This window comes from Mustelus asterias, chromosome 11 (genome assembly GCF_964213995.1).
Source record: "Mustelus asterias chromosome 11, sMusAst1.hap1.1, whole genome shotgun sequence".
In the NCBI taxonomy this organism is placed as follows: domain Eukaryota; kingdom Metazoa; phylum Chordata; class Chondrichthyes; order Carcharhiniformes; family Triakidae; genus Mustelus; species Mustelus asterias.
This window is the reverse complement of record NC_135811.1, coordinates 108,638,902-108,783,080: the sequence shown is the minus strand read 5'-3', so window position 1 is coordinate 108,783,080 and position 144,179 is coordinate 108,638,902. Positions and strand designations below refer to the sequence as shown.

Sequence of the window (144,179 nt, the reverse complement as noted above, 5' to 3'; positions counted from 1 at the left end):
AATTCTAAAATTTCCATGGAGTTGTGAAATGATGGCATATTTACAAGATATCGGATCACTGAAGCTGATTCTCTCTCCCGCACACACTCTAGCATTTACACTACTAAAATCAGTGCATCTTATAATAATATCACTATCAACATGTCCTACGCATTCACCTCAGTCTGGAGCCAGGGGTGCTCTTGGACGAGAAGGTCCCAGTCAGTTTCAGGTCGCAGTCTAGCATATTTAAACTTGTTCTGGACTGGATTCTTTGTGCAGATGAATTTGTAAAGAAATTCTTTACCAGTCTGCTCAGATATCGCTTTAGCAGACATGACTGTTCAGTTGGTTACTGTAAAAAAAAACCAAAATATCAGGTGGTCAATCTTAAACAAATAAGGAAGTGATTTTAGAAAATGAACACGGACTTCAAATCCCATGCAGTGCGTTTCGTTCAAACAGTTCATGGGTTAGGACAGAATGAACAATGTTGGATCAGTAGAATATAATGCAGACTTTGATCAGCTACAGATTATCATTAATCTTATTGTTCTCATCCTCAAGTCCTGGAAACACAAAATTCACACAGATCCATCTTCTCAAGAATATCTTTCATGATTGTGCAAGTTGTATCATTATGATGAAAACAAAGGAGTTTGTTTGACTTCAGGCTGAATCTGTGGTTGTGGTATTAGTGAATGCTGTACATCAAGCACTTAATGTCCATGATCTGAATCATGTGAATTCCATTTTAACTGTTTCGTCAGAATGCATTTTGATCAACAGTTTAAACATAGGATGGTTGATTGTGCATATTCACAAGACAGCAAATACAAGCAGATAACTTCAAATTTAATTTGTCTGCAAAATACCTTGGACTTGACACTACAGTTACAACAGTATTTAAAAAGTGTCCAATTAGGGTGTGCCTAAATATTAAAAGATTCAGGTTGCTAAATTTATTTAAAGAATAAAGCATGGAAGCAGCGTTCAAGTGCATTACAATGGTATGATTCACATTTAGATGCTTTGGTCTAAGTGAACAGTTAACTATTGGTCTGAGATACAACATATTCACGCCTTTGAACGTGCAGTCCATATATTATGCAATGTTCTTTACTTATCCCCTCAGAAACAGACACATAGGCCCCAGTACTTATCTCAACATTCCTCAACTCAATGACCCAGTGAGTTGTAAACGAATTAAGCAGGCAACATAATCCCCCTCATGTCCAATGGGTGCATGGTTCAAAACCAACAGTAGACAGTGCGAGTAGAATTCTCTTCCCCAGAGAGCAGTGGAGGCTGGGTCACAATCAAATCAACCATGATCTTACTGAACTGAATGGAGGGACTGAATGGCCTACTCCTGTTCCTAATTCTTGTGCTGTTAGTGTCATAGTCTGTCAGACCATGGATTTCTTCAGGGAGAATCATGTTAAACTGACTTTGAATTTTACAAAGTGATGAGGACAATTTAACTTATGTGGTGCACATGGACTTCCAAAAGGCATATGATACAGTGCCACACACAGACTTGAGAAAATTCACAGTTCATGGAATGAAAAGGGACAGTAGCAACACAGATGTGAATTTGGCTGAGTGGCTGGAAACAATAGTGGATGCTTTTCAGGCTGGAGAAAGGTTTATGGTAAAATTCCCTAGAGGTCAGTTTTGAGACCCTTGCTTTTCCTGATACATACTGACCTAGACCCGGGTGTACAGGGCACAAATTCAAAGTGTGCAGATAATAGAAAACTTGGAGGTATTGCAGTTCAATACAAACAAAAGTGATTCATTTTAGTCAAAAGAACATGGAGAGACAATAGGCCACAATTCTAAAGGGGATGCAGGAACAGAGGGACCCGAGTGTATATGTGCAAGTGATTGAAGGTGGCAGGATAGGTTGAGAGTGTGGTTAATAAAAGCATACAGTATCTTAGGCTCTCTTAATAGCGGCATACAGTATTGCATCCAGTTCAGAGCACCACACTTTAGGAAAGCATTGGGGAGAATGAAGAAAAGATTCATGAGGATGGTTCCAGGGACGAGAAACTTCAGTTATAAAGACAGATTAGAGTTAGGGTTGTCTTCCTTGGAGAGAAGGCAGCTGAGAGAAGTCTGATGAAGGTATTCAAAATCATGAGGGGTCTGGACAGAGTAGATAGAGAGAAACTGTTCCCACTAATGAAAGGATCAGAAAGTGAGGGGGTGCAGATTGGTAAAAGCAGCAAAAGCACGATAAGAAAACCCTTTCTATGCAGCGAGTAATTAAGGCCTGGGATGCACTGCCTGAGGATGTGGTGGAAGCAGGTTCATTTTTTAAAAAAAATCAATTTATGGGATGTGGGCATTGCTGGCTAGACCAGCATTTATTGCCCATCCCTCGTTGCCCAAGGTGGTGGTGAGTTACCTTCTTTAACTGCTGCAGTCTGAGGTGTAAATACAACCACAGAGCTGTTATAGGGAGAGAGTTCTAGGATTTTGACCCAGCCACAATGAAGGAACTGCGATACATTTCCAAGTCAGGATGGTGAGTGACTTGGAGGGGAACCTCCAGGTGTGGTGTTCCCAGTTATCTGCTGCTCTTGTCCTTCTAGGTGGTCGCAGTCATAGATTTGGAAGATGCTGCGCAAGGAACCTTGGTAAGTTCCTGTAGTACATCTTGTAGATGGTACACACACAGCTGCCACTGTTAGTCGGTGGTGGAGGGATTGAATGTTAGTGGAAGAGATAGCAATCAAACTAGCTGCTTTGTCCTGGATGGTGATGAGCTTCTTGAGTGTTGTTGGAGCTGCACACGAACAGGCAAGTGGAAAGTATGCCATTACAAGCCTGACTCGTGCCTTTTGAAAGCTTTGGGGAGTCAGGAGGTGAATTACTCTGTGGGATTTCTAGCCTTCAACCTGCTCTGGTAGCCACAGTATTTCTTCAGTAGCCCAGTTCTCTTTCTGGCCAATGACAACCCCCTACACGTTTGGAAAAGGGAAAACCAGAGCACCCACACAGGAAACCCACACGGAGAACATGCAAATTCCACACAGGAAATCACACAAGACCAAAATTGAACTCGGATCCCTGGCTCTAAGGCAGCAGTGCTAACCACTGTGCCGCCCTGGGTACAGAAGTTGAGTGACCATGGTGGAACCCAAACAGAGCATCCAAAGGCAAGTTATTGCTAAGTGCCATTTGATAGCGCTGATGATGACCCCTTCTGTCACTTTACTGATGATGGAGAGTAGACTGAAGAGGCGGTATTGACCGAGTTGGATTTATCCCGTTTCTTGGGCACAGGACATTCCTGGGCAATTTTCCACATTGCTGGGTAGATGATAGCGGTGTAGCTCTACTGGACAGCTTGGCTAGGGGTGCAGCAAGGTATGAAGCACAAGTCTTCAGTACAATTGCTGGAAAATTCTCAGGGCCCACAGCCTCTGCAGTATCCAGTGCCTACAGCCGTTTCTTGAAATCACGCAGGGCAAGTACATTTGGCTGAAGAATGACATCTGTGATGCTGGGGACTTCCAAAGGACACAGAGATAGATGATCCACTCAGCACTTCTGGGTGAAAATTGTTGGGAATGTTTCAACCTTGTCTTTTGTACCATAGGAATTGCCTGAGAAATCTGAACTTCCAATGGGCGATTCCTCTGATCCCCAGAACCAAAAAGATCTCCAAATTTGACTTGAGATTCAAAAACATTGAACAGTTCTGATTACTTACCTAGATAGTTATCCAGGAAATGTTAGCAAGAATCCCTGTCTAACTCCATACAACTGACACCCCACCCGACTCCCATCTCCCCTGACTAACTAGCCACCATGTGGCGATGTCGGCATTGGACTGGGGTGAACACAGTAAGAAGTCTCACAACACCAGGTTAAAGTCCAACAGGTTTATTTGGTAGCAAATACCATAAGCTTTCAGAGCGCTGCTCCTTCGTCAGATGGAGTGGAAATGTGCTCTCAAACAGTGCACAGAGACACAAAATCAAGTTACAGAATACTAATTAGAATGCAAATCTCTACAACCAGCCAGGTCTTAAAGGTACAGACAATGTGGGTGGAGGGAGCATTAAACACAGGTTAAAGAGACGTGTATTGTCTCCAGACAGAACAGCTAGTGAGATTCTGCAAGTCCAGGAGACAAGCTGTGGGGGTTACTGATAATGTGACATAAATCCAACATCCTGGTTGAGGCCGTCCTCATGTGTGCAGAACTTGGCTATCAGTTTCTGCTCAGCGACTCTGCGCTGTCATGTGTCGTGAAGGCCGCCTTGGAGAACGCTTACCCGAAGATCAGAGGCTGAATGCCTGTGACTGCTGAAGTGCTCCCCCACAGGAAGAGAACAGTCTTGCCTGGTGATTGTCGAGCGGTGTTCATTCATCCGTTGTCGTCGCGTCTGCATGGCTAGCCACCACCAGCCCGACCTGAGCACCACCATATTCAGATTTCATCCTACCCCCTTACCCGACACACCCACCCTACTCCCTTGCCCACTTACCTCATTCGCTAACACACTGCAATGCTGTTTAAATGTCTCAAAGGTTTCAGTGCATTAGCGAACACTACCCAGAATATGGCAGCTCATGCTGTATAAAGGAGTCACAGCTTCTGCGTGGATTAGATTCTCTTTTTCTTGATGGAGGTTCCCTGTGCTGAACGAGTTCTGCAGAATCCTCCATCAAAAGGTTGGCCAGAAAAATTGGAGGAAGGCAAGTAGGTACTTTTTTGTCAACCCATGGTCAGAAATGGGGGTTCTGACCCCGATTGGAAGATTTGGGCTTTTTTAAATAAGTAATTCAGAATTGGACAGCCAAAATGAACTTAAAATTGGTAAAATTGGGTATAAGTTTCTACAATCACAAGATAATATAAAGATTCACCCATTAACATTTCTCACATTGCTGCCAAGATTTAGAAGTAGATAATCAAGCTGAGAAATTGATCTCAAAACAAGTCACGTATACCACAACTAGGCAATCTATTTTCCCTAAAGTCGTCACTTCAAATAAAATCATAATGTGAAGCATTGCGATATTTCTGGGAGATATTATACAAATTATATTTTCATAACGTTTATACGTGTCAAGTAACTGAGACCAAAACTCAACCTTTTAAAAAGATATATAGACAGATAGAAAATAGGGGTAGGCCATTCAGCCCATCGAGCCTGCTTCACCATTCATTACAATCTTGGCTGATCATGAAATTCAAAACTCCGATCTTGCCTTTCCCCCCATACCTATGCAGTTCGATAAACATCTTTACCCCAAAGAGAAACAGATAAATGTTGCGCTGCGTTGTGTGTCTGTCCTTGTAGTAGCAATATTATAGAGCTGGCAGCATGCAGTCATAGCTGTTTAACCTTGAGTGATAAGGAGATACACACTCCCCTCTTTCAAGTGGCTACTATCAAATTGTTCTGTTTTGTTCACCTTATCAGTCACGTTACAGAAACCACAATCATTTACAGTATCACTTCCAATGGCAACAGTTGTGTCAAATACTTGTAGATAAAAAGAAAACAAACACTGCTTAGAGGAATAAAGCAGAATGAAGTCAGCCTGAAACCTGGAAAATCGGTTAGCATTCTGTATAAAGGGTGCATAATATCAACTGGATTGCCGAAAATGCTAGAACAACACAGGTCTGACAGCATCTGTGGAAACCATGACATGGAGATGCCAGCATTTGACTAGAATGGGCACAGTAAGAAGTCTTAGAACACCAGGTTAAAGTCCAACAGGTTTATTTGGAATCACGAGCTTTCGGAGCGCTGCTCCTTCAATCGGGTGAGTGATGAAGGAGCAGCCCTCCGAAAGCTCATGATTCCAAATAAATCTGTTGGACTTTAACCTGGTGTTGTGAGACTTCTTACAGCGTCTATGGAGGGAGAATCAGAGTTGACATTGAGTTCAGAGCAGCTCTGAAGAGTTATATGGATTCAAAATGTTAATTATTTCTCTCTCCACAGACACTGCCAGACCTGCCGAGATTTTCCAGCATCCACAGTATTTTCGTTTTCTCAAGTAGTTTATACCCGAACACAATTGGTGAATACCAAATTAGCTGAAGTCAAGGCCAAGGCATTCAGTCACATTACTACATTGATTTTATATTTCTAGCTAAATAATGCAATTTTGGAAACAGATGGGGTTGATTGCAAAACAAGGGTTCTTCTTCAGTACTGGTCAAGCACCTGAAGCACTACAGCACTACCACTGTGGAAGGGAATCTAATTTACAGCAAAGGGGTGATTTTTTTTTTTACTCCATTCTTAAAGTTACAAAGCCAATGCTGAGTGGACCAGACAAACACAAATCCATTCCTTGTTTGCACCCAAAACTAAATTCAGATTCCAATTGAATCCAACTTATGGTCCCCACAAGATCGATCCATCTTGAGCTCAATCCAACAATGCTTAATCTTAGCCAAAAGACCAACACTATCATAGAATCCCAACAGTGCAGGAGGCCGCCAATTGGCCGATCAGGCCTGCACTGACAACAATTCCACCCAGGACCTACCCCCCACAACTCCCATGTATTTACCCTGCCAATCACCCTGACATGAGTGTGAGTGGAAACCAGAGCACCTAGAGGAAACCTACACAAACGGGGAGAATGTGCAAACTCAGCAGTGACCCAAGACCGGAATTGAACTCAGGTCCCTCTGAGGCAGCAATGCTAACCACTGTGCCACCGTACCGCCCCTAGAAAGTGAAATGAAAATTTCCATTGCAGACGCCCATGCTGGAAATCTACCATCTCGCCCGACAAGGAATTGGAGCGGGCAAGGGTCCAACAATGGAAATCTCCGTTGACCGCAGGCAGGAATTTCCGGTCTCACCCGAGTGGTACGGTGGCGAGCATTGCTGCCTCAGTGCCAGGGACCTGGTTCGATTCCCGGCTCAGGTCACTGTCTGTGTGGAGTTTGCATATCCTCCAAGTGTCTGTATGGGTTTCTTCTGGGTGCTCTGGTTTCCTCCCATACTCCAAAGATATGTGGGTCAGGTTGATTGGCTATGCTAAATTGCCACTAGTGTCAGGGGGATTAGCAGGGTAAATATGTAGGGTTACAGGGATAGGGGCTGGGTGGGATTGTGGTCAGTGCAGACTCGATGGGCCTAATGGCTTCCTTCTGCATTGTAGGTACAAAGAACAAAGAAAATTACAGCACAGGAACAGGTCCTTCAGCCCTCCAAGCTTGCACCAACCATGCTGCCCGACTTAACTAAAACCCCCTACCCTTCCGGGGACCATATCCCTCTATTCCCATCTCATTCATGTACTTGTCAAGACGTCCCTTAAAATTCACTACCGTATCCACTTCCACTACCTCCCCCGGCAACGAGTCCCAGACACCCACCACTCTGTAAAACATCTGCCTGGTAGATCTCTTTTAAACCTTGTCCCTCGCACCTTAAACCTATACCCCCTAGTAATTGACTCTTCCACCCTGGGAAAAAGCTTCTGACTATCCACTCTGTCCATACCTCTCAATCTTGTAGACTTCTATCAGGTCTCCCCCCAACCTCCGTCGCTCCAGTGAGAACAAACCAAGTTTCTCCAACCTCTCCTCATAGCTAATGCCCTCCATGCCAGGCAACATCCTGGTAAATCTTTTCTGTACCCTCTCCAAAGCCTCCACATCCTTCTGGTAGTGTGGCAACCAGAAGTGAACACTATGTTCCAAGTGCGGCCTAACTAAGGTTCTATAAAGCTGCAACATGACTTGCCATTTTTTAAACTCAACACCCCGGCCGATGAAGGCAAGCATGCCATATGCCTTCTTGACTACCCTCTCCACCTGCATTGCCACTTTCAGTACCTGGACACCCAGATCCCTTTGCCTATCAATACTCTTAAGGGTTCTGCCATTTACTGTATATTTCCTATCTGTATTAGACCTTCCAAAATGCATTACTCACATTTGTCCGGATTAAACTCCATCTGCCATCTCTCTGCCCAAATCTCCAACTGATCTATATCCTGCTGTATCCTCTGATGGCCCTCATCGCTATCTGCAAATCCACCAACCTTTGTGTCATCCACAAACTTACTAATCAATCCAGTTACATTTTCCTCCAAAGCATTTATATATATTACAAACTGCAAAGGACCCAGCACTGATCCCTGAGGAACACCACTTGTCACAGCCCTCCATTCAGAAATGCACCCTTCCACTGCTACCCTCTGTCTTCTTTGACCGAGCCAATTTTGTATCCACCTTGCCAGCTCACCTCTGATCCCATGCGACTTCACCTTCAGCACCAGTCTGCCATGAGGGACCTTGTCAAAGACCTTACTGAAGTCCATGTAGACAACATCCACTGCCCTACCCTCAATCATCTTCGTCACTTCCTCAAAAGACTCGATCAAATTCGTGAGACACGACCTCCCCTTCACAAAACCATGTTGCCTCTCACTAATACATCCACTTATTTCCAAGTGGGAATAAATCCTGTCTCGAAGAATCCTCTCCAATAATTTCCCTATCACTGATGTAAGGCTCACTGGCCTGTAATTACCTGGATTATTCTTGCTACCCTTCTTAAACAAGGGAACAACATTGGCTATTCTCCAATCCTCTGGGACTTCCCCTGTAGTCTATGATTCTATGAGTGAGGCTGCAAAATCCTGCCCGATGTCAGAATTAAGCAATCCTCGGTCAGGTACAACAGACCAAGTCTCCCTCAGCTCCAACACTTAACTCAACCCCTCACTCAAGATCACCCTCAACTGTTGTCTGGCTTCTCCCCTCCATTTCAGATGCCGCCTATCCTTTAATCTGACTGATTTTGGTAATCATCGTTGTATTAAGAAATTTGATGAAGGTATTCTAAATCGTGAGGGGTCTGGACAGAATAGATGGGGAAAAACCGTTCCCCCTCATGAAAGGATTGAGAACATGAGAGCACAGATTTAAAGTAATTGGCAAAGAAGCAAAAGCGACGAGAAAGATAATCCACGCAACGATGGTTAAGAACTGGAATACATTGCATGAGAATTGAACCAAAGCATTCAAAACGGAATTAGACTTATAAGGAAAAAATGAATTTGCAGGGACATGGGGAGGTGGTGGGAAAATGGCACCAAGCAAAATGTTCAGAGAACTGATGTAAATACAATGGGCCAAATGGCTTCTTTCTGCAACTGTAACAATTGCTGTAGAAGAACTGCACAGAGAATACTCAGACTAATTTCACATTAGAACCTTTATACCTTGACAAAGGGATGATTTTGACACTAGAGCCTGTATTACTCCATTGTGACACCCAATCTCCTCCCCCTAGCTGATCTTACCAGGAAAGCAGAGGTTAATTGGTGCACTCCACTGGCCAATATTATTTTTATTAGCTAACAGCATCAACCAAGGAACTTGGTTCTTCCAGTTATGTCCAACCAAATGCCACACTAAGCAATCAAGACAGTTGTGTGAATTAGCACTCACCTTGCTATTGCTCCCCTATCAAGAGGGAGAATAAGAGTATTGGAATAAAGAGAACAGGAACAACATTAAACCAGAAAAATCTTGCTGTCCCCAGGGCCTTTGCCAGTTTAGTCAGGCAAAGGCAATGCATCTATTGTTCGGCCCTATCTAGTTACATTTTATTCTGTCCTATCATGTAACTTCTTCAGCAAACAATCTCCAATGCACAAGTATTTCATCGTACAGTATAGATTTATTATTCCTGTGTGTTAATGAATGATTTTAATAATGCTCCAAAGGAAATGCACTGAACAGGAAGTATGTCAACCTTCATATACAAATGAACTTTTGTAACTTTAAATCATAATGATATCATCCCTAAAATTTTCCATGGGTCATCACAGAAAACCTTCCAACGATGTGACCAAATCAGCACACTACTCAGTTCCTCAACGTGTGACCAGGTAAGAAAACAGACCTCCACAGCCAAAACAGCCTTGTACCAAGAACGGAGCTTTTTTTTAACTCCATCCTTAAAGTTACAAAGCCAATGCTCAGGGTGGATCGGGCAGACCTGAATCCATTCTCTCCTTGCTCCAGAAACCAAATTCAAATTGAATCCAACTCATGGTCACAAGAGAGACAAACAAGATTCAAGCTGACAAGATAAGGCATTGCAGCCTAACTTGGGCTTGATCGAACACTTGATACTGGGAGGAGGTTTCATCTTGTTAGAGAAACTAGAACTAGAGAACACATTTTAAGAGTAAGAGGTCTCCCTTTTAAGACGGAGATGACAAAAAAGCTTTCCTTTCAGAGGGTCATCAGTCTGTGGAATTCTCTTCCCCAGATAGTGGTGGAGGCTGGGTAATTTGAATTTATTCAAGATTGAATTGGATAGACAAGACAGTCGGGGGTTATATGGGTATACAGGAAAGAGAAGCTGAGACCACAGCCAGATCAGTCATGATCTTATCAAATGGTGGAGCAGGCTCCAAGCAAAAAATGGCCTACATCTGTTCCTAATTACTATGATCCTATGGGGAGGCGATGGCCTAGTGGTATTATCGCTAGACTTAATCCAGAAACTCAGCTAATGCTCTGGGGACCCAGGTTCGAATCCCACCAGATGGTGGAATTTGAATTCAATAAAAAAAATGTCTGAAATTAAGAATCTAATGATGACCATAAAACGATTGTCGAAAAAACCCATCTGCTTCACTAGTGTCCTTTAGGGAAGGAAATCTGCCATCCTTACCTGGGTCTGGCCTACATGTGACTCCAGAGCCACAACAATGTGGTTGACTCTCAACTGCCTTCGGGCAATTAGGGATGGGCAATAAATGCCAGCCAGCGACACCCATGTCCCATGAATGAATAAAAAACATCCAGAAATATTTTACAAGAGCATTATCAAACAAAATTTGACAACCAGCTCAGGAGATATCAGGAGACAAGCCAAAATGTTTAGAGAGGGAATTCAAGTGTTTATGGTCCAGGAGCTGAAGACTCAGCTGCCAACAATGCAGCAATGAAACTCAGGGATGCACGAGAGGGCAGAATTAGAGCAGCACAGAGATCTTAGAGGGTTTTAGAAGGGAGGAGAGAAGCCATAGAGAAATTTGTAAGGATACAAACATCATTGCTCGTACAATGAAAGCCTCATCATTCATTAGGTTCATCATGATAAATTACTTGCAATATCTACAGGAAATGGGCACAAACTATTTGTAATTCCGCAATGTAGCAGGAAAGTCTGGTTTCACACAAACCACAAGGTTTGGGAAATGGAAATGTCGTATTGAGTCTGGGTTGGTGGAGGGGGAAAGAGGAACAAAAAGCCTTAACCTCTAGCAGTTGTCCTCCCCAGAGAGGCAAGTCATTGTTTACACTACAAAAAACACCAAAAGAGACTGGAGTCATAATCACCCACTGAAAAGCAAATTGAGAGAATTCTGGAAATCTGAAATAAAACAAAATATTCAGCAAATCAGGCAACATCTGAGGAGAGAAACAATGTTGATTTAAAAAATTTTTTTAATTCTATTCGAGTGGATGTGGGCATCACATCTATTGTCCATCCCCAATTGCCCTTGAACTGAGTGGCTTGCTGGGCAGTTGAGAGTCAACTGCACTGCTGTGGATCTGGAGTCACATGTAGGCCAGGTCAGGTAAAGATGGCAGATTTCCTTCCCCAAAAGGACATTAGTAAACCAAAAAGGCTTTCACAACAAATAGCAACGGTTTCATGGTCAACAGATGTTTACTGAATTCAAATTTCACGATCTGCTGTGGTGGGATTCAAACACAGCATTATCCTCAGTTGCTGGATTACTACTAGCCCAATGACAGTGGCAATGCCACTGTCTCTCGTAATTAAGTTGTTTCAATCTCCATGCTTTAGTCAGATTTTCATCAGAACTGAGGAAAGAGGAACATTTTAGTCAACTCACCTAACTCTGCCAATATACCTTTATTGACTCTCTTCCTCCTCTTAACTTGCTGTCTGACCTATCTTGACGTAATTGGAAAATTAAGCTACCATACATTTGGCCCCCTCATCCAAGTCATTGATGTAGATTGTAAATAGTTGAGTTAAAGATCTAACAGGTTTTGAGCAAGGGCTGGGTGGGACAAGGACAAAAGGAAGGTCTGTGATAGGAGAGATTAAATGACGGAAGAGTCAGTCATACAAGACCAAAGAGAATGGTGATAGGACAAGAAAAGAAACAGAAAAACAAAAGATGTGCTTAGAGCTGGTATCCTACTGCGTGAAAGCAAAGAGAAAAACTGAAACATGCAAAGAAATGGAAGGAAAACAAGGACAGAGATAACACTGAACTCTCTCCAAGGCCAATATTTCCTTCCTAAAGTGTGGTTTAACCAGGGCTGAAGTGTGTCTTCGACCCTTGTACCCTAGAAGATACAAAAGCCAGCATTCCTTTAGCCTTTTTGATTATGTTCTGTATCTCCATGACATTTCAATTGTTAACGTACCTTGACCCTCAAGTTTATTTGAATCTCCACTGTTTGTAAATTGTCACCATTTAGAAAGTACCCTGCTTTAGAACATAGAACATTACTGCGCAGTACAGGCCCTTCGGCCCTCGATGTTGCGCCAACCAGTGGTACCAATCTAAAGCCCCTCTAATCTACACTATTCCAATATCATCCATATGTTTATCCAATAACCACTTGAACGCTCTCAACATTGACGAGTCCACCACTGCTGCAGGCAGGGCATTCCACGCCCTTACTACTCTGAGTAAAGAACCTACCTCTAACATCTGTCCTATATCTCTCATCCCTCAATTTAAAGCTATGTCCCCTCGTGCTAGCCAACACCATCCGAGGAAAAAGGGTCTCACTATCCACCCTATCTAATCCCCTGATCATCTTGTATGCCTCTATTAAGTCACCTCTTAACTTTCTTCTCTAACGAAAACAACCTCAAGCCCCTCAGCCTTTCCTCATACCAGGCAACATCCTGGTAAATCTCCTCTGCACCCTTTCCAACACTTCCACATCTTTCCTATAATACGGCGACCAGAACTCAGAATCCCTCCAGTGCAGAAGGAGGCCATTCGGCCCATCGAATCTGCACCGACCACAATCCCACCCAGGCCCTACCCCCACATATTTACCCGCTAATCCCTCTAACCTACGCATTTTAGGATTCTAAGGGGCAATTTTTAACCTGGCCAATCAACCTAACCTGCACATCCTTGGACTGTGGGAGGAAACCAGAGCACCTGGAGGAAACCCACGCAGACACGAGGAGAACGTGCAAACTCCACACAGACAGTGATGCGAGCCGGGAATCGAACCCGGGACCCTGGAGCTGTGAAGCAGCAGTGCTAACCACTGCGCTACCGTGCCGCAATACTGTACGCAATACTCCAAATGCGGCCGCACCAGAGTTTTGTACAGTTGCAGCATGACCTCCTGACTCCAAAACTCAATCCTTTTACCAATAAAAGCTAACACACCGTACGCCTTCTTAACAACCCTATCAACCTGGGTGCCAACTTTCAGGGATCTATGCACATGGACACCCAGATCCCTCTGTTCATCCACACTACCAAGTATCTTACCATTAGCCCAGTACTCTGTATTCCTGTTACTCCTTCCAAAGTGAATCACCTCACACTTTTCCGCATTAAACTCCATTTGCCAGCTCTGCAGCTTATCTATGTCCCTCTGTAACCTACCACTTCCCTCCGCACTGTCTACAACTCCACCGACTTTAGTGTCATCCGCAAATTTACTAATCCATCCTTCCACACCCTCATCCAAGTCATTAATAAAAATGACAAACAGCAGTGGCCCCAAAACAGATCCTTGCGGTACACCACTAGTAACTGAACTCCAGGATGAATATTTCCCATCAACCACCACCCTAGTAGAGGAAGATCTCATCTTTACCTGCACTGAAATAGCTCTGTACACCTTTGTGTCATTGCCAAATTTGGATGTGTTGCTTTGTCCCATTTTGTACAGCTATGAAAAGTTGAAGCCCCAACACATTCTTGCAGCACACCACAAGCAACATCCTGCTAGTTAGGGTATCTGCCCTTTAACCGCTACATCATGTCTCTCGCCAGGATCACTTAAATATCAAGTATAAACTTCTCCAGCTCCGATTTCTATTCCAAAATTTAGATAATGATTTTGACTGGTTTATGTTTACTAGAGCCTGCCAATCTCAAGCTAAAGTAAGGTTGTGCACATATTGCAGAAGACATCACTATAACATGTTGTTGCCATATGACGTGGATTAAACAGAATCTGTATTTTGGGGCCCTTGAATATTGTGGCTGCTCAAATCCAAAGCTGTGTCCACATCCATAGCCAGCATCCGGAAAGAAACACAGACAGCAAGTTGAGCAATATCTTCCTGGAGAATTCACTGAACCAAGCCACACAGAATTATTGCTTTTCTGGACCAAAATGGTACCAATCGCCAACTGAAGAGAAGGAATTACACCAAGGAAATCTCTGCAATTCAGCAGAACACAATGTATTTCAAAAATAACTACTGGAAACTGAAGTCATTTGGATTGAAAGCAAACACCTCAGGTTAAACATTTGGCATTAGTAACTGAGAGCAGGAACCCTCGCCCACAGGTAGTAAGTCAATTTGTTGAATCTCAGAAGCTGCCCCAAATGAGTTCAACACTGGCCAGGAACTGAACATCATACTCAGCTTTACTTTAGGCAGTGCCTCATCAACTGAGCCTGCAGAACATTCTTTCCATTCTAGCAATACACCAGGTATCTGCATTAAATGAATAAAATGAGTCATGTACTTTGGAAGTGAGCCAATCGCTTCCTTTGGAAAGGGGAACCAGAACATAAGCAATGCTACACTTTGCCTATTGACAAGTCTCCCGAGAAGACGACAAATGTCAACTTCTGTTGTGCAGTGTCAAGTCCAGATCTAGAAGAATGTGCTGCCCTTCTCAACTGGAGCTACAGACAGTGTAGGTCATGTCAGATCAAAAGCCAATAAACCAAACATGCTGTTGCACAGTGGAATGCAAAGAGATGCAAAGCTGCAAACGTGAAGGAAAAGGCTGAACAAATCAGTCAACAGTTAATGAAGATAGGGTAATGCGCAAGATTGTATCTGAAAGATTAATCTAGTTGCTCTCCTCCAGGTACTAACACTTAAAAGCACAATCTGTACTTTACACACAATCCATTTATTTAAAAAGTGTTTCCTATAAAGTCTATTTCTCCAATAAAAACTTCATAAATACATGCCTTTATAAAATTGTTAGGAAGACATACTAGGAAGCAGTTGTGAATGATAATTTGAAGGAAAGTAACAGTAACTTGGGGGAAGATAGGGACAATGTTACTGGTTTAGGGGGAGGCAATGGCATAGTAGCATTGTCACAGGAGTGGCAATCCAGAGGCTCTGGGGAACTAGTTTGACTCCCACAGTAGATGGTGAAATTTGAATTTTAAAAATCTGGAATTAAAAGTCCAACGATGGCTATTAAACCATGTTGATTGTCATAAAAACCCATCTAGTTCACTAATGTCTTATAGGGAAGGAAATCTACCATTCTTACCTGGTCTGGCCTACATGTGACTCTCAGCATCTGGTTAGCTCAAATGCCCTCTGAAATGGCCTAGCCAGTCACTCAGTTCAAGGGCAATTGGAGATGGGCATCAAATTCTTGCCCAGTCAGCAATGCCAACCCATATTTCATGAATTAAAAGGTTTTCCTTAGTAATGCATTGAAATTAGATCAAGACTTAACCAATTATGTGCTAACAGGCTTACTAACTTTACCAAAGAACATAACCATGACATCAAATAGCAGCAGTATCCACAAAACTGTTTTTGAAAATAAAATTGACAATTATCTTTTAAAGTTGCATGCGAAGACTACAGGAACATTTATGCAGGAAACATGTTCATTTCCTTCCCTTTATTTCAGTCCTGTAATTAAACTGTGAAAAACATATTTTATGAAGAATCCAGAAGACAACAGAAATTAATCAGTGGTTCCAAAGTATATGAATTACATGTTAAAATCCCAGCTAATGTTACCACTGGGCTAGTCAGATCCCAGGATGAAAGCTGGCTTGATAGATCCAACTTTTATTTTTGTGGATTTCTCAAACTCCTTGCTTCTGGGTTACCTGGTTCGAGACTGAACTTTTCAGCGTGAGCAACTCATTGCAAAGCAGCAGCTTAAGTTATTTTAAAGGCTGGAATTGCTTTTACGATGTAAAACAGTGATTGGCAATCTAGACTAGTGAATGGGCTGCAAGAGTGGCCCGTAAGGTTGAAATTGGGCTTGTTCACTAACTGTGATCCTACGGATTAGATTAAATACATTTAACACCAAATATTTCACAACAAGTGATAGAAAATGTTCAATCATTCATATAGGAATAGGACTATCAAATTCAAATGATAAAAACAAAATGGTATTTATGCTTTGATTGGACACAAAGGGAGCACACACACTAAGTCAATGCTGTGTACAATCAGCACACACCTCGCTTCATCTGCCCTTTCTTCACATTTATTTCATGTCACATGGTAGGAAAAAACCTATGGATGGAAACCAGTGGAATCTGGCAATGCTGCATGTGGGAAATGGTCAACAAAATTGTTCAGGGGCTGCACTCAGAAGCCTGATGGGCCAAGTGCAGCCCAGAGCCGCAGGTTGTCCACCACTGATGCAAAACCTGAAATACAATGCAGCTAAAGTTTAAACTAGACTACAGACTTATGGGCACCTTTGTTTAACATGAAGCTAAACTGAAGTTTCAACCCTTCCTTAGTGCACAAATACGGAAACATGAATTTAGCTTAAACTTGTACCTTATTCCTAATATACATAGTGCAAATATAACACACAGAACAAATATAGATTACTTAAACTATCTCAACTTCCTAACAGACAGAATTGAATTTCAATGAATCAGCTGCTTTTTAAAAAATAATGACAATTTGTTGTTAAATAAGATCAGCAGCAGGGTAGAAGATCCCAAGCTTTTTGATTTTAGGTGGATGGTAGCTTCGTCAACACTTGAAAATTCCTGGTTGCAGTGACAGAGGACAAATCAAAGGAAATGTCTGCTATAATAACAAGGCACTGAAAAACCTAACATGCAAAAAGAAAATGGAAATAAAATGCCTAAAGTTGAAAGGTCAACTCGGGTGGTTATAAATGAAATCCTTTCTAGAATTAGGGAAAAGGGAAAGAGCAGGCAACAGTTACACTGTCTTGGGGGTCATGAGCAGGAATCCCCTCAAACCTGTTCTTCCATTCTGTTAGATCATGGGTGAGATTTCAATCCATAACCTCATATACCCTCACTTAAAAAACTATGACCCACAGGTTGTGGGTTCAAACCACACCCAGAAGTTCAACTGTTCCCCAGCATCCACAGGTTCTGAGGGATGAGATCCAGATTTCCACCACCCAGCGAGGAAAAAAAAAAAGTGATTTCTGATTTCAGAAATGATTTCATTCCAAAGTTATCCAAGTACAATTTTTGGATTATGCCCCCCTCCTTGGTTAGCATTGCTGCCTCAGAGCACCAGGGACCCGGGTTCAATTCCAGCCGTGGGTGACTGTGTGAAGTTTGCACATTCTCCTCGCGTCTGCGCCGGTTTCCTCCCACAGTGCAAGTTAGATCAATTTGTTACGGTAAATTGCCCCTTAGTATCCCAAGATGTGTAGGCTAGATGGGTTAGCCATGGGATAAGGCAGGGTGGTGGGCCTGAGTAAGATACACTATCAGAGTCAATGCTGACTCAACAGGCCAAATGGCCTCCTTCTGCACTGTAAGGATTCTATGATTCTTAAACACCCAGAGGAAAGTGCTTCTCTGCATCTATTCATCAAATCAATTTATTGGTTGAAACATTTTGATTAGATCCCCCACCCTTCTAAACTCGAGATACAAGCCAACTTGATGCAACTTTTATTCAATTTAACCCTTTCAGCCCTGACAATTTTGGTAATTGTGCTGCATTTCCTCCAAGGCAATATACATTTCCTGAAGTTCGATACCCAACAATACTCCAGTGTGGTCTGATCAACACATGCTGCAGTATGCATGCTTCAATCCATCCAATTTAATTAATTCCACCTCAGCCTAATGTTCAGAGGGCTAGAAACAATCCACATTCGGAACTGAAGGACCTACAGCTCTTCTGACTGGTCAACAGCCTGATAGATTAACACTCCCTTCCTTATTCTGCCCGACTTGATTTATTGTCACATGTATTAGTATACAGTGAAATGCATTGTTTCTTGCGCGCTATACAGAGAGAGCATGATGTTTATAGAGAAGGAAAGGAGAGAGTGCAGAATGTAGTGTCACAGTCATAGCTAGGGTGTAGAGAAAGATCAACTTAGTGCAAGATAGATCCATTGAAAAGTCTGATAGCAGGGAAGAAGCTGTTCTTGAGTCGGTTGGTCCGTGACCTCAGACTTTTATATCTTTTTCCCGACGGAAGGAGGAAGAGAGATTGTCCAGGCTGCGTGGAGTCCTTGATTATGCTGGCTGCTTTTCTAAGGCAGCGGGAAATGTAGACAGAGTCAATGGATGGGAGGCTGGTTTGTGTGATGGATTGGGCTACATTCATGACCTTTTGTAGTTTCTTGTTGAGTATTTACAACATGTTCTATTTAACTCAGGAGTTTTAAAAACTGTACCATTTGTCAGTCCAAATGGACTGAAGATAAACAAATGAAATGTTCACTGTTACAATGAAGTCAAATCCCGCAACAACACAAAAGCTGGAGGGAATAGCTCACATAATAGACAATTGAATTTAAGAAGTGAATAGCAAGGATACGCACATTGCTAACCACATATTTAGCTTCAAGGTTTAAAATCTAATAGTATTTATAGTACAGAAACAAGCTATGCAAATCAAATTGTACATTTTATTTCAAATTCTGTCAATTCTTTTAGATGTGGAACAGCAACTATAAGTATAAAACTACTGGCAATTATTTGCCAAATAACAATCCACTAAGCTGCCAAATTCTCAGACAGAAACACCTCGTACGGAACAGGTTGGTCTGGGGAAAACAACATGTATAGACCCAAGGGCACAAACATCAAGGCAGAGTTCAAGGACCCCTGAACAGAAAATCCTACCTCTGCAGGAGTTTTTGGAGCAGCTGTCACACACATCACATCACAGGAGTGAAGGGTTACAGGATCTCTCTGCAGAGTGCAGGGATGACAGGAGGTTGCAAAGTAAAGAACAAAATTCCAAGGAGGAAAGTTGAGAAAGGGACACTGCACTGGTCTATTTTACAATCATTCTTTAGGGGGTATCACCGGTAAGGCTGGTATTATTTCCAATCTCGAGCTGCCACTGGAAAAGGGTGGTCCTGGGTCACTCTCCTGATCTGCAGCAGCTGATGAGGTGAAAAAGTTTCAATATTTTTATACAGGGAATTTCAGCAATTTCAACCCACCAATGATGATATGAGATGATACATGCCCAAGTCAGGCACAGCGCGGCAACAGAGTGGTTAGCAATGCTGCCTCACAGCGCACATGGACCTAGGTTCAATTCTGGCCTCAGCAGATGGAGTCTGCACTCTCTCTCCGTGTCTGCGTGGGTTTCCTCCAGGTGCCCCAGTCTCCTCCCACAATCCAAAGAGGAGAAAGTTAGGTTGATTGGCCATGCTAAATTGTCCATTAGTTTACAGGGTAAATACGTGGGGTTACAGGGCTAGGGCTTTGGTGGGATTGTTGTCAGTGCAGACTTGATGGGCCAAGTGGCCTCCATCTGCATGAATTGTAGAGATTCTATAATATGTGACTTGGAGATGATGTACCCAGTAATGTCAAAAAAGCCTTGGTGTCTTCCTGCATCTTACAGATGGTACAGAGTGGAGTCACAGCAAAAGGAGGTGGTGTTTAAGCTGGTTGGTGAACTGCCACCCAAGCAGATGCTTAGCTGCACCCATCCAGACGAATGGAGAGCATTCAATCACACTCCCGCCTTGTAGGTGGTGGAAAGGGTTTGTGGAGTCACTTTATGGCAAATCACTCACCACAGAAGCCTGAACCACACCACGAGCCCCGGCATTTAGGTAGCTTTACCTGGTTACAGGTGAGGGAAGAAACGACATGATAATAAAGGGATATGATTTCAAAGTAGCCTGAACCATAGAATCATAGGTGTTTACAGCATGGCAACAGGCCCTTTGGCCCAACTTGTCCATGCTGCCCAGTTTTTACCACAAGCCAGTCCTAATTGCCCGCATTTAGCCCACATCCCTCTATACCCAATCTACCCATCTAAATGCTTTTTGAAAGACAAAATTGTATCGGCCTCCGGCTGCTCACTCCAGAATTCACCACCCTCAGTGAAAACATTGCCCCTCTAGACCCTTTTGTATCTCTCCCCTCTCACCTTAAACCTATGCCCTCTAGTTTTAGACTCCCCTACCTTTGGGAAAAGATGTCATAGATGTCGACTATATACCTCACCTATGTCTCTCATTATTTTATGGACCTCTAAGATCACCCCAAAGCCTCCTACGTTCCAGGGGAAAAAGTCCCAGTCTATCCAGCCTCTTCTTATAACTCAAACTATCAAGTCCTGGTAGCAACCTAGTAAATCTCTTTCTAGTTTAATATCATTTCTATAAAAGGTTGACCAAACTATACACAGTATTCCAAGTGTGGCCTTACTAATGTCTTGCGCAACTTCAAGATGTCTCAACTCCTATATTCAATGTTCTGACCAACTGAACATCTGGTTTTTTTTGCTGTCAATTCCTCAGGGTGATGAGCATCAATGTGCAGAGCCGATGGTTATATTGTAATGTACCTAACAGCATATTTATACACTCATTACACATAAACCCTTTATATCACAACATACACATGAATCAACCATTGCCAATAAAAAGTAGGAAAGGCTACAAAGCCAAGTCAACGATATATTCTTGCTCATGTACGGATCCAGTATTAAATAAAGTGGTACTGGTTTGGTGGCCGGCATATCTAAAAATAGAAACAAAATTAGGCATATTTCATTCCAAAAGGATTGCAAAGCAGCTGCACCAGCTTTCTGCCATACAACTTGGTGAAATACTGAATGCTTGCAGAAGCGACAAAGCAAACACCTTCAGGCAGAAAAATATGCAGATTCTCTGCTGATTTTACAACTCTTTTCAGAAACAGTTCCAGTTTGTAATACAGAAATATCCATCCCCTTATTCAGGTATTCTGAGGGAACCAGGAAACAACCTGTTGAGGGCTCTGTTATCACATATGCATTTCCAGCAGTTCCATGTCATAGACTTAAAATATACTAACCCATCATCGATTCCAGAGTACTGGTTATAATCCTATGCAGATATAATTTTATGCAAAATAGGAACAAAGATTGCCACGGTGCAATATTTATTTTCTCTAGTAAGTTAATCATAATTTACAGCTCTCTTGCAAATGTGTTGGAGCTGGAGTGTGCGTACAGTAGGCAGCCATAAACTGCTGTTGATTATCAACTGTTGAAGTGGATGAGTGAACAAAACTCATAGGCAGCGATGAAGTTGCACTGCAATGTGTTACACCACCTTCTTGAAATCAGAGATCAATCTCAGTAAGAATCAGCTAATAACAATCCAAATAAAACACAGTAAACCTAAAGAATGCAAGTGATGCCTATCAGTATATGTTGTGCTGTGTAACATACGTTCCAGATTCCAAACAAATGATACTCCAACATATTTCCATGCAACATTGCTTTCTATCTTCCTGCACCAAAAATACGACCATCTTTTTGCTCAGCTTCATCGGCACACAAGGTTCCCAGCTAATCAGATATTTCACCATATATACAAATATTGATTTGTTCCCTTAGCCTTGCTTCACTTTTAAAGTACAAATATTGTAACTTTTCCAAGTACCAGTCATCTCAGCTCCACTGTTCCAGATGGCACCAAAGGTGACTTCTTGTGAGCTGTCCCCAGCATAGCCTCAAATTCAATCTTTTATTCTTGTTCTATGTTCTTACAATTGTACACTGATCTTTCTCTTCACCCTATTGATAACTGTAACACTATATTCTACACTATCTATTCCTTCTCCCCACTATGAACAGTATGTTTTGTCTGTCACAGCTCACAAGAAACAATACTTTTCACTGTATCGCAATATATGTGACAACAATAAATCAATTCAAGGCACGTTCTACAACCATTTGTGTAATGTAGGGAACAAAACAGGCAATTTGCACATCACAAACAGCAATATCACAATAGTCAGATAATCTGTTTTTGCAATTTGGTTGAGAGAAACATTGGCCAGAACCGAACACTGGGGAGAAATAGCACCATGGCTACTTTTACATCTCGCCCAAAAGACAATACACTGCAACACTCAGCTTGCACTGGAGCGCCAGCCTCAACTCTCTGGAGTGGGGCTAATAACCCAACCTACTGACAGGAATAGAAACATAGGAATTAGGAGCAGAAGTCGGCAAATTCAGCCCTCTGAGCCTGCACAGCCATTCAATCAGATCATGTCTGATCTCTCCCTGGTCTCAAACCCACCTACCTGTTCTTCATATCCCTTTAATCCGGTTTTTATTAGAAATATGTCTATCTCCTTCTTGGAACCATTCAACGATTCAGATTCCACTGCACTATGGGGCAGCGAGTTCCACAAATCCACCACCCTCTGCAAGTAACAGTTCCTCCTCATCTCAGTTTTAAATCTACCACCTCTCAACCTATACCTGTGTCCACTTGTTCGAGATTGCCCCACAAGAGGAAACATTTAGTCTACGTTTACTCTATCAGTCCCTTTTATTATTTTATATACATCGGTCAAATCCACTCTCATGCTTCTAAACTGCAGTGATTATAAACCCAAACTGTTTAATCTCTCCTCATACGTCAACCCTTTCATCCCCGGAATCAATCTGGTGAACCTCCTCTGAACTGCCTCCAATGCTACCACATCCTTCCTCAAGTAAGGAGACCAAAACTGGACGCAATACTGCAGATGTGGTCTCACCAATACCCTATACAATTGCAACAACAGTTCTCTAATCTTATACTCCAGACATGATCATGCTCCCACTGAGGCACAGCTAACAATATGCAGCCAAAAGAGAAAATGCTGGAAAATCTCAGCAGCTCTGGCAGCATCTGTAAGGAGAGAAAAGAGCTGATGTTTCAAGTCCAGATGTCCCTTCGTGCTTTGACAAAGGGGGCGGCACGGGAGCACAGTGGTTAGCACTGCTGTTTCACAACTCCAGGGACCTGGGTTCGATTCCCGGTTTAGGTCACTGTCAGTGTGGAGTTTGCACATTCTCCTCTTGTCTGCGTGGGTTTCCTCCGGGTGCTCCGGTTTCCTCCCACAGTCCAAAGATGTGCGGGTTAGGTTGATTGGCCATGCTAAAATTGCCCCTTAGAGTCCTGAGATGTGTAGGTTAGAGTGATTAGCGGGTAAAATATGTAGGGATATGGGGGTAGGGCCTGGGTGGGATTGTGGTCGGTGCAGACTCGATGGGCTCAATGGCCTCTTTCTGCTCTGTAGGGTTTCTATGATGTTCTCCTATGAAACAAAATTTTTTCAAAACTATAAGTAGGATAATAGATTATTTTAACTGAAGATATTCTATGATAAAACAAATTACAGGTAAACCTGAGGCAGTTATAATCAAATCACAAAAAGGAGCAGCTTACCTGTTCGTTGCAAAAATTACTCTCTCCTTTCCCCTTACCCTGCAAATCTTTCCCTTTCCTTAGTATTTATCCCATTCCCTTTTGAAAGTTTATATTGAATCTGTTTCCTTTCAGGCAGCGCGCTATCACAACAGTGAAATAATTCTCTCTATTTCCCCCGGCTGGTTCTATTGTCCATCATTAAACTCTGGTCAGCCAGAGACTGCTGCCACTGATCAGAGAAATCCTACAACAAGCTCACTGATCCGGAGACTGCAGGGTTCAGAGCCAGGCTGCTGGAACCACAGCCCGGGTGCGGCGGTGCCGGCTGCGGCTCCCTGCCCGGGACTGTAACCATGGCAGTCCCAGGCTCCAGCCTTGCACAGGCCGCCGCCTCTCGCATCGACCGGCCCAGTACCGCAGGATATCCCGCCTCCCGCTCTGGCCCCTCTCACCTGCTGCCTGCCCGGCCCCGCAGCCCGCGATCCCTCAGCCTCCTCCAGCGAGTCTCTCGGTGCCGCTCCGGCCGCTGTGTGAGGCGCTGTCTCGGGCGGGCTCTATGAAGCGAGCTCTCTCAGGCCACTCCGAGCGGGCTCTCTCAGGCGGCTGTGTGAGGTGTTCGATGAAGCGGGCTCTCGGTGCCGCTCTGTGAGGCGCTCTCTCGGGCGGGCTCTCGGTGCCGCTCTGTGAGGCGCTCTCTCGGGCGGGCTCTCGGTGCCGCTCTGTGAGGCGCTCTCTCGGGCGGGCTCTCGGTGCCGCTCTGTGAGGCGCTCTCTCGGGCGGGCTCTGGGTGCCGCTCTGTGAGGCGCTCTCTCGGGCGGGCTCTCGGTGCCGCTCTGTGAGGCGCTCTCTCGGGCGGGCTCTCGGTGCCGCTCTGTGAGGCGCTCTCTCGGGCGGGCTCTCGGTGCCGCTCTGTGAGGCGCTCTCTCGGGCGGGCTCTCGGTGCCGCTCTGTGAGGCGCTCTCTCGGGCGGGCTCTCGGTGCCGCTCTGTGAGGCGCTCTCTCGGGCGGGCTCTCGGTGCCGCTCTGTGAGGCGCTCTCTCGGGCGGGCTCTATGAAGCAGCCACTCTCGGGCGGGCTCCCGGTCTCTCGCCTCACCATCTGCTGATCACCCATCCCAGGCCGCTGATTGGCTCAGGGCGCATCACAGGAGCGCCTGACTGCCCCACCCCCTCCGCCTTATGCGCATGTCTGTCGTCTGGGCCCAGTGCATGCTGGGAGTTGTAGTCTTTCTCTCGATGGAACACCGTGTGGGGCTCCCTACCCGGACTACAGCTCCCGAGGCGCACTGCGCGACCGGCCGTGCTGTTCTGGAGAACGGTTGAACCTCATGCATCAGAACCCTGGAAAGATGCCGGAAGGAGGCTGTTGAACCCATTGAACCTGTGCTGGCTATTTGCCCAAAGGAACTATCCAACTAGTCACACCACCCTGCTCTTCCCTAATAGCCCTGCAAAAGCCCATCAATTCTGTATTGAAAGTTATAATTGAATTTGCCCCAATCTCCCTCGAAACAGAACATTCCAAATCACGACAATTTGCTGCGTAGATGTGTTTTACTCCTTGTTTATTTTATCAAAACCTTCATGATCTTAAATACCCATTAATCTCCCCTTCACTCCAGGAAGAACAAGTCCAGTTTACCCATTCTCTCCATAATTGAATTACTTGATCTATCCACTGTTATATGACTTTTCCTTAATTTTATTTTATTTCTTAATAAGTCAAATGTATAGTTTGTAGCCTATTCTTTGTGCCCTGGTGAGATGTTGAGGTGAACGTATATATTGGCAATATATATTGGGGTTATCGTTTCCCAGAGCATGGATACCAATTAGAATATTTTGTGCATACAACCAGATTTTGTTAATAGAAAGCTGCGATTTTCGCTATGGAGCAGTCCTTTGCATTAAAGTATGAAAGTAAGAAGTCTCACAACACCAGGTTAAAGTCCAACAGGTTTATTTGGTAGCAAATACCATAAGCTTTCGGAGCGTGCTGCTCCTTCGTCAGATAGAGTGGTTATCTGTTCTCCAACAGTGCACAGACACAGAAATCAAGTTGCAGAATACTAATTAGAATGCAAATCTCTACAGCCAGCCAGGTCTTAAAAGGTACAGATAATGTGGTTGGAGGGAACATTAAACACAGGTTAAAGAGATGTGTATTGTCTCCAGACAGAACAGCTGGTGAGATTATGCAAGACCAGGGGCAAGCTGTGAGGGTTACTGATAATGTGACATAAATCCAACATCCCGGTTTAGGCCGTCCTCATGTGTGCGGAACTTGGCTATCAGTTTCTGCTCAGCGACTCTGCGCTGTCGTGTGTCGTGAAGGCCGCCTTGGAGAGCGCTTACCTGAAGATCCAAGGCTGAATGCCCGTGACTGCTGAAGTGCTCCCCCACAGGAAGAGAACGGTCTTGCCTGGTGATTGTCGAGCGGTGTTCATTCATCCGTTGTCGTAGCGTCTGCATCGTTTCTCCAATGTACCATGCCTCAGGACATCCTTTCCTGCAGCGTATCAGGTAGACAACGTTGGCCGAGTTGCAAGAGTATGTACCCTGTACCTGGTAGATGGTGTTCTCATGTGAGATGATGGCATCCGTGTCGATGATCCGGCACGTCTTGCAGAGGTTGCTGTGGCAGGGTTGTGTGGTGTCATGGTCACTGTTCTCCTGAAGGCTGGGTAGTTTGCTGCGGACAATGGTCTGTTTGAGGTTGTGCGTGGTTGTTTGAAGGCAAGAAGTGGGGATGGCCTTGGCGAGATGTTCGTCTTCATCAATGACATGTTGAAGGCTCCGGAGGAGATGCCGTAGCTTCTCCGCTCCGCGGAAGTACTGGACGACGAAGGGTACTCTGTCCACCGTGTCCCGTGTTTGTCTTCTGAGGAGGTCGGTGCTGTTGAAAAGTATGAAAGACAGTGTTTGCAGAGTGCCAAATTATAAACCCTTTTATAGAGGATTTAACTTCCTCATAAACTAAAAATAGCAGAGTTGTTTTAGAGTCAGGTTCCCAATTCACTCATTACACTGGGAAGAAATACAATACATTATTGAATATATGCTCATATTCCAAGTATAAAATAATGTATCCATTAAATACGCTTAGAGATAACTGCTATGGATATTAGTGTGTGAAACTGATAATTTTTAAAATTAATTCATTCACAAGATGTGAGCATCCCTGACACTTGTTGCCCATCCCTATTTGCCCTTGAGAAGGTAGTGGTGAGCTGCCTTCTTGAACGGCTGCAGTCCATGTGGTGTATTAAGGAGGGAGTTCCAAGAGGTTGACCTAGCGACAAAGAAGGAACAGAGATGTGGTTCCAAGTTCGGATGGTGCGTGGCTTGGAGAGGAACTTTCAGGTCGTGGTGTTCCCATGTTTATAAGGACATTAATCTCATGGGTGTTTTGAGCTAGTCTTGGCACTTTAAAAAAAACTGAGGAGTGATTATAAAATATTTGCATCAAATTATTGATATTAATTCCAAAGTAAATTGACCAGAAGTCCCCTTTATCGAAGTGACCCAGCGTCCGGTTGTCAGGGGGTTGCTAGGAGACAGGCTGGTTACATTCCAAACAGATTGTAACCGCGAGAAGCCCAGGCATTGAGTAGATTACAACAGCAGCGAGAGAGGGAGAGAAGCAGAGACAGAGAGAGAGCCTGAAGAACACACAGAAAGAGCGACCACAGAGAGGCAGACAGAGTCAGGGACGGACACAGAGTCAGAGAGATATGGCTGACGATGAAGAGGAGATTGTGAGGGGCCCAGTTTGCTCGTATCTCACTTACAAGTCAGAAGGAGACCGCTTGTACATGCTGGGAGAATATGAAAAGGCTATCAACAGTTATACACACGTAAGTTAAATGAGAAGATCACCAGCCAGAGGGCACAACTGGTGACTGGCTTAACTGGTGCAAGCGAATGATGTTGTAACTCACTAAGTACCTGATGTTTTTACAGAATTGAAGAGTATTGCAGTAATGTGATCCCCAGGCCATTGAGACTGGGGTTATTTCCAAGCCGATTGTTCCTCAGGGGAGTGGGGCGGGGAGGGGGTGAGATTCAGTGCGGTGCAAGTTCCGGTGAATTATTTCAGATTTCTCGCCACGAGCTGTTTAATGTTGCCCCACAGGTCACAGCAGTCATCTGCAGTTATTCACAAGCTAGGATAACGAGTGCTTAGGAAATGGCGTTGAGGATTGGAGGCTGCACTGTTCATTATAGACCCTGCTCAGCTCCACAGGATTCTTTCCTTCTTCCTTCAAAGTCCATCTGGAGGAGACTGTGTTTCTCTCCAACTCCCGCTTATCTATTTTGCTCCATCTTTTCCATCCCCTGTCAAACAAATTAAAATCCATGATGTGGAGATGCCGGCGAGTTATTTAAGAAACAATGTTTCTTAAAGACTTGATTAGTTGTAAGTATTCGCATTCCAACCATTATTCATGTAAATTGAGTTTGTGTGGCTTTTGCTACCAAATAAACCTGTTGGACTTTAACCTGGTGTTGTTAAACTTCTTTCTATGCCCAAGCCAGTTTTGTATCCATTATACCAGCTTACCTCAGATCCCATGTGACTTCACCTTCTGTATCAGTCTGCCATGAGCAACCTTATGGAAGGCTTTACTAAACTCCATTTATACAACATCCACTGCACTGCCCTGGTCAATTTTTCTTGTCACTTCCTCAAAGAACTCAATCAAGTAGAAGGAGCAGCGCTCCAAAAGCTCATGATTCCAAATAAACCTGTTGGACTTTAGTCTGGTGTTGTGAGACTTCTTACTGTGCTCAATCAAATTTGTGTGACATGACCTCCCCTTCATAAAACCATGTTGTCTATCGCTAATAAACCTATTCTCTTCCAGATGTGAGTACATCCTGTCCCTATGAATCTTCTTCAATAATTTCCCCATCACTGACGTAAGGCTCACAGGCTGTAATTTCCCAGATTGTCTCTTCTGCCCTTCTTAAACAGAGGAACAATGTTAGCGACTCTCCAATCCTCTGGTACCTCACCCGTGGCTAAAGAGGATACAAAGATTTTGGCCAAGGCCTCAGCAATTTCTTCCCTCGCCTCTCTCAGTATTCTAGGATAGACCCTATCTGGTCCTGGGGACTTGTCCACCTTAATGTTTTCAAAACATCCAATGCTTCCTCCCTTTTTTTCTTAACATGTCCTAGAATGTCAACATCCTCCTCTCTACTCACCATCCACCATATCCTTCTCCTTTGTGAATACTGATGCAAAGTATTTGTTAAGGACCTCAGCCATCTCATCTGGCTCCACACACAAATTCCCTCCACTGTCCTTGAGTGGACCCACCCTTTCCTTAGCTCCCCTCTTCCTCCTTATATACGCATACAAAGTCTTGGGATTCCCCTTAATCCTGCCTGCCAAAGACATTTCATGGCTCCTTTTTGCCCAGCTAAGTCCCTGTTTAAGCTCTTTCCTGCTATCTCTGTATTCCTCAAGAGCCTTATCCACTTTTAATTTCCTGAAATTTATGTATGCCTCCTTCTTTTTCACTAAGCTCACAATCTCTCTTGTCATCCAGGGTTCCCGATCCTTGCCACCCTTATCCTTCATTTTTACAGGGATATACTTGTCCTAAATTGTTCACAACTGACTTCTAAAAGACTTCCACACATCGGATGTAGATTTACCCTCAAACAGCCGCCCCCAGTCTACATTCCCGAGCTCCTGCCTAATACTGTCGTAGTTAGCCTTCCCTCAGTTTAGTACTTTCACTCTGGGACTATCCTTTTCTACAAGTATTTTGAAACTTACAGAATTGTGATCACTGCTCCCAAAATGGTTCCCCAGGTCTAGGATAGCCTCTTCCCGAGTTGGACTATCTACATATTGTCTCAAGAAGCACTCTTGGACACGCTGAATAAACTCTGCCCCGTCCAAGCCCCTGGCACTAATGGAATCCCAGTCTATGTTGGAGAAGTTAAAATCGACCATCACAACAACCCTGCTGTTTTTACATCTTCCCATAATCTGCTGACGTATCAGTTCCTCCACTTCTCGCTGGCTGTTGGGAGGTCTGTAGTATAACCCCAACAGTGCGATTGCACCGCTCCTGTTCCTGGGTTCTACCCATATGGCCTCACTGCATGATCCCACCAAGGTGTCCTCGCTCTGTATATCTGTGACATTCTCCCTAACATGTAAAGCAACATCCCCACCTCTTTTGTCACTCTCTCTATCTCGCCTGAAGCATCTTAATCCTGGAATGCTAAGCTGCCAGTCCTGCCCTTCTTTCATCCAAGTCTCCGTAATTGCCGCAACATCATAGTTCCATGGAGTAATCCAAGCTTTAGGATCATCCACCTTACCTATCATACTCCTTGGTTAAAGCAAACACACCTCAGACCAACTGTCCTGTCATGTTTTGTACACTCTCCCATGTTTCATTTCTCTTAGCCTTACTGGACCCAGTCACTGAGTTCTCCACAGTCTCTGTACTCTGCACTGTGGCCCTTTTTGATTTTTGTCTTTGGTTTCTCTGCCTTCCACTTTTCCCCTTACTGCCTTTTGTTTCTCGCTCCACTTTACTTCCCTCTGACTTCCTGCATCGGTTCCCATCCCCCTGCCACATTAGTTTAAACCCTCCCTAACAGCACTAGCAAACACTCCCCCTAGGACATTGGTTCCAGTCCTGCCCAGGTGCAGACCGTCCGATTTGCACTGGTCCCACCTCCCCCAAAATCCGTTCCAATGTCCCAGGAATTTGAATCCCTCCCTCTTGCACCATCCCTCAAGCCACATCTTCATCTTAGCTATTCTGACACTCCTATTGTGATTAGCACTTGGCACTGGGAGCAATCCTGAGATTACTACCTTGGAGGTCCTACTTTTTAGTTTAACTCCAGTTCCCTAAATTCAGCTTGTAGGACCTCATCCAGTTTTTTACCTTTATTGCTGGTGCCTAAATGCACCATGACAGCTGGCTGTTCACCCCCGCCCCCTCCAGAATGCCCTGCAGCCTCTCCGAGACCCTTGCACCAGGGAGGCAACATACCATCTTGGAGTTTTGTTTGCATTCACAGAAATGCCTGTCTATTTCCCTTACAATTGAATCACCTACCATTAAAGCTCTGCCACTCTCTTTCCTGCCCTCCTGTGCAGCAGAGCCAGCCACAGTGCCATGACCCTGGCTGCTGCCACCTTCCCCTGGTGAGCCATCTCCCCCAACAGTATCTCAAAATGGAGATGAACGCAGGGGACCCCTGCACTGCCTTCCTACTCTCCCTCTGCCTGGTGGTCACCCATTCCCTATCGCCCTCAGTAATTTTTATCTGCAGTGTGACCAACTCACTGAACGTGCAATCCACGACTCCCTCAGCATCGCGGATGCTCCAAAGTGAATCCATCCGCAGCTCCAGAGCCGCCAAGCGGTCTAACAGGAGCTGCAGTTGGACACACTTTATGCACATGAAGGAGCCAGGGACACCGGAAGGGTCCCTGAACTCCCACATCGCACAAGAGGAGCATGACACGGGTCTGGGATCTCCTGCCATGACCTAAGTTAACTTAAAATTATGACTAGATTGCCAAGAGAAAAAAAGAGAAAAAAGAAAAGCTACCTAGAAGTCACCAGCCAATCACTTACCTATTGGCTGTGACGTCACGGTTCGATTTCTTTCTACCTCTCACTTGCCCTCGAGTCTCCCCCGCAGGTCCCCCGAAGATAAGCACCTCTTTCCCCTCAGCACCGAATTCCCACTCAGCTCCAAATTTCCGATACCCTCATCCTGGTTGAATCTCATTCCGGCTGCAGTCTCTCTCCCACTGGCATGTGCAAGCTCACTGGCCACTGAAATTCTCCAACCAAAGGACTGAAGCTGTTCTGACTCCAAGTTTGTCAAAAGAGAATTGCAGCATTCACCCAAAGGACTAAATTCCAGTATCGTGTGAGCATTAGTCTTAGCTGTGTTAAACTTGTGGCAAAGGTTTTGTTCATGGGATTTGTTTCATTGGAACAGTATTTAGCTGTTAAGGTTGATCCTATTTCATGATTTTCTTTTCTTGTTTGTGATTGGTAAAAGATATTGCAAGTTTTCTTTCCATACATGGTAACTGTATTCTTAAATAAACTTTGATAAAAGCTCCCTAGTGGGTCATTTGAATCACACCTGAAGTGGAGTATTTCATGCTCACCCTATCCAAATTCAAAATGTAAAACTTACGATCCAGTCGGACTTTATAAAACACTTTGGAGTTTCTGACCTGTAGCATAAGGAACTTTTATATTCCATTTCCCTTGCAATAAACAACAACATTCCATTTTCCTTCCTAATCACTTGCTGTACCTGTTTACTAACTCTTTGTGATTCATATTTGTGTTGAGGCCAAATCATTGTCTGATTTCGAAAAGAAATTAGATACCGCTCTTGGGGCTAAAAGGATCAAGGGATATGGAGGGAAGGGGGGGTCAGGATATTGAATTTGATGATCGGCCATGATCAAAATGAATGGTGGAGCAGGCTCGAAGGGCCGAATGGCCTCCTCCTGCTTCGAGTTTCAATGTTTCTATGAATTATAGCAATCTAACCCTGTGCTGCACCTGTTCTGGGAGTGTTTGATGGGGACAGTGTAGAGGGAGCTTTACTCTGTATCTAACCCCGTGCTGTACCTGTCCTGGGAGTGTTTGATGGGGACAGTGTAGAGGGAGCTTTACTCTGTATCTAACCCCGTGCTGTACCTGTCCTGGGAGTGATTGATGGGGACAGTGTAGAGGGAGCTTTACTCTGTATCTAACCCCGTGCTGTACCTGTCCTGGCAGTGTTTGATAGGGGCAGTGTAGAGGGGGCTTTACTCTGTATCTAACCCCGTGCTGTACCTGTCCTGGGAGTGTTTGATGTGGACAGTGTAGAGGAAGCTTTACTCTGTATCTAACTCTGTATCTAACTCTGTGCTGTACCTGTCCTGGTAGTGTTTGATGGGGACAGCGTAGAGGAAGCTTTACTCTGTATCTAACTCTGTATCTAACCCTGTGCTGTACCTGTCCTGGGAGTGTTTGATGGGGACAGTGTAGAGGGAATTTTACTCTGTATCTAACTCTGTGCTGTACCTGTCCTGGGAGTGTTTGATGGGGACAGTGTGGAGGGAGCTTTACTCTGTATCTAACCCCGTGCTGTACCTGTCCTGGGAGTGTTTGATGGGGAGAGTGTCGAGGGAGCTTTACTCTGTATCTAACTCCATGCTGTACCTGTCCTGGGAGTGTTTGATGGGGAGAGTATAGAGGGAGCTTTACTCTGTATCTAACCCCGTGCTGTACCTGTCCTGGGAGTGTTTGATGGGGACAGTGTCGAGGGAGCTTTACTCTGTATCTAACCCTGTCCTGTACCTGTCCTGGGAGTGTTTGATGGGGGACAGTGTAGAGGGAGCTTTACTCTGTATCTAACCCTGTGCTGTACCTGTCCTGGGAGTGTTTGATGAGGACATTTCAGTGGGAGCTTTACTCTGTGTCTTGCTGTCCTGGTTTTAATTCTATGGAGTAGACAGAAAGTGTTCATTTGGGGTAAACTTTCATTTTAACGAATGCAAAATAAATCAGTTTGAAGTGTGCTGGATGATGAAGTTTATTGAAATTTCTATTGCAGGCTCTGCAGCAGGAACCAAGGAACAGAAACTGTCTGGTTGCCCGTTCGAGGTGCTATCTGGCAATTGGAAATACCACACTTGCTCTGAAAGATGCAGAGGCCTCCCAGTTGGGCAATAAAGAATTTTACAAGGTAACATTAGTAAAACATTTAATGCAGTGAATTTATTGCCTTTGATGTTTCTCCTCCTTTGGCACAGTACCTGAATGGTCAGTGTTGTGTGTGTACAGAATCATAGAAATATGTTACAGCACAATTGAGGTCATTCAATCCTTCAAGTCCATTCCAGCCTCTCTGCGAGAACAATAAAGTGGGCACCCCCTCCTCCCAAGATTTCTCCTTGGCTCTGCAATTTCTCTCTTCACCTGCTTACCCCATTCCCTTTGAAATCCAAAATTGAATTTCCCTCCATCTCACCTTTCCTGCATTCCAGATCTAAACCTCTCTCTGTAATAAGCATTCTTCCTCGTTTGATTTGATTTGATTTATTATTGTCACATGTATTAACATACAGTGAAAAGTATTGTTTCTTGTGCGCTTTACGACAAAGCATACCATTCATAGAGAAGGAAATGAGAAAGTGCAGAATGTAGTGTTGCAGTCATAGCTAGGGTGTGGAGAAAGATCAACTTAATGCGAGGTAGGTCCATTCAAAAGTCTGATGGCAGCAGGGAAGAAGCTGTTCTTGAGTCGGTTGGTACGTGACCTCAGACTTTTATATCTTTTTCCTGACGGAAGAAGGTGGAAGAGAGAATGTCCGGGGTGCATGGGGTCCTTAATTATGCTAGCTGCTTTGCCAAGGCAGCGGGAAGTGTAGACAGAGTCAATGGATGGGAGGCTGGTTTGCATGATGGATTGGGATATATTCACAACCTTTTGTAGTTCCTTGCGTTCTTGGGCAGAGCAGGAGCCATACCAAGCTGTGATACAACCAGATAGAATGCTTTCTCTGGTGCATCTATAAAAGTTGGGGAGAGTCGTAGCTGACATGCCAAATTTCCTTAGTCTTCTGAGAAAGTAGAGGCGTTGGTGGGGCTTTCTTAACTATAGTGTTGGCATGGGGGACCAGGACAGGTTGTTGGCGATCTGGACACCTAAAAACTTGAAGTTCTCGACCCTTCGTCCCCGTTGCCTTTATGTTCATGTTTATCTTCATGTCTCCTTCGGTTCATTTCCATTCACGTTCAATCAGTGCCTTCTGGTTCTCAATCCTTTCACAAATGGCAACAGCTTTTTCCGATTTACTCTGTCCAGACTCCTCATGATTTTGAAATCCTCACTCAAACTTTGCCCTACCAGGAACTCAGTGGCAATTAGGTTCCACGATCAGTAATTCCTCCTGTGACTGTTCTTCACAATTCGTTTAGATGTATGTTAGCCCTATTTTACTTTGGCATCACAGCCAAAGGGAAACTCGACCTTGTCTGATACCTAAATACTTGTGCTTTTCAGCAGTGGGGAGGGATTGGAAGCTGGAACCCTGGCTGATTTCCCCACCTTGTTCCCGAGGCCAGGAACCATCCGCTGCCCCAACTCAAACCAGTAAACCCAGCTCAGACCCAGCAATATAACCGCGATAGCTCAACTTGTTTGGATAATTCACCAGGTCAGGGTTTTGGGGGCATCTCAGTGGGATGCACTTAAAGTTGACATCTCTTTGGTAAAGTGGGTGGGGAAGGTATTAAGCACAGTAAGAAGTCTCTCAACACCAGGTTAAAGTCCAACAGGTTTATTTGGTAGCACAAGCCACAAGCTTTCGGAGCGCTGCCCCTTCTTCAGGTGAGTGAGGAGCTGTGTTCACAAACAGGGCATATACTGACACAAACTCAATTACACAATAATGGTTGGAATGCGAGTCTTTACAGGTAATCAAGTCTTAAAGGTGCAGACAATGTGAGTGGAGAGAGAGTTAAGCACAGGTTAAAGAAATGTCTATTGTCTCCAGCCGGGACAGTTAGTGAGATTTGCAAGCCCCGGCAAGTCGTGGGGGTTACAGATAGTGTGACATGAACCCAAGATCCCGGTTGAGGCCGTCCTCATGTGTGCGGAACGTGGCTATCAGTTTCTGCTCAGCGATTCTGCGTTGTCATGTGTCGTGAAGGCCGCCTTGGAGAACGCTTACCCGAAGATCAGAGGCTGAATGCCCGTGACTGCTGAAGTGTTCCCCGACTGGAAGGGAACATTCCTGCCTGGTGATTGGTGAATACCTTTAAGAACATAAGAACATAAGAAATAGGAGCAGGAATAGGCCATCTAGCCCCTCGAGCCTGCCCCGCCATTCAATAAGATCATGGCTGATCTGAAGTGGATCAGTTCCACTTACCCGCCTGATCCCTATAACCCCTAATTCCCTTACTGATCAGGAATCCATCTATCCGTGATTTAAACATATTCAACGAGGTAGCCTCCACCACTTCAGTGGGCAGAGAATTGCAGAGATTCACCACCCTCTGAGAGAAGAAGTTCCTCCTCAACTCTGTCCTAAACTGACCCCCCTTTATTTTGAGGCTGTGCCCTCTAGTTCTAGTTTCCTTTCTAAGTGGAAAGAATCTCTCCACCTCTACCCTATCCAGCCCCTTCCTTATCTTATAGGTCTCGATAAGATCCCCCCTCAGCCTTCTAAATTCCAACGAATACAAACCCAATCTGCTCAGTCTCTCCTCATAATCAACACCCCTCATCTCTGGTATCAACCTGGTGAACCTTCTCTGCACTCCCTCCAAGGCCAATATATCCTTCCGCAAATAAGGGGACCAATACTGCACACAGTATTCCAGCGACCTCACCAATGCCCTGTACAGATGCAGCAAGACATCTCTGCTTTTATATTCTATCCCCCTTGCGATATAGGCCAACATCCCATTTGCCTTCTTGATCACCTGTTGCACCTGCAGACTGGGTTTTTGCGTCTCATGCACAAGGACCCCCAGGTCCCTCTGCATAGCAGCATGTTGTAATTTCTTTCCATTTAGATAATAATCCAATTTGCTAAGACTTGATTACCCGTAAAGACTCGCACTCCAATCGTTATCTTGTAAATTGAGTTTGTGTCTTTATAAGCCCTGTTTCTGAACAGAACTCCCACTCACCTGAAGAAGGGGCAGTGCTCCGAAAGCTTGTGCTACCAAATAAACCTGTTGGACTTTAACCTGGTGTTGTGAGACTTCTTACTCTGCTTACCCCAGTCCAACGCTGGCATCGCCACATCACGGAAGGTATTAAGACCAGCGTTGTCCCAGTGGTGCACACTCTCAATACATTGTGCTGTGGCAGTGTAAATGTAAAGCTTGTAAACATTTAATAACTAAAGGGCCCCAGGAGTACAAGTGTCCTGTAAAGTAGTCTGATGTTTATTCAATTTAATGCGCACATTTTTTAAAGAAATCAATGTTTTTAAAATATATTTTATTGCCTTATTAGGGTCTTTATCGAAAGGCTGAAACCCTGTATGCTAAGGGGGAGTTTGAACTCGCTTTAATGTTCTATCATCGAGGACATAAACTCCGTCCAGATGACCACAATTTCCGCCTGGGAATTCAGAAGGCTCGGGAAGCTATTGACAACTCTGTGGGAAGTAAGTGTGTGTTAGTGGAGGCAATTGCCTCTAATTTTCCAGTCTCCCCTCCCTCTCTCTTTCTAACACAGAAAAAGGGGACATCAGAACCACAGGATGGATTGTGAGCGGGAAGGGAAAAAGACAATGAATAGGCAATGTTGTGGGGGTGAAGCCATGAAAACCCCAGGGTGAATAGGAGGCATTTTAAACCAAAACCTGAACATTTTGTAAATACTTTAGCAGATCTCTAGGGTTAATATGAACAATAGAAACAAGAGCAGAAGTAGACTACATGGACCTGCTGTACTATTCAATATGATCATGGAATGGCTGGTGGAAACATCATGCTCAATTTCACAGTTGACTTTGCATTCTCCAGGAGCAAATGGGGTCTGAGTCCACACTTCATGGCAATTGGACCAGTTTGCGGACTCTCCCTCCCACTCAGCCACCTCTGGATCCATTCTCTAATTAAGGAGAGTGGGCAGCTTCCTGCAGCTGCCACTCCACTCTGAACCCTCAACATTTCCACTGGCAGCAGTTGGTGTTGCTGAGGCAGATTGGTGACCTTGACCATGAGGATGCCTCAAATTGGGAGTGCCCTCACAGAGGTCATTAGAAATAGTGGCCTCAAGAATACTGAGGGCAAAAAGCCCCATTGATTGGAGGGGAATCCTCTCCAGTTTGATGATTGAGGCCTTGGCCACTGTCCTTCATCCCTCCAGCCCCCATAGTGGGAGGTCACCTCCATGCAGCTGAGAACCTCCCCACACAGGGTGGAATTCTCTCAGCTTGAGACTAAGTGCGGTGGCGGGAGCTCCGTTGGTGCCTTTCCCACTGGTCAGAATGGTGGGATCCCGCACCAGATTCTCCACTTGGAACCTCATTAATTAGGCACAGGTGAGTTCCCCTCCAACCCTCCTCACAGGCTGGCAGCTGATTCGTCCACCCACAGTCAGCTGTCACGTTCAAAGGTCCCGGTGCTATATTTAAACACCAGCCCGGGACACTCATATCCCTCTCTCCAGCCCAGCTGTCATCACCAGACTGTTCAGCATGTCGACAACCCAGAGGGAAAAGGCTCCGTTCCTAAATTCAACCCAACTTTCACCAAGCCTATCACCTGTGAGGCACACGTGCCCCACATGGACCTCTACCCACTGTGTCTGGAGTCTCCATTGCCTTCCAGTAAACAATGTGGTGTCCCTTTAACCCCCTTGCTTGTGAGCTTTTCATGCAGCCTTGTCGGAGTTCAGCTTCCCTCTGCCTTCCATTGCACATCTTCTTCATCCAGCTCCTTGGCTCGCTGCCTGCCGTCATGAGCCCTCACCCTAATCCCCCCCTCCTTCTTGCACAACCCTCCTTTCATAATGCCCGCCCCTTGTCTTAATCAGATCACTCACCCCAACTCCCTCCCACCTTTGTTGAGGAGGCTGCATAAGTCCCACAGCCATGGTGCTGTCCAGATAGACACTGATGTGTGGCATTGGGGGAAGGAGTTCCTGTACCCCCCAAACCCTGGCACAGTATTGAAGCAAGATGGTGACACAGGAGGATCTGTGGCTCCAGCAGCACGGTGCTGGCCATGATGACTAGCTTGGTATGATGGTGGAGGACAGGAACTGGTCGGCCCTGGCAGAGTGGTGTACAGGGCATCAGGAGCAGCGTGGCACTGTGGCAGAAAGGCTTTGTTGCACTCACCACAAAGTTTCTTGCAAAGTGAGGACCACCTTGGGCACTCCGCTCTTTAGCAATCGAGTTTTAGAGCAATGTAACGTCACGCTGGCGTGATGCAGGATTGGGAGGCCTGACGGAATGCTGGTGGCCGCTGTTTTAATGGGATTCATGAGATGAAAATGAATGCAAACTGCATTCCTGCCAGCAGCCGGCGGGAAGACTGATCCGCCACTGGGAGAATTGCAGCGGGATTTAATGCCAGCGTTTCTGACATTTTGGCTCCCGCTAGATTCTCCTCTGCTCCCGTCGACCATCAAACCCGTCACGCGCAGGATGGGAGAATTCTGTCCAGCAAGACAGCAGCCATTAGCAAAATGCTGGCAGCCCCACTTAATGGTCCCAATAGGAGGCTTCACAATGCAAATTGCTCTCCGCCAGCCAATCCACACACTGGGCCACCTCCAGACCGCCATGGGGAATCTTAGCCAGTGGCGGGCCTGCGCATGAACCTGCCCTGATGCACATTCAGGCTATTTTACCAACTCTCAAACTTCCACTGTTACTCTCTCACTCAGCTGCGACTTGCCGAGTTGTTTTGGCATTTCCTGTATTTATTGCAGAGTTCCAGCATCTACGGAATTTTGCTTTTGTAGGCAGTGGTTTAAGTGGTTTTTGAAAGCAAGGAGGGAGATGGAGGCAGTTGGAGGAAATCGAGAGAGTTCTACCACTCTGTAGACATGGGGAGGTAATTGGTGGGACTAAGATGTTTACAGTTTGGAGACTGAATCAAGATCTGGAGTGACTGAGGGCGGGTAGTGCATTCCGAAGATGAGTTACTGTAGCTTCACCAAGATGCAAGACACTGCAGCATAAGAGAGTAACTCAAGAAAACTTTAAGTTGTTTAACTTGCACTTCACCAACTGGGGGACCAGGAAATAAGAGAACAAAGAACAAAGAACAATACAGCACAGGAACAGGCCCTTCGGCCCTCCAAGCCCTCGCCGCTCCCCGGTCCAGGATTGAATCCTGAATCCAGGATCCCCGCCCAATTTTCCAGCCTATCTACATACCAATATCCTATCCACCGAGCTGTCCCTCACAGCTGCGATGCTTTGTTCATTACAACCTATTAACTCACCCCCACCCCCCCATTCCAGACCATGTGATCTCCAGGGAGAGGCGAAAACCCAGAGTGAAAACCCCAGGGCCAATATGGGGAAAAAAAATCTGGGAAATTCCTCTCCGACCCCCTGAGGCGATCGAAACGAGTCCAGGAGATCACAATGGCCCCGATCGGAAAATGCTTCCCAACCCTAGTCATTTCCACTTCCACGAACACCATATGAATTCCCTGCCCCCGAGACAGGTTCCCAACAGAAGTTGAAACTGAATAGGATTTGCTCAGAGCCCTGTCCATTTCTCTACAGCTACTATTATTAACTCTGAATACGAACACTTGCTGATGTAATCATTCATTGAATTCACACAGGCCCTTCCTCAGTGAAGCTCGATACGAAAGGGGACCTGTCCTTATTTTACAGACGCGAGGAGGTGAGCTGGGGGCAGACACCTCATTTGGTTCTGGAAGTCACAAAGATTATTAACCTTCTGTGGATGGTGGGGTGCAGGGGTGGGCTGTGGTACTGTGGTTTGTGGGATGTAGAGAGAAGAATAGAATCCCTACAGTGCAGAAGGAGTCCATTCGGCCCATCAAGCCAACACCGACAACAATCCCACCCAGGCCCTATCCCCATAACCCCACATATTTACCCTGCTAATCCTCCTGACACTGAGGTGCAATCTAGCATGGCCAATCCACTTAACCCACACTTCTTTGGATTGTGGGAGGAAACCGGAGCACCTGGAGGAAACCCACGCAGACACGGGGAGAATGTGCAAACTCCACTCAGAAAGTGACCTGAGGACGGAATTGAACCTGGGTCTCTGGTGCTGTGAGGCAGCAGTGCTAACCACTGTGCCACTGGACCACCCATGAGGTTGAGGGATAGGCTGACATTTATTTATTGGATCTGAGAGTCAGGTTGACATTTATTGCCCTTCCCTAATTGCCCTTGAGAATGTTTTCTTGCACAGCCAAAGACTACGTGGGCTCGAGTTTTGGCTGCAGTTTTGATGCAACCAAGAGTCTTGGTGACAAGCCAACCACATTGCTGGGGATTTGGAGTCCATAAGGAGGGCAGATTTCCTTCCTTCAAGAACATTAGCGAACCAGATGAGTTTTTTTCACAATCATAGATACAGACTTTTCCATCCAGATTTATTTAATCCACTGATTTAAATTCCCTAACTGCTGAGCTGGGATTTATATACATGTCTTGTTTAGTTGCTCTTGTCGCATCAGGACACTGAGAATAAACTGATCACACTTTCTGCCTCTCAATAAGAAAGTGGTCCCCAAGACCAAATCTCAACTGCGACGGCAGAAATTAAACATGAAGCAGCAGAGCATGAAACCGGAACAGGATGAGCCAAAAACCAGCAAAACGGTGCGAGTGCTGCTGGGGGAATTGTATGGAGACAAGGAATACCTGGAGAAAATGCTCTTGGACAAGGGTAAGGAAGCATTGTCAGCACAATGAATTGTTGCTGTGGCGATCAGCAAAGTAAACACACTGTTGTCACTGACCAGTGTTAGCACACTGAAGCAACCTGTTTTATAGTGAGAGCATGTCATTCCGATTCACCGCCTGAACCCCATTCAATCAAAAATCCTTCAAAAAACACTCATTTTTAGAGAAAAGGCCAACACACAATAGGGAGCCGCAGCACATTTACACCAAATCCTGTTTTCTTCACCATTGAAGAATCCATAAGATATAGGAGCAGACAAAGGCCATTCAGCCCATCAAATCTGCTCCACCGTTCAATGAGATCATGACTGATTTGAAGGGATAATCCTCAACTGTATTTCCCAGCTTCTCCTCATGACTCTTGATTCCCTTACTGATTAAAAACCTGTTTATCTCAGCCTTGAACATACTTAACAACCCAGCCTCTACAGCCCTCTGCGGTAAAGAATTCCACTGATTCACTACCCTCTGAGAGAAGAAATTCCTCCTCATTTCTGTTTTAAATGGGTGACCCCTTCATCTGGTCCTAGACTCTCCCACAAAGGGAAACAGCCTCTCAGCATCCATCCTGTCAAGCCCCCTGAGAACCAGATATGTCTCAATAAGGTTACCAACTATTTAACCTCTCCTCATAACAAAATCCCTCCATACTTGGGATCAACCTAATCAACCTTCTTTGAACTGCCTCCAATGCCAGTATATCTTTCCTTAGATAAGGGGACTAAAACTGTTCACAATACTCTAGGTGTTCTAACAAGTGTCTTGTATAGTTTTGGAAAGACTCCTACTTTTATACTCCATTCCCTTTGAAATAAAGGCCAACGTTCCATTTGCCCTCCCAATTACCCACTGAACTTGCATGCCAGCTTTTTGTGATTTCTGCACTAACCCCCAAATCCCTCCCCCCCCCCGTACTGCAGCTTTCTGCAGTCTTTCTCCATTTAAATAATATTCAGCTCCTTTATTCTTCCCACCAAAGTGCATCACTTCACATTTTCCTCCTTATATTCCATCTGCCAAGTATTTGTCCACTCACTGAACCTGCCCATATCTCTCTGTAGACTCTTTGTGTCATCCTCACCATTTACCTTCCCGCCTTTTTTTTTGTCATCTGCAAACTTGTCAATAGTATGTTCACTTCCCTCGATCAAATCATTAACATATATTGTAAATAATTGTGGCCCCAGCACTGATCCCTGTGGCACTCCCCTGATTACAGGTTGCCATCCTGAAAATGCCCCTCTTACCCCAACTCTCTGTCTTCTATTAATTACAGTAAGAAGTCTCACAACACCAGGTTGTGAGACTTCACCTGAAGAAGGAGCTTGAGACTCCGAAAGCTTGTGCTGCCAAATAAACCTGTTGGACTTTAACCTGGTGTTGTGAGACTTCTTACTGTGCTTACCCCAGTCCAACGCCAGCATCTCCACATCATGGCTTCTATTAATTAGCCAATCCTCTATCCATGCTAACATACTACCCCTAACACCGTGGTCTCTTATCTTTTTAAGTAGCCTTTAGTGCGATATGTTATCAAACACTTTTCGGAAATCCATTGGTTTGGTATCGCCTGGCTTGTGCTTCTGTGCAACACAAAATCCAAACCCACAGTCTTGTTTCTAAGGTTCTCTTTCCCTCTCCAGACTGTTGCTTTGTTTCAATTCCAGGGACCTCACAGTTGCTCTTTCTGAGCCCAGATTGAAGGTTGGGCTGGAGAGCCAGCTGCCTGAGCCTGTCCTCACCTTCAACACTCACACCGTTCACCGGGGCAGGGGGCACTGAATACCAAGAGTGGCCATTGGGGTTGGCCTTCTCCTCTCCCTGTCTCAAAGCACCAAGGAAGGTCAAGATTCCAGTTTGAATTCCCCGCCTGTTTTCTAATTTTCCCCTTTCCTGACCCCGTGGTGCTGATTCCAGGTGGAAGCTCACCCTCCAGTATTGACCCAGGGGTGAGCATGTGTGTGAACTGAAATACTGAATCTCTGACGAGCAACTGAGCTTGGACTGTCTCCACCTGAGCCCAGAGTGTGGAGGGCAGCAGAACGCTGCCAGATTTGTGCTGGCTGGACAGTTAGTTGCAAATGTTTTCTTGCTGAAGTCACTAGAGAGTGAAAAGGAGCAGGAGGCCAGGCTGGTTTCCCTTTTTAAAATCAGAGCACGGAGGTTAATTGTGGTGCTCCCAACTTCTGAGACTCAACTCCACAAATTTACACAGCCTGGGATCAAATTTGAGGATCTTCTCATCTATGCGGGCGAGCATGATTCGCAGCAAAGCTTCCACTCCACACTCTCCAACACAACCTCTCCCTACCAAGGTCTCCACTTCCATCTTCCCCCTCACTGAATGGCCATTGGTCCCCTGCATTGATTTACCTCTGCACCCTCCTCCAGCCTCAGTCCCATTCCCTCCATTTGCTCGCTAGTTCACACACTCTAAAACTCTCTCAGTTTACACGCCCCCCCTCTCCAAGCATTGAAACCCTGACTTTCCCCAAACACTGAGCCAGCCGCCTCTCTGAACCTTCACAACAGATTCCCCCTTCGGAGGGGGGGGGCGGCTACACTACCGGAGGTTCCGTCTTTTGGATAAGATATTAATTAATTCGAGGTAAAGACCCAACGAGACAGGATGACTCTCTGGGTTTACTGGCCCACATTTATCCCCCCATTCACACCTAAAACAGATTATCTGGTCAATAATGCCATTTATGGGATCATGCTGTGCAGGAGTTGGCTGCCAGGTTTCCGACCTCACACTAATGACTCCACTTGGAAAAGTACATTTCTAACTGTCAAGCACTTGGGGAAGTTCTGATTGTGAAAGGTGCTATATAAATGCACATTGCAGATGTTCAGTCTCTCGCCAGCAGAGGGTTGTCAGTGCTTGCTAAATCAACAAATACTTTATTCCATTTCAGTAAACCTTCAATTGTTCAGAGATTTTGTAGGGAGCTGGCGAGACAGCTTAGAGACACCTGGAAACTAGTGTTTCCAGTGACACCCGGGGGAGGATATTTCCCCGCACAGACTGAGAAAATCATTAGACCCCCCACAACTACTGCCCCCTCCTCTGTCCCCCACGACCTCTCTTATCCCCCCCACCCCCCGCCCCAGTCTATCAGCTGCTGTCAGAGGGGGAGGGCTGAGTGTGGAAAGTGAGACCCCCTCCAGCTCTGTCATTGCTGCAGAGAATCCCAGCAACTCCTCCCCATGGCTCAGCATCTGGATGCACAGACCTGAACCCAACTGGCTCAGGAACCACACACCCCCTCCCCTCCCGGGGGGGTGGAGGGTGGGGTCTGTGCTCATTCAGCCAATCTCACTCCCCAGGACAGTGGCCAGGGGCATGTGGGGGGGGGGGGGGTTTAGGGGGATTGGGGCAATGCCCAGAAGGAAAACACAAACAGCTGGGACCTGTATTCTTTTCATTTCCCTATTTCCTGTTCTTTGTCAGGTGGAGAGAGGTGATGGGAGGGGAGAGGTGGTGGGGGGGGGGGGGGGGGGGGGGGTGCTGGGGTGGGAAGAGGGGGGGTGGGGAGAAGGGGGTGGGGAGAGGGGGCTGGGGTGAGGGGAGTGGGGAGAGGGGGCTGGGGTGAGGGGAGTGGGGAGAGGGGGCTGGGGAGAGGGGTGGGGTGGGGAGAGGTGTAAGATGAGAAGAGGTGTGGGGATGGGGAGAGGGGTGGGGGTGGGGAGAGGGGTGGGGGAGAAGGGTAGGGAAGAGGTGTGGGGGGTGGGGAGAGGTGTGGGGGTGGGGAAGAAGTGTGGGGGGTGGGGGTGAGGTGTGGGGGTGGGGAGAGAGGTGGGGGAGAGAGGTGGGGGAGAGGGGTGTCGGGTGGGGAGAGGAGTGGGGGGTGGGAGAGAGGTGTGGGGGTGGGGAGATGTGTGGGGGTGGGGGAGAGGGGTGGGGGGTGGGGGAGAGGGGTGGGGGGTGGGGAGAGGGGTGGGGGGTGGGGAGAGGTGTGGGGTGGGAAGAGGGGTGGGGGAGAGGTGTGGGGGTGGGGAGATGTGTGGGGGTGGGGGAGAGGTGTGGGGGTTGGGGGAGAGGTGTAGGGGGTGGGGGAGAGGTATGAGGGTGAGGGAGAGGTGCGGGTTGGGGAGAATGGTGGGGTGAGGGGTGGGGTGAGGGAGAGGTGTGGGTGGTGGGGAGAGGTGTGGAGGTGGGGAGAGGTGTGGGGGTGGGGAGAGGTGTGGGGGTGGGGAGAGGTGTGAGGGAGAGGTATGGGGTTGGGGAGAGGGGTGGGGGAGAGGTATGGGGGGTGGGAGAGAGGTGTGGGGTGGGGAGAGGGGTGGGGAGAGGTATGGGGGTGGGAGAGAGGTGTGGGGGTGGGGAGAGGGAGAGAGGTGTGGGGGTGGGGAGAGGGGTGGGGAGAGGGGTGGGGGAGAGGTGTGGGGGGTGGGAGAGAGGTGTGGGGGTGGGGAGAGTGGTGGGGAGAGGTGGGGGGTAAGTGAAGGAAATCAGTCAGAGGTCCCACTTGTGATCACCAGCCAGGGGTTTAAGCTGTGAACCCCACTATTGGGTGAGAGCTGTATTTGTCGTAACAGTGATGCTCTACATGGTCGATCAGCCCACTGCTGAACAGGCTGCAAGGCAAGAGGCACCACACCGTGAGAGCACCCTGCATGGGAATGGGGAGATTTTGGGAGGAGGGATTGGGAGATTGATGTAAGAATGATTGAAGCTCTCTCTCACCTTGCTCTTTGCCCCATTGCTGCCAGAACTGGTGAGAACCAACACGGAGAGCGGAGGAACTATCCAGGATATGATCATGAGCGGAATCACGTTCCTTGACACACGAACTGAGTTCTGGAGGCAGCAGAAACCGATTTTTGCCCGAGAGCGGGAGCAGAGGATAAAGCAGCAGAGCTGGAAAAGCCAAAGGAAACAAGCGGAGTCGGAGCAAACTACTTTCATTCTGCAGCGCATGGAGGAGATCGACATGTGTATGTGAACCCCAGAGCGCAGTAACCAATCGGGCTGTCCGGCTTAATGCTGCACTCTGGCTAGTCTGAACTTTCACTCGAATGAATCTGCTACTGCAAACACCAGTGTCATTCATAATCAAACACTCCCAGGACAGGTACAGCACGGAGTTAGACAACAAAGTAAAGCTCCCTCTACACTGTCCCCATCAAACCCTCCCAGGACAGGTACAGCACGGGGTTAGATACAGAGTAAAGCTGCCTCTACACTGTCCCTATCAAACACTCCCAGGACAGGTACAGCACGGGGTTAGATACAGAGTAAAGCTCCCTCTACACTGACCCAATCAAACACTCCCAGGACAGGTACAGCACGGGGTTAGATACAGAGTAAAGCTCCCTCTACATTGTCCCCATCAAACACTCCCAGGACAGGTACAGCACGGGGTTAGATACAGAGTAAAGCTCCCTCTACACTGTCCCTATCAAACACTCCCAGGACAGGTATAGCACGGGGTTAGATACAGAGTAAAGCTCCCTCTATACTGTCCCCGTCAAACACAGTAAGGAGTCTAACAACACCAGGTTAAAGTCCAACAGATTTATTTGGTAGCAAACACTCCCACTTACCTGACGAAGAAGCAGCGCTCCGAAAGCTTGTGGCGTTTGCTACCAAATAAATCTGTTGGACTTTAACCTGGTGTTGTTAGACTCCTTACTGTGTTTACCCCAGTCCAACGCCATGACTCTCATCAAACACTCCCAGGACAGGTACAGCACGGGGTTAGATACAGAGTAAAGCTCCCTCTACACTGTTCCCATCAAACACTCCCAGGACAGGTACAGCACAGGATTAGATACAGAGCAAAGCTCTACACTGTCCCCCATCAAACACTCCCAGGCCTTGTAAGGGCTCTGCAGTAATTCTCGGTCCCCGAGGAGAAGATAACGAAGATCTGTTGCCCCTGATTTAAAGCTGGTGATGGCTGCAGGAAGTTAGTTGCATGAGTGAGGCTGCCAGGTGAGGACGGGATTGAGTTTGGCAATGTTGAGCCTGACTCACTGTGTCGATACCCACATTGTGTAAGTTACCAATGGGTGCTCTGAGCCATCTCAGTGAGAGAGATGGGGAGAGGGAAAAGGAGAAGCAGAGGGAGAGAAGGATTAGCGTGGGAAGAATGATATGTCTCGGGGTTCACTCAGAGTCACTCCTGTTTCCTGTTTACTCAGTGTTGACTGATGGCTTTCCTGTGGAGTGTAAGAGTAAGGCCATGGAGCTGGTGGAAATTGTGAAGGAATGGTCCCAAAGAGAGGTTCCCAACAAGGCCGAATTCCTGGGAAATCTGTATAACACCATTGGACTCGCTCAGGTGGAACTCGGAGAATTTGAGGATGCTCTGGCCAGTCATCAGAAAGATCTACAAATTGCAAAGAAGCAGTGAGTATAATCCATTCACTGAGGAAGCTCTTCAACGTCTACACTCTAGATGGCCAGGCAGTGAAGGATAGAGTTGGGGTTTAGTCTGGATACACTTGCAGGATTTATTTACAGATACACAAATTACAAACATGTGCCTCCTAACCACAGTTAAAGGCTGCTCTTATGGACAGGAACACAAGTGAACCCATCACCCGAGTACAATTAAATACAAACTGATACACAATTAACACTCATTTTGAAATGCCAGCACTGGGGATTAGACCAGTCCTCCTCTGTAACAAATCTAAACCCAACATCCCACAGCATAGAGACAGTGCTCCTCCCACAGGCTAGTGAATTTCTTAGACAGAGTGGCAATAAGACAGCAGCACGCTGCTGGACCCTGACTAAGGGATGGGGAATATAATCCAGTATAGTACTGATTACCATTCAGTGACCTCTGTCTGTCAGTGTTCAGAGGATCTCACTGTCCAGGCGAGACGCACAATATCTACCAACTGATGGAGGTGCCAGAGGAGAATGGATAACTATGGGGCCTGACTCCTTCAGTGGATAACAAAAGAAAATAAGTTTCTTTTTGCAAGAAAAAGCAGAGAATTTCGATAATGTTCACGCTTGTTTTCAAACCTCTCCATGGCATTGCCCCTCCCTATTTTGACAACTTACCAAGATTGTGGGTGGCACGGTGGCACAGTGTTTAGCACTGCTGTCTCAGAGCGCCAGGGACCCAAGTTCAATTCCGGCCTCGGGTCACTGTCTGTGTGGAGTTTACACGTTCTCCCCGTGTCTGCGTGGGTTTCCTCCGGTTGCTCCAGTTTCCTCCCACAGTCCAAAGATGTGCGGGTTAGGTTGATTGGCCATGCTAAGTTGACCCTAGTGTCAGGGGATTAGCAGGGTAAATATGTGGGGCTATGGGAATAGGGCTTGGGTGGGATTGTGGTTGGTGCAGACTTGATGGGCCGAATGGCCTCCTTCTGTAGGATTCTATGATTCTAGGATCTCTGCTTTCCTCCAGTTTTGGCCTCAGAGCATCCTGATTTTAATTACTGTACCATTTGTGGCCATACATTACCTGCCTGGGCCCCAAGCTCTGGAATTCCTTTAAACACCTACCTCTTTGTCCAAACTTCTGGTAATCTCCTCTTGTGACTCAGTATCAATCCAATCAAATTTGTGTACCCATTAAGTACATGGAGAGGTTTAACTGTGTGAAAGACACAATATAATTGTTGTTAGTAATGCTGCACAATTTACAAATGGTTCCAAAAATGAATAATTTTTCATCACCTTTTACAAAAATTCTGAACAGTGACAACTTAGAAGCAAAATCAAGAGCTCTGGACAACATTGGCAGGGTATACGCAAGGATCGGTGAATTCGCAAAGGCAGTGGAGATGTGAGTATGATGTGTGGCACTGAGGTTTGGTAGGGGTTAACCTGAAACTCCACAGATAAAACACTTTCCTTCTGGGGCAGTGCATCCTGTATCAAATGATGAAGCAATCTGTGCAGTTACAGCATATTGTACTAGAATGAAGTTCTGGTATAATACTTCCTAATCACAGGTTTGATTCTGTTCAAGGTGGAACCGAGACCATTGCTGTGAGTACCCCACATACCTCAGCTTGTATTTAAGATGTAAAGCTGAACAGCAGGCGTGCTGCTTTTTCAGGAGTGCAGTGATACAGATGTGACATTTGCTAAACAATCTCGAGTGTGCAACGAATTACACTGAAAACCAATTTAAGACAATCAGTCTGGCTCGCACTGTGGTTCGTTTACATGTGGCAGAAGCTAAGCATGTTAACACACAAGGCCCTGTCCTTTGCAGACAGAAAGAACATGTACACACATTGTGCCTCTTCCAATGAAACAAAATAGGTGACAACCATTTACTGGTTCATCTTCCAGGGCAATGCTTTAACCAATCAGAGTCAGCCTTGTTTAAATTTAAACAGAAATTGGCAGTTAACTGTCAGTCATCAGTTAATTGGTATATTTTCCATGGCAAGGTTTGTACCAATCATAGTCCACTTTCCAACCAATCAGCAGTATAATGCTGATATATGATATATGTTATATGATCTCATGCAGTATAAATTGTTGTTCAGTTTACATTTGGTATTCTTGCAAATTGTCATGATGAGTGCAAGATGAAAAATTTTGACCACGTGTGTCTTTTCTCAACAATTTTCAAGTTCTGTATTACTGAATGACCATTTGTATTGTTTTTATGTGGCTAAATTGTCCAAATTGTCCACAAAAAGTCCAAAGATGTGCGGGTTAGGTTGATTGGTCATGCTAAAAATTGCCCTTAGTGTCCTGAGATGTGTAGGTTAGAGGGATTAGAAGGTAAATATGTGGGGGTAGGGCCTGGGTGGGATTGTGGTCGGTGCAGACTCGATGGGCCGAATGGCCTCTTTCTGTACTGTGGGGTTTCTATGATTTTCTATGAAATTGATTAAAGCATTGTGCCAGAGTGGAAATGTATTGTTTGATGCAGTACTTAAACATATTCACTGGAAAGTCCCAGCTCTGTGGTTCATTAGCTGATCTCCAATCAGTAGTAAAGGTACAATGATTGACCTCAGCAATTTAGGATAAGAAGAGGCAAAATCAGCCAGGATTCTACCATCTAATGACTCTGACTAGAAAGCTTGTGTCTGCGAGGAATGTCAGATGAGCATGATAAGGCTGATAGATTGATGAACCTGCAAAGCACACAGCACCGAGACTCAAGACAGAAAGGGAAAACTTCAGCCAATTGGACGATCACTCCAGTTACTTTGACTGAGGTCAGCTGACTAGGATAGACAGAGGGTAAAGTTGGGACCTTTCTGGTCTGTGCAGCCAAATGCCAAAACACCTGTCTGGTTCCACAGTCGACACTGTGCCATGCTGGTTGGTGTTGGTGTGACTCCCTGTATTACTGGGAGGTTCAACTGCCAACTGAGCCATGCTGTTGTCCATTGTATCAAATTTAAATGTTCTTGTTGTTGCTTTTAAGAATTCCTGCTTTTGGGAAACTCCATCATTTTATTTTGGATTTTAACAGTTGGTCGGAGAAGGAGCCTTTAACTAAATCACACCTCGAGCGCACTTGGCTCTTCCACGAGATTGGCCGCTGTCACCTGGAGCTTGGCAACAATGTGGAGGCTCGGGATTATGGGTTAAAAGCCTTGGCATCAGCGCAAAAGACAGGAGATGAAGAGTGGAAAATGAATGCCAATGTCCTTGTGGCCCAAGCTGAACGTAAGAGCAAATATTCTGTAAAGCTTTTTCCAAGATCAAACCTATTCCAAATCCACCCAGATTCATCCAATTTGGACCAATATCAGCTGTCAATTTCCTTTATTGCCATTTTCCAAAGTTTTGTACTAAAACTGAACCACACCTTCATGGAATCCCTACAGTGCAGAACGAGGCTGCTTGGCCCATCGAGTCTTCACCAACTCAGCAAGTCACCTAGGCCCACTCCATTCTATCCCTGTAACCCCATGTATTTACTCCACTAATCCACCTAACCTATAGATTTTGGGTCAATAAGGGGCCTGTCGAATCCACCTAACCTGCACATCTTTGGAGTGTGCGAGGAAACCGGAACTCCCGGAGAAAACCCCAAGCAGATATGGGGAGGACCTGCAAACTCCACACAGTCACCCGAGGCTGGAATCAAACCCAGGTCCCTGGCGCTGTGAAGCAGCAGTGCTAACCCATTGCGCCACCGTGCCAACCATTGCAAGAACTTTCACCTCCAAACAAATTTGGAGCGCTGAATAAAGAAATCCCAAATATAGAAGCGGATACTGAGTAGTGTACTCAGCGAGAGTTTGGTCCTAGATTTCCTGCTAACAGAATCGATCTAAGTTCACACAGGAAGAATGAACATGAAGATGAGGCAGTCACTGCCTGTGGTATCCTATAATGATCTGTCAGAACCTTATCTCTCTGAGAAGCTAAGAGTGTACGATAGAATCCACAGAATTCTGGTGTGAAATTTCACATAAAATAATGAATGGTTCACCATCACATCCAAGGCTACCATGTACATTTGATCACATTTTGGTTTGCTGTCAAGCCTCTGTGTTGGGTAGAATATAAACTACTTGGAATGATTGAATGTGATGGCTGGTTGGTGTCTCTTTGAACAATGTTCCATACAACCCATTCAAACTCCATTAGCACACACAGTTAGGATCAGGCTCTAGTGGATTCCTGCCCTCATTGGTGCAATGCCAGGGGAGCTAAAACCTTTATAACAGGGCAGAGGGAATATTGGAGGAAAAATCCTCACAAAATATTGAGGAGCTTAGCTGCAATGTTGCACTGGGTGACCCAGATTGAACAGGGAGGACACAGGCTTCATCCCCCGACCGCAAGGCAGGAAAAAGGAAATAATAAAAAGAACATTCACACCATCTTTCCCAGCCTGTAACATTAACGTTTTTTTTATTATTCCAGTTAAAGAAAGCAAGCTTCAGACTGCAGTTACGTTCTTTGAACAAGCATTGAGCAAAGCCAAGCTACTGAATGATGAGCCAGCACAGGTGGCGATATCAAATGTGAGGATTCCTGCTTAAGCCGTGCGGTTTATTTTATTTTTGCCCCTTTCCTGTGGTTTCAGCAATAAGAAAGATGATGAGTGCCTGGTGATTTAGCACTAGCAGGAAGGAACCAGGATCTCTTCCTGTACAAACTGGCAGACACCAGATAACCCTGGGCAGAATTCACCATCTCTCATGTTTCATTGAAACCCTTCGTACGTGCTGCTAGCTTTAAGCTACTTCAGAATTCCATTCTGCCTCCATGTCCCCACATATGATGCAGATGTGGCAATGCACTGAAGAAACCTCTTCCCCCTCCATGTCCACTGTACAGAATCATTCCCTTGAAGCATAAAAATCTGGGGGGGATTTGATTCCACTTAAAATAGTGTAAGATTAAAATAAGGGCCTTATAATATTGCCAAAAAGATAAGACTGAGGGGGGTTAGGAGGATTTTTAATTAAAAGAAAGATGACTAAGAAATTCATAAAAAGAATATAAGAATATCTTAGAAAGAAATAAAAAAAATTATAAAAGTTAATTTGGCTGAAACCGCAGGAAAATTAATTTGGATATTTTGGTTAGAAAAGGATTAGCAGTAGTAAATGATGGTGCCTTGCAGGCAATGAGAGACTGGAGAAATTCTAATGGGAAATAAAGAAATGGCAGAAATTTAACAAATATGGGGATACTGCAGAAAGGTGGGATTGGGATAGAAGATCAGCATGATCTTGAGGGGCCGAATGGTCCACTCTTACTCTTATTTATTACGTCCTTATCCTCTTCATTCTCTTTCTCTGTAGCTCTGCAAATCTTTTCTCAGCGCCTATCCAATTCCATGCTGAAAGCAGAAATTGAACCTATCCCAGCCTCGCTCTCAGCCTGTTAACCCAGACCCTAACCACTTACTGTGCAAAAATCATTTCCCTCATGTCACTGTTAGTTGATCTTATATCAGTGTCCTCTGGTTCTTGACCCTCCTGGTGTGGAAACAGTTTCTCTCCATCCACTCTCTACGCATCCCTCAAGATTTTGAACACATCTATCAAATCTCCTCTCAACCTTCTCCTCTCCAAGGAGAATAGACCAGCTTCTCCAATCTATACGAGTAACTGATAAATTACTCATTCCTGTAACTAGTTTCATATTTTCTCTTCTGTATTCTCTCTATTGCCTTCACATCTCTCCTGAATTGTGATATCCAGAACTGGGCACAATATTGCATTTGTGGCCAAACCAGTGTTTCATAAAAGTTCATAACTTCCTTGTTTTTGTACTCTGTGTTTCTACAAAAAACTAAGAAAATGACAGCACAGGAACAGACCCTTTGGCCCTCCAAGCCTGCACCGACCATGCTGCTCATCTGAACTAAAACCCCCGACCCTTTCGGGGACCATATGCCTCTCTTCCCAACCTATTCATGTATTTGTCCAGATGCCCCTTAAAAGTCAAGTTCAAAAGTTGTATTTATAAAGCTCAGAATTCCACATACATTTTTAATCACGTTCTCAACCTGCCCTGCTAAAGATTTGTACACACATATCCCCAGCTCTCTCCTTTAGAATTATACCCTTTTGTTTTGTATTGACTTCTTCATTCTTCCTACCAAAATGTATCACCTCACATTTCTCTGCGTTAAATTTCATCAGCTATATTCATCCATTCCACCAGCCTGTCTATGTCTGCTTGAAGTCTATAACTGTTCTCCTCACAGTTCACAATACGTTGAGTCAGCTGAAAATTTTGAAATGATGCCCTGTGCACGGGACAGCACGGTGGCACAGTGGTTAGCACTGCTGCCTCAGAGCGCCAGGGATCTGGATTTGATTCCCGGCTTGGGTCACTGTCTGTGTGGAGTCTGCATGTTCTCCACGTGTCTGCGTGGGTTTCCTCCGGGTGCTCCAGTTTCCTCCCATAGGCCAAAAGACGTGCTGGTTAGGTGCATTGGCCATGCTAAATTCTCCCTCAGTGTACCCGAACAGGCGCCAGAGTATGGCGACCAGAGGATTTTCACAGTAACTTCATTGCAGTGTTAATGTAAGCCTACTTGTGACTAATAAATAAATGTTAGTCTACAACATTAATATATATTAAGAAAAGCAGTGGCTTTTGTACCAACTCCTGGGGAACACAACTTTCCTACAGATTAGAAAAAACTGTTCATCATCACTCAACCAATGTCATGTCCAGGCTGTCAATGCCCCTTTTAATACAAGAGCCCTATCTTTGCTGACAAGCCAATTATGCAGCACTTTATCAAACACCTTTTGGAAGTCCATGTACACCACATCAACTCTTTATCATAGAAATCATAGAAACCCTACAGTACAGAAAGAGGCCATTCGGCCCATCGAGTCTGCACCAACCACAATCCCACCCAGACCCTACTCCCATATCCCTACATATTTTACCCACTAATCCCTCTAACCTACACATCCCAGGACACTAAGGGCAATTTTAACATGGCCAATCAACCTAACCCGCACATCTTTGGACTGTGGGAGGAAACCGGAGCACCCGGAGGAAAACCACGCAGGCACGAGGAGAATGTGCAAACTCCACACAGACAGTAACCCAAGCCGGGAATCAAACCCAGGTCCCTGGAGCTGTGAAGCAGCGGTGCTAACCACTGTGCTACCATGCCGCCCGTTCATCAAAACGTTAGTTCATCAAAAAACACAATCAAGTTAATTAAATTGTCTTCAACATTCCTTAATTTATCCACATTTCTCCAAGTGATGGTTAATTGTGTCCCAGATTATTGTTTGCAAAAAGCTTTCCCATCAGCAAGGTTAAACTGACTGGCGTATAGTTACTGGATTTTTCTTTACACCCTTTTTTGAACAAGGTGTAACATTTACAATCCTCCAGTCCTCTGGTATCACATCATATTAAGAAGTCTCACAACACCAGGTTAAAATCCAACAGGTTTATTTGGTAGCAAAAGCCACTAGCTTTCGGAGCGCTGCTCCTTCATCAGGTGAGTCACTCACTGTGTTTACCCCAGTCCATCGCCAGCATCTCCACATCATCACATCATATCTCAGGAGGATTGAAAGATTATGGCCTGTGTCTCCCCAGTTTCCTCCCTCAGTTCCCTCAGTATCCTTGTGTACACTGCCTGTGCTCCAGCTGTGTGTACTGTTAGCTTTTCTAATACCTTCACTTCCATTCATTTTTAGTCCACTCAAAGTCTCAACCATCTCCTATTTTGCTATGATGCTGATAATATCTTCTTCCTTGGTAAAGACAGAGGCAAAGTACTTATTCAGTACATCAGCCACAATGAAAAGTTTATATTTTTATTACTTATTATTATTAATTGGCCGATCTCTCCTTTTGTTGCCCTGTTACTATTTATATACCTATAGAAGACTTTTGGATTTGTTTTTATATCAGCTGCCAGTCTCTTGTCATACTCTCTCTTTGACCTGACAGTGTGACACTCCAGCCACCTGTATCACTGAAAACACTGCCCTGCTTGTGATCAACCAACTCGTACAAAGCTCGAGATAGCGCCTGGGACTTGCTGCTTTGTCGCTATTTCGTGCCCCGTCATCTAACTGTTTAAGATGCTGTGGCATATTTTTGTTTGTATTCTATAAGTATTATTAACACTGCACTGCTTCTACTGCAGGCTCTGAAAGATAGCAAAAATCAGATTGCACTGGCTGAGAAGGTGAAACAAGAGGAGACTGCGGAGTTGCAAGAGAAACAGAAAACCCACAGGCTGAGACGTAAGACACCAGATTATATCTGGCCGCACACATGCTGGAAAATATACACCACACGTTTTATGGGCCTACATTCAGCAAGCAGTATCTGTAACCGTTGTCAGGAGGCCATTATACCAAGTCTATTCTCTCTTTAATTTTGTCCTCTGCCGTACAATAGGAATTGAAAAACTTTATTTCCATTGTCACATGCCACGTAGCAGTAATTGCTACAATAGGAATCATAATTGCAGAGAAGCAATTTAGGGAATTCAAGATATCAAGATTGTTGTATTCTTTCCTATTTATTTCTCTATAATCTCAATTAAATTGTTCCCCCACAGGTCTCCACCCCCACTATTTCCTTGGTATTTTTGAAACTCTTGATTCCTGCTATCTGAGAATTATTTACAAAAATGAGATTTCAATTAACAGCTCACCGCTATTTTGTTTCATGAACTTGTATTTTGTGCTCATCAAGCTAAGAAATGAAGAACAAAACACTTTGTGTGTTCTTCAACACCAAGTGTTCTCACAGGTTAGAGAGAATAAAGTTACCCCTGCACTGTCTCTATCGATGTGCTTTAATTTGACATCACACCAGCAGCCCCACTGTGTGGCATTTTAATGATGTTTTTATCCACAGTTGTGAAGAAAATGTGTGTTAAAATTGGGTTCTTCTTGATGGATGGCAGGTATGATGTAAGATGTGAATGGAACTAAAGCTATTGGTATAACAAGTGAGAATGACCTGAATCAAATTCACATGTCACCACACTTGGCGTTGTATATCTTCAATGATGATGAGAGGAGTTTGATATTTCAATTACTCAGTGTTTCTCATTAACACACCTTCTCTTTGTCTTTCATTGACTTCACTAAAGTTTGGGATAATGACTCAATGCTGTGGGCAAGCGTCTTCACCCATTGGGGGAATTGAAAATTTGGGTGTGAACTGTTCATAATTTTCAGATTATTATGGACCATGGCCTAAATTTGAACTCTGTGGTCTTGGTGCATGAAGGAGCGGGTGCAGAAATGACCCAATGTAAACCCAGTTTGATAGCTGGGCGGCTGGTGATCTTACCTGATTAGTATGGATCTCTCCATCATCCACTCAAAAGTTTGCAGAGTAAGCAGGTGAGGTCAAAGCATCGCACTTTGTGTTTTACCACATTGTGCATCATCATCTCTCCATTGAGACCTTCCAGCCCATGTGGTTTTTGTGACTTTGTAATGCTATTCATCTTTATCCCGTCTCTAAAATACATTCCAACCACAGAGCCAGCTCCTGAAAATTATAACTGCAAGCAATGTACATTCGCTCCTTGTGCATTCAAGGACTGAATGTTGATCAAGGACAAGGAATTTAATCAGAACAAGGAATTTGTGATCACAGCTCGGACAGGGTCAAAGTCTAGGATTTGCTGATGCCAGTGTTATAAACAAATGTAAGATTTTTATTTCGGTGTCCTTCCTCAGAACCTTGCTTTTTAATAATCAGGCTGAAAACATGAAACAGAAATTGTGCGAAAAATGCAAACAGGACATTGGGATTCATTTCCAGAGAAAAGTCGAGAAGGTGTGTTAAACCTACACAGAACCTTGCTTCGACCACACTTACTGAACACATTTCTTGTCTCCGTATTACAGAAATTAGCTTCAGGATAAGGGGACAGAGATGAGGAAAGGAATCTTCCATCAGAGGCTTATGAATTTTCAACATTCGCCACTGCAAAGAGCTTTGGGTGACCAGTTGTAAAGTTATTCAGAAATGAGATCAATAGATTTTGATAGATTTTTGGACTCTAAGGAAATCAGGAAACTTGGGGATAGGTTGGGAATGAAGTCGCAGCTCAGCAATATTCTTACTGAATATTGGAGTAGGCTCAAGGGACCATGTGTTCCTGATTTTCACTTTCTAATTAAAAGGATATAGAAACACTTGAGAAGATGCAAAAACTATGTTCATGTATAATACCGGATTGAGTAGTTTTAACTTTCAGAAAGACTAAACATGCTGGAGTTCTTTCCTTCTAGGAAAGGGAAAGCTGAGGGGTGACCAGTAGAGGTCTTTAAAATTATGAAGGGGGTTTTAAGAGAATGGCATGGTGGCACAATGGTTGGCACTGTTGCCTCATAGCGCCAGGGACCTGGGTTCAATTCTTGGTTTGGGTCACTGTCTGTGTGGAGTTTGCACATTCTCCCCGTGTCTGCATGGGTTTCCTCCGGGTGCTCCGGTTTCCTCCCACAGTCCAAAGATGTGCAGGTTAGGTTGATTGACCATGCTAAATTGCCTCTTAGTGTCAGGGGGATTGGCAGGGCAAATACATGGGGTTATGGGGATAGGGCCTGGGTGGGATTGTTGTTGGTGCAGGCTCGATGGGCCGAATGAGCTCCTTCTGCACTGTAGGGATTCTATGAGGGTGGATGTAGAAAAAAAGTTTTCATTTGGACAGAGACCAAAACTAGAGCCATATATAAAAGATAGTAAAATAATGATTTCAAGGGAAATATTTTTTATAATTAATCATAGGGTGTGGATGTTGCTGGTGAAGCTAGCATTTATTTCCCATCCCTAATTCATAGAAATCATAGAAACCCTACAGAAGGAGCCCACTCAGACAACAATCCCACCCAGGACCTATCACCGTCAGTCCACCCTACTAATCCCTCTAACCTACACATCCTGAGACACTAAGGGTCAATTTAGCATGGCCAATTCACCTAAACTGTGGGAGGAAACCGGAGCACCCAGTGGAAACCAACGCAGACATGGATAGAATGTGCAAATTCCACATAGACAGTGACCCAAGCCAGGAATCGACCTAGGTCCCTGGCGCTGTGAGGCAGCAGTGCTAACCACTGTGCCGCCCAAATTGTTTTTGAGAATGTGGTGGTGAAGTGCCTTCTCGATCCGCTGTGGTCCATATGGTGTAGGTACATCCACAGTGCTTCTTGGAGGGGAGTTATGGGCATTGGACCCAGCAATAGTGAAGGTACAATATAATTCCATTTCAGTATGGTGAATGACCTGGAGAGAAACCTGCCGCTTGTGGCATTTAGACTTGCTCTGTGTGGTGGAGGTTCTGAGTTTGGAAGGACTCTTGATGATCTGCTGCAGTGTATCTTATAGATGGTACACACTGTAGCTACTCTGTGCTGGAGGTGGAGTGAATCTTGAAGGTAGGGTTCTGATCAAGCGGGCTGCTTTGTTCTGGATGGTGGTTAATTCCTTGGTGTTGTTTGAGCTGCACTCCTCTGGGCAAGAGGAGAGTATTTCTGACTTTTTGCCTTGTAGATGTACTTCTCACCCAGTGAGCATTGAGAAGGTGGAACTTGCTGCCAGATGGAATGGTTGAGGTAGATCCTTCTAAAGGGAAGTTGGATGCATAGATGGGGGAGAAAGGTATAGAGGAAACGTTAGTGGGGTGAGATGCAGTGGAGCCAAGCTGGTTTGGAGCATAAACACTGGCACAGACATGTTAGTCTGATTAGCTTGTTTCTGTATAAATTCTATATTAATTCTCTAAGGATAATTAGCAATTTTTAACCTCTCAATTTTACCGCTGTAGTTGGTTCGACGGTTGTTGATCACGTCAAGATTGGAAAACATAAACATGCTGGTAGGTTCCTAGTGTAGCAAGCCTGTATACTGTTAGCAACAAATACACTGCCACATGCACATCCACTCAGTTACATCTCTGCCTTGAGTTCTAATAGACTGTCTGGTGAAGCATGGTTCACATGGGCTGTTGTTATCCCATTAGCTCAGCCACTAGAATCATTACAGACATGTCAGTAATTGTTGATGGACGTGCCTCTCTGTGTCAAACCTGAGCCTAATGCTGTCATCATCCAATGTACTTCACTGGATGGTGAGCAGGATGAGCAACTTTGGTGAGTTTATTCCTCTCATAGTCAAAGGGACCAAACACAATTGTGGAATCCCATCACCAACTTCACTGAGATCCATTTGTTCAGCACAGAACAGGCATTAATCCAGAAGCATCCTGGTCTAAGTGATTCAACCACCTATTGGACCAGGTTCCTGAGGTGTGCTGGGAACCCTGCACCACATTGTGATAGCGCCTGTACCAGCCTAATGGTGAAGACCGGAGAACAATCTGATCCAGTCAGGATGGTTGGGATGAAGAAACTGCAGAGGTTAGAGCAATGGCAATTGGGGAAGTTGTTAAATGTGGAGTTAGGGATAGCACTTTGCTTCTTCCTGACTCCATGTCCAGTTAAGTTACTTTCACTGTTGTGAAAGATCCTGCCTCTGGTTTCCCAGACTGCAGCCTGTGATAGTGTTGCCCTCGGGGCAAAGCAATCCTGAAGGGAAAGTAATACAAGTTGCACAACTGAGCGGAATTTCTGTAACCTGCTATCTTCCTACTGCAGCTTTCGCAACTGAGGAGACTACTCAGAAATCTGAAGGTCTCGCTGAATCTGCCCTCCGCCCTAAGGGTAGGTAGCCAGGATATTATACAGCCCGTCTTCCAGCCAGGACGTTGTTCACTCTCCCTCCAGCTGGTCATTCTGTAGTTCCTCACCCCCACCCTCACCCCCAGCCAGGATGTTCTGAGGTTCTCTCTGCCCGTGGGTTATCTGTTTCATACACTGATCTGCCCTTTTAATTTGAATCAGTACCCTAGCTTCCCGTTTGTGTCATTTATACCATTGCATCTCCAAAGCTCCATTCCTGCTTCTCTGGAATGGGAATAGCAGCTACATTGTGGGTTTTCTAACTTCCCTCTTTACATTTCATTCTGTGTCACAGTGTCTAATATTGGCTTCACTAACTTTAAATGAATGGATCAGCAAAAGTGGAAATGGATACATGGTACCACCAGGAAGTCTGGGAGTTGGGGTTTGTTTATGTAGTTGGAGGTGGGGGGTATTGGTACGAGGTATGAGTTGTTTCACAGGATGAGGGTAGAAGCTGATCAGACCAAACAAAACTACTTCAGAAAGTATATTTTTCAAAAAGCTCTTTGACATTTATGTTCAAACTTGGCCAATATGTTTGAATGAAGTGTGGCTCGCTACATACTGCAGTTCATCCCACTCCTTTACACTTGTTTCACACCTTCTCCCTGCCCTTCCTTCCCAAGGCCAGTGGCTCAGTCTGGTTCATGTTGGCACTCCTCTAACACCTTGGTCAACATGGCCTGTAAACTACAAGAGACCGCCCAGGCACTGCCACCCACTCTCACATCCGTCCTTCACACAAGTAATCTTTCCCGCTTGGGGGAGTTGTGGGTTTTCAGTCACAACATGACCTCGCATCGCCTGACTATCATTTACTGTAGCAGCCCCAACATTACACTGTCCAGCTGCCGTGTTTTAATACATTTGTTGGCTCGGTGCTTCCGCTCCCTGTCTGTCTGCACTGAGTTAAACAAGGGCAGGAGGTACCCGGGTGACAACAAAGTGAATGGCTGCACTCAATCCGCAATCATAAACTGACTCTCAGTTAAGGTAGTGAGGGTGGTCGGGGAGTGGGGGGGTCAGGGGTGGGGGTAATGGTGGGGGGTGGGGAGGGGGAACAGGGTCAAATAGGACCAACAAATGAGTGTAAAATAAGCCAGACTCGGTAAGATAATGCTGTGTAAAATTAACTGTCAATTCATGTAACTTCTGAAAACAATGTCACCCTCGGATGTCCTGATGAAAGCATAAGTTATGAGTCATCCCTACACAGAATCCAATCAATAGATGAGAAGGTAGCAGCATCTCAGACAAAGATATGAGTCAGAATACTGTACCAAGCACAGCCACTGACTCACTGAGAATTTTCATAAACTATTAAGGTGAAGCTCACATGACTGAACCTAATTGTTTAACTGATTGTTTTCCTGCACTAGGCTCCGGAGAGGCATTAGAGGGCGAGGAATCCTGCTCCGAGGGTAGGTTCTCATGTAGCCAGTACTGTGCACCACCATCATCATATTATGGTGTGTAGTTATACCGACTCACAGCATCACCTCAATCAGATTTCCTCAATCTGAGTTCAGATTTGAAATCTTATCCCAATTTCTCTCCAAGAGGGTTCTCCCTGAGTTTCCACATCTATTATTTATCCATTAAAACGCAAGCCTCAGGAACTTTCTACAAAATATCTGAAAGGATATAAAAATAGATTTGTCTGGTAGAATTCTGATTGAGTTTCACTTAATTTAGTTTAGTAAGAAGTCTCATAACAGCAGGCTAAAGTCCAACAGGTTTATTTGGAATCACAAGGTTTCAGAACGCTGCCCCTTCATCAGGTGAGTGCGTACTTTCCATCATATCCCAGGACAGGTACAGCACGGGGTTAGATACAGAGTAAAACTCCCTCTACACTGTCCCCATCAAACACTCCCAGGACAGGTACAGCACGGGGTTATATACAGAGTAAAACTCCCTCTACACTGTCCCCATCAAATACTCCCAGGACAGGTACAGCACGGGGTTAGATACAGAGTAAAGCTCCCTCTACACTGTCCCCATCAAACACTCCCAGGACAGGTACAGCACAGGTGTAGATACAGAGTAAAGCTCCCTCTACACTGTCCCCATCAAACACTCCCAGGACAGGTATAGCACAGGTGTAGATACAGAGTAAAACTCCCTCTACACTGTCCCCCATTAAACACTCCCAGGACAGGTACAGCACGGGGTTAGATACAGAGTAAAGCTCCCTCGACACTGTCCCCATCAAACACTCCCAGGACAGGTACAGCACGGGGAGAGATACAGAGTAAAGCTCCCTCGACTGTCCTGTTAAACATAAGCAATGATTCTGTAAGATAGATATTGTCCTGGCCACACAGACTTTGGACAACAGACTTTTGTTGGTCTGGCTTGGATTTATACTTAGTTTCTATAAGTGGAAGCTCGTGGTTGACTCATCGCCCCTGAAACCCCATCTTGCTCTGCTGTTTTAATTGGCAGCTGTGGCAAAACTGACGATGGAGCAGAATTAGTCAGTATTCCTGGTGGAGACAGAGAATTCTTTGTGTTCGGAATAGTCAGTGAAATCGGAGCAGCTGGGTATAAGAGAGGAGTTTACACATACATTCCCTTCATAATGAAACACTCTAGGGAGCCTTAATTGCCAAACATGATTTCTACCACTGTGTTCGGTAAGGTTTTGGCTCTTGTTCTATTTGATACCAAAATATCTCCATTGCGGAAAATCTTCGTCCCTTTTTCAATATTCTGAGTGTCCCGATCCCACACTGCGGAGACCAATGGGTAATGTGCTCTTCACTGCCCACCAGGTCATTGGCTATAGTCCACAAAGGACCATAGGCATCTCCCAGTCCATTAGAGCAAGCCAGTTGGTTATACTGTTGGAGGGGCCCCACTCCACATCAAAGACCAGTGGACAACCTGCTGTGCACTTGCCACCAAGACATCCTCATTCCAATCGAGGGAAAATTGGATTAGATGGACAATAAATGCTGGCCGTACCATCAACCTCTACATCCCGTGAAAGAATAAAAAAGAGTTCCACCCTCTGTGAACGGGCACTTGCACTCACCCAATTGTTGAGTGGTTTGTCAGAGTGGGTATTAAATCTGTGCTCAAGCTTCAGTGACAGCTGCGTTGCTGGTTCTTTCTTATATTGTTGGGGGGGGGGGGCGGGGGGGGGGGGGGGGGGGGGGAAGGGGGTGGGGGTGGTGGGCTCCATTCCATCTACATCTGGATTTAGTTCAAGGTGTAAGTGGGGTTGGAGCTAGTTTTACCATCAGAGATATCAGCTTTAGAAAGTTATTAATATTTAATTACCCAGAACCTTCAGCTCCTCTCAGTAGAGCGTTTTTAGAAATAATTGATCCTCACAGATCTCCCCGGGGATCAGTTATGAGGAGCTGGGAGTGGGAGTCCCAGTGCCACTCGCTGTAGCACTCAGTGGGTGAGGTAGGTTCCCTCAAACCTGCTCAGGTCGCTATGTTCAGAATGCCGAGGTGCCTATCCAGATACCCACTGCCGTCGTGGTGAAAGTGGGCTGCTGGGAGATTGAACTCCTTCCAACTCCCTCCAACCATCAGAGTGGAAGCAAGTCTGGCCAACCCAGTCCCACTTACAGCCTTGCTCCAATCAGAATTTCATAGCATCATTTATGAAGTTGTTTAGAGATCGATAAACAGATGGAGTGTAGTTCACAAGCTATTAGTTAAATCTTTTATTTTGAAATTACAGCAGAATACAGTTCATCAGATTCTGTCTGTGGTCTTTATTCATCTCAGAGCGGTCACACTTCTGATTTGTCGCCTCATGGTAGGTTCTTTAGTTAGTACAGTGTGCGCCTTCACCGTCGGATCGCAGTTATACCAGCACACACCCTCATCTGCTCTTCCAACTCCGGTCTATTCCTGAATTTTGAAGAAGCCTCTCTAATCCAGGTTGCACATATTCCCAAAGGAATGACCAAAGGGCCTCAAATTACCTGGCCAGTCAGACAGCAATCACCAAGACTTCTATAGAAAAATAAGATGCTCAATTTGAGAATCATCCTCTCTGTGATCTTTTTGCTGGATTGCCCACAGCAGGTTTTTTTTAAAGTTTATTTATTAGTTACAAGTAGGCTTACATTAACACTGCAATGAAGTCACTGTGAAAATCCCCTGGTCGCCACATTCCGGTGCCTGTTCGGGTACACTGAGGGAGAATTTAGCACGGCCAATGCACCTAACCAGCACGTCTTTCAGACTGTGGGAGGAAACTGGAGCAACCGGAGGAAACCCACGCAGACATGGGGAGAACGTGCAGACTCCGCACAGACAGTGACCCAAGCCGGGAATCGAATCCAGGTCCCTAGTGCTGTGAGGCAGCAGTGCTAACCACTGTGCCACCGTGCAGGTGTCCAGAAATTTAATGATTGATATTTGGAGACTATAGCTGGCAGTTCCCAATTCCGCAGCGAGCTGACATTGGGCTGGAGGGATGAGGGAAAGGGATTATGCTCCTGGTTACTGTACAAGAGTGAGCCCAGCAATGTACACACGCACGCACACACACACCACATACGCACACACACACATACACACACACACCTGGATATCAGGTGAATGGAGCATCAGACGAAGTAATATTTTCCACAACTAATTCTCAGGTGAATTGCCCCATGAGTGAAACGCTGGCAGCCTGGCACTCTGCAATTATACACTTCGCTCCGAGCCATCCTCTTAATTTAATTACCCTTTTATTTGACAGTCTGCTCTTGCTGCTGTCTAAAAACTATTCACACAGAAAGGGTGCATTGTGTTTTGCCTGTTGCAGGTCTGTGTATCAACTATTCTGCATATCTGAAAATTCATTTGAAGTGTCCACTGATGGTCACAGACATAGGGAGAGTGGGAGAATTCCTTCTTGGCAGGTTAATACAATGGAACTGAGTTTATGATACAATGAGGCGGGAACTGTATGTGAGGTTACAGAAATGAGAATGTGTAATTTTATCAAGGGAGTGTGTTTCTGTGTGAGTATATTGAGGGAGAATCTGTGCATGTGGGTACATCAAGGGAGGTTTTGCTTGTATTGTACCATGGGTGGGTGGGTCTGTTTGTCTGCTTTATTCAAAACTGGGGAAATATATTTCCAAAGAAAGTGCTACATGTGTGAAAAATGTGTAACAACAGAAATTGCTGGAAAACACTCAGCTAATCGGATTGTGTCTTTGAAGAGAGGATGGGAGAGTTCCCATCTCAAATGTTACTCCCTCCTTTCTCTCTTTGATTTTCTTCCCCATATAATCCACTAATGGCACTAATTCCCTCCTCACCTTCAAAATGCAGACTGACATTTGTTGTCTGTGCTCACGTGTAAGGGAGCCAGGGTGGGTTGAAGTAGGAAGGTGCCTGGTGCTTTGGAACACCACCTCAGCAAGAGTTCCTTTAACAGAGGAAGTGAAAAATTAGGAAAAAAATGATCAAGTATAGTCCTATCGTTGAATAGATTTTCTGTGACCTGCTGTATTTACACATAGAAACTCAGGTATCTACTGGTCAAAAGATTCCTCGATCGCCTGGTGCAAGCCGTCCAGCTAGAAAGAGAGCAAAGCAGGGTAGGTTCAGAGAACAACCAACATTGGATTTGATTTGTTATTGTCACATGTATGGGATACATATTGTTTCTTGTGCACTATACAGGCAAAGCATACCATTCATAAAGTCCATTGGGGAAAAGGATAGGGTGCAGAATAGAGTATAATTCAGTTTTAGAAGTGCAGAACAGCCATAAGAGATGAAATTAGAGGATGTGCTGGGGACAGCTCACAAGGAATCTCCCCTCTCCAGCACAACCTATTTGAACTAACTGAACCGTGAACCGACTGTCGGAACACATCAACTACGTCAGATTCTCATTTTGTTTTCAATCCAAATTATTGATGATGAAAGAATCTTCCTGTTCTTCTCAAACCCATCCACCAGCTTTCACTCTAACAGGAGACCATGTTTGCACTAGTGAATACATTTGAAATGTGCTCGAATTCATCCATATTTTTTGCGCTCCATCAGAGAATGATAACACAATGCCAGGTGACTGAGGGAGCAAAGCACGTTGGAGTTCCTGCCCCCTGGACAATTGGGCACAAAGCCTAGAAGTTGGCAGGGTGCCCGAATAGAGGAATGGTGGATAAGGGCTTGGGGTTAGGGTGCAGATTGCATGCTGGGTTCAGTAGCCCCTGACTTGTGCTTCATTGCAGCATCTGCCCCTTGATTGTGGATGGAGGGCCTGGGCAGGTGCCACAGTTGCTGAGCGCCCTTTGCAATGGGCAATTAATACCAACTTCAGGACTTCATTCCAGTCCCATTGGAACTCAACCAGCCGCCAGCAGAGCAGTCTCCAAATGAAAGGCAAACCCTGTCAAGTTAGCTTCCGGGTTCCCGAGGGGTGTCCCACATTCACAGGCAATCGGTGTCTGATCAAGGGACAAAGGAAAGGGGAGTGCCTGCAGAGAGTCACCACCCACCCTTTCCTCACACCCCCCTCCATGGAAAGCTTACCAAAATTTGAAGATGATATCAAATTGTGCAACAGCATAACAATGCCAGTGATATTAACAAACTTGCAGGATATTTGTATTTTTGCCAAGTAAATTCTAGTATACCTAAGTGTGAGGTGGTATATTTTGCTAGGATGAATAATGTAGCTAACTATTCCTTGGAAACTAAGGCTGGGGGGTGGGGGGGGGGGTGGGGGGGGGGGGAGGGGGAGGGAGAGGGGGGGGGGGGGCTCACCTTCCCTGGACCAGAATATCCAGCCTAGTGTTTAAAATCCAATGAAGCATTCAATAGAAATGTCTTAGAATAGATAAAGAGAAGTTATTATTTCTGCCGGTTGAATAGTCCAGGGCTAGGGGGCAGGGTCTAAAAATTAGAGGGAAACTTTTCAGGAGTGACATTTGGAAATAGTTCAACACACAAAAGGTGTAAAAGCTTTTGCTCAAGTGGCAATTGATGCGGGATTAATGGTTAATTTAAAATCTGAATTGGGTAGATTTTGTTAACCAGATATATTAAGAGATATGGGGCGAAGGAGGGTCCATGGACTTAGTTTGCAGAACAGCCATGATCCCATTGAATGAAGGAACAAGCCCATGGAGCTAAATAATCTCCTCCGGTTCTTGTGTTCTTTACTCAGGAAGTGTCAGGAATGTGGAAGGCACTCGATGGAGTGGTAGAAACTAATAGGATGGATGAATTTTTGCCAATATTAGTGAACAACAGAGAGAGGAAGAGAAGAATGTGTTTATGGGGTGAGGTGAAGTTGAGGAAGAGAAAACTTGTGTGGAGCATAGAGCTACCTCCTGGAAACGTTAACTATAAATAGGGTACATCACTTGGGGTTCAAAGGCTTGGGTGTTGATGAAGGAAGACAAGTTCAGTTCACAAAGGGATTTACAAGCACACTTTGGGATGTGAATCAGAGATTTACAGACAGGAGCATTAGAAACAAGGAATTGTCAGTTTTTCTTTTGATTTGATTTATGATTGTCACCTGTATTAACATACAGTGAAAAGTATTGTTTCCTGCGCGCTATACAGACAAAGCATACCGTTCACAGAGAAGGAAATGAGAGAGTGCAGAATGTAGTGTTACAGTCATAGCTTGGGTGTAGGGAAAGATCAACTTAATGCGAGGTAAGTCCGTTCAAAAGTCTGTGACAGCAGCAGGGAAGAAGCTGTTCTTGAGTCGGTTGGTACGTGACCTCAGACTTTTGTATCTTTTTCCCGATAGACAAAGGTGGAAGAGAGAATGTCCGGGGTGCGTGGCGTCCTTAATTATGCTGGCTGCTTTTCCCGAGGCAGTGGGAAGTGTAGACAGAGTCAATGGATGGGAGGCTGGTTTGCGTGATGGATTGGGCTACATTCATGACCTTTCATAGTTCCTCATAACCCTGATTCTTGATGAGATGACAGACTGAGATGAAGTACAAGCTGTTTGAGTAGAATTTTAAATCTTTCATTTTAAACCACAATAGGCGCTACAGTAGCTGATGATGTCAGCAAGCCTGAAAAAACGGAAGCTGTTTCTGAAACTGATGGTAGGTTGGTGTTGTGGCCAGTGTCGTGCATTGTAAATAACATGTAAACACCAGCATCTTCTCATTTACTTTCCTGCCCTTCATCTCCAATTAGAGATGAGATCTGCTTCATTTGGCTTTGCCTCTTCAACTATTGGTGTCATTTGTAGGTCCAGTTATCTGCTGTGGATTCCTGCCTTCTATAAACTGGCTTAAAACTCCAGGGGCACTTGGAGAACTGAGAGTCTCTGAAATTGTGGGATATTTACAGGACAGAAACTGCTTAATCTCCTGTGGCCCTTCCAGCAATGTGGTTTGTCCAGACACCAGCCTGGATTAGTTTGGACTGGATCTATACCTAATTACTGTGAGTGGAAGCCAGTAGCTAACCCACTGCTCCCTGAAGTCCCACCTTTCTACGTTGTGTTATAAATGCATTATCTGTGGCAAAACTGGTGGTGTTAGAGAATTAGTTTGTATGTTTTTGGGGAGGACATAAAGTTTATTTAAAAGTTAAAGTTTATTTATTAGTCACAAGTAGGTTTATATTAACACTGCAATGAAGTTACCGTGAAAATCCCCGAGTCGCCACATTCCAGCGCCTGTTCGGGTAACACTGAGGGAGAATTTAGCATGGCCAATGCACCTAACTAGCACATCTTTGGACTGTGGGAGGAAACCAGTGCATCCGGAGGAAACCCACGCAGACATCGGGAAAATGTGCAGACTCCACACAGGCAGTGACCCAAGCCAGGAATCGAACCAGGGTCCCTGGCGCTGTGAGGCATCAATGCTAACCACTGTGCCACCGTGCCGCCCCAATTTATTTATGTGTTAGGAAAATGTAGGGGAATGAAAGCAGCTAGATTCGCGAGGAGCAGATATGTACCCAATCTCCAAACACTCCTCATAACAACCAAACACCAATATACATTAGGTAAATTTTCTAAAGGATGGTTTTTACTGCCCTATTTTAGAAGCTGAAATCCTTGTTACCAAAGGATTATTCTCCTTTTTCAGTAATCCAGTCATTGATCCAGTCATTCAAGTTTCATGTTGCTTGGTGATTATCGCTGCTGCATGTTGTGCAGTGATTGTGTTGCTCTCCATGTTCTAAACAGGTTGATTCCATTCAGCCTGCAACCACAGAGCTGGTAATGGCCAGGCTTTTGCTATAGGATTTGAGCCAGCACTGTCCAGGATCCCTGCGTATTCGCAAATTCTAGTTACTCAGAACATTATTCGCACTTAGTTACCTAGAAACGTTTTCTGGCTCTGAATTTCTGACCAGTGCCCTCTGCGATCTAGTGAAAATGGGGCAAGTGTGAGGAGATCCAGACTTGACACAAACTACAGGGATCAGGGTCTGGGGCAGAAGGATCCCATTCACCAGCCATAAGGTCAGAGCATCATCATGCCGTCCCAGTGAAGGGGAGAGACAGCAAAAGGTGCATTTTGAACCTGGAACATCTCGTTGAGATGTGGAGCATCTTCATAACCAATAATCCTCCCTGACAATCAAGCACCTGGATTTGGTTTTTATTTTGGTCTCTCCAGGGCCTCACTGCCACTAACAGCAGGATTAAGCGAGTAAGTTTCTCTAAAGTTTTCTCAGAGTTTCCCCAGAGTGTATGGTCAGTAAACTCTCTCTGCCCCAGGCCCCACCTCATTAACTGAGTGGCAGGCAAGTGATTCAAACATTCATTCTCACCCGACCTCTACCCATCCAGAGTTTCTGCTAAAGGCACCAGTGATGCAGAATCCCTGTGTTACTAAATCCCATCCCCAGGCCCATTGACACTGCATCAGTATGTCAGAGCCTGGTGAGCAAAGCTGATTGTAGATGTATAAACGGGTGGAAAGTAGTTTGTGCAGTTCAGTAGGATGTTGTGTAATTTTCTATTTAGATTCGCAATGTTCAACCTCGACTAATTCTGTGTGTGGGTTTCCGAGTAGTCACGTTTCGGATACCTCTCTGCTTGGTAAGTTCACCAGTTGCCAGTACATGTCCTGGGTTGTAGTTAGACTGTATCATATCTTCATCTGCTCTAATTTTATTCTCTGATTTTCCTCGCTGAGATGTTCTGTTGCTGGAGGTGTCATCCAATGCCCTTCAGCCTCCTTACCAATCCAATCGCCAAATCCTGCATTTTCAATATTGTTTATAGGCAACTCAACAACTAGTGTTTAAACTGTGTGTTTAACACGCAGAATGCTGGGAAAAAGCATTTTCAAACCACATTTCACACCTAGGGACATAAAGAAATATTAGACAGGTGACAGGTCACCAGAAGCTTGGTCAAAGACGTAGGTTTTAAGGAGCATCTTCTAGGAGGAGAGGTTTAGGGAGGAAGTTAGGGAGTGTAGGGCCCAGGCAGCTGAAGGCGCATCACTAATGATGAAGTGATAAAAATTGTGGATGTTTAACAGCCAGAATTACAGGAGTACACAGATCTGAGGGCCGCAGGGCTGGGGGGGAAATTACAGAAACGGCCATGGGGGGATTTGAAAACAAGGATTAAGATTTTATAATCAATGTATTCCTGGAATGCAAATCAATACAGGCCAGTGAGGAGAGAGCATGATGGGCGAACAGGACTTGGTGTGAGTTTGGTCATGGGCAGCGGATCTCCTGTTTACAGAGGGTGCAAGGTGGGACACAGCCCGCACTGGAAAAAGTCTGAAGGATGTAGGGATGTGGCTAGAAGTTGCAGCGGCAGATGAGCTAAGGCAGATGTGGAGATAATTAGATAACAGACTTAATGGATTGAGGACTATTCTGCTGCATGGCTCAAAGACTTGTCCAACTCATTGTAACCTTAATCACTGCTATCCATCATTACGAAAGGGTCATGGTGCTGATCGCTATACAGCAAGCTGTAGCTGGCCACAAGCACACACCTGGAATGCAGGTGAATACCGTATCAGGTGAAGCAGTAACATTCTCCATATCATCATGTCCACAGGTGAAGAGTAGTACTGATGGCAGCTGCAAAGGCAACAAGCTTAAAGGAAAGACTTTGGTGAGATATTTAAATTAATGGAGGGATGGGCTTCAGTGAAATAGTTCAGTAAAGGGATTGGCTTTTATCTTCGAATTTTAGTACTGGAAGAATGCACTTTAATAGACTCAGTCTAATAGACATTTCTCTCCCCTGATGGTTCTTGACTAATATTCCAAGACTATAATATGATCTGTGCATTCCAATAAAAGGACAAGCAGAAAGTAGTGGAAATGCATTGACATCTGAAACAGAAAAGGTAGGTTAATAATCAGGTGGGAACCTTCATCCCACCGAGAACATTAACCAAGCTTTTCCCTTCAAACATTAATTCAGAATTCACACGGGGTGTGTGTCTGTCTGTGTGTGTGTTTGGGTGTGTGTGTATGTGTGTGGGTGTGTGTGGGTGTCTGTCTGTCTATGTGTGGGTGTGTGTATGTGTATGGGTGGGTGTATGTATGTATGTGGGTGTGTGTGTGTGTCTGTCTATGTGTGTGTGTGTGTGGGGAGAGTGCAATTTCCTTCTTCTTCCATTCTCTTATCCCTGTCCCTCACTATGATACACACTCTGACTGGATCAGCTCTTTACAATTTCAGTGTCTGCTGTATTTTCATTTTAGAAATCTATGTCCCCAGTGTCTGGAGGGAGAGTGAACTAGACTGAGCAACTGAAAAAGACTTGGAGATCATGGGATGGCCCAAATGAAGATCAGCGCACAAGACCACTCTGTACAGTTTTGGTCTCCTTGCTTCAGAAAGGATAGAATTGCAATTCAGAGAAGGTTCACTCGATTGATTCCTGGGTTCAAGGGGTTACCTTCTGAGGAAAGTTTGAGCAGTTTGGGCCTATATCCTTTAGAGTTCAGAAGAATGAGAGGTGATTTTATTGAAACAAATAAAATCCTGAGAGGTCTTGACCGGATGCTGGGAAGGTGTTTCCAGTTGTAGAGGGAAGTCTAGAATTAGGGGTCTCCCATTTCAGACTGAGACAAGGAGATAGTTTTTCTCTCAGTAACTGCGCTTTGAAAGTAATTCATGTGAAATGTTGGAGGTATTTCTGCGAGAGGTGACGAGTCACTGTTTAGTGGCCGGCAGTGAGACAATGATCAGATAATCTACTTTAGCAATCAATTCTGCAAGCAATTAGGAAGGGAAATCACAAGTTGGCCTTTATTGCAAGGGTTTTGGAGAACAAGAATAAAGAATTCTTGCTACAATTGTACAGGGCTTTCGTGAGGTGACATCTGGAATATTGTCTGCAGTTTTGGTCTCCATATCTAAGGGGGGATGTTTTTAACATTGGAGGGAGTACAGCGAAAGTTCATTAGATTGATCAGTGGGGTGATGAGAGGTTGAGTAAATTTGATCTATATTCTCTGGTTCTCTGGCGTTTAGAAGAATGAAAGGTAATCTAACTAACATAAAAGCTTCTGAAAGGGCTTGAAAGGTTAGGCACGACGATGTTGTTCTCCTTGGCTGCGGGGCCTGGGGGGGTGGGGGGAGCGCATGGCGGTAAAGCGCAGCCTCAGGATAAGGGGGCAATCATTTCGGACTCAGAGGAGGAGACATTTCTTCACTCAGAAGTTTAGGAATCTTTGGAGTTCTCTATCCCAGAGGATTGAGGATTCTCCATCGTTGAACATTTGAAGGAATCGGGGGAGGGGTAGAAGATAGAGTTCAAACAAAAGGTTTGCCATGATTGTTTTGAATGGCAGAACAGACTCGATGGGGCATATCATTTACTACTGTTCCTGTTTCTTTTCATAGTTGAGGAGTAAATGTACCAGGAAACTGGGGAGAACTCACCCACCTCAAGTAGTGACCATTTTATATCCATATGTGCAAATATCCAACCTGAAAGACAGCGGGCAGAGTTTTCCAGCTGTTTGCACCAGCCGGATTCCCTGGTCCTCCTGCAGTGAATGGAGATTTGGCTGAGCGCCGAATCCTCCATCCTTGTTTGCAGTGGCAGCGGGGCGTGAACGTCCGTAAAATCACACCCAGCATCGGTGACAGTGCAGCACTCCCTCAGTACTGACCCTCTGACAGTGCGGCACTCCCTCAGTACTGACCCTCTGACAGTGCGGCACTCCCTCAGTACTGACCCTCTGACAGTGCGGCACTCCCTCAGTACTGACTCTCTGACAGTGCGGCACTCCCTCAGTACTGACCCTCTGACAGTGCGGCACTCCCTCAGTACTGACCCTCTGACAGTGCAGCACTCCCTCAGTACTGACTCTCTGACAGTGCGGCACTCCCTCAGTACTGACCCTCTGACAGTGCGGCACTCCCTCAGTACTGACCCTCTGACAGTGCGGCACTCCCTCAGTACTGACCCTCTGACAGTGCGGCACTCCCTCAGTACTGACCCTCTGACAGTGCGGCACTCCCTCAGTACTGACCCTCTGACAGTGCGGCACTCCCTCAGTACTGACCCTCTGACAGTGCGGCACTCCCTCAGTGCTGACCTTCTGACAGTGTAGCACTCCCTCAATACTGACCCTCTGACAGTGCAGCACTCCCTCAGTACTGACCCTCTGACAGTGCGCACTCCCTCAGTACTGACCCTCTGACAGTGCAGCACTCCCTCAGTACTGACCCTCTGTGCGGCACTCCCTCAGTACTGACCCTCTGACAGTGCGGCACTCCCTCAGTACTGACCCTCTGACAGTGCGGCACTCCCTCAGCACTGACCTTCTGACAGTGCGGCACTCCCTCAGTACTGACCCTCTGACAGTGCGGCACTCCCTCAGTACTGACCCTCTGACAGTGCGGCACTCCCTCAGTACTGATCTTGTGACAGTGCGGCACTCCCTCAGTACTGACCCTCTAACAGTGCAGCACACCCTCAGTACTGACCCTCTAACAGTGCAGCACACCCTCAGTACTGACCCTCTAACAGTGCAGCACTCCCTCAGTGCTGCACTTAAGAGTGTTGACCTAGGTTTTGTGCTCAAATGCCTGGAATGGAACTTGAATCTACAGCTGTCTGATTTTGAAGTGAGAGTGTTATCACTGAACCAAGACCGTCACTTAATTAATTGAGATATTAGCAACATCTCCTCAGCGTATGAGCTTAGACCATCACCTTACACAAAAAGCTGAATGTTGTTTACGTTTAGTTATCCTGCGTTATGTAGAATCCATGTTAGCTACAATTTTCCTACAACAGCACTTACACAAGATGAAGTCATGGCTGCCGCTGAAATGCTTGAAACATTCAAGGAGGGGTCCCAGATCCATGAGGGTAAGGGAATTCCTTTACGTGAAGCATTTTTAGAGTTTGAGGATGGTTAAGACAAAGGCTCCTGCATATTTTAATTGAAAAGCAGATAGATATTAGAAGGAGCGGAGGACGCAGCAGCAGAGTGGGAGAAACCCTGAGGACATGCACCCCAAGATCTAGTCTGGCATTCCAACACAGTGCTGCATTGTCAAAAGGGCTGACATTAAACACAAGTCCCATCTGCCTATTCTTGTGGATGAGACCTCGTGTCACCATTCAGGGAGGGGCAGAGGGATTGCCACGGTCTCTTTGCTGAGATTTCACCCAGAATCATCAGCAGAAACAGTTCTTTCATTTTTCTCTGTTTCTGGGATCTTGCTGTGTAAAAACTGGTTACCAAGCAACTAACAACAAATCACTGCATTTCTAAGTAATTCATTGTATACGAATCCCAAACATTTCCAAATTGCATAAAATAGTTTATAAGAAGGAAATTATTCTCCATCATGATTACAATGTGTTTGTTGACCATTTTTAACATGACCTGGTATTTTCCCATGATAGATGCTGACCAGGGTGATGAACAATTGCTTAAACGTATTGAGGCTGAAGGAGTCACAGCTGAGGGTAGATTGTCAGTGTAGCCAGTAAGCAGTGTGCAGTGAACCCATTTTACCAGCTCACACACTTACTCCCTCTTCATATTTATTATGTTCCCTGTCATTTCATCCTGATTAAAAATGCTTCTCTCACCTTGCCTGCAGATAAATGGACACAACACTTTGCAGGTGGCAGTGGTACAGGAATATCCTAGTCGTGTTAATGGAATTAGTAATCCTGGGGCCTGGACCAATGACCTGGAGACAAGAGTTCAAATCCCCGCACAGCAGCTGAGGAATTTGAATTCAGTTAATTACATGAATTTGAAATAAAAAGTTGGTGTCAGTAATAGTCACCATGAAACTACCAGATTGTCATTAAACAAAACCCATCTGCTTCACTAATGTCCTTTATGGAAGGAAATCTGCCGTCCTCACCCAGTCTTACAGAAACTTCTAGAATATTGAAAGGGCTGGATAGAGTGGACGTGGGGAAGATGCTTCCATTAGTGGGAGAGACGAGGATACAAGGGCACAGAATCCCTGCAATGCAGAAGGAAGCCATTTGGCCCATTATGTCCGCACTGACCACAATCCCACCCAGGCCCTATCCCCGTAACCCCAATTATTTACCTTGCTAATCCCCCTGACACTAAGGGGCAATTTTCTATGGCCAATCAACCTAACCTGCACATCTTTGAAGTGTGGGAGGAAACCAGAGAAAACCCACACGGACACGGGAAGAACGTGCAAACTCCACGCAGACAGTCGTCCGAGGTCGGAACCCCGGTCCCTGGCACTGTGAGGCAGCAGTGCTAACCACTGTGCCACCGTTCCGCCCTCAGAGTAAAACGACAATCCTTTAGAACCGAAATGAGGAAGAATTTCTTCAGCCTGAAGATGGAGAATCGATGTAATTCATCGCTCCAGAAGGCTGTGGAGGCCAGGTCATCGAGTATATTTAAGACAGAGATAGACAGATTCTTGATTAGTGTCCCAAGATGTATATGGGTTCGGGGGATTAGCACGGTCTGGTCTCATCATCAAACCTCAGCACCAACATTTTCCAAACTGAATCAATGATGGAGTTGAAAAAGAACAAATGAAAAATGTTGTCAGGAGAGGGTTCTCAGGGCTTGTGGAGGAGTCAAACAGAGAAGGCTGTGTGGCTACAAGCTCTTTCTCCATGGGTCAGGACATGGAGGGGAAATTCCCCAAAGATTTTACAATTTCCTGACTTAACTTTGGCGGAATTCCAGCAAACTCTTGCCATTGTTACTGCAGCAAGTGGGAGAAGCCCTGTGAAAATACAATGCCAAATCTAGGCTGGCATTCCAACACAGGGCTGCATTGTCAGAAATGCCTGGAACTCGCTGCTGGGGGAGGTAGTGGAAGCAGATACAATAGGGACTTTTAAGGGGCGTCTGGACAAATATGTGAGTAGGATGGGAATAGAGGGGTATGGTCCCCAGAAGGGTAGGGGGTTTTAGTTCAGTTGGGCAGCATGGTCGGTGCAGGCTTGGAGGGCCGAAGGGCCTGTTCCTGTGCTGTAATTTTCTTTATTCTTTGTATTAAACTCATGCCCAATCTGCCTATTCTGTTCGATGTGAGAGAGAGTCCCTGCCACCATGCAGGGAGGAGCAGAGGGATTGTCACAGTGTCATCACTGAGATTCTACCATTAATCATCACCAGAAACAACACTTTCATCTTGTTCTGTTTCTGGGATCTTGCTGTGTGAAAACTGGCTAACAAGTAACCAACAATCATCACTGCATTTTAAAGTAATTACTTTTATATGAAGCCATTAGAGATGTTTCTGAATTAGATAAAACATTTTATAATAAGAAAATTACTTGTTGACCATACTTAACATGACCCTGGTATTTTCCCATGATAGATGTCAAACAAGGTGATGAACAATTGCCTGAAAATATTGAGACTGAAGGAGTCACATCTGAGGGTAGGTTGTCAGTGTAGCCAGTAACCCGTGTGCAGTAAACCCATTTTACCAGCTCACAGACTTACTCCCTCTTCATATTTATTTTGTTCCCTGTCATTTAATCCTGATTAAAAATGCTTCTCTCACCTTGCCTGCAAATAAATGGACACAAATCTTTGCAGGTGGCAATGGGTACAGGAATATCCTAGTATAGTGTTGCTGGAACTAGTAATCCTAAGGCTTGCACCAATGATCTATTGACAAAAGTTCAAATCCCCGCACAGCAGCTGAGAAATTTGATTTCAGTTAATTACATAAATCTAAAATGAAGAGAAGGTGCACCCAGATTTTGTCTGCCTTGTGCTACCTCCACTCCTGAGATCCTCCCATCATCCATGGCAACCTGACTTGTGACACCATTTTCATCCAGCATAATGGTCTTATAAAAATTGGGTCTGTCGCACCGATACAATTAACCACCTGTGAAAACATGTAGGAAGGAACAGAAGAACCTACACTTTTTTGCTCCAGAATATGGAGCTGTAACAAATGTAATTAGTGTTAGCAATGGTCACCATGAAACTACCGGATTGTCATAAAAAGCCCACCTGCTTCACTAATGTTTCTAATGGAAGGAAATCTGTAATTTTGGCCCAGTCCAGCATTGCATGTGAATCTCAACCTACAGTAATGTGGTTGACTCTTAACTGTCCTCAGAAATGACCATGTACGCTATCTTTGTTCAGGGATGCCATGCCCCAGCCACATGCTAAAGATGAGGGGAAATTTCACCAAAGCTTCTCCTGTTCCCCAACTTAACTGTTGGAACTCCAGTGAGCACATAAATGGCGATTCCACCAAACTCCTGCCACAGTTGCTGCAATGGAGTGGCTGGATGAAAATTAACCCTCAAATCTGGGTGGAAATCCAATGTGGTGTTCCATAGCTAGAAATGCTGATAATAAACTCAACCCAATCTGGTTGACCACAGAGATGCTATATCACCATTCGGAGACGTGCAGAGGCTGAGATTTTACCATTCAACACCGCAACGCTTCTTGCATCTTGGTCTGCTTTTGGGATCTTGCTGTGTGAAAACTGGTTACCAATGGTGGGATTTTCTGGCCATAACACGCTGCATCTTTTCTGGCAGCGGAGACTGCTCACCATTGGCCAGCGGCAGGATCATCCAGTCCTGCCAATACCGATGGTGTTTTCCGTTGTTTGACGGCCACGCCACCAGGGAACCAGGCATCACAGTCGCCATCGGCGGGACTGGAAGATCCTGCCAGCAGGAAGGGCTGGAAAATTCAGCTACAAATAACTGTCAACAATCACTGCATTTTAAAGTAGTTTATTGGATGTGATATCCTTAAAGATATTTCTGAATTGGATAAAACAGAGCATAAGGGGGATATTTTTCTCGAGTAATAATTAGAATGTGTTTGTTGACCATATTTAACCTGACCTGGTATTTTCCCATGATAGATGCCGGCCAGGGCAATGAACAATTGCCTGAAAATATTGAGGCTGAAGGAGTCACGTCTGAGGGTAGGTTGTCAGTGTAGCCAGTAGCCAGTGAACCCATTTTACCAGCTCACACACTTGCTCCGTCTTCATGCTTATTTTGTTCCCTGTCACTGAATCCTGATTAAAAATGCCTGCAGACAAATGGACACAACTCTTTGCAGGTGGCAGTGGGTGAAATAATATCCTAGTCCTCTTACGAAAACTAGAAATCCCGGGACTAATGATTCATTGACAAGAGTTCAAATCCCCGCACAGCAGCTGAGAAATCTAAATTCAGTTGATTACATAAATCTGAAATGAAAAGATGGTGTTAGTAATGGTCACCATGAAACTACCAGATTGTCAAAAAAGACCCCATCTGTTTCACTGTCTTCAATGAAAGGAAATCTGCTGTCCTTACCTGGTCTGTACTACATGTGATTCAAGACTCGCAGCTATATGGTTCACTACTAACTGCCCTCAGAAACAGCCCAGCATGACATTCCGTTTTGTATTCAAGGAGGCAGTTCAGCATCACCTTCCCAATGGCAATTAAGGAGAGAAAAACAATGCACAATCAACATTAGGATGCTGGGAAGTACAAGGACCAGAGGGACACTGGGATGCATGTCCAAAGATCCCTGAAGGTGGCAGGACAGGTAGATAATGTGGTGAAGAAGGCATATGGGATAATTGCCTTTATTAGTCGAGTCAAAGGGGAGGCAATGGCCTATTGGTATCATCGCTAGTCTATTAATTATTTTATTAATTACAGGAAGGATGTGGAAAAGATTGAAAGGGTGCAGAGGAGATTTACAGGATGTTTCCTGGATTGAGTGGCATGCCTTATGAGGATAGGTTGAGGGAGCTCGGTCTTTTCTCCTTGGAGAGACGTACGATGAGAGGAGACCTAATAGAGGTGTATAAGATGTTGAGAGGCATAGATCGGGTGGACTCTCAGAGGCTTTTTCCCAGGGTGGAAATGGCTGCTACGAGAGGACACAGGTTTAAGGTGCTGGGGCGTAGGTACAGGGGAAATGTTAGGGGGAAGTTTTTCACACACAGGGTGGTGGGCGAGTGGAATCGGCTGCCGTCAGTGGTGGTGGAGGCAAACTCAATAGGGTCTTTTAAGAGACTCCTGGATGAGTACATCGGACTTAATAGGATGGAGGGTTATAGGTAGGCCTAAAAGGTAGGGATATGTTCGGCACAACTTGTGGGGCTGTTTTGTGCTGTAGTTTTCTATGTTTCTATTAATCCAGAAACTCAGCTAATATTCTGGGGACCTGGGTTCAAGTCTGACCACAGCAGATAGTGGAACTTGAATTCAATAAAAATTATCTGGAATTAAGAATCTACTGATGACCATGAAACAATTGTCAGAAAAACCCATCTAGTTCACTAATGTCCTTTAGGAAAGGAAATCTTCCATCCTTACCTGGTCTGGCCTACATGTGATTCCAGAGCCACAGCAATGTGGTTGACTCTCAATTGCCCTCGGACAACTAGGGATGGGCAATAAATACTGGCCAGCCAGCGACGCCCATGTCCCACAAATGAATATTTTTTAAAAATTAGCCGAGGCATAGATCTAAGAGCAGGGAGGTTATGATGGAGCTGTATAAAATGCTCGTTATGCCACAGCTAGAGCACTGTGTGCAGTTCTGGTCACCACACTACGGGAAGGATGTGACTGCACTAGAGAGGGTGCTGAGGAGATTCACCAGGATGTTGCCTGGACCAGAATGTTTCAATTATGATGAGAAGCTGAGTAGTCTCGGGTTGTTTTCCTTAGAGCAGAGAAGGCTGAGGGGAAACCTCATTGGGGCGTACAAAATTATGAGGGATATAGAGAGGGCAGATAGGAATAATTTTTCAATAAGTAGAGGGATCAATAACCAGGGGGCACGGATTTAAGATAAACAGCAGGAGATTTAGAGGGGATTTGAGGAAAGACGTTTTCACCCAGAGGGTGGTGGGAATCTGGAACTCGCTGCCTGAAAGGTTGGCAGAGGCAGGAACCCTCACAACATTTAAGAAACATTTAGATGAACATTTGCAATGTCATAGCTTACAAGGCTACAGGCCAAGTGCTGGATAATAGGTTTAGCTTAGATAGGTGTTTGATGGGTGGCACAGACATGATGGGCTGAAGAGCCTCTCTAGAATCATAGAACCCTACAGTGCAGAAAGAGGCCATTCGGCCCATCGAGTCTGCACCGACCACAATCCCACCCAGGCCCTACCCCCATATCCCTACATATTTTACCCGCTAATCCCTCTAACCAACGCATCTCAGGACACTAAGGGGCAATTTTAGCACGGCCAATCAACCTAACCCGCACATCTTTGGACTGTGGGAGGAAACCGGAACACCCGGAGGAAACCCACGCAGACACGAGGAGAATGTGCAAACTCCACACAGACAGTGACCCAAGCCGGGAATCGAACCCAGGTCCCTGGAGCTGTGAAGCAAAGCTCTCTGTGCTGTAAAACTCTAATTCTAGCCTTGTGAGTGATACCCACATTGCGTGACTAAATATGGGTTGAAAATTAGCAAAAAGAGACATTTTATTGAAGCTTTTCACCTTACACTCATTAATACAATTTGCAAGAAAACCAGTGTAAGAGAAAACAATACATTTATCTTAATTAATTTTGTACAAAATTTAAATTTTGAGAATAGAGTGCTGATTGGTTGGCAAATGGACTCTGATTGGTAGAGGCATTGTCATGGAGAATGCACCAGTTGATGGTGACTGACAGTTAACTGCCGAGCATTGTTTGACATTTAAATTAGGCAGCTGTACTGTGATTGGTCAAGACATTGCCCTGAGGAATGAATCAGTGAATGGCTGTCACTTCTTCAGTTTAACTGAAACAGGCAGGATGTGTGTACATGTTCTTTTGTCTGCAAAGAACGGGGCCCTGTGTATTAATATATCTCGCTTTCAGTACTGCACATGCGCCATGTGAGTCCAACTGGCAATCTGAAATTGGTTGTTAGCTCAGTTCTTAGGACACTAAGGATCATTGAGTAAATGTTGTCCAATTGCAGAATGTAATGTTCGACATTGTTTTGAGTTTTGCAAGCCTCGACTGATTGGGTACAACCTTGTGAACAGCGAAGGGACATGCTGTTTGATATGATCCACCAGTCTTTGGGATGTCCAGCCTACATACCTCGCATCACACTGGCACTGAATTTCATATACCTCATTTCTCATTAGTCTGATGGGCGGAACGGCTTTTTGGTTTGACAGCAGCATCCTGTTAGTGGCGAGTACCACTCGTGGTGTTACTGAATAGTAGCAGCAGGAAACCGCTAGCTTCACTTGGTGAACCTCAAAGCTTGGATGTTCCTTACCCCAGGCCAATCGGAGCTAGACTATTTTCGGTGCAGAAAGTGACGGCCTTAGGTTCATCCATGAGTTTGCATGATATATGATGCAAAATGGTTTGATCAGGGTAGACATTATCCTGCAAAATGGCTTTGATGTGCCCTATTTCACAGCATCATGCTTGCAGGGTGAACAACTGGCTCAGCCACGACTAATGAGGTTTCCAATTAGGCCAATTATTTACCGCATGGAACTGTGATGAAGGTTGAAAAGGAACCAAGACTCAGTGTACACAAGATATTAATCAACAGGCACATGGTCCGATTAGTGGATGAGCAAACTAAAATAACAGTCACAATTTCAGTTTCTGTAGCTGTGCAGAATCTTTAACCTGTGGTTAGACAGAAGGCTGGATAAGGACGAGCCCCATCTCCATGGTTAGGAACTCGGAGGGGAAATTTCCTCAAAGCTTTTCCAGTTTGGTGGAACTCCATTGAGCGCATTAATGGGGTTTCCAACAAACTCCTGCCAATGTTTTACAAGCCGAGCGGAAGAAGCCCCGAGGAAATTGATCCCAAATCCAGGGGGCGCTCCAACACAGCGCTGCATTGTCAGAAGTGCTGACATTAAACTCATGCCCAACCTGCCTATTCTGTTCGATGTGAGAGAGAGTCCCTGTCACCATGCAGGGAGGAGCACAGGGATTGTCACAGTGTCATCACTGAGATTCTACCATTAATCATCACCAGAAACAGCACTTTCATCTTGTTCTGTTTCTGGGATCTTGCTGTGTGAAAACTGCTTACCAAGTAACCAACAACAATCATTGCCTTTTAAAGCAATTAATTGTATAGGAAGTCCTTAGAGCTGTTTCTGAATAGGATAAATTATTTCATAACAAGAAAATTGTTCTCCATAACGATTAGAATGTGTTTGATTATATTTACATAACCTGGTATTTTCCCATGATAGATGCTGACCAGGGCGATGAACAATTGCCTGAAAATACTGAGACTGAAGGAGTCACAGCTGAGGGTAGGGTGTCAGTATAGCCAGTAAGCAGTGTGCAGTGAACCCATTTTACCAGCTCACACACTTAACTCCCTCTTCATGTTTATTTTGTTCTCAGTCATTTAATCCTGATTAAAAATGCCTCTTTCACCTTGTCTGCAAATATATGTAAAGAAATCTTTGCAGGTGGCAATGGGAATGTTATATTTTAGTTATGTTACTGGAATTAGAAAACCAGAGGCCGAGACCATTGATCTGTTGATGAGAGTTCAAATCCCCGAACAACAGCTGAGGAATTTAATTCCATTAATTTCATGAATCCAAAATAAAAAGTTGGCATTAAAAATTGTCACCTAAAACTATCAGATATTCATTACAAAAACCACATCTGGCTCACTAATGTCTTTTATTGATGGAAATCTGCCACCCATAACTCGTCTCGGCTACATGTGACCCATGAACTGCTGTCATGTGGGTGACTCTGAACTTCACTCTGAAATGTGTGAGCAGGCCATTCTGCTTAGAGTTCAAGAAAGCAGCTCACCACCAACTTCTCAACAGCGCTTAAGGAGGGAAAAATAATTCTGGCCTTGCTGCCCACATTCTGTGAATAGATAGATAAAAAGTTGATAAGGCTGTTAAATAAATTAATGGAATCCTTGTTTCTAAATATAGGCTTCAGTGTAAGAGCAAAGCAGTTATTGTAAATGTTTCACCAGTTAGTCCTGAGCTGGACGATTGTGTAGCTCACTGTCAAAAGGAGAGAGGTGACAAAGGAGATTTACTCGAATGATGCCAGAGATGAGGGAATTTGGTTAAGTGAAGAGAATCTGGGTTTGTTTTAGCTTAAAGCAGAGAGAGTTAAGGAAAGCTGGAATACAGGAGTTCAAAATTAAGACAGGTTTGGATAGAGTAGACAGGGAGAAAGTGTTTCCCCTGACAGGAGGGTCAGTAAGCAGAGGACGCAGATTTAATTAATTGACTGAAAGTCCAGGGTGAAATACGAGGGGAATTATTTCTCTGCAGCAAGTTGTTCGGGTCTGGAATGCTCTGTCTGAAAGGGTGGCGAATAATAACTTTAAAAAGGGAGTTGGATAAATAATTGAAAAGGAGGAATTTACAGGATTACTGGGGAAGAGTAAGGGAGTTGTACTGATGGGACGGCTCTTCCCATTGCAGCTGAATTCACTGTAATCCTGTCTTAGAGAGATGAGCTGAGTGTGTTCTGGTGTCAATGGTACAATCTGCACCCTCAGACTCACGTTTCAATGAAGGGACTGGGACTCGGTGTACACAAGATATTAGTCACTAAGGCACAAGGTGCGATTTGTGGATTAGCCGATAGAAACTCTTTCAACTAAAACAACAGTCACAATTTCAGTTTCTGCAGTTATGCAGAATCTTTAACCTGTGGTTAGACAGAAGGCTGGATAAGGACAAGCCCCATCTCCATGGTTAAGAACACGGAGGGGAAATTTCCCCAAAGCTTTTCCAGTTTGGTGGAACTCCATTGAGCGCATTAATGGGGTTTCCAACAAACTCCTGCCAATGTTTTACAAGCCGAGCGGAAGAAGCCCCGAAGAAATTGATCCCAAATCCAGGGGGCGCTCCAACACAGCGCTGCATTGTCAGAAGTGCTGACATTAAACTCATGCACAACCTGCCTATTCTGTTCGATGTGAGAGAGAGTCCCTGTCACCAGGCAGGGAGGAGCAGAGGGATTGTCACAGTGTCAGCACTGAGATTCTACCATTAATCATCACCAGAAACAGCACTTTCATCTTGTTCTGTTTCTGGGATCTTGCTGTGTGAAAACTGCTTACCAAGTAACCAACAATCATCACTGCCTTTTAAGTAATTCATTGTATAGGAAAACATTAGAGATGTTTCGAAATTGGATGGAACAATTTATAACAAGAAAAATGTTTTTCATAATAATTAGAACTTATTCATTGATTACATTTAACATGACCTGGTATTTTCCCATGATAGGTGCCGACCAGGGCGATGAACAATTGCCTGAAAATACTGAGACTGAAGGAGTCACAGCTGAGGGTAGGTTGTCAGTGTAGCCAGTAAGCAGTGTGCAGTGAACCCATTTTACCAGCTCACACACTTAATTCCCTCTTCATGTTTATTTTGTTTTCAGTCATTGAATCCCGATTTTAAATGTTTCTCTTACCTTGCTGCAGATGTACATACACAACTTTGCAAGAGGCAGGGTACAGTAATCTCCTGTTGTGTTACTGGAACCACAAATCCAGAGGCCTAGTCTATCAATCTGTTGACAGGAGTTCAAATCCCTGCACAGCAGCTGAGGAATTTTAATTCCATTAATTACATGAATCCAAAATAAAAAGTTGGTATTGGAAATGGTCACCATGAAACTGCCAGATTGCCATAAATAAAAACCACATCTGGCTCACTAATGTCTTTTATTGATGGAAATCTGCCATCCATAACTCGTGACCCAGGAACTGCTGTCATGTGGGTGACTCTGAACTTCACTCTGAAATGTGTGAGCAGGCCATTCTGCTTAGTGTTCAAGAAAGCAGCTCACCACAACCTCCTCAACAGCGCTTAAGGAGGGAAAAATAATTCTGGCCTTGCCCGTGCTGCCCACATTCTGTGAATAGATAGATAAAAAGTTGATAAGGCTGTTAAATAAATTAATGGAATCCTTGTTTCTAAATATAGGCTTCAGTGTAAGAGCAAAGCAGTTATTGTAAATGTCTCACCAGTTAGTCCTGAGCTGGACGATTGTGTAGCTCACTGTCGAAAGGACAGAGGTTACAAAGGAGATTTACTCGAATGATGCCAGAGATGAGGGAATTTGGTTAAGTGAAGAGAATCTGGGTTTGTTTTACCTTAAAGCAGAGAGAGTTAAGGAAAGCTGGAATACAGGAGTTCAAAATTAAGAGAGTTTGGATAGAGTAGACAGGGAGAAAGTGTTTCCACTGACAGGAGGGTCAGTAAGCAGAGGACGCAGATTTAACTAATTGACTGAAAATCCAGGGGGAAATACGAGGGGAATTATTTCTCTGCAGCAAGTTGTTCGGGTCTGGAATGCTCTGTCTGAAAGGGTGGCGAATAATAACTTTAAAAAGGGAGTTGGATAAATAATTGCAAAGGAGGAATTTACAGGATTACTGGGAAAGAGTAAGGGAGTTGTACTGATGGGACGGCTCTTTCCATTGCAGCTGAATTCACTGTAATCCTGTCTGAGAGAGATGAGCTGAGTGTGTTCTGGTGTCAATGGTACAATCTGCACCCTCAGACTCATGTTTCAATGAAGGGACTGGGACTCGGTGTACACGAGATATTAGTCACTAAGGCACAAGGTGCGATTTGTGGATTAGCAGATAGAAACTCTTTCAACTAAAACAACAGTCACAATTTCAGTTTCTGTAGCTATGCAGAATCTTTAACCTGTGGTTAGACATGGATGTGATTGCGCGAGAGGGGGCACAGAGGAGATTCACCAGGATGTTGCCTGGGATGGAGCATTTGAGCTATAAGGGGAGACTGGATAGCTTGGGTTGTTTTCTCTGGAGCAGAGAAAGTTAAGGTGGGACATGATGGGGGTGCTTAGGATTATGAAGGATATGGACGGGGTGAATAGGAAGCTGCTGTTCCCCTTGCTTGAGGGGTCAATCACGAGGGGGCATAGTTTTAGGGTAGGGGGCAGGAAATTCAGTGGGGTTTTAAGAAAACATTTTTTACTCAGGGGAGTGTAGGAATCTGGACTGCACTGCCTGGGGAGGTAATGGAGGCCGGAAACCTAACAACCTTTAAAAAGCATTTGGATGAGCATTTGAAACATTATAATATTCAAGGTTATGGGACAAGTGCAGGAAAATGGGATTAGTGCAACTTTAATGGTAGTTCTTGTCAGTGCAGGGCCCAAGAGCCTGTTCTATGCTGTACGACTCTATGGTGGAATCTTCCTGTTCTGCCTGTCACGGGAATCGTAGTGGGCGGGACACGGACTATGCAAAGGTCTGCTGACCTCGGGCGGGATTTTCCAGCCTTGGGGCGAGCGTGGCCGGGACATTCCACCCTTTGACTCCAATTTCATTTTTTTGTAGTTATGCAGAGTTAGTTAAACAGAGGCTGGATTAGCCGATAGAAACTCTTCCAACTAAAACAAGTCACAATTTTATTTTCATGTCATTATGCAGAATCGTTAACCTGTGGTTAGACAGAAGGTTGGATAAGGACAAGCCCCATCTCCATGGTTAGGAACTCGGAGGGGAAATTTCCCCAAAACTTTTCCAGTTTGGTGGAACTCCATTGAGCTCATTAATGGGGTTTCCAACAAACTCCTGCCAATGTTTTCCAAGCCGAGCGGAAGAAGCCCCGAGGAAATTGATCCCAAATCCAGGGGGCGCTCCAACACAGCGCTGCATTGTCAGAAGTGCTGACATTAAACTCATGCCCAACCTGCCTATCCTGTTCGATGTGAGAGTCCCTGTCACCATGCAGGGAGGAGCAGAGGGATTGTCACAGTGTCATTACTGAGATTCTACCATTAATCATCACCAGAAACAGCACTTTCATCTTGTTCTGTTTCTGGGATCTTGCTGTGTGAAAACTGGCTAACAAGTAACCAACAACAATCATTGCATTTTAAGTAATTCATTATATAGGAGAATATTAGAGGTGTTCCTGAATTGGATGAAACAGTTTATAACAAGAAAAAGTTTTTTCATAATAATTAGAACTTATTCATGGACTATATTTAACATGACCTGGTATTTTCCCATGATAGATGCCAACCAGGGCGATGAACAATTGCCTGAAAATACTGAGACTGAAGGAGTCACAGCTGAGGGTAGGTTGTCAGTGTAGACAGTAAGCAGTGTGCAGTGAACCCATTTTACCAGCTCACACACTTAATTCCCTCTTCATGTTTAGTTTGTTCTCGGTCATTGAATCCCGATTTAAAATGTTTCTCTTACCTTGCCGCAGATGTACATACACAACTCTTTGCAAGAGGCAGGGTACAGTAATCTCCTGTTGTGTTACTGGAACTACAAATCCAGAGGCCTAGAATATCAATCTGTTGACAGGAGTTCAAATCCCCGCACAGCAGCTGAGGAATTTAATTTAATTAAAAGTGTGAGGTTATGCACTTTGGAAGGAGGAATGGAGGCATAGACTATTTTTTAAATGGGAAAATGCTTAGGAAATCAGAAACACAAAGGGACTTGAGAGTTATTGTCCAAGATTCTGTTAAGGTTAATGTGCAGGTTCAGTCGGCAGTTAGGAAGGCAAATGCAATGTTAGCATTCATGTTGAGAGGCCTAGAATACAAGAACAGGGATGTACTTCTGAGGCTGCACAAGGCTCTGCTCAGACCCCATTTGGAGAATTCTGAGCAGTTTCGGGCCCCATATCTAAGGAAGGATGTGCTGGCCTTGGAAAGGGTCCAGAGGAGGTTCACTAGAATGATCCCTGGAATGAAGAGCTTGTCGTATGAGGAACGATTGAGGACTCTGGGTCTGTACTCATTGGAGTTTAGCAGGATGAGAGGGGATCTTACTGAAACTTTCAGGATACTGCGAGGCCTGGATAGCGTGGACATGGAGAGGATGTTTCCACTAGCAGGAAAATCTAGAACCAGAAGGCACAACCTCAGGCTAAAGGGACGATCCTTTAAAACAGAGACGAGGAAGAACTTCTTCAGCCAGAGAGCGGTGAATCTGTGGAACTCTTTGCCGCAGAAGGCTGTGGAGGCCAGGTCATTGAGTGTATTTAGGACAGAGATAGATAGCTTCTTGATTAATAAGGGGATCAGGGGTTATGGGGAAAAGGCAGGAGAATGGGGATGAGAAAAATATCAGCCATGATTGAATGGCGGAGCAGTCTCGATGGGCCGAGTGGCCTAATTCTGCTCCTATGTCTTATGGTCTAATTACATGAATCCCAAATAAAAAGTTGGTATTGGAAATGGTCACCATGAAACTGCCAGATTGTCATAAATAAAAACCACATCTGGCTCACTAATGTCTTTTATTGATGGAAATCTGCCATCCATAACTCGTCTCAGCTACATGTGACCCAGGAACTGCTGTCATGTGGGTGACTCTGAACTTCACTTTGAAATGTGTGAGCAGGCCATTCTGCTTAGTGTTCAAGAAAGCAGCTCACCACAACCTTCTCAACAGCGCTTGAGGGGAAAAATAATTCTGGCCTTGCCCGTGCTGCCCACATTCTGTGAATAGATAGATAAAAGATTGATAAGGCTGTTAAATAAATTAATGAGATCCTGAGCTTATAGGCTTAGAGTGTAAGAGCAAAGCAGTTATTGTAAATGTTTCACCAGTTAGTCCTGAGCTGGACGATTGTGTAGCTCACTGTCGAAAGGAGAGAGGTTACAAAGGAGATTTACTCGAATGATGCCAGGGATGAGGGAATTTGGTTAAGTGAAGAGAATCTGGGTTTATTTTACCTTTAAGCAGAGAGAGTTAAGGAAAGCTGGAATACAGGAGTTCAAAATTAAGAGAGTTTGGATAGAGTAGACAGGGAGAAAGTGTTTCCCCTGACAGGAGGGTCAGTAAGCAGAGGACGCAGATTTAACTAATTGACTGAAAATCCAGGGGGAAATACGAGGGGAATTATTTCTCTGCAGCAAGTTGTTCGGGTCTGGAATGCTCTGTCTGAAAGGGTGGCGAATAATAACTTTTAAAAGGGAGTTGGATAAATAATTGAAAAGGAGGAATTTACAGGATTACTGGGGAAGAGTAAGGGAGTTGTACTGATGGGACGGCTCTTTCCATTGCAGCTGAATTCACTGTAATCCTGTCTGAGAGAGATGAGCTGAGTGTGTTCTGGTGTCAATGGTACAATCTGCACCCTCAGACTCACGTTTCAATGAAGGGACTGGGACTCGGTGTACACGAGATATTAGTCACTAAGGCACAAGGCGCGATTTGTGGATTAGCCGATAGAAACTCTTTCAACTAAAACAACAGTCACAATTTCAGTTTCTGTAGCTGTGCAGAATCTTTAACCTGTGGTTAGACAGAAGGCTGGATAAGGACAAGCCCCATCTCCATGGTTAGGAACACGGAGGGGAAATTTCCCCAAAGCTTTTCCAGTTTGAATTCCATTGAGCGCATTAATGGGGTTTCGAACAAACTCCTGCCAATGTTTTACAAGCCGAGCAGGAAAAGCCCCAAGGAAATTGATCACAAATCCAGGGGGCACTCCAACACAGCACTGCATTGTCAAAGTGCTGACATTAAACTCAAAGAACAAAGAAAATTACAGCACAGGGACAGGTCCTTCGGCCCTCCAAGCCTGCACCGACCACGCTGCCTGACTTAACTAAAACCCCCTACCCTTCCTGGGACCATATCCCTCTATTCCCATCCCATTCATGTACTTGTCAAGACGCCCTTTAAAAGTCACTACCATATTCGCTTCCACTACCTCCCCTGGCAAGAAGTTCCAGGCGCCCACTACTCTCTGTGTAAAAGGTCTGCCTCGTAAATCTCCTTTAAACCTTGCCCCTCACACCTTAAACCTGTGCCCCCTAGTAATTGACTCTTCCACCCTGGAAAAAAGCTTCTGACTATCCACTCTGTCCATGCCTCTCATAATCTTGTAGACTTCTATCAGGTCTCCCCTCAACCTCCGTCGCTCCAGTGAGAACAAACCAAGTTTCTCTAACCTCTCCTCATAGCTCATGCCCTCCATACCAGGCAACATCCTGGTAAATCTTTTCCCTCTCCAAAGCCTCCACATCCTTCTGGTAGTGTGGCAACCAGAATTGAACACTATATTCCAAGTGCGGTCCAACTAAGGTTCTATAAAGCTGCAACATGACTTGCCAATTTTTAAACTCAATACCCCGGCTGATGAAGGCAAGCATGCCATATGCCTTCTCCACCTGCATTGCCACTTTCAGTGACCTGTGTACCTGTACACCCAGATGTCTTTGCATATCAATATTCTTAAGGGTCCTGCCATTTACTGTATATTTCCTATCTATTAGACCTTCCAAAATGCATTACCTCACATTTGTCCAGATTAAACTCCATCTGCCATCTCTCCGCCCAAGTCTCCAACTGATCTATATCCTGCTGTATCCTCTGATGGTCCTCATCGCTATCCGCAAATCCACCAACCTTTGTGTCATCCACAAAGTTACTAACCAATCCAATTACATTTTCCTCCAAAGCATTTATATATATTACAAACAGCAAAGCTCCCAACGCTGATCCCTGAGGAACACCACTTGTCACAGCCCTCCATTCAGAAACGCACCCTTCCACTGCTACCCTCTGTCTTCTTTGACCGAGCCAGTTTTGTATCCACCTTGCCAGCTCACCTCTGATCCCATGCGACTTCACCTTCTGCACCAGTCTGCCACGAGGGACCTTGTCAAAGGCCTTACTGAAGTTCATGTAGACAGCATCCACTGCCCTACCCTCATCAATCATCTTCATCACTTCCTCAAAAAACTCGATCAAATTCGTGAGACACGACCTCCCCTTCACAAAACCATGTTGCCTCTCACTAATACGTCCACTTATTTCCAAGTGGGAATAAAGCCTGTCTCGAAGAATCCTCTCCAATAATTTCCCATGCCCAGCTCTGCCTATTCTGTTCGATGTGAGAGAGTCCCTGTCACCATGCAGGGAGGAGCAGAGGGATTGTCACAGTGTCATCACTGAGATTCTACCATTAATCATCACCAGAAACAGCACTTTCATCTTGTTCTGCTTATGGGATCTTTCTGTGTGAAAACTGCTTACCAAGTAACCAACAACAATCATTGCATTTCTACGTTATAAATAGTATAGGAAGTCTTTTGAGATGTTTCTGAATTGGATAAAGCATTTTTTAAGAAGGAAATTATTCTCCATAACGATTAGAGTGTGTTTATTGATTATATTTACATGACCTGGTATTTTCCCATGATAGATGCTGACCAGGGTGATGAACAATTGCCTGAAAATATTGAGGCTGAAGGAGTCACAGCTGAGGGTAGGTTGTCAGTGTAGCCAGTAAGCAGTGTGCAGTGAACCCATTTTACCAGCTCACACACTTAACTCCCTCTTCATGTTTATTTTGTTCCCTGGCGCTGAATTCAGATAAAAAATCTTTTCTCACCGTGTCCGCAGGTGTATGCGCACAAATCCTTGCAGCTGGCAAGGGGTACAGTGGTTTCCTAGTTGTGTTACTGGATGTAGAAATCCAGAAGATTGACTAATGATCCAGAGGCAAGAGTTCAAACCCCTGCACCGCAGCTGAGGAATTTAAATTCCATTAATTACGAATTTGAAAGAAAACTTGGTATTGGAAATGGTCGCCATGAAACTGCCAGATTGTCATAAATAAAAACCACATCTGGCTCACTAGTGTCTTTTATTGATGGAAATCTGCCATCCATAACCTAGTCTCAGCTACATGTGACCCAGGAACTGCTGTCATGTGGGTGACTCTGAACTTCACTCTGAAATGAGCGAGCAGGCCATTCTGCTTAGTGTTCAAGAAAGTAGCTCACCACAACCTTCTCAACAGCGCTTGAGGGAAAAATAATCCTGGCCTTGCCCGTGCTGCCCACATTCTGTGAATGTTGTCTGATTTCAAGAAGAAATTAGATATAGCTCTTGGGGCTAAAAGGATCAAGGGATATGGGAGGAAGGGGGGGAATCAGGATATTGAATTCAATGATCAACCATGATCATAATGAATGGCGGAGCGGGTTCGAAGGGCCGAATGGCCTCCTCCTGCTTCTAGTTTCTATGTTTGAATAAATAAATAAAAAGTTGAAAGAAGTTGTTAAAAAAGCGAGTGGGATCCTGGGCTTTATCAATAAAGGCTCGGAGGCAGAATCTTCCCAATCTTCCCCTTAGTGGAAGGGTCGGTTACGAGGGGACACAAGTTAAAAGTGAGAGGTGGGAGTTTTAGGGGGGATTTAAGGAAAAACGTTTTCACCCAGAGGCTGGTGAGGGTCTGGAATGCGCTGCCTGGGAGGGTGGTGGAGGCGGGATGCCTCACATCCTTCAAAAAGTACCTGGATGAGCACTTGGCGCACCATCACATTCAAAGCTATGGGCCAAGGGCTGGCAAGTGGGATTAGGTGGGCAGGTCAGGGCATTTCATGCTTTGGCGCAGTCTCCGTGGGCCGAGGGGCCTCTTCTGCACTGTAGGATTCTGTGATTCTGTGAATGCACAGAGTGTTGGCTCAGGCAAGGAAACCGAGGTGAAGCTCTCAGTGCACAGCCTGCCTTTCCCGTCGCTTTGTACAACATTCTGTACATTTTAAAAAGGGAAGCGAGATTCACGGCACCAGCTGGAATGATGGGACATAACGACCCGGGCAAGAGCAGGAATCCCGAGATCAGGCACCCCCAGGGTAATGTTCTAAGGTTCTATGGGTACTGCCAGGTTGGCACTTACTGGGGTGAATCTGATCACACCACAGGTGGGGGACGGGGAATATCTCAAACTGAGATTACACCGTGCAGATCCCCTCTTGGGCAGCTCGCGAGATTTAGCAGCCGTTACGGGATTAGCACCCGCGATCAACAACACCACCAATAACAGCGTAGATCACTACAGATTACTATAGTGCAGAAGAAGAGATTCTACCATTAATCATCACCAGAAACAGTTCCTTCATTTTGATCTGTTTCTGGGATCTTGCTGTGTGAAAACCGGTTACAAAGTAACCTCTTAGCAGCCCAGAAATAGCCATGCACAGCAACAAGATTCACTGTCTTTCAAAGTTATTAATTCCATATGAATCCCTTGGAGATATTTCTGAATTGGATAAAACAATTTATGAGAAGGAATTTATTCTCCATAATGATTAGAATGTTTGACATAACCTGGTATTTTCCCATGATAGATGAAGACCAGGGCGATGAACAATTGCCTGAAAATACTGAGACTGAAGGAGTCACGTCTGAGGGTAGGTTGTCAGTGTAGCCAGTAACCCGTAAGATAAAAGCAAAATACTGCGGATGCTGGAATCTGAAACAAAAACAGAAAATGCTGGAAAATCTCAGCCGGTCTGACAACATCTGTGGAGAGAGAATACATGATGTGGAGATGCCGGTGTTGGACTGGGGTAAACACAGTAAGAGTTTTAACAACACCAGGTTAAAGTCCAACAGATTTATTTGGTAGCAAATGCCATTAGCTTTATAGTAAAGATTATATTGTCTCTGTATGCCCTGTTTGAGAGCAGATATCCACTCCATCTGACGAAGGAGCAGGGCTCCGAAAGCTAATGGCATTTGCTACCAAATAAACCTGTTGGACTTTAACCTGGTGTTGTTAAAACTCTTACTGTGTTTACCCCAGTCTAACACCGGATCTCCACATCATGTATTCTCTCTCCACAGATGTTGTCAGATCTGCTGTGATTTTCCAGCATTTTCTGCTTTTGTTTTAGCCGGTAAGCAGTGTTCTGTGAACCCATTTTACCAGCTCACACACTGAACTCCTTCTTCATGTTTATTTTGTTCTGAGTCATTGAATCCTGATTAAAAATGCTTCTCCCACTTTGCCTATGCATGTATGGAGAGAAATTTTTGTAGGTGGTAGCGGGGGCAATAATATCCTAGTTGGGTTGCTGGAATTAGAAATCCTGGGGCCTGAACTAAGGATCTGTTGGTGAGAATTCAAATCCCCATATAACAGCTGAGGAATTTAAATTCCATTAATTACATCAATCTAAAATAAAAAGTTGGTATCGGTAATGGTCAACACAAAACTATTAGATTGTCATTAAAAAAAAAATCACACCCGTTCACTAACATCTTTTATGGAAGGAAGTTGGCCAGTCGGACCTAGGCTTGTTTACATGTGACTCACGAATTATAATCATGTGGTTGACTCTTAACGGTCGCCTGAAATGTGCGAACATGCCATTCAGCTCAGTGTTCAAGAAGGCAGCTCATCACAACCGTCTCAACAGCAGTTAAGGAGGGAAGATAATTCTGGCCTTGTCCGTGCTGCCCACATTCTGTGAATAAATACATACAAAATTGACACGGTTGTTAAAAAGTGAGTGAGATCCTGGGTTTTGTAAACAGAGGCTTAGAGAGTAAGAGCAAAGCAGTTATTGTAAATGTTTCACCAGTTAGTCCTGACCTGGACGATTGTGTAGCTCACTGTCGAAAGGAGAGAGGTTACAAAGGAGATTTACTCGAATGATACCAGGGATGAGGGAATTTGGTTAAGTGAAGAGAATCTGGGTTTGTTTTACCTTAAAGCAGAGAGAGTTAAGGAAAGCTGGAATACAGGAGTTCAAAATTAAGACAGGTTTGGATAGAGTAGAGAGGGAGAAAGTGTTTCCACTGACAGGAGGGTCAGTAAGCAGAGGACGCAGATTTAACTAATTGACTGAAAGTCCAGGGGGAAATACGAGGGGAATTATTTCTCTGCAGGAAGTTGCTCGGGTCTGGAATGCTCTGTCTGAAAGGGTGGCGAATAATAACTTTAAAAAGGGAGTTGGATAAATAATTGAAAAGGAGGAATTTACAGGATTACTGGGGAAGAGTAAGGGAGTTGTACTGATGGGACGGCTCTTTCCATTGCAGCTGAATTCACTGTAATCCTGTCTGAGAGAGATGAGCTGAGTGTGTTCTGGTGTCAATGGTACAATCTGCACCCTCAGACTCACGTTTCAATGAAGGGACTGGGACTCGGTGTACACAAGATATTAGTCACGAAGGCACAAGGCGCGATTTGTGGATTAGCCGATAGAAACTCTTTCAACTAAAACAACAGTCACAATTTCATTTTCTGTAGCTATGCAGAATCTTTAACCTGTGGTTAGACGGAAGACTGGATAAGGACAAGCCCCATCTCCATGGTTAAGAACACGGAGGGGAAATTTCCCCAAAGCTTTTCCAGTTTGGTGAAACTCCATTGAGCGCATTAATGAGGTTTCGAACAAACTCCTGCCAATGTTTTACAAGCCGAGCGGAAGAAGCCCCGAGGAAATTGATCCCAAATCCAGGGGGCGCTCCATTGTCAGAAGTGCTGACATTAAACTCATGCCCAACCTGCCTATTCTGTTCGATGTGAGAGAGAGTCCCTGTCACCATGCAGGGAGGAGCAGAGGGATTGTCACAGTGTCATCACTGAGATTCTATCATTAATCATCACCAGAAACAGCACTTTCATCTTGTTCTGTTTCTGGGATCTTGCTGTGTGAAAACTGCTTCCCAAGTAACCAACAAAAATCACTACCTTTTAAGTAATTAATTGTACAGGAAAACATTAGAGATGTTTCTGAATAGGATACAACATTTTACAATAAGTAAATTATTCTCCATTATGATTAGAATTTACCTCCTGGGACATTTTACGTAACTTGGTATTTTCCCATGATAGATGCCGGCCCGGGCGATGAACAATTGCCTGAAAATATTGCGACTGAAGGAGTCACAGCTGAGGGTAGGTTGTCAGCATAGCCAGTAAGCAGTGTGCAGTGAACCCATTTTACCAGCTCACACACTTACCCTCCCTCTTCATGTTTATTTTGTTCTCAATCATTTAATCCTGATTATAAATGCTTTTATCACTTGCCAGCAAATGCAAATGTACGTAGGGAAATCTTCGCAGGTGGCGAGGGACTAAGTGGTATCCTAGTATTGTGTTATTGGAACTCGGAATCTGGAAGATTGGACTCACGATCCATTAAAAAGAGTTCAAATCCCCGCACAGCAGCTGAGGAATTTGAGTTCAGTTAATTACATGAAGTTGAAATAAATTTGGTGTCAGTAATGGTCACTATAAACTACCAGACTGTCATTAAACAAAAACCCATCTGGTTCATTAACATCCTGTATGGAAGGAAATCTGCCATCCTTACTCTGTCTGGCCTACATGTGGTCCTAGACACACAGAAATGTGGTTCACTCCTAACTGCCCCCAGTAATGGCCAAGCACACCATTCAGCATTGTGTTCAAGGAGGCAGCTCACCATCACCTCCTCAACAGCGGTTAAGGAGGGAAAATAATTCTGGCCTTGCCTGTGATGCCCACATTCTGTGAATAAATACATAAAAAGTTGATAATCATAGAATCATAGAATCCCTACAATGCAGAAAGAGGCCATTTGGCTCATCAAGCCTGCATCGACAATAATCCCACCCAGGCCATATCCCCGTAACCCAATGTATTTACCCTGCTAATCCCCCTGACACTAAGGGACAATTTAGCATGGCCAATCAACCTAACCTGCCCATCTTTGAAGTGTAGGAGGAAACCGGAGCACCCGGAGGAAACCCACACAGACATGGGGAGAACGTGCAAACTCCACACAATCACCCAAGGCCGGGATCAAACCTGGGTCCCTGGCGCTGAGGCAGCAGTGCTAACCATCATTAAAAAAATGGAATCCTGGGTTTCGTAAATAGGGCTTCAGTGTAAGAGCAAAGCAGTTATTGTAAATGTTTCACCAGTTAGTCCTGAGTTGGACTATTGTGTAGCTCACTGTCGAAAGGAGAGAGGTTACAAAGGAGATTTACTCGAATGATGCCAGGGATGAAATTATTTGGTTAAGTGAAGAGAATCTGGGCTTGTTTTACCTTAAAGCAGAGAGAGTTAAGGAAAGCTGGAATACAGGAGTTCAAAATTAAGACAGGTTTGGATAGAGGAGAGTAGATAGGGAGAACGTGTTCCCACTGACAAGTGCAAGTTCATTTATTAGTGTCACAAGTAGGCTTACATTAACACCACAATGAAGTTACTGTGAAAATCGCCTAATCACCACACTCTGGCGCCTGTTCGGGTACACTGAGGGAGAATTTAGCATGGCCAATGCACGTAACCAGCACGTCTTTTGGGCTGTGGGAGGAAACCGGAGCACCCGGAGGAAACCCAGAGACACGGAGAGAACATGCAGACTCCACACAGACAGTGACCCAAGCTGGGAATTGAACCCAGGTCCCTGGCACTGTGAGGCAGCAGTGCTAACCACTGTGCCACCGTGTCGTCAGGAGGGTCAGTAAGCAGAGGATACAGATTTAACTAATTGACTGAAAGTCCAGGGGGAAATACGAGGGGAATTATTTCTCTGCAGCAAGTTGTTCGGGTCTGGAATGCTCTGTCTGAAAGGGTGGCGAATAATAACTTTAAAAAGGGAGTTGGATAAATAATAGAAAAGGGGGAATTTACAACGTTAGGAGGCATGGTTAGTAAGTTTGCAAATTACACCAAGATTGGTGGCATAGTGGACAGTGAAGGTTATCTCGGATTGCAACGGGATCTTGATCAATTGGGCCAGTGGGCTGACGAATGGCAGATGGAGTTTAATTTAGATAAATGTGAGGTGATGCATTTTGGTAGATTGAACCAGGGCAGGACTTACTCAGTTAATGGTAGGGTGTTGGGGAGAGTTACAGAACGAAGAGATCTAAGGGTACAGGTTCATAACTCTTTGAAACTGGAGTCACAGGAAGACAGGCTGGTGAAGAAGGCATTTAGCATGCTTTGTTTCATTAGTCAGAACATTGAATACAGGAGTTGGGACGTCTTGTTGAAGTTGCACAAGACATTGGTAAGGCCACACTTGGAATACTGTGTGCAGTTCTGGTCACCCTATTATAGAAAGAATATTATTAAACTAGAAAAAGTGCAGAAAAGATTTACTAGGATGTTACCGGGACTTGATGGTTTGAGTTATAAGGAGAGGCTGGATAGACTGGAACTTTTTTTCCCTGGAGCGTAGGAGGCTTAGGGGTGATCTTATAGAGGTTTATAAAACAATGAGGAGCATAGATGAGGTAGATAGTCAACATCTTTTCCCAAAGGTAGGGGAGTCTAAAACTAGAGGGCATAGGTTTAAGGTGAGAGGGGAGAGATACAAAAGGGTCCAGAGGGGCAATGTTTTCACTCAGAGGATGATGAGTGTCTGGAACAAGCTGCCAGAGGTAGTAGTAGAGGCGGGTACAATTTTGTCTTTTAAAAAGCATTTAGGCAGTTACATGGGTAGATTGGGTATAGAGGGATATGGGCCAAATGTGGGAAACTGGCACGAGCTTCATGGTAAAAACTGGGCAGCATGGACAAGTTGGGAAGAAGGACCTGTTCCTATGCTGTAAACCTCTATGATTCAATGAGTATTGGGAAAGAGTAAGGGAGTTGTACTGATGGGACGGCTCTTTCCATTGCAGCTGAATTCACTGTAATCCTGTCTGAGAGAGATGAGCTGAGTGTGTTCTGGTGTCAATGGTACAATCTGCACCCTCAGACTCACGTTTCAATGAAGGGACTGGGACTCGGTGTACACAAGATATTAGTCACGAAGGCACAAGGTGCGATTTGTGGATTAGCAGATAGAAACTCTTTCAACTAAAATAACAGTCACAATTTCATTTTCTGTAGCTGTGCAGAATCTTTAACCTGTGGTTAGACAGAAGGCTGGATAAGGACAAGCCCCATCTCCATGGTTAGGAACTCGGAGGGGAAATTTCCCCAAAACTTTTCCAGTTTGGTGAAACTCCATTGAGCGCATTAATGGGGTTTCCAACAAACTCCTGCCAATGTTTTACAAGCCGAGCGGAAGAAGCCCCGAGGAAATTGATCCCAAATCCAGGGGGCGCTCCAACACAGCGCTGCATTGTCAGAAGTGCTGACATTAAACTCATGCCCAACCTGCCTATCCTGTTCGATGTGAGAGAGAGTCCCTGTCACCATGCAGGGAGGAGCAGAGGGATTGTCACAGTGTCATCACTGAGATTCTACCATTAATCATCACCAGAAACAGCACTTTCATCTTGTTCTGTTTCTGGGATCTTGCTGTGTGAAAACTGCTTACCAAGTAACCAACAACAATCATTGCATTTTAAAGTAATTAATTGTATAGGAGGCCGTTATAGATGTTTCTGAATAGGATAAATCATTTTATAAAAATTTTTCTCCATTATGATTAGAATTTACCTCTTGGTGACTTTTACATAACCTGGTATTTTCCCTGATAGGTGCCGACCAGGGCGATGAACAATTGCCTGAAAATACTGAGACTGAAGGAGTCACAGCTGAGGGTAGGTTGTCAGTGTAGCCAGTAAGCAGTGTGCAGTGAACCCATTTTACCAGCTCACACACTTAATTCCCTCTTCATATTTAGAACATAGAACAGTACAGCACAGTACAGGCCCTTCGGCCCTCGATTTTGTGCCGAGCTTTGTCTGAAACCAAGATCAAGCTATCCCACTCCCTATCATTCTGGTGTGGTCTATGTGCCTATCCAATAACCACTTGAAAGTTCCTAAAGTGTCCGACTCCACTATCACAGCAGGCAGTCTATTCCACACCCCAATCACTCTCTGAGTAAAGAACCTTCCTCGGACATCCTTCCTGTATCTCCCACCATGAACCTTATAGTTATGCCCCCTAGTAATAGCTACATCCACCCAAGGAAATAGTCTCTGAACGTCCACTCTATCTATCCCCCTCATCAACTTATAAACCTCTATTAAGTCGCCTCTCATCCTCCTCCGCTCCAGAGAGAACAGCCCTAGCTCCCTCAACCTTTCCTCATAAGACCTACCCTTCCAACCAGGCAGCATCCTGGTAAATCTCCTTTGCACTCTTTCCAATGCTTCCACATCCTTCTTATAGTGAGGTGACCAGAACTGCACACAATATTCCAAATGTGGTCTCACCAAGGTCCTGTACAGTTGCAGCATAACCCCACGGCTCTTAAACGCAAACCCCCTGTTAATAAACGCTAACACACTATAGGCCTTCTTCACGGCTCTATCCACTTGAGTGGCAACCTTCAGAGATCTGTGGATATGAACCCCAAGGTCTCTCTGTTCCTCCACATTCCTCAAAACCCTGCCATTGACCCTGTAATCCGCATTCAAATTTGTCCTACCAAAATGAATCACCTCGCACTTATCAGGGTTAAACTCCATCTGCCATTTTTCGGCCCAGCTCTGCATCCTATCTATGTCTCTTTGCAGCCTACAACAGCCCTCCACCTCATCCACTACTCCACCAATCTTGGAGTCATCAGCAAATTTACTGATCCACCCTTCAGCTCCCTCCTCCAAGTCATTGATAAAAATCACAAATAGCAGAGGACCCAGCACTGAACCCTGTGGTACACCGCTGGGAACTGGTCGCCAGTCTGAAAATTTTCCATTCACCACCACCCTCTGTCTTCTATGAGATACAGTAAGGAGTCTAACAACACCAGGTTAAAGTCCAACAGGTTTATTTGGTAGCAAACGCCACTAGCTTTCGGAGCACTGCTCCTTCGTCAGATGGAGTGGAAATGTGCTCTCAAACAGGGCACAGAGACACAAAATCAAGTTACAGAATACTGATTAGAATGCAAATCTCTACAGCCAACCAGGTCTTAAAGATACAGACAATGTGAGTGGAGGGAGCATTAAGCACAGGTTAAAGAGATGTGTATTGTCTCCAGACAGGACAGCCAGTGAGATTCTGCAAGTCCTGCAGGCAAGCTGTGGGGGTTACTGATAGTGTGACATAAACCCAACATCCCGGTTTAGGCCGTCCTCGTGTGTGCGGAACTTGGCTATCAGTTTCTGCTCAGCGACTCTGCGCTGTCGTGTGTTGTGAAGGCCGCCTTGGAGAAAGCTTACTCGAAGATCAGAGGCTGAATGCCTGTGACCGCTGAAGTGCTCCCCAACAGGAAGAGAACGGTCTTGCCTGGTGATTGTCGAGCAGTGTTCATTCATCCGTTGTCGTAGCATCTGCATGGTTTCCCCAATGTACCATGCCTCGGGACATCCTTTCCTGCAGCGTATCAGGTAGACAACGTTGGCCGAGTTGCAAGAGTAGGTACCGTGTACCTGGTAGATGGTGTTCTCACGTGAGATGATGTCATCCGTGTCGATGATCCGGCACGTCTTGCAGAGGTTGCTGTGGCAGGGTTGTGTGGTGTCGTGGTCACTGTTCTCCTGAAGGCTGGGTAGTTTGCTGGGGCAATGGTCTGTTTGAGGTTATGCGGTTGTTTGAAGGCAAGAAGTGGGGGTGTGGGGATGGCCTTGGCGAGTATCCGGCATTTCCACATCATGACTACCATCGACACCGCAAACTGCCGGCTGCAAGTGGAGAGGATCTCCAAGAAGATCGCGCATATCGACACAGACATCAAGTTTCTACACCGGCATTTCCACTTCTATGAGATAGCCAGTTACTTATCCAATCAGCCAAATCTCTCTCTATCCCACACCTCCTTACTTTCTTCATGAGCTGACCATGGGAACCTTATCAAACGCCTCACTAAAATCTATGTATACGACATCAACTGCTCTATCTTCATCTACACACCTAGTTACCTCCACAAAGAATTCAATCAAATTTGTGAGGCAAGACTTACCCTTCACAAATCCATGTTGACTATCCCAGATTAAGCTGCATCTTTCCAAATGGTCATAAATCCTATCCCTCAGGACCTTTTCCATTAACTTACTGACCACCGAAGTAAGACTAACTGGCCTATAATTACCAGGGTCATTCCTATTTCCTTTCTTGAACAGAGGAACAACATTCGCCACTCTCCAGTCCTCTGGCACCATCCCCGTGGACAGTGAAGACCCAAAGATCAAAGCCAAAGCTCTGCAATCTCATCCCTTACCTCCCAAAGAATCCTCGGATATATCCCATCTGGCCCAGGGAACTTATCAACCCTCAGATTTTTCAAAATTGCTAATAAATCTTCCCTCAGAACATCTACCACCTCTAGCCTATCAGCCTGTATCACACTCTCATCCTCAAAAACATGGCCCCTCTCCTTGGTGAACACTGAAGAAAAGTATTCATTCATCGCCTCTCCTATCTCTTCTGACTCCATGCACAAGTTCCCACTACTGTCCTTGACCGGCCCTAACCTCACCCTGGTCATTCTTTTATTTCTCACATAAGAGTAAAAAGCCTTGGGGTTTTCCTTGATCCGACCCGCCAAGGACTTCTCATGCCCCCTCCTAGTTCTCCTAAGCCCTTGGTTTAGCTCATTTATTTTGTTCTCGGTCATTGAATCCCGATTAAAAATGCTTCTCCCACCTTGCCTGTGGATTCATGGACAGAAATGTTTGAAGGTGCCGGGGGCTGCAGTGGTATCCTCGTCGTGCTACTTATAACTAGAAATCCTAACGCCTGGACTAATAATCCGGTGTCAAGAGTTCAAATCCCCGCATAGTAGCTGCGGAATTTAAACTCTGTTAATTACATGAATCTAAAATAAAAAGTACATATCAGTAATGGTCACCATGAAGCTACCAGATTGTCATAAAACAAACACATCTTGGTCACTCTGTCTCTTATGGAAAGAAATCTGCCACCTGTACCTGGTCTACGAGTGATTTTAGACCCCAAGTAAAGGAGCTTGCTCTCAACTACTCCCAGATGTGGCCGAGTACGCCATTCGGCTTTGTGTCTCCAAGAAGGCAGCTCACCATCACCTTCCCAACAGCTGTTAAAGAAGGAAAATAATTCCAGCTTTGTCTGCACTGCCTACATTCTGTCAATAAATAAATAAAAAGCTAACAAGGGTGTTAAAGAAGCGTTTGATGCAATGCAATGTTAGCATTCATGTCGAGAGGGCTAGGATACAACAGCAGGGATGTACTTCTGAGGCTGCACAAGGCTCTGTTCAGACCCCATTTGGAGTATTGTGAGCAGTTTTGGGCCCCATATCTAAGGAAGGATGTGCTGGCCTTGGAAAGGGTCCAGAGGAGGTTCACAAGAATGGTCCCTGGAATGAAGAGCTTGTCGTATGAGGAACGGTTGAGGACTCTGGGTCTGTACTTGTTGGAGTTTAGAAGGATGAGGGGGGATCTTATTGAAACTTACAGGATACTGTGAGGCTTGGATAGAGTGGAAGTGGAGAGAATGTTTCCACTAGTAGGAAAAACTAAAACCAGAGGGCACAACCTCAGGCTAAAGGGATGATGCTTTAAAACAGAGATGAGGAAGAGTTTCTTCAGCCAGAGAGTGGTGAATCTGTGGAACTCTTTGCCACTGAAGGCTGAGGAGGCCAGGTCATTGAGTGTCTTTAAATCAGAGATAGATAGGTTCTTGATTAATAAGGGGATCAGGGGTTACAAGGAAAAGGCAGGAGAATGGGGATGAGAAAAATATCAGCCATGATTGAATGGCAGAGCAGACTCGATGGGCCGAGTGGCCTAATTAAACATAAGAATGTAAGAAATAGGAGAATAAGTAGGCCATCTAGCCCCTCGAGCCTGCCCCGCCATTCAATAAGATCATGGCTGATCTGAAGTGGATCAGTTCCACTTACCCGCCTGATCCCTATAACCCCTAATTCCCTTACCGATCAGGAATCCATCTATCCGTGATTTAAGCATATTCAACGAGGTAGCCTCCACCACTTCAGTGGGCAGAGAATTCCAGAGATTCACCACCCTCTGAGAGAAGAAGTTCCTCCTCAACTTTGTCCTAAACTGACCCCCCTTTATTTTGAGGCTGTGCCCGCTAGTTCTAGCTTCCTTTCTAAGTGGAAAGAATATCTCCACCTCTACCCTATCCAGCCCCTTCATTATCTTATAGGTCTCTATAAGATCCCCCCTCAACCTTCTAAATTCCAACGAGTACAAACCCAATCTGCTCAGTCTCTCATAATCAACCCCCCTCATCTCTGGTATTAACCTGGTGAACCTTCTCTGCACTCACTCCAAGTCCAATATATCCTTCCGCAAATAAGGGGACCAATACTGCACACAGTATTCCAGCTGCGGCCTCACCAATGCCCTGTACAGATGCAGCAAGACATCTCTGCTTTTATATTCTATCCCCCTTGCGATATAGGCCAACATCCCATTTGCCTTCTTGATCACCTGTTGCACCTGCAGACTGGGTTTTTGCATCTTATGCACAAGGACCCCCAGGTCCCTTTGCACAGTAGCATGTTGTAATTTTTTTCCATTTAGATAATAATCCAATTTCCTATTATTCTGCTCCTATATCTTATGGTCTTGTGGTCTAAGTGAATAGAATCCAGGGTTTTATAAATAGAGTCTTAGAGTGTCAGAGCAAAGTGATTATTGTAAACATTTCAAATCACCAGTTAGTCCCGAGCTGATCTATTGTGTAGCTCATTGTCGAAAGGAGAGACGTTACAAAGATCGAATAAGACCATAAGACATAGGAGCAGAATTAGGCCACTCGGCCCATCGAGTCTGAGGGATTTTGTTTCGATGAAAAGAATCTGGGTTTGTTTTCCTTACAGCAGCGAGAGTTAAGGAAAGCTGGAATGCAGATGTTCACTATTAGGATAAGAAAGGAAGTATTTCCTGTAATGGGAGGGTCAGTAACCGGGGGAGATATCAGAACCATTGCTCTGCAGCAAGTTGTTGTGATCTAGAATGTTCTGTCTGAAAGGGTGGCGAATAATCATTTTGAAAAGGGAGTTGGATAAATACCAGTGAGTTTCCCAATCCACCATGGCAGGAACCAGTGGAAGATCCCGTGGGAAATTCACACAAACGTGAAAACGGTTTTTGGACTCCCGCTGAATTCACCCTGGGATCTTGCTGTGCAAGAACTGGTACCAACGAACCAACAATCACTGTATTTAAAGGTAACTTGTTACCATTAGAGGTGTGTCTGAATTGGGTAAAAACAGTTTTGAGGAAATCTTTCTTTAGTAATGTTTAGAACTGACCTGTTGACTATATTTTAGATAACTTCATATTTTCCTATAATAGATACCAACCAGGCCAAGGATCAATTTCCAGAAAACACTGAGAATGAAGGTGGCATGTCTGAGGGTAGGTTGCTAGTGTAGCCAGTAACCAGAGCATAGTGACCACTCCACATGCCTATCTCACTCTTGCTTATTTTGTTCTGTCCTCGAATCTTCATTAAAAGTGCTCATCTTGCTCTCCCTGCTGACTTCCCCCGGTTATTTATTTTGTGCCTATCGGAAAAAACGTGAAGAGCAAAATTGTATTGCGTTGTTTATTTTACAGACCAGCTCAGACGCCTGCTCTGCTAAACAGCACAATTCACCTTGAGCTCAATTTCTTTGATGTCCCATTCTTCAAGATTTTTTAATAAGGCCTTGTTTGCCTGTGGCATTATTATTAGAAGGAAACGAGGGAGTTCCCCCAGTGCCCATTACCAGCTTTCCTCCATTAACCAACACCACCAGACACAGATCAACGGATCACTCGCCTTTCAGCTGTTTGTGGGATCTTGCAGTTTAGAAAATGGTTTCCATATTTATATGCATAACAACAGTAACTACAAAATGTTATTCATTGTAAGTGGTTCCGGACATTCTTCAGATGCTGTTAAGGTATTGAATTAATAGAAAGAACTTACATTTATGTGGCACCTTTCACATCCTCAGGACAGCCCAATGTCTTTTGCAACCAGTGAAGAACTGTTTGAGTTGTCTTCATTTATAATGTCCAGGAACTCTTGCATTAAATGTGCACATACATAGCATTATACATCTCTTCATGGACAATAAACATTACTGGACAACCTGCAAATATTCCTTGCAAAACCCTCCCAAGCATGTGGGGGGCAGAGATAAACTGTGCTAACAATTATTGGGAAATTGTCAGGCAAGGTAATAGGAATATAGCGGCCTTTTCAGCCAGGACACCCCCCTCCCCTCCCCCCTCCCACAAAGTAGCGCAAAAGGAGGCTTGAATCCATGATGGTCAGTTGGGATCTGCAAAGAAGCAATTATGCAACCTAATCAGTCCCAAGATTATTTCCTGCCCAGGACACAGCAGGTACTGGTATTTCAGTTTGAATACTCCAGAACTTGTTGATGTTTGTAAATGAAGAGGATTTTTTTTTTAGGTACAACTGGGGGAGACGTATAATCGATTTGCTATTCTAAAATTAAAGAGGTGAACTTTTGAAGAGAAAATTGTTTCCATTCTATAAAGACTGTCCCTGAGCTTTCTTTTTCCTTTTAGTGAATTCAAATTATTAAATAAATCGCCTTTGGTAACAAATAAGGTCTCTAGTTAAGTAGTAGGACCGGTTTAGCTCAGTTGGCTGGACAGTTGGTCAGTGATGCAGAGACCAACAGTGACACCAACAGTGCAGGTTCAATTCCCATACCAGCTGAGGTTATTCATGAAGTTCCCGTCTTCTCAACCTTGTCCCTTGCCTGAAGTGTGGTGATCCTCAAGTTAAAATTACCTATGGTCATCTGGGACTATGGTAATTTTACCTTTCATACGTCTATTACCAGGGAATTAATTATTCATTCATATAGGCCTTAACTTCTCTCTGTTCTGTGCCACATTGAACAAGAGAACACTAGGTTTTCGCTGCAGTTACATATTGTCAGTTAAGTCATAATTGGTCAATGCAATTAAACAATTATATGACTGAAATTTTCAATATAATTGACCATGGATTTTAGCAAAGTGAATCTTGAGTATGAAGCTCTATAAAATTGCAACGTGTACATCATTTGAATGATTTATTTCTGCATAAATTACACTCTACTGAGTTGAAACAATATTATTCCACATAATTAAATCTAGTGAGGGAATGGCATTCCACACACAAATATTTACTAATGTGTTGTGTGGCACAATATAAAACTTACATAATCCAGTAAAATTGATGTAACCCAATAAAATCCTGTTAGTGGTTAATGTTTGTCTGATGAATGTGAGTTTTTCCATTCATTAATGTGTGACATTTAGATAACAGGGCAAGTTGGTGGAAAGTACAGTTCAATGTTGGTAAGCGTGAAACCATCAACATGGGAGCAAGGAATCAAGAAAGAAAGAAGATCGCAGATTTGGACTTGCCCAAAAAACAGATCAGAAACTCGCCTATTTTCACGCTTGTCTGGACTTAGAATTTTTTTCATAAGATTGTCTCCTATGTGTTAAATGAAAGTAGTTAGTGTACTGATCAAGAAAGAGACAGAGGGAATATAATAATGAAAAAGACAAACAAGAAATATGTCCCTTCCTACTCCTAAAATTCTCATATTGCAGCTTTTATATCTGAATTTTTTCTCCGTAGAGACAAAGACACAGAGTGAGGACACAGAAGCCCCAGCAGAAGAAGCTGTGACAGAAAGAGAGAAAGCGGATGACACTGAAACTGGAGGAACAGCAGAAGCATTAGAAAAAGGAGAGACAGAGGAAGAAGTGACGGAAAAAGAGGAGACAGAGGAAGATGTTGCAACCCCAAAGAATGAGTGAAGCATGTCAGGAATAACACTCCTCAGCTCATCTTTGTGCTAATGTCTAGAAGCAGATTTCAGTGTAACTAACTTCTTAGTTTTATTAATAAATGATATTGCTGTTAATTTTAAGTACTGCTCTTGTAAACACAAGGACAATTTATAAATACCAATTATAAATAATCATTTGCTTATTGTATTTAATTCCACTCCCAGTAGACTCTAGTCAGAGCAGAACTCAACTGTTTCTTGTGCCACTTGACTCTTTAACCAAAAAGGAGCAGCAGTCGACCAGTCGGCCCTCCAAGCCTGCTCCACCATTCATAAGATCATGGCTGATCTGATTGCAATTTCGACCCCAGATTCCTGCCTATCTCAAAGCCTTTTACCCCCTTGTTAACGGTATGCTTTGTCTGTATAGTGCGCAAGAAACAATACTTTTCACTGTATGCTAATACATGTGACAATAATAAATCAAATCAAATTATACGATGGGTATTAACAGATATGGAGCCAGGGCATGTGGGTAGAGTTAGGATTCAGATCGCCATGAATTCATTGAATGGCAGGACAAGTTTGAGTGGCTGAACGGCTTCCTCCTGTTCCTTTGTTAAAAATATTCAAAGACTCTGCTTCCACTGCCCTTTGAGGAAGATTCGCAAAAAAATCTCATCTGTCTTAAAATGAGCAGCCCCTTATTTTTAAGCAGTGACCACTAGTTCCAGATTCTCCCACAAGAGAAAACATCCTCTCTAAACCCAGCCTGTCCAGACCCCCCAGAATCTGAATCAAGCCATCTCTTACTCCTCTAAACTCCAGTGAATACAAGCTGAGATTGACCAACCTTTCTCGTTAGACAATCTGCCCATTCCTGGTATTCGTCTTAAAGCTTCTCTGAACTGCTTCCAACAGTTATATTTTTCCTTAAATAAGACCAGTACTCCAGAGGTGGTCTCACCAGAGCTATATACAACCAAAGCATAACCTCCATACTTTTATAATCCTTTCTGGAAACTTTGAAGGCTGGGAACAAAGGAACAGGAGGAAGTTGTTCAGCCTCTCCAACTTGTCCTGCCATTCAATGAATTCATGGCAATCTGTATCCTAACTCCACCCACATGCCCTGGCTCCATATCTGATAATACCCATCGTATATTTTTAATTTGATTTATTATTGTCACATGTATTAGTATACAGTGAAAAGTATTGTTTCTTGCGCGCTATGCAGACAAAGCATACCATTCATAGAGAAGGAAACGAGAGAGTGCAGAATGTAGTGTTACAGTCATAGCTAGGGTGTAGAGAAAGATCAACTTAATGCAAGGTAACTCCATTCAAGTCTGACAGCAGCAGGGAAAAAGCTGTTCTTGAGTCGGTTGGTACGTGACCTCAGACTTTTGCATCTTTTTCCTGATGGAAGAAGGTGGAAGAGAGAATGTCCGGGGTGCGTATATCAATAGAAATAATCACCAGTTTCCATAACCAATCGCTGATCTACATTTCTAGTTTTAAGCCCATAGTGACAATCGACATGTTTGTATCTTGTTAAGCAGCAATGAATAAAAAGGTAAACATTTTGAAATGTGGGTATTGAACCTTAAAAGGAATTTGAGGCAAGAAAGTAGGAAATATAGAAAAGCAGAGATTTGAGAGTCAAAATAAACAGTCACTGAAAATCAGTAAATAGGTTCAAAAACTCGACGACAATAGCAAAACACTGCAGAAGCTGGAAATCTATCATGAAAAGAGGAAATGCTGAGAATACTCAGCAGGTCTGGCAGCATCTGTGGAAAGAGAAGCAGAGTTAAGCAGGTCAACAACCTTTCATATGGAACTCTACACTTGGTCAAGTTTTAATGCTTTCTTAATTGATCTAGCAAACCATTAATTTCCAGAAGATACTCAATGCCACCCCTTAGGGAAATGAGGAGTGGGCAATAAATGCTGCATTGTCGATATTTTTGTGTCAGTGTCATTGAGTCACAGAAGCAATGGTTTTACCTCTTTATGCAACTTTTACAGTCTTCAATATGTCACAGAAAACTCACCTTTCCTCAAATCTTCCTCGTGTTCCTTGCAGCAACTGAGGTGATAAAAGATAAACACTGACAAATACTATGTATAGTTCCATCAACTCCAAAACGATGCCACACCAAACACGTCTTTCCCTCCCCTCCCAGCATTTCGCAGGGACCATTCCCCCCTGGTCCACTCCTCTAACTCCTCCATAACCTTCCGACAGCAGCATCCCCTGCAATTGCTGAAGGTGTAGCACCTGCCCCTTTACCTCCTCACCAGCCGAGGCCCCAAACAGGTGAAGCAGCGATTTACTTGCATTTTGTTGAATTTAATCTACTATGTTTGCTGCTCCCAATGCGACCTCCTCTATATTGGAGACCAAATGCAGACTGGGTGACCACTTTGCAGAACAAAGTCTGTAAGCAAGACCCTGACCTTCCGATTGCTTCAACATCTGGCTCTCATGTTCACATTTCTGTCCTCCGCCTGCTACAATGTCCCAGTGCAGCCCAATGCAAACTGAAGGAACGGCACCTTTCCTTCTGAGTAGGCACTTCAGGACAACATCGAGTTCAACAACTTCAGACCATGAACTCTGTCCTCCATTTTGATTTTATTCCCTGCCCAGTGTCGATATCCTGTTCTAATTTTTTGCTTTCAGACAGCACTGACCCTTTTCTGCTACTAACACACACTGATATTTTGCTTTCACAGTAAGAGTTTTAACAACACCAGGTTAAAGTCCAACAGGTTTAACCTGGTGTTGTTAAAACTCTTACTGTGTTTACCCCAGTCCAACGCCGGCATCTCCACATTTTGCTTTCAGACAGTGCTGACCTTTATTAATGCAGACTCCAGATCATAGCTTTTGTTTTAATACTATCATTATCACTCCTTTTGCCTAATGTTTCATGAGATCTTTGTTGTTTAATCTCTCCCAACTCCCAACCTATACTTGATCTTCCATTCTGCTCCATCTCTCCATCCCCTTTTCCCAACAGCATAAAACCCATCACATTTCTCCCACCCTTTCAGTTCTGAAGAAGTCATATGGACTCGAAACGCTAACTTTGGTTCTCTTTCACGAATGCTGCCGGACCTGCTGAGTTTTTCCAGCATTTTTCAACGTTTCCAGCTTCTGTCGTTATTTGCTTATATTTTATTGTGTACATGTGTGTATCTGGGTGTCTGTGTTGATGTGTACAATGTTTATGTGGAGTGTGTACACATTGTACTCACATATATATTTGGGAGTTGTATCTGTATGCACATGTGTGCAGGTATATTACATGCTCTTTTTAAACATAGTGTAGAAAATTTTAGAGAAAGCGACATTTAAATTAAACATTACAACAAAGTCACAATACCAGGTGATAAACGTGAAGGTTCTAGTTGTAAGTCTCTGTCCTGACTCCTCACTGCTGTAAGTCAATAAGGTAAGACCATCAACATTATCTTAAAAGATTCCAATATTGTCTAAAACATCAAATGATGTTGTCCTGCATACATAATGCAATGGAACTTCTCAATGTAACAAGATACACGTGAGGCAAGCTTCCAACGTCAATCTTTTCTACATGTTGAGTTATTGAGATCTCAGATGGTAGTGATGGGGACACAAGAATGGATCTCACTTCTGGGGTAGCTGAAAGCAACCAGCCAAGATCCTTTGTTTTCGCACACTGACTGGTGCGAGTGAGACTCAGAATGACACCAGCTGGTGTGTGTGGTTCAGTGCAAGGTAATGAACATGCAGGATTGAAATGTAAATCCGATGAGGTCACAGCAAACTAGTGCTACATCACCTCTACGAAGAATAGTTTTGCAGCAACCATGTCATCAGGGGCAGTATGGATCTAAAGTGGGACTCTCACTGGGTCAAGCCTTGGGATTCCACCAATGATGGGCAGACAGTTTATTGATGCTGCTTCCGGACAGCTCCATTCACACCACACAAAGATTGTATCAACGGCGACACCGTAATTACAGCAACATTTCGGGACAAGCTGAAAAACGCACGAGGTAAAAATAAGGACTGGCTGCTATGATGAGACGAAATAAGGTGGGCGGAGGCTTGTGTGGAGTGTCAACACCAGCATGGATCAGATGGGCCAAATGGCCTCTTTTCAGTGCTGTAAATTCTATCTAGCCTTGCTCTGAGATTAGGGTGCTGGATGGTTCCCGGGACAGTGCTTTGTGGCCCCAGAGGATGGTGTTGGGCAAAAGGAGACCAACACTCCTCTACATCCAAAGATCAGTAGATTAAAGACCAGTGTCAGCCCCGACTGCCATTCTTTATTTTTTTTATATAATATACCAAAGAACATTTACAACACCTCATAAATCCAAGCAGTATTCATCATACGAAGACTAGTTGCTAAGACAGCACTTTTAAAAAACAAACAGTGATACACGAGTTGCAGCAGCAAGGGTACCGGACAGACCAGTACCCATTGTGCCTATCATCCCCACTGACCCTCAGCTCTGTCCTGTACTGCACGGACTGCCAGGCAGACACAGACTCTCCCCTCGGGCAGAGGATTCTCTTGTCTTATCAGAAAAGGTTGGGGGAGCGCAGTAATTTGAGAGCAAGGATCAGGGAAGCTCTGAAAGTAACTAATTTAAACCAGCAATTAGCACAATGAACAGGTGATGGTAATCCAGTAAATCTGAAAACAAATATTGTTCATTTCCAGAATGGGCAGTAAGGAAGCACACGTCCCAATTATATAACCCTGATCAAAATTCAGTCCTTTTCCCACCAAGTAATTCACTCATTATCAAAAGTTGCTTTTGGAAAAGTAAAGCATCTTCACAAATCTGTAAATTACCATCAGATCTTATATACTGAACAATTAAGTTACACCCTTGCTGTGTGAAGTTGATCTCCTACCTTTCCAACCCCAAATATTTATCCAACCCCTCCCAAAGATGTAGACCACTGGTACCTTGTTCACTCAGTAACTTGCCACCTTCATGTGACCCAGTCACTCACTGAGTGCCGGGAGATGGCAGAGAGTGTCACAGCTGAGTCCAACACTGCCCTCAGCTGAAGCAGACAGTGATCAGGAACAGGAACCCTGGCACATTTTATCTCGAGCCCCTCTTCTACCTATCTCCCACCCGGACAGCACAGTGAGAGTGCCCGCACCTATTGGGGAAACTCAGGTTGAAGAGGTAAAACTTCTCTTAATGCCCACATTGCCAGTAATTGCTTATATCTGTGGAATTTGACAAACGTATCATACTGTGAAAGAAGGTTAATTTAAAAGAATATATAGAATGCAGTATTTTTAAAGTTCTGAACTTACTAATATCTGAGAAACTGCCTTCAGTACGTACTGAGACTTCCGACAGCAAGTGGGTAAAACAGCGGAGGAACAGGTTACACAGCTCAGCCCCTCTCCCCATCCCACCCCATGTTCAAACAGTACAGATAATCAACGTTAATTGGGTTGTAGGGAGGGGGATTAGAAATGCTTATTTTGCTCTGAGTGTGAGCTGAATGTTTGACTTAAATACAATTTGCAAACTGCCCCAAAGGCCTTGGAGAGGGTAGAGGAGAATTATTAGAACGATGGGCTTCAGTTATGTGGAGAGACTGGAGAAGCTGACACTGTTCCCCATAAGGGTAAGAGGAGATTAGTTAGAGGTGTTAAATAAGCAGATACAGTTCCTAGTGGCAGGTGATTGGCAAAATAACTTGGAGGCAACATGAGGAAATATTGGGTTACACGGCGAGTTGTTAGGATCTGGAATATGCTGCCTGAAAGGGTGGTGGAAGCAGATTCAATTGTAACTTCCAAAAGAAGATTGGATAAATACTTGAACAGGAAAATTTTGCAAATCTATGGGGAAGGAGAGGGGAGTAGGATTCATTGGATAGCTCCATCAAAGAGCAGACACAGACATGGTGGGATGAATTGCCTCTTTCCGTGCTGTATTATTCAATGATTCTATAACCTAGAAACATAAGCAATGAGGAGTAAGTTATTTGACCCTTTGAGCTGGCTCCCCGAATCGCTATGGTAATGGCTGACCCTTGATCTCGATTCCATTTTCCCACACTATCACTTTTGGTTCTCTTCATACCCAAAAACCTGTTTTGAATATACTCGATACATGATTGAGCATCCATAGTCCTCTGGGATAGAGTTACAAAGATTCATAATCCTGAGTGAAGAAATTTCTCCTCATCTTGTCCCGAATGGTCAATCCCGTTCTCCTGAGACTGTGACTTGTAGTTCTAAATTCCCCAGCCAGGGGAAATACCGTCCTGACATCCTCCACCCTGTCAAACCCTTTAAGAATTTTATGTTTTCAGTAAGATCACATCTCATTCTTCTAAATGCCAGGGAATATAGGCTTAGTCTACTCAATCACTTCTCAAATACCCTCATTCCAAGAATCAGCCTGATGGACCTTTGTTACATCTCCTCCAAGCCAACTATATCCTTCCTTAGGTAAGAAGGCTAAAACTACATAGTGGAAAGATAAAACACAATACGTCACTGTTAGTGGAGGAAGAAGTTTGGAATAGATATAACACAGAATTGAATTCATTTTCACTCAAGTTTAGGTCACCTCACTGGGTAAATGGCTTTACATTTGAGAAACCTTTACAGAAACAAATGACTTCATGTGTCTCCTTCCACTTAACCAAAGCACAAAACGTTTCATTTTATTTTAGTTATTTTTCTAAAAAAAAAACAAACACACAAGAAATGACATCACAGCCAGGAAATAGTGCATGTCCCACAGTAGAAACGTCCTTGTGATGGTGCAGGAAGTGCTCTGACATCACTTCCGCACGGTGTCACAAAATGGTTTAACTGGCTGGTAGCCACTCACCAGGATGAGGACTGACCCTTTAAAAAGGACATGTGTAATCAACTGAACTGCCCCATAGTCCTAAATGTTACAAATGGAAGATAAACCTCAGCGTGTGTGAATGCTGGGCACACACGGTGTTTGCCTTGGTTGTGTTGCTCTCCCAAATATAAAAGATGAGCATTTGGATGATGCACCAAAGGGGTTGCTGGAAATCATAGACGCATTGCCCTCACCAGATTCACCAGAGCAAAGGGGAGAAAACTGGGAACAGAATAACCTACTCTTCCACATTTAAGAATATGGGGCCATTCCATTTAGTATTTAATTATTTCAATCTGCTGTGTGCGAACTGGGAAAGGTTTCCTGTGGGCTTCTTGCAGAAAACACAAGAAATCTCCCCGTTTTGTTTGAACCCATGATACTAAGAATATGGGAGAAACCAGAACAGGACATAACAGCCGGGACTCTCAGCCCATTCACTGTAAAGGGCCGAAATAGAGTCCCTGGCTGTTTTTTCGGATAATGTGGGCATTGATTGTATTCTCCTTCCCTAACTGTATTGACCTCCAATTAAGAAATTCATTACCAGTCATCTTATATCATCCAAAAATTATATACTAAAATAAAGTCAGATTTCCTTCCAATCATAGCTCAAAAATACAACCAATATTTCTCTGAAGCAACAGTAAACACCATGCTTATTGATCTATTAAACATTGCAGGATACTACAATCCCAGGATTTCGTTAAAAAAAATTAATACTTTTTTAAAAAAAGAATAATTTTCTTTTTCCTTCTACTTATGTCCAACGATGGAGCTCATTTGGACGTAAATCACCTCATGATCCTGTGTCAGAATCGCACTAGGAAAATAAAAACATACTGTTTTTTAAAATAAAAGAAATAGCAAGCTGACTAATTGAAAAGCCTCCACGCAATCACAGTACAAAGCTCTCATTATCATATGTGACAAAATCTAAGGCAACATATCATTAAAAAACAAGACATGAGCAAAGCTACACCTGCATCACACAGGGAGGAATGGACAGAATATCCCAGGTTGGGATTGGGTTTGGTAATCACTTCTCTGCGTTCCTCTCTCTCTATTCCAGCAGCCTCCAACCCACCCCCAATCCACTGCGCTCTTCACTCTGTGCCGTCTTGCTGGTAATGCTGGTTACCACAGTAATAACGTGTCCAAATAATCTGTAGCGTAGGGAGGAGGAGGAAGGCCAAACACGACCCCCCCCCTCCCTCCCTCCCTCTGGGAAAACATTTTTTGTTAATTTCTTTTCTTTAAAAATGCAAAAACATAGGAGAAAATTAAAATGTTCGACGTGTGTTGCTATGGAGATTATTATCTCCCCAGTGCCCCGCAGTCATTACACCAAGTTCTTTGTGTTCAAGTGTGTTTTGTAGTGTTTGGTCAGGTGATCACTCCTCATGAAACGCTTGTGGCACTGTCCACACTCAAAGCGTTTGTCACCTGCAACACACAATAAGCGCAGAGGTTTAATTTGACATAAAATGATAAATATTACAGGTTATTCCTACAAAACCTTACATCAGAGACTTGAGTACAGAACTCAGGCTGACAAAATCCAGTGCAGTGCTGAAGAAGCACCTTTACAGCACTGAGGAAGCACCTTTACAGCACTGAGGAAGCACCTTTACAGCACTGAGGAAGCACCTTTACAGCACTGAGGAAGCACCTTCTCAGCGCTCTGTCTTTCTCTGACGCAATTTCAGCAGATTGCCACGCCAGAGTGGGGCTCCTGAGCCACACCAAGTGATACTTAACACAATGTTGACAACCACGGTGTAAACCATCACCTTAGAGACAGAAGGCTGCCACAGACTGGGGGAATACTGCATTGTTTAGTCGGTGTCTTTCAGATAAAATGTTAAACTGACCTCTGAGTTTGTCATCCCAAAAATTAAATGATGCAATGGCACGATTGCAAAGGAGGGCAGGGATAATTATTTATTCCCCTCAACTAAACATCACAAAAAAATATTATTTGGCCATTATCGCCCTGCTCTTTGAGAGATCTTACTGTACATAAATTGGCTGCCATGTTTCTGACATCATAGAAATCATAGAAACCCTACAGTGCAGAAGGAGGCCATTCGGCCCATTGAGTCTGCGCCGACCACAATCCCACCCAGGCCCTACCCCCACATATTTACCCGCTAATCCCGCCAACCTACGCATCTCAGGATTCTAAGGGACAATTTTTAACCTGGCCAATCAACCTAACCCGCACATCTTTGGATTACAGCAGCAACTGCACTTTAAAAACATGCTGTTGGCCACAAAGTTGTTCCAATTCGTGAGACACTGTCACTGTCCGGTTGAACGTCCTGTCATTTTCAGTTTCTTGAAAAGCGTGTTTTGAGTATAAAGTTATGAAATACACATTTTACTTGAACTTGCCTTTTCTTAAAGTTAATAAAGACATGAAAATTGATACATTAACAAATTTACTAGTCCTCAGGGCTAGTCAGCATAGCTTTAGAAGCAATACATCATGGTGCACAAATTTACTGGATTCCTTAAGGATGCAACAGTGGTCAGTGAGGAAGGGCTATTCAGTAGATGTGATTTCAGAAGGCATTTGATAAAGTGTTAAATATGAGACTTTTACAGAAAACACCTGGAATTAATAGGCAAGCCAAATTGAAAGTTCCTTTGATATCTGGCAGAATTCCTGTGCCGCACACACTGCGTTAAAAGATCATTACTGTCCATTAAGAACACAATTACTCTGCTTATGTGGCACTGACCTGTGTGAGTTCTGGAGTGCCTCTGTAGCTCATCACTGCGAGTAAACCTCTTCCCACAATAGACCCAACTACAGACAAATGGCCGCTCCCCTGTGTGCAAGCGGACATGGGCTCGTAGCAAGGACGTTTTCCGGAATACCTTCTCGCAACCTGGAATGTGGCAAACGTGCTTCTTCTTCCCTACCTCTCCACTCCTAGATTGAAGGAAAAGTCATGTTAATTCTAGCCTTAAGCACTGTAACCGATGGCCTAGTGAGATTAGCAACTCGCGCAAAGTTGGCCAGTCAATCAAGTAAACCGCCCCCTTCTCAGACAGAATCACTGGAGAAAGAAATTCCGTAATTCTGTCCAATAAAAACAAGATCTAAGAAACCAAGGAGGCAGACTATAACTAGGGGGCACAATTTAAAAATAAAGGGTCACTCATTTAAGATGGAGATGAAGAGAATGGTTTTCTCTAAGAGGGGCGTAATTCTGTGGAACTCTCTTCCCCAGAGACAGTGGAGACAGGATCATTTAATATTTTTAAGGCAGAGTTAGATTCTTGACTAACAAAAGAATCAAAGGATACTGGGGGGGGAGGCCACAATCAAATCAGCTATGATCTTATCAAATGGCAGAGCAGTCACAAGGGGCCGAATGGCCTACTCCTGCTCCTAATGTGTATGTTCATGTGATTCTAAGAACAAAAATGAAATTGTAGAACCCAAGTCCCAACAAATTAATTTAAAAATCCATTAATAAATAATAAAAACCGTCTCATCGGTGTCTCTGATCGCTATACAAAGTAACAGCGTGTAATGTAATGCTGAGAATATACAAAGCAGATGGGTTGGCTCTGAGGGAGGAATTACAGGTTTCCATTTCAGGTATACACTGCATTCAGACCCAAGGATGTTTTTCATTTTAATTTTTAATATAAATTGTCATATCTGCCTTACCCATTGCCTCCCACACCCTCCCCTACAGATCCACTATCTGTTTAAATAGTATTTTTATATGCAGTTTTATTTACAGAATTCTCAGAAGTGGTGGTGGGGGAGAGAGAGAGAGAGAGGAAGGAAGTCACCCCCTACTGGCATTGTCTGATGATAGCCCCAATTGGGTGGATAACAGGGAAGCTCTGGGACAGAGTGCTGCTTCAGGGTAGAGGTGGGTCAGAGTCAAGACTTAGGCTCTTTCCAGACCTTCAGCAGGAACAATCTATTGCACAGGATGAGCCTCACATCTGTGGTGGGTAAGTTGTTGGAAGGTATTCTGAGAGACAGGATCTACAGGCATTTAGAGAGGCAAGGACTGATTAGGGACAGTCAGAATTGCTTTGTGAGTGGAAAACCATGTCTCACAAATTTGATTGAGTTTTTTGAAGGGGTAAGGTAGATGAGGGCAGTGCAGTCAACGTGGTCTACATGGACTTTAGCAAGGCCTTTGACAAGGTACCGCATAGTACGTTGTTGCATAAGGTTAAATCTCATGGGATCCAGGGTGAGGTATCTAAATGGATACAAAATTGGCTTGATGACAGAAGCCAGAGGGTGGTTGTAGAGGGTTGTTTTTCAAACTGGAGGCCTGTTGACCAGCGGTGTGCCTCAGGGATCAGTGCTGGGCCCACTGTTATTTGTCATTTATATTAATGATTTGGATGAGAATATAGGAGGCATGGTTATGAAGTTTGCAGATGACACCAAGATTGGTGGCATAGTGGACAGTGAAGAATGTTATCTCGGATTGCAACGGGATCTTGATCAATTGGGCCAGTGGGCTGACGAATGGCAGATGGAGTTTAATTTAGATAAATGAGAGGTGATGCATTTTGGTAGATTGAACCAGGGCAGGACTTACTCAGTTAATGGTAGGGTGTTGGGGAGAGTTACAGAACAAAGAGATCCAGGGGTACAGGTCCATAGCTCCTTGAAAGTGGAGTCACAGGTGGACAGAGTGGTGAAGAAGGCATTCAGCATGCTTGGTTTCATTGGTCAGAATATTGAATACAGGAGTTGGGACGGCTTGTTGAAGTTGCACAAGACATTGGTACGGCCACACTTGGAATACTGTGTGCAGTTCTGGTCACCCTATTATAGAAAGGATATTATTAAACTATAAAGAGTGCAGAAAAGATTTACTAGGATGCTACTGGAACTTGATGGTTTGAGTTATAAGGAGAGGCTGGATAGACTGGGACTTTTTTCTCTGGAATGTAGGAGGCTGAGGGGTGATCTTATAGAGGTCTATAAAATAATGAAGGGCATTAATCAGCTAGATAGTCAATATATTTTCCCAAAGGTAGGGGAGTCTAAAACTAGAGGGCATAGGTGAGAGGGGAGAGATACAAAAGTGTCCAGAGGGGCAATTCTTTCACACAGAGGGTGGTGAGTGTCTGGAACAAGCTGCCAGAGGTAGTAGTAGAGGCGGGTACAATTTTGTCATTTAAAAAGCATTTAGACAGTTACATGGGTAAGATGGGTATAGAGAGATATGGGCCAAACGCAGGCAACTGGGACCAGCTTAGGGGTTTTAAAAAAAGGGTGGCATGGCCAAGTTGGGCCGAAGGGTCTGTTTCCATGCTGTAAACCTCTGTGACTCTATGAGGATATCAAGTGAACAGAAAATTTGTTCCTTTGTCGCCAGTGGATCAAAATCCTGGAACTCGTGACCTAACAGCACTGTGGAAGTATCTTCCACCACATGGTCTGCAGTGGTGGGACACGATGACTCATCCCCTCCTTCACATGAGACAAGTAGGGGATGGGGCAACAGCTGTGGTCTTGCTGCAATGTCCACATCCATAAGTAACTGGGAGAGAAAGGAAACCCAAAAGTAGAACAAGAGACAGGAATGAAAAGCAGGGCACACCTTTTCTCACCATCCTTGCAATTTGGACAAGTGCAGGCCATTCTTTTCATCTTCTTGCTCTGTTGCACCTGCTGTTCTGCAATCTCATCAGTCGGTAAGGCTGGTTCCATGTGAAGCTGGCTGAGCTGACTGGGACTTAATCCAGTGATGGTGATATTGTTGGCAGAAACTGGAGACATGACTCCCGCCTGTACACTTAACTGTTGCTGTCCTGTCGGGATTAAAACAACAATTTTAATTACAAATCACAGAACGGTACAACGCAAAAGGAGACCATTCAGTCCGTCTGATCTTTTCAGATTCTCTTTATCAATATTCAGATTTAATTTTTCTATTTCATGAAATTATTCACTTTCCCTTTAAAATGCTTTCCGCACTGTTTCTTGTTGGATACTCCATGTCCCAGCAACCTTTTGTATAAAGGGATCCGTCTTTGTTAGGGAACTTCACAGCTATCTCGCTGCTATGTACTTCGTTCCCCTTCAGAGACTAGAAGAAACCTTTGGAGTTTTAAATTGGTCTTTATTCAAGTGTTAGCAGGGAACTCTGCCTCCACAAAGTGGCATCAGACTTCCTGAGTGATAAATGGCAGCAGTAATTATATCTTTGGTCATCTTACGAGTAATTCGCATATGCCAACCACAAGTACACATTTGTTCTGAAGTCGTACAGCTAATAGTTCTAATTACTTTAATTTATGTCATATGAATATAGTTACCAAGTTACCACCTCGAAACACTTGCCTAATTATAATATTCAATTACTAACGAAGCATGCCTACATGGTTACACCATCCAGACATCCACACATGCACAGCATAGCTGTTAAGGCTACTTCCTTGTGTTTTATCAAAGTTCCCACTATCTTGTCCCTTGTTCATCCCATCTGTAGCTGTGGGAACTTCACAGAAACTGCTTCACAGCAGCTTCCCAGGGGAACTGTGCTGTACTCAATTCACAAAGGAACGCTAGTGCATTAAATGATTTTGACCCCTTCAGTCTTTTAGTAAAGATGTTAAATTTATGTTATTACTTTACTGCCTCAATCAGAACATAAACAGAAACTAGAGGAGGCAATTTGGCTTTGTGAGCCTGCTCTCCAATCTCAACCCCCCCTTTCCTGCACTATCGCTATGTCCCTTAATACCTGAAAATCTACTGACCGCTGTCTTGGATATACTCAAAGACTCAGTCAGCATCCACAGGTTTCTGGAAGAGAGAATTACAAAGATTCACAACACTTTGAAGATTTTTTTTCCTTATCTCAGTCCTAAATGGTCAGTCCCCTTATTATGAAACTGTGACCTCGTTTTCCAGATTCCCCAGCTGCTCCCAGTAAAAACTATTCTTTGTGATTTAATTTTTCAATATTTGTTATAATTTGGAAACTTCTCTCAGATCTCCTCAACCTTCTGTGTTGTCGTGGAAGTGATCACAGCTTCCTACATTGGTACAGTGACCACACTTCAAAAGTACTTCACTGCTTGTAAAACACTTTGGAGCTTCCTGAAGTCACGAAAGGTGCGATATAAACCCAAGCTTTTTTTCTTCTTTTTCTTGTCACTCTTTCAATCTAAAACTCTTATCCCTGCTATTGTCTGAATGAAACTCTTCTTCACCTGCTTCATGGCCTTGATGTCCTTCCCAAAGCAAAGCACCAATCTCTGGACATACTATTCTATAGTTCTTTCATCGGACAGAAATTGAATCCCGTAACCTTCGATTTCAAACTTACAGTATCCCTATCGCCTTTCAACACATTCACCTCACTGATTTCAATAGGCTCCATCATCTGTCAGGTCAACTGCTTGTCTTCAAATCCCTACAAAGCCCTCACTCCATCCCGCTTCTCTAATATTCTGCATCCCCACATTCCTTAACCCCTTCATATTAATCATAGAATCCTACAGTGCAGGAGGAGGCCATTCAGCCCATCGATTCTGCACCAACAACAATCCCACCCAGGCTCTATCACCGTAACCCCACATATTTACCCCGCTAATCCCTCTAGTCTACGCATCCCGGGACACTAAGGGGCAATATAGCATGGCCAATCAACCTAACCCGCACATCTTTGGACTGTGGGAGGAAACCCACGCAGACACGGGGAGAATGTGCAAACTCCACAGTGACCCAATCCGGGAATCGAACCCAGGTCCCTGGAGCTGTGAGGAAACAATGCTAGCCACAGTACAACTGCGCCGCCAACCAGTGTGCCACCGTTCTTCAACCCTACAGCCCATTCAGCGACAATGATGAAAATGACCCTCTCTGTGTGAGCTACGGCTCCTTAATGTGAGTGGTCTTTGGTGTTAAAAATTAGTGCTAACAAGGTAAAATCCAGAAATATAACAATAAGAAAAGGAAATATTGTAATAAGCAAATTGAGGGCCTGTGTCTTCTTCTTCACATGGAATGAGCTTCAGGATTGGTGGCAGAGGTGTTAATAGTGGAACTGTCTAAGATGCTGTGATGAAGCTGCACTTGGGTCTCAGGATTTAGCCATGATGGGCTGAATGGCCTGTTCATATTCATTTTTGTCTTAACATCTGGTTTCAGCTGGTTTGTTGCCCTTCCCCAATATTTTCTAATTACATCTTCAGCCACCCTGGGCTCCGTGGCATTCTTCAACAAGCTCTAACACCATGTTCCAATAAGACTGTGAGACTGGGACAGAGCAAATGCCTGCCCCTCAGCTCTCCACTCTCATTGGGAAAGCACTGTCCCTCCACTGGGAACCTTCAGAGAATTAGAGAAACTTACTGCTCAGAAGAAGACCAATAGGCTGCTAGGGCCTATTGCTGTTAGTCACTGCTTTATGTCTGTAATTCTGTAACTTCCTCATCCTCAAGCACCTATTCAACACCCTTTAAAAATTAGGCATGCAATCAGCTTTTCAGATTAACTGTTCCAGATCCCGACAGTTTTCTGAGAGCAAACATTTCAGTTCATCTCCCCACTCCACTACATCTTCTTCCAATGATTTTATGTCCATTCTCTGTGGCCTCTGACCTATTCATCTGGAATATCTGGGGGTTGGGGCCAGGAACTCATTGTTTAGAGGGATGGGGGAGGGGAAACTGCACAAATATAAAGTAATAAACCAAAATTCCACATCCATCTCACAGCCCTGCTCTGAAAAAACCCTCCAATTCGTTACTCTCTTTGCCTCCTGATTCTCCTCATTTTCTTTCTCAGGTTGCTGTTTTTATATCCACCTGTAGAGTTGTTGCTGGGTAAACAACAACCTGCATTTATAAAGCGCTTTTAACACAGTAAAATGATCCAAGGCACTTTGCAGAAGTTTCCTCATACTTGGCACAGTGGTTAGCACTGCTGCTTCACAGCACCAGGGACCCAGGTTCAATTCCAGCATTGAGTGACTGTCTGTGTGGCGTTTGCACATTCTATCCGTGTCTGTGTGGGTTTCCTCAGGGTGGTCGGGTCTCCTCCCACAAGTCCAAAGATGTACAGGTTAGGTGGATTGGCCATGGTAAATGTATGGAGTTACAGGGATAGGATGGAGGGGAGGGCATGGGTGGGATGCTCTTTTGGAGAGTTGGTGTAGACTTGATGGGCCGAATGGCTTCTTTCTGCACTGGCGGGATTCTATGATTCTAAAATATGGCACCGAGTGACATAAAGAAATATAAGGAGGTGGCAGAGGTGGGTTTTAAGAAGTGTCTTAGAGAAGGAGAGAGGTGGAGTGGTTTAGAGAGGGAATTCCAGAGCTGAAGTTCCAGGCAGCTGAAGGTACACCCACCAATGTTAGAGTGATTAAAATCAGAATACTCAAGAGCCCAGAAATAGTGGAGTGCAATGACCCTGGAGATTGTTAGGGCTGGAAGAGATTACAGAGATAGGGAGAGGTTAGACGATGGAGGGGATTTGAAAGCAAGGATGAAAATTTAAAACCTGCAGTTCTGACAGACTGATAGTCAATGTAAGTCAGCAAGTGTAGGGGTGATGGATGGCCAGGACATAGTGAGAGTTAAGATATGGACAGTAGAGTTTTAGGTCAGCTCAAGTTTATGGAGGCTGGCTTCGACAAAATGAAGCCACTGACATGGCGATGACAGATGTTGATTCTGGGGAACGGAACACCTCCAGACTTAGCATTAAGCATTTCCAGGCTAGGCAGAATAGCAGTTAATGAAGAATTCAGCTCCAACAAAAAGGGCAGCCCCTCCACACCACATTTTTCACTCACTAACCTATCTGATTACCAACTTAGCTCCCCTCTAGTACTGTCCCTCCGACAGTGCAGCACACCCTCAATACTGTCCCTCCAACAGTACAACACACCCTCAGTACTGACTTTCCGACGGAGTAACATTCCCTCAGTACTGTCCCTCCAACAGTGTGGCTCTCCCTCAGTACTGCTCCATCGACCAAGCAGTGCTCCTTCTAGTACCACCCCTCACAGTGCAGCACTCCCTCTGTACTGCTCTTCCGACAGTGCAGGGCTCCCTCTGTACTGCTCCTCCGACAGTGCAGGGCTCCCTCTGTACTGCTCTTCCGACAGTGCAGGGCTCCCTCTGTACTGCTCCTCCAACAGTGCAGCGCTCCCTCAGTACTGATCCTCTGACAGTGTTCCCTCAGTACCTTGATACCGGCATCAAGGGATAACCAGCAAACAGGATTTGAGGTGAAGTTTCTCCTTATCCATGCTATCCAGTCAAATGTTAGAATCAGAAAAAGATATGTTTCCAACTGTTGGCAGGTCGGTAAGCAGAGGACACAGGTTTAAGGTAACTGGCAAAAGAACCAGAGGACAGGGTAAAGAGGAATTATTTTAGGCTGCAATTATCTGGAATGTGCTGCCTGAAGGGGCAGTGGGAGAGACAGAATATTAATTTTCAAATAGAATCAGATAAATACTTGGAAGGGAAGAAAAATGACAGAGCTGAGGGAAAGAGCAGGACGATGGAACTTATTGGAAAACTCTTTCAAAAGGGCCAACACAGGCATGATGGGCTGAATAGACTTTCTGTGCTGTGTCATTTCGTGTTCAGCCACAATAACTGAACGATAAAGAAAGTTCAAAGGGCTGAATGCCCTCTGACTGTTTCTCTCAATTATTTCACTTGTTGCAATAAATTCTTAACATTTGCTCGAAATCCAAGAATCGCAGACATAACAAGGAGGCCATTCGGCCCTTCGTGCCTGTGAAAGAGCCGTTGAATTAGTCCCACTGTCCCTCCCCACCCCCCACTAGCCCTTTCCCAACAGCCCTGCAAACATTTATCCAATTCCCTTTTGAAAGTTAATTTTGAATCTGATTCCACTGTCCTTTCGCTCATTGCAATCCCGGTCACAAGGACTTGCTGTGTTAAATTTGTTGGTGTGAAACCTCTTGACTAAACTGCCTCTCACCTGCAGCATTGGTGACAGTTACTGGAACTCCTGGCACCTGTAAACCGTTGATGCTGATGGTCTGAATTGCCTGGCCAGTGGCAAACTGTGCAGTGTTCAGGTTAATGGCACCCCCTGCTGGTGCAATCCTTGGCAAGGCGGTCCCCTTCCGGATCAAAGAGCCGGCAGAGGATCTCTTCCCACTCGAGGCTGGGGCAATCCGGGGGAAAGTGCCGGAGGGGCTAGAGCCTTGTTGAAGCGCTGAGGAGTTCTTCATCTGCAAAGCGTGCCAGTTCACCTGTCCCGAGGAAGAGACGGATTGTGTTCTGATGATGACCGGCGTGGAGTTGTGCTCGCTGGTCTGGACCGGCAGGTTCTGTGGGGATTTCTGGGGGACGGTGGGAAGGTTGTGGCCGCTCATGGAGGCTGCCTGCACCACGCGGATGGCCTGTTGGGGGATAGTCTGCACCGCCTGCTCCTGCTTTTGCTGCACCACCTGCACTTGCTGCATAACATTGGAACCGGGGCTCTGCACCAACAGCACATTGGTTCCTGGCTGAATGACATTTCCTGATGAAGCCTCCACAAGTGTCACTGTCTCTGTCACCGCTGCCGGATTTGCTGATTTCCTTCTCGACCTCTTGGGCTTTGGTGAGCCAGCTCCACATATGGCATCACCAGTCAACTGTATGGCAGTTCCATCGCCAGCGCCAACCAAATTACTTACAGGTACAGACAACGCCACGTTTCCACCACCTGCCAGTTTGATGATGTTGCCCTGGGCTTGTACAGGTGTGCCCCCGATCTTCTGAACCTGGACAGGGAGTGACACAGTGGGCTTCACTTGCACCGCCTGGGGAGAGATCTTCTGTGCGTTGGAAGCCACTGCAGTGGTGACAAAGGCCTGGTTGGTCCCCGGAATGATCTGAATCTGACCTGCCATGTTTTGCTGGACGTTGGCAAACTGAAGGGGCTGCCCCCCCAACGTCTGGACCTGGGGGATCACCTGGTATTGAATGTTCTGTCGTGAGCCTTTGCTGACCATCGCTTGGTTCTGAATAGCCAGCACTAACTGTCCAGAAATGGAAGGGCTAATGGCTTGGCTGGTGACTTGCGGCCCCTGGATTTGAAAAAGTTTCCCATTCGCTCCAATTAAGCTGAAATTACTGCCATTTTGCCCATTAGGTGCTGGAGCTGGCTTCAACAGCGGAAGCTTCTTGTTGACCATCTGTACAGCCACTGGGGTGGGTGAGGAGCTGGGTTCCACAGCCGGAGGGCCAATCTTGCTGCATGTGGCTGCCAGGAGGGCCAGAGGAGATGGCTGTGAATCCTGTAGCAACAGCCAGAGGAAAAAAGGAAAGAAATAAGAAACATTCGAAAGTCTTGCTTTTCTAATGCACTTTTCTTTTTCTTATTCATTCATGGGACGTGGGCTTTGCTGGTTAGGCCAGCGTTAATTGTCCATCCCAATTTCCTAAAGAGGTGCCAAAGCACTCTACAGCCAAGTATTGTCACTATTGTAATGCAAAACACATGGCAACCATTTTTTACATAGATTAGTCCCACAAACAGCAATGAGAGCATGTGTTTTATTGATGCTGCTTGAAGAACAAGTATTGGCTAGGACAGAGGGTGGTGGGGAGAGGGAGAAGAGGGGGTGAGGGGGATGGAGGGCAGAGAATTCCCCTGCTTGTCTTCAAATCATGTTGTGGGATCTTTTATGTCCACATGAGAGGGCAGACGGTGCCTCGGTTTACTGGCTCATCCAAAAGACAGCGCCCCTGACATTGTAGCATCCCCTTCGTATGGAATTGGGGAATATCAGCATGGATTGTGTGCTCAAATCTCTAGAGGAGAGGCTGAATGCATGACTATCTCACTCAGCGTTGAAGACGCTGCCCATTAAACCACACCTCACATCTTGTCTCCGAACATTTGCCAATGTAGTTCCTGACAATGTTTAGACAAATTACATCGGTGTGTTATTGGAAGGTGTGGGGGCTCAGCCAATGACTGCATGTACCATCAGGGAATCATCTGACATCATTTACACAATTGTTCAGTCAATGCGACTGGTGTTTGAGACTTCTCATTCACACTGCTCATTCGTCAAACTGCCCTGAATGTTTTAATGATGTACACAAAGAATGTAATTTAATTCCGTGGGACCCTTAATGACTTGGACAGTGGTCTTGTGGCGCAGGGGGTAGTTTCTCTGCTCTGAGCCAGAACCTCCAGGTTCAAGTCCCGCTCCGTGGCTTGATGAGCATGGAAGGTGCATTCATAACTTGGCAGACAGGTTGATAATCAATCTGAAATCCTTCCAATACACCGATGCTAAGCAGGAGATTCTCTTAGTCAGCCATGCTTGATGCAGAGTGGCACCCCTCAAGCTGAACCCTCTGGCAACAGGCTAGCAACCTGTTCCAGGAAAAGGTAGCTGTGGAAACAACCATAAGCCCATGGTTTGGCTGCCATGTTGTTAACACACATGGGAAGCTCCTGAGTCTAAGTCAGTGCTATCTCAGGAGGTAAATTCACACCCTCACATTGAACCAAACTAACAAATTCCTGTTGGGTTCCTGAAACTAGGATCAGCCTCTCTCTGCCAAGCAAGGTGTGAATCAGTCAGATTCAAGTTCTGATCATTGTCCAGTGATCCTGAAACTGCGGGATTTGGATGATTTGTTTTCAACCAATGACCAAATGGTGTTACAATTCCTGGAGCTATGATTTTTGTTTCGATAGCTGGTGCCACACTGGAGAAATGTCTCCCTTACCTCTATCATGGTTGAAGCTGTTGGTTGGAGATATTCACAGGGACTAATCGTGGTGGTGGCTGCCATTGTGTCCTGCTGGTCTGAAAGAGAAAACAAAGCATTGCTTACAAAGGGAATATGGAAAGGAATTTCCTTCATGAAAGCTGCACACCTCACCCCTTGTTGTTTTCTCACTCTTCCCATTCCTTCACCTCCCTTCCCCCAACTTTACTTCCTTCCTCTTCTGAAGATGCCATTCCATGATAGGGCTTGGGTTCTGAAGTTCCCAGCTGCCCTCAACCATCTCACTTGCCTGAGCCTTCATAGAATCATAGAATCCCTACAGTGCAGAAGGAGGCCACTCGGCCCATCGAGTCTGCACCAACAACAATCCCACCCAGGCCCCACCCCCGCAACCCCATGTAATCCCCCAGGCACTAAGGGACAATTCCACCCAGACCTGTTCCCTGCGATCCCAGGTATTTACTCTGCTAATCCCCCTAACCTACACATCTTGGGACACTAAGGGGCAATTTAGCATGGCCAATCCACCTGCACATCTTTGGAGTGTGGGAGGAAACCTACACAGACACGGGGAGAACATACAAACTCCACACAGAAAGTGACCCGAGGCCAGAATTGAACCCAAGTCCCTGTGAGGCAGCAGTGCCAACCGCTGTGCCACCGTGCCGCTCTCAAAAACAATTCCACAAGTTGCTCAGATGCAACCCAAACCTGTCCTAATCAAACCTACCTGCACATTTCTCCGAGTCAGCAAGCGGTGGATGTAAAAGGCTCCATGATACAATATCAAAGAAAGAAGTCTCACAACACCAGGTTAAAGTCCAACAGGTTTATTTGGTATCACGAGCTTTCGGAGCGCTGCTCCTTCATCAGGTGAGTGGAGAGTTGAGTTCACAAACAGGGCATATATAGACACAGACTCAGTTGCAAGATAATGGCTGGAATACGAGTCTTTACAGGTAATCAAGTCTTTACAGGTACAGACAATGTGAGTGGAGAGAGGGATAATCACAGATTAAAGAGATGTGTATTGTCTCAAGCCAGGACAGTTAGTGAGATTTTGCAAGCCCAGGCCGAATGGTGGGGGGGGTTACAGATAGTGTGGCATGAACCCAAGATCCCGGTTGAGGCCGTCCTCATGCATGCGGAACTTCAGTTTCTGCTCGGCGATTTGGCGTTGTCGTGTCTTGAAGGCCACCTTGGAGAACGGTTATCCAACTCTCCACTCACCTGATGAAGGAGCAGCACTCCGAAAGCTCGTAAAGCCTGTTGGACTTTAACCTGGTGTTGTGAGACTTCTTACTGTGCCCCACCCCAGTCCAACGCCGGCATCTCCACATCATGGCCATTTCAAAGAGAGTGAGTGAATTCTCCCCCCTGTCCTGGCCAATATTTATCACACAATCAACATCACAAAAAGCAGATTCTCTGGTCACGATCACGTTACTATTTGTGGGAGCTTGCTGTGTACAAATTGACTGCTGCACTTCCTACATCACAACATCTTTTACACAATGTAATGTCCCAAGGTGCATAAAACAGTGCCTACAATTCATCTGAAAGACTCCACAGAAATACAATTCCTTTTATTGAAATGCAATTAGTTTCTTTCCTATTTCAGATTAAACCTTGACTGCAGGACAAAGGCAAACACAATGGGGAAAGGCAAGTGCAGACCTGGTGTCTGGAAGCCCCTCAATTTACAGCTGATTAGTACCTGGAATTGTGAGCATTTAAGGAAGTGAACACATGAATGCAGAGTCACTCAAGATGATAGTTAAATCTATGCTGAACCTAGTTAGATGACAGCCCCATCATCAGTACAAGTCTGAGTTTACAGAGGCATGTCCCATTAAAAATCTGGACACGGGATATCATAAAGGGAACTGATTTATTAGGACAAGAAGTATAATCTTAAAATGAGGATTGAATGACTGAATGGAGTGAAAACCTCCACCAGCGAGCAGGTAAGTTCAAGAAAGCCTGGATGATTGCGTCTGGGACTCACTAATTAGACTGAAATTAGCTAAGGCTGATTTCGCTGGCAGAAGGGGCCAATAACATTGTAAGAAGTTTAACAACACCAGGTTAAAGTCCAACAGGTTTATTTGGTAGCAAAAGCCACACAAGCTTTCGAGGCTCTGAGCCCCTTCTTCAGGTGAGTGGGAATTCTGTTCACAAACAGAACTTATAAGACACAGACTCAATTTACATGAATAATGGTTGGAATGCGAATACTTACAACTAATCCAGTCTTTAAGAAACAAAACAATGGGAGTGGAGAGAGCATCAAGACAGGCTAAAAAGATGTGTATTGTCTCCAGACAAGACAGCCAGTGAAACTCTGCAGGTCCACGCAACTGTGGGAGTTACAAATAGTGTGACATAAATTCTGATTCTAGGATCGCATGATAAAGACTCAGGAGGAAAAAAGCAGAAATATTTATGTGAAATAGTGTGACATAAACCCAATATCCCGGTTGAGGCCGTCCTTGTGTGTGCGGAACCTGGCTATCAGTTTCTGCTCTGCGACTCTGCGCTGTCGTGTGTCGCGAAGGCCGCCTTGGAGAACGCTTACCCGAATATCAGAGGCCGAATGCCCGTGACCGCTGAAGTGCTCCCCAACAGGAAGAGAACAGTCTTGCCTGGTGATTGTCGAGCGGTGTTCATTCATCCGTTGTCGCAGCGTCTGCATAGTTTCCCCAATGTACCATGCCTCGGGACATGGCCAATAACATTGCCAGAGGCAAGAAACCGGGAGCGAGTCCTATTTTTCATCTCTCGCCCAACCTTACTGGTTCGCCACACCGATTGACTGGCGTGATGAGTTGGTAAGATCACCCCCCAAGTGTTTCCACAGGAACAACCTCCGTCCACCCCATAGTTCCCAATCACACACAGAACCAGGCATCCCACAGCGACCACAACTCCTCCAAACCCAACCCAAACCTCCATTACCACACCCCCCTCTAACACAAAGCTCCCATTCAACCATAAGTCACACTTTATGGGAATTGAAAATCAGTCTACTTTACTACCCTAATCTGACCAAAATGCCAATGTCTCTTTTCTCCAGAGGGTTTCAGCCACAATAAAACCCATTGTTTTATTTCAGATTTCCAGATCTGACAGAATGTGGATTTTTGTTTGCCTCAGTTTAATGAACCCAGAATATTTACATCCAAAACACTACAATATTATGATACACTGTCATGCGTGTGTACGTATGTGTTTTGTATGTATTATACCCAGTCCATAAGAATCAGGTATGGTTAATTATACCTACGGACAAGCCCTCCGTATACACAGGATCTGCTCGGATGAGGAGGATCGCAACAGACACCTCCAGACGCTGAAAGATGCCCTCATAAGAACAGGATATGGCGCTAGACTCATTGATCAACAGTTCCAACGCGCCACAGCGAAAAACCGCACCGACCTCCTCAGAAGACAAACACGGGACACAGTGGACAGAGTACCCTTCGTTGTCCAGTACTTCCCCGGAGCGGAGAAGCTACGGCATCTCCTCCGGAGCCTTCAACATGTCATTGATGAAGACGAACATCTCGCCAAGGCCATCCCCACACCCCCACTTCTTGCCTTCAAACAACCGCACAACCTCAAACAGACCATTGTCCGCAGCAAACTACCCAGCCTTCAGGAGAACAGTGACCAAGACACCACACAACCCTGCCACAGCAACCTCTGCAAGACGTGCCGGATCATCGACACAGATGCCATCATCTCACGTGAGAACACCATCCACCAGGTACACGGTACATACTCTTGCAACTCGGCCAACGTTGTCTACCTGATACGCTGCAAGAAAGGATGTCCCGAGGCATGGTACATTGGGGAAACTATGCAGACGCTGCGACAACGGATGAATGAACACCGCTCGACAATCACCAGGCAAGACTGTTCTCTTCCTGTTGGGGAGCACTTCAGCGGTCACGGGCATTCGGCCTCTGATATTCGGGTAAGCGTTCTCCAAGGCGGCCTTCGCGACACACGACAGCGCAGAGTCGCGGAGCAGAAACTGATAGCCAGGTTCCGCACACACAAGGACGGCCTCAACCGGGATATTGGGTTTATGTCACACTATTTCACATAAATATTTCTGCTTTTTTCCTCCTGAGTCTTTATCATGCGATCCTAGAATCAGAATTTATGTCACACTATTTGTAACTCCCACAGTTGCATGGACCTGCTGAGTTTCACTGGCTGTCTTGTCTGGAGACAATACACATCTTTTTAGCCTGTCTTGATGCTCTCTCCACTCCCATTGTTTTGTTTCTTAAAGACTGGATTAGTTGTAAGTATTCGCATTCCAACCATTATTCATGTAAATTGAGTCTGTGTCTTATAAATTCTGTTTGTGAACAGAATTCCCACTCACCTGAAGAAGGGGCTCAGAGCCTCGAAAGCTTGTGTGGCTTTTGCTACCAAATAAACCTGTTGGACTTTAACCTGGTGTTGTTAAACTTCTTACTGTAATTATATCAGCCAGCACTACAACCACAGTATGTTACACCCAGTGATGCTGTACATAGTATATCACACACAGCACAGAATGGCAATGTATTTCCAAGTCAGGATGTTGTGTGGCTTGAAGGGGAACTTGCAAGTGGTGGTGTTCCCATACAACTATCGCCCTGGTCCTTCTGGGTAACGGAGGTTGTGAGTTTGCAAGGAGCCTTGATCAGTTTCTGCAGCACATCTTGTAGATGGTACACAATGCTGCCACTGTGCATTGGTGGTATTGTGAATGAATGTTTAAGGTGCTGGATGGGGTGTCAATCAAGTGGGCTGCTTTGTCCTTGTTGGTGTTGAGTTGCAATAGTCCAGGCAAGTGCACTGGAGAGTAAATGATTTTGGGGAGTCGGGAGGTGCAATACTCACCTCTGACCTGCTCTTAGTATTGGTCACAGTATTTATACGATAGTCCAGTTTAGTTTCTGGTCAATGGTAATTCCGAGGATGTTGATAGTGGGGATTCCATGATGGATCCAAGTGCGTTGGAGGTGGTTCAGAGGAGGATTACTAGATTGATACCTGGAATAAACAGGTTGTCTTATGGGCGATGGTTAGATAGACTGGGCTTGTTTCCACTGGAGTTTCAAAGAATGAGGGGCGACTTGAATGAACCTGAACAGACTTGACAAGGTGGACAATGAAAGGATGCTTCCTCTTATGGGCGAGTCCAGAACTGGGGGGGGACAGTTTTAAAATTAGGGGTTGCCCTTTTCGGACAGAGATGAGGAGAGGTTTTTCTCCCAGATGGTTGTGCGACTTTGGAACTCTCTGCCTCAGAAGGTAGTGGAGGCGGGATCAGTGAAATTCCTTTGGCAGAGGTAGATGGATTCTTGTTTGTCAAGTGAATCAAAGGTGATCGAGGGGGTAGATAAAACTGTGGAATTCGAAACACAAACAGAGCAGTTATGATCTTATTAAATGACAGAGCAGGCTCGAGGGGCCGAATGGCCTACTTCTGTACTTTGTAATGCCATTGAATGTCAAGGGGGCGATGGTTAAATTCTCTCTTGCTGGGGATGGTTAATGCCGGGCACTTGTGCGGTGCGAATGTTATTTGCCACTTATCAGCCCAAGCCTGGATATCGTCCGGGTCTTGCTGCATTTAGACACAAACTGCTTCAGTATCTGAGGAGTCACAAATGGTGCTGAACATTGTGCAATCATCAGTGAACATCCCCATCTCGGACCTTATGATGGAAGGAAGATCACTGATGAAGCAGCTGAAGATGGTTAGGCTCAGGGCCTTGAGGAATTCCTGCAGTGATGTCCTGGAACTGAGATGATCTCCAATACCACAACTATCTTCCTTTGTGCTAGGTATGACAACGGAGAGCTTCCCCCCCAATTCCCGTTGACTTTGTTAGGGCTCCTTAATGTTACATTCAGTCAAATGTGGCCTTGATGTCAAATGCAGTCACTCTCAGCTCGCCTCTGGAGTTCAGCCCTTTTGGGCTAAGATTATAATGAGGTCAGGGGCTGAATGGCCCTGATGGATCTCATACGAGCATCAGTGAGCAGGTTATTGCTGTGTAATAGTCGCCTGGTAGCAATGTTAATGACCCCTTCCATCACTTTGCTGATGATCGAGAGTAGACTGATGGGGCGGTGATTGACCAGATTGGATTTGTCCTGCTTTTTCCTGGGCAATTTTCCACATTGCTGGGTAGCTGTCAGTATTGCAGTTGTACTGGAACAGCTTGGTTAGGGCGCAGCTAGTTCTGGAGTACAAGTCTTCAGTACAATTGCTGGAATGTTGTCAGGGCCCATGGCATTTGTGGTATTCAGTGCCTACAGTCTTCAATCATCCCTTGATATCAAATTCACTGAAGACTGGCACCGGTGAGACTGGGGACCTCCGGAATTGGCCAAAATCCACTTGACACTTCTGGCTGAAGGTTGTTGCGAATGCTTCATCCTTGTGTTTTGCACTGATGTGCTGGGCTCCCCCATTATTGATGATAGGGGTATTTTAAGAGCCTCCTGCTCTGGTTAACTGTCCACCCCATTCACAACTGGATGTAGCAGGACTGGAGAGCTTATTTCTGATCTGAGAGTTGTTGGATCACTTAGCTCTGTCTAACACATGTTCCTTCTGCTGATTAACAGGCAAGTAGCCCTGTGTAGCTTTGTCAGCTTGAAATCTCATTGTTAGGTATACCTGTGTAGAGTAAATGACACCCAGTGCTGGATACAGTATACTACACAGGAAGAGTTTTAACAACGCCAGGTCAAAGTCCAACAGGTTTATTTGGTAGCCAATGCCATTAGCTTTCGGAGCGCTGCTCCTTCGTCAGATGGAGTGGAAATGTGCTCTCAAACAGGGCACAGAGACACAAAATCAAGTTACAGAATACTGATACAGTATACTACATCCAGTGCTGAGTACATACATTACACCCAGCACCAAATATGGTAAATTACACCCAATGCTGCGGTACAATATATGACAGCATTGCATTCCGTAATATATTACATGGAATGCATAATACAGAAACACGCAATGTAGCCAAACCCATCCACGCCAGCACTTATGCTCCAGACCAGCCTCCACCCAATCCTCCTCACCTCACCCACAACTGTATTGACTTCAATTCTGTTCTCCCTACCTTGTCCTTCAATAATTCTATTTGTTTCAAGCAGTCCCTGTGGTTACTAGTTACAGATTCTCACCGCTGTTTTGGTAAAAAGGTTTCTTCTGCATTTTCCTCTTTTCTTTGTGACAATTTTAGACTGATGGCCTCACGTTTTGCCCTTCCCCACAACATTGCAGCTTTGTGCACTACCATTCAGTACAGAATCCCTACAGTGCAGAAGGAGGCCATTCAGCCCATCGAGCCTGCACCGACAACAATCCCACCAAGGCAACCCCATGTATTTACCCCGCTAATCCCTCTGGCATTAAGGGGCCAATCCATCTAACCTGCACATCTTTGGTTGTGGGAGGAAACCGGAGCACCCGGAGGAAACCCAAGCAGACACAGGGAGAATGTGCAAACTCCACACAGTCACCCGAATTGAACTCAGGTCTCCAGCGCTGTGAGGCAGCAGTGCTAACCGCTGTGCCACCCTGTATATTAGAGGACTGGATGCTGACATATCATAGAATCCCTACAGTGCAGAAGGTGGCCATTCAGCCCATCGAGCCTGCACTGACAACAATCCCACCCCAGGCCCTATCCCCACACATTTACCCCGCTAATCCCTCTAACCTGCATATGCTGGTTCACTATGGGCAATTTAGCATAGCCCAGTCCACCTAACCTGCACACCTTTGGAGTGTGGGAGGAAACCGGAGGAAACCCACGCAGACACGGGGGGGGCGGAATGTGCAAACTCCACACAGACGGTGACCCGAGGCCGGACGGATCCCCGGTGATAACTAAGTGACAGTGCCAAGCAGTGTTAACCACTGTGCCGCCCTGTATATTACAGGACTGGATGCTGACATATTGTGTGTAGTGATTGGTGTTGGGAGACTGCGGTCACTATTGCACCGGTGATGAGAGTGACGTTGGGTTTTGTGCTCGACGATGCCAACCTGTAAACCCTGAGAAACACAATCGCACAACTGGCGACCCACAAAAGTGCTGGAGCGTGAACCCTCAGGACAGGTTGTCCGGCCTCAGTGTGTGCTGTGATAGTTTGGTGGATCCAGTCTTTAAACCTTGACGAGAGTCACTCAGTGAGGGTGCTCAGCCTGAGCTAATGAGGGGGGGGGGGGGGGGGGGACATTGGCGTTGCTGCATGGGTGCTGCCAGATCCTGTCTGGGGGGCACATGGCCACCCCGCCGCCCTCTCTCTCCCTCCACAGGGGCGGGGAGGCGCCCGGGCAATGGGGGGGGGGGGGGGCGGCTGATGCCAACTGTCAGGTGGCTGCCGATGGGCACCCTGGCGCTGCCCGTGCAAAACCCACACCGGCTCCGGATATAATTAAATAATCATTGATTTTAATGATTTGCAATGCAAATCTGGTCATTAACATTCGCCACTCGGGTGGATGCCGCCCCGCGCCGCCAGCCCGCTGCACCTTTAAATGTCGGAGGGGGAAAAAAAAACCTGGCGGCAGCGCCCGGAGCGGGCGGCCCGGCCCCGGCCCCCGCCAGCCCCATCCCCCACCCCGAGCCCGCCCGCCCGCCTGTCAGCCCGCCCGCCCCCGCTCCACCCGGACCCCCGCCTCCCGGCCGCCATTCCCCAAACTCTCCTTTAAACACAAATTATTTTCTTTTTTTTTTGAAAAAAAAAGCGACCTACCGCTCATGATGTTTTATTCACTTTAAGAGGGTCAAAGTGGAGCGCGCCGCCGCCGGCCAATCCGCTCCGCCGTCCCGCCCAGCCGCCCCCTGACTGACAGCCGGATCGACCAATCAGAGACCGGATCGGCCTGTCAGCGTGTGATGCCATGACGCAGAAGGCGGGTTTTCCCCTCTCCCCCCCCCCCCCGATCCGCGCTTCGATTGGCTGGCGCTCTCCGCAGCCCGGGTCCTGATTGGTAGTTGAGCGTGCCCGTCTCCACGGGAAGGCGGGCACTGACCGGACTCCTCTGATTGGTCGGAAATATGACTGGCAGCCCTCCCACCCAATAGAAATGCAGACGGGAAAGGGGCGTGGCCCGGACCTGTGCTCCGATTGGTCGGAACCTTTGGATGACGTGAGCAATCTGGGGATGATGGACAGGCGGATCTGGGGATCGGCTGCGTAGCTGCAAAAAAACCAGGCAGCGGGCAGCAGGCAGCCATGTTCAGGCCGGGCAGGCAGATTGCAACTGGCTGCAAAGCAGGAACCGCCCTCAACATAATGCAAAAGCACCCAATTAAAACACACTGTGCAATTCAGATGTTTCCAACTTTGCAAACCCCACTGCAGCCTGGCAGGGAGGATGCATATTGACAAAGTCACATCCTGTCAGAAGCTGCCCTGCATTATTAATAGCAAAAAAGTTTGCAAGGTTTTAACATTTTAAGATTAAAGTTTAGGCCTGCCATCTTGCAGCGGGTACTCATCAGCATCACTTCATTAACCTGTGCAGCATAATTACCCCCAGGGACATACAAGAGCTGCAGATTAGTGAACTGCAGTTTTATCAGTGTAAAATCCAGTTTGCAAATCCCACCAATAGCACTGATATGAATAAACAGATAATCTATTTTAGTGGTGATGCGCGACAATAAGCACGTGGAACCAAGGCTTCGGTATTGAAGGCTTTAATAGAGTAACAATGGAACTACTAACACGAATACACCAGTTCAGACTGAAGGGGTCCTGCCGGAGCAGGGGGTCTTATACCTCGCCACCGGAGGCGGGACCCCACTGGAATGTGCCAAGATAACTCTTATAACAGGTAAACACCCTAACCCAACAACATTGTACAACCCCCACAGTAACAACACCCTAGCCCAACAGTAACATAGTAACAACCCCCAGTGGTGAACCAACGATGGTTCACCACATTCACCCCTCCTTTAAGAACAAAAGGTGGCGGGGTGCACGAAAAACAGGTCATATAAACAGACAAATCACAGGATTCACAAGTCCAGACGGTCTGGAGGACCGCACCGACGCTGCGATCTCCTCAACACCGGTTGCGAAACCGGAGCAGGTGCTTGTGGTGGCGCTCTTTCCAAAGCAACGTCTGGCTGTCCCCTCAAGGACTCCCGGGCCGGCCGGCCCTGGTGAGGCGATGGTGCAGGGGATCCTGGAACGTTTGGTGGTAGTGGTGGTGGTGATGATGGTGGCGCCGATCTCCGAGTCTCAGGCAAGCTGTACATGGGAGTAAAAGTGTTATGCACTGGTCCCGGTGCTGACCGCGCCACGTCTGGGGAAGCAATGAGGAGTAGTGGATTCGTGACTGGGGGAATAGGAGCGACAGGAGTTGCTACGTCCCCTGTGGGCGCCAGGTCTCTAATGGAGACAGTGTCCTCTCGCCCGTCAGGATATGCCACATAGGCATACTGAGGGTTGGCGTGGAGGAGTTGGACCGGTTCGACCAAGGGGTCGGACTTGCGAGCCCTCACATGTCGCCGCAGAAGGACGGGTCCTGGGTACGTCAACCAGGCTGGCAATGAGGTTCCCGAGGACGACTTCCGAGGGAATGAGAACATCCTCTCGTGGGGAGTAGCATTGGTTGCCGTACACAGGAGGGAGCGGATAGAATGGAGCGCATTTGGAAGGACCTCCTGCCAACGGGAGACTGGAAGGCCCCTGGATTTCAGTGCCAGTAGGACAGCCTTCCAGACTGTAGCATTCTCCCTTTCCACCTGTCCGTTACCCCTAGGGTTGTAGCTCGTGGTTCTACTAGAGGCAATCCCGAATGAGAGCAGGAATTGCCTCAAGTCGTTGCTCATGAACGACGAGCCCCTGTCGCTATGAATGTAGCAGGGGTACCCGAACAGGGTAAAAAGTTCACTGAAAGCCTTGATGACGGTGGCAGTCGACGTGTCCGCACAGGGGACAACAAACGGAAACCGGGAATACTCGTCTATTATGTTGAGGAAATAGACATTCCGGTCCGTTGAGGGAAGGGGGCCCTTAAAATCCACACTCAGCCTCTCAAAAGGGCGAGTGGCCTTGACCAATTGTGCCCGGTCTGGTCGATAAAAGTGTGGTTTGCATTCTGCGCAAATCCGACAGCTTCTAGTCACTGACCTGACATCCTCCACCGAGTAAGGCAGGTTGCGGGCTTTGACGAAGTGGTAGAGTCTGGTGACTCCAGGATGACACAGATCATTGTGGAGAGCCTTCAAGCGGTCCTCCTGCATGATGGCGCATGTTCCGCGCGAGAGGGCATCCGAGGGCTCATTGAGCTTCCCTGGACGATACATAATATCGTAATTATAGGTGGAGAGCTCAATTCTCCACCGCAAGATCTTATCGTTCTTGATCTTGCCCCTCTGCGTGTTACTGAACATAAACGCCACGGATCGTTGATCCGTGATCAGGGTGAACCGCTTCCCTGCCAGGTAATGGCGCCAGTGTCTGACTGCCTCCACAATGGCCTGAGCCTCCTTCTCCACCGCTGAGTGCCGAATTTCTGGGCCTTAAAGGGTGCGGGAAAAGAACGCGACGGGCCTGCCTGCCTGGTTTAGTGTGGCGGCTAGGGCGAAATCAGATGCATCACTCTCCACCTGGAAAGGAATGGATTCATCCACCGCGTGCATCGTGGCTTTCGAGATGTCGCTCTTCAAAACCTTGAAGGCCAATTGGGCCTCCGGCGTAAGTGGGAAGGTCGTGGACTTAATGAGCGGACGAGCTTTGTCCGCGTAGTTGGGGACCCACTGTGCATAATACGAAAAGAACCCGAGGCATCTCCTCAGTGCTTTCGTGCTAGCGGGCAAGGGAAGTTCAGTGAGTGGGCGCATACGGTCTGGATCAGGGCCAATGACCCCGTTTTCCACCACGTATCCGAGGATGGCTAACCTACGCGTACGGAATACGCACTTCTCCCTGTTATAGGTCAGATTCAGGCGAGATGCAGTGCGCAGAAAGTGTTGGAGATTCGTGTCGTGGTCCTGCTGGTCATGGCCGCAGATGGTGACGTTATCCAGGTACGGGAAGGTAGCCCGCAACCCGTTCTGGTCCACCATTCGGTCCATAGCACGCTGGAAGACCGAGACCCCATTGGTGACACCAAATGGAACCCTGAGGAATTGGTATAGACGACCATCCGCCTCAAAAGCCGTATATTGTCGGTCCTCTGGGCGGATGGGGAGTTGATGGTAGGCGGACTTAAGGTCTATGGTAGAAAACACTCGGTACTGCGCAATCTGATTGACCATATCAGAAATGCGCGGGAGAGGATACGCATCCAGCTGCGTATAACGATTAATGGTCTGACTATAGTCGATGACCATCCGAGGTTTGTTCCCGCTTTTGACTACCACGACCTGCGCTCTCCACGGACTAGCACTGGCCTGTATGATCCCTTCCTTGAGGAGCCGCTGAACCTCAGATCTAATAAAGATCCGGTCCTCAGCGCTGTAACGCCTACTTTTAGTAGCGATGGGCTTGCAGCCAGGTACCAGATTTTTAAAAAGGGATGGTGTAGTGATTTTCAGGGTGGATAGATTGCATGCGGGGCGCTTTGGGCAATTTGGAGGCTGCGGCTGATTCCCTACTGCCAGTGAAGGGAGTGGCCCACCGTACTGTAGGATCACACTCTTCATGTGGACCATAAAGTTTAGTCCGAGGAGAATTGGCGCGCAAAGGTGAGGTAACACAAGGAGCCTGTATTGCTCGTAAATTGTGCCCTGTACCTCAAGAGTTACCATACATCGTCCTTGGATCGGTACAGACCGGGACCGTGATGCCATGGAAATTGTCTGCTTGGCAGGGAGAACCCGGAGTCCACACCTTTTAGCAGTTTCAGGGTGTATGAAACTTTCGGTGCTTCCACTGTCAAACAGACAATTCACAGTTCTACCACTAACCTTTATATCCATCATAGAATGTTCAAGTCTGTAGTGCCTGGTCTGATCCAGGGAGATCGACGCCACCGTTGGCCCCTGGGCGTCACTGCATGCTGCCGATGTGGATGCTGAGGACCCCTGCTGGTCGCTCCTAGTCGTCGTGGACCATGATGGCCGCCCCCATGAATCGCACGTGGGCGAGGGCGCCAAGCGCAGCGACTCCTGGTGGTCTTCCTCCTCCTCTGTCAGCCACGATGGCGCCGTCCTGGGATCGCACGTGGTCGGACCTCGTGGGTACTGCGACGCCAAAGGAGATTGTCTCCGTTCTGGAGGGTTACAAGCTGCACTGCCGTTTTTAGGTTTGGACCTGCAGACTTTGCCGTAGTGGCCTTTTTTACCGCACTGGCTGCAGATTGCCGTTCTTGCCGGACACTGTTGCCGTGGATGCTTGGCCCCACCACAAAAATAGCATCGCTGGCCACCTGGAGCTGCCGCCGTCGTCGAATCGATCTGGGAGCGCGGGTTAGCGGGGCGAGGAGGGAGCTGAGCTTGCTCCAACCACGTTGACTGCACGTGGTCCTCGGGGTACAGCGCCAAGCTCTTCGACGCCGCTTCCAGCATCACGGCCATCTCCATTGCTTGGGTCAAGTCGAGTTTCCCCTTTTCCAGCAATTTAAGCCTGATGTACGAGGACCCTACCCCTGCTACGAACGCGTCTCGGGCGAGGTCGTACATATACTGTTCGGCTGATATGTCCTTGCAGTCGCAACCCCTGGCAAGCTGCAGGAGCTCATTGGCATAGTCCTCCATGGTTTCGCCCGACTGCCGACGTCGTGTAGCGAGGAGGTAACGAGCATGTATCTCGTTGGGTGGCTTCGTGTATCTTTTTTTTAGGAGCTCGACGGCACCCAGGTAAGTGGGAGCTGCACGAATGGCGAGGTAAATCGTGTCGCTTACCCTTGCGTGGAGGACCTGGAGTTTATCACTGTCTGTAGTGATAGCTACCGAGGCTGCCAGGTAGTCCTCAAAGCACTTCCACCAATGGTCGAATGTGTTAGCTGCACCGACCGCACGTGGGTCCAGTGTCAGACGATCCGGTTTTAGAATCTGTTCCATACTCTCTGTTTTTTTTTCTTGTTGTACAGCTGTGAGTTTTCTGTTACTCTATTAAATTGATGCGCGACAATAAGCACGTGGAACCAAGGCTTCGGTATTGAAGGCTTTAATAGAGTAACAATGGAACTACTAACACGAATACACCAGTTCAGACTGAAGGGGTCCTGCCGGAGCAGGGGGTCTTATACCTCGCCACCGGAGGCGGGACCCCACTGGAATGTGCCAAGATAACTCTTATAACAGGTAAACACCCTAACCCAACAACATTGTACAACCCCCACAGTAACAACACCCTAGCCCAACAGTAACATAGTAACAACCCCCAGTGGTGAACCAACGATGGTTCACCACAAGTGGTGATGGAAGGATAAATGCTCCCCTGCTCTCAGTCAAGTGATGGAATAGAATCCCTACAGTGCAGAAGGAGGCTATTTGGCCCATCGAGTCTGCACCAACCACAATCCCACCCAGGCCCTACCCCCATAACCCCATGTATTTACCCAGCTAATCCCCTGACACTAAGGGGCAATTTAGCACGGCCAATCAACCTAACTCGCACATCTTTGGACAGTGGGAGGAAACCAGAGCACTCGGAGGAAACCCACGCAGAGACGGGGAGGACGTGCAAACTCCACACAGACAGTGACTCGAAGCCAGAATTGAACCTGGGTCCCTGGCACTCTGAGGCAGCGGTGCTAACCAATGTGCCGCCGAAGTAGCTCATTGGGATTTTTTATATCCCCCCAAGAGGACGAATTTAACCACCAAAAGTGCAGAATTCCCTCAATTTGGACTTTTTAGGTCCAAAATGTGATTCAAACCCACAACTTTCTGATTTGAGGCATGTGACATCCACTGAGCTATAGCTGCTGTACAGTAGTGCTATACTTTAATAATGGACTAACAATGCAGAGGGCATAAAACTGGGCAGATCAGAAACTCATTTGAATAAATCTAATAATTTGTGAATTTGTAACCAGAAAAAAACCATGAGAGCCACTGGATTGGTTCAAACCTCCGACTGATTCACCATTACACAATCTGATGTTCTTTTCAAATTTATTATCGGGATATGAGTGCCACAATTAAGACCAACGTTGAAGCTTGCACAGCTAGTTTCCTTTGCGAAGGTGATGATGAAGTCTGTGTCTCCTACATGCGACTCCCTTATCACAATTTGTGGTTGTCTCTTGATGCCCTTGACATATAGAGGAACATATGAATTAATTACAGGAGTAGGCCACTCGACTCCTCGAGCCTGCTCCACCATTCAATAAAATCATGGCTGATCTGATTGTAACATCAGCCCCACACTCCTGCCCACCCCCGATAACCTTTCACCCCCTCATTAATCAAGAACCTATCTAACTCTGTCTTAAGAACATTCAAAGATTTTGCTCCAACTGGTTTTGAGGAAGAGTCTTCCAGAGATTCAAAATCCTCCAAGAGAAAGAATTCTTCTCATGTCTGTCTTAAATGAGCGGTTCCTGATTAAAAAGTGACCCCAGATTCTGGATTCTCTGACAAGAGGAAACATCC

The 144,179-nt window shown here is 45.3% G+C and overlaps 3 protein-coding genes across 6 annotated transcripts in view; 1 reads left to right on the top strand and 2 right to left on the bottom strand.

The window, feature by feature from the left end:
• The window catches only part of aclya (ATP citrate lyase a), a 79,434-nt gene extending 54,706 nt beyond the window's left edge, over positions 1 to 24,728 (bottom strand). Inside the window, exons 1-3 of one of the 3 annotated variants that reach the window (XM_078224255.1) lie at positions 24,542 to 24,728; positions 24,060 to 24,390; positions 159 to 334 (exon numbers count right to left, since the gene is read on the bottom strand). In XM_078224255.1, the coding sequence (XP_078080381.1) occupies positions 159 to 317 (159 nt within the window). In that variant the 5' untranslated portion in view covers positions 318 to 334; positions 24,060 to 24,390; positions 24,542 to 24,728. Of the gene's footprint in view, positions 1 to 158; positions 335 to 21,247; positions 21,266 to 24,059 lie in introns of those variants that run through there. The other 2 variants (XM_078224258.1, XM_078224257.1) reach the window with 2 other exon arrangements.
• Positions 24,729 to 27,225: 2,497 nt separating this feature from the next.
• On the top strand, positions 27,226 to 108,135 carry odad4 (outer dynein arm docking complex subunit 4). The gene is made up of 12 exons (XM_078224263.1): positions 27,226 to 27,463; positions 33,222 to 33,353; positions 36,642 to 36,795; positions 39,945 to 40,006; positions 40,861 to 41,029; positions 45,763 to 45,987; positions 47,197 to 47,404; positions 48,717 to 48,803; positions 50,463 to 50,659; positions 51,869 to 51,969; positions 55,590 to 55,689; positions 107,796 to 108,135. Exons 1-12 carry the CDS (start codon positions 27,341 to 27,343, stop codon positions 107,975 to 107,977), a joined length of 1,740 nt encoding a protein of 579 aa, XP_078080389.1. The 5' UTR covers positions 27,226 to 27,340; the 3' UTR covers positions 107,978 to 108,135.
• A 4,121-nt stretch (positions 108,136 to 112,256) lies between these two features.
• sp2 (sp2 transcription factor) lies at positions 112,257 to 137,449 on the bottom strand. Of its 2 annotated transcripts, none has more exons than XM_078224261.1 (6): positions 137,374 to 137,449; positions 128,584 to 128,663; positions 125,825 to 127,133; positions 120,450 to 120,660; positions 117,597 to 117,790; positions 112,257 to 116,295 (listed from the first exon to the last, which is right to left on the bottom strand). In XM_078224261.1, exons 1-6 carry the CDS (start codon positions 137,378 to 137,380, stop codon positions 116,192 to 116,194), a joined length of 1,905 nt encoding a protein of 634 aa, XP_078080387.1. In that variant the 5' UTR covers positions 137,381 to 137,449; the 3' UTR covers positions 112,257 to 116,191. The 2 variants fall into 2 exon arrangements, with proteins under 2 accessions (XP_078080387.1, XP_078080388.1); XM_078224262.1 differs by lacking the exon at positions 137,374 to 137,449 and adding an exon at positions 135,793 to 135,813.
• Between the last annotated feature and the right edge of the window lie 6,730 nt (positions 137,450 to 144,179).

Bases quoted from the DNA above. Each gene is read 5' to 3' on its own strand.
- odad4 (XM_078224263.1), top strand. From the start codon at position 27,341: ATGGCTGACGATGAAGAGGAGATTGTGAGGGGCCCAGTTTGCTCGTAT. The intron at 45,988-47,196 runs GTATGTGAACCC...CTGTTTACTCAG, and splicing joins CATGGAGGAGATCGACATGT to TGTTGACTGATGGCTTTCCT. The intron at 50,660-51,868 runs GTAAGAGCAAAT...TTATTATTCCAG, and splicing joins CCTTGTGGCCCAAGCTGAAC to TTAAAGAAAGCAAGCTTCAG.
- sp2 (XM_078224261.1), bottom strand. The intron at 127,134-128,583 runs GTAAGGGAGACA...CTGTTGCTACAG, and splicing joins CAGCTTCAACCATGATAGAG to GATTCACAGCCATCTCCTCT. The intron at 116,296-117,596 runs GTCAGTGCCACA...TGTGTGTTGCAG, and splicing joins GCACTCCAGAACTCACACAG to GTGACAAACGCTTTGAGTGT.